At 37.2% G+C, this 144,179-nt stretch overlaps 2 protein-coding genes, 2 long non-coding RNA genes, 1 other non-coding gene and 2 pseudogenes across 6 annotated transcripts; 3 read left to right on the forward strand and 4 right to left on the reverse strand.

Annotated features, from left to right (window-relative positions):
• The first annotated feature begins 18,015 nt into the window (after positions 1 to 18,015).
• LOC136210239 (small nucleolar RNA U19) lies at positions 18,016 to 18,153 on the forward strand. Its single transcript, XR_010677947.1, has one exon. It is a non-coding gene; the product is annotated as a small nucleolar RNA U19 (small nucleolar RNA).
• Positions 18,154 to 37,477: 19,324 nt separating this feature from the next.
• On the forward strand, positions 37,478 to 42,378 carry LOC136208369 (uncharacterized). The gene is made up of 6 exons (XR_010677098.1): positions 37,478 to 37,537; positions 38,737 to 38,847; positions 38,954 to 39,079; positions 39,654 to 39,721; positions 39,819 to 39,861; positions 41,704 to 42,378. It is a non-coding gene; the product is annotated as an uncharacterized lncRNA (long non-coding RNA).
• A 5,104-nt stretch (positions 42,379 to 47,482) lies between these two features.
• On the forward strand, positions 47,483 to 58,488 carry LOC136208112 (wall-associated receptor kinase 2-like; annotated as a pseudogene).
• A 957-nt stretch (positions 58,489 to 59,445) lies between these two features.
• LOC136208113 (putative wall-associated receptor kinase-like 16) lies at positions 59,446 to 82,215 on the reverse strand (annotated as a pseudogene).
• A 6,930-nt stretch (positions 82,216 to 89,145) lies between these two features.
• Positions 89,146 to 92,652, reverse strand: LOC136209725 (uncharacterized). 2 transcript variants are annotated; one of them, XR_010677648.1, is made up of 5 exons: positions 92,460 to 92,652; positions 92,237 to 92,268; positions 91,488 to 91,652; positions 89,753 to 89,946; positions 89,146 to 89,429 (listed from the first exon to the last, which is right to left on the reverse strand). It is a non-coding gene; the product is annotated as an uncharacterized lncRNA (long non-coding RNA). The 2 variants fall into 2 exon arrangements; XR_010677647.1 differs by having other exon boundaries at positions 91,488 to 92,268.
• Positions 92,653 to 97,073: 4,421 nt separating this feature from the next.
• On the reverse strand, positions 97,074 to 110,282 carry LOC136209946 (wall-associated receptor kinase 3-like). Its single transcript, XM_066001581.1, has 2 exons — positions 110,230 to 110,282; positions 97,074 to 97,864 (listed from the first exon to the last, which is right to left on the reverse strand). The coding sequence occupies exon 2, from the start codon at positions 97,746 to 97,748 to the stop codon at positions 97,272 to 97,274; it is 477 nt and encodes a 158-aa protein (XP_065857653.1). The 5' UTR covers positions 97,749 to 97,864; positions 110,230 to 110,282; the 3' UTR covers positions 97,074 to 97,271.
• A 5,331-nt stretch (positions 110,283 to 115,613) lies between these two features.
• On the reverse strand, positions 115,614 to 116,784 carry LOC136209945 (wall-associated receptor kinase 2-like). Its single transcript, XM_066001580.1, has 2 exons — positions 115,853 to 116,784; positions 115,614 to 115,764 (listed from the first exon to the last, which is right to left on the reverse strand). Exons 1-2 carry the CDS (start codon positions 116,742 to 116,744, stop codon positions 115,667 to 115,669), a joined length of 990 nt encoding a protein of 329 aa, XP_065857652.1. The 5' UTR covers positions 116,745 to 116,784; the 3' UTR covers positions 115,614 to 115,666.
• Positions 116,785 to 144,179: the final 27,395 nt, after the last annotated feature.

Raw genomic sequence — 144,179 nt, forward strand, 5'->3', positions numbered from 1 at the left:
GAGAGAACTTTGTGCCATTCTCTAGGATTGTCTTCTAGCATCTTTTCCAAGATTTGGATCAGGATCTGGTTGGACGCCTCAGCTTGACCATTCGCTTGTGCGTAAAATGGGGTAGAGTGAATCAACTTAATCCCGTAGTCTTCTGCGAACTCATTCATATCTTCGCCTGTGAACATGGTTCCCTGATCCGTGGTGATGGATTCTGGGATTCCGAATCTATGAATCAAGTTCTCTTTAATGAACCGTATCACTTGTGTTTGGCCGACTTGTTTCATTGGTGCTACTTCTACCCATTTGGAAAAGTAATCTGTGGCAACTATGATGAAACAATGCCCTTTTGATGAAGCTGGGAATATCTTCCCTATTAGATCAATAGCCCACCCTCTAAATGGCCACGGTTTCACTACTGAGTGTAATTCTTCTGACGGGACTCGTTGGATTTGGCCATACATTTGACACTTTTTGCAACCTTTCGCATATGTGATGCAATCGCGCAGGATCGTTGGCCAGAAGTATCCATGGCGATTGATAAGCCATCGCATTCTCCTTCCGGATTGGTGAGCTCCACATATGCCTTCATGGACTTGCTTCATGACTTCCATTGCTTTTGGGAAGCCGAGACATTTGAGTAGCATTTCGTCGTAGCTCTTGCGGTATAAATCACCTGCCATCAATATGTAATTTCGAGATTGAATGCTCAATGCATATTTTACTTTTTTGGATGGGTCATTGAGATAGTCGGTAAAGGGTTTCCTCCAATCCTGAGCTAAATTGATGTCGATGTCGAACGATTCAAACTGGACACCTCTGTCTGCCACGGATGGATGACCTTGTCTTCTGATGATGACGACTTTGTATGCTGTTTCTTTGGAGATCTTCATTCCAGAAGCGATTTGGGCTAACTCGTCAGCTTCCCAATTGTCATTTCTTGGAATATGCTCCAAACTAACTTCATCAAACATTTGCAGAAGTTGAATTGCAAACGCGAAATAAGGTAGCAAGGATAAACTTGAGCATTTATATTCTCATGTCAGGTGCCGTATGACCAGCTGTGAATCGCCGAAAATCTTGACCTCTTTAGCTCCTAGGTCTCTCAAGATTTCTAAGCCGATGATTAGAGCTTCATACTCAGCATGGTTGTTCGTGCATTCAAAATCCAAGTTTACCGCTAATATTGTCTTAGTTCCGGATAGGGCTGTGATGATTACTCCTGCTCCGTTGGAACTGTCTGTGCTTGAACCATCGAACTTCAACTGCCACGGTTCTTTGTGCGTGAGATAAATTGGCAGTTCTGCTTCTTCGGGATATTGAAAGTTGGTTGGGTGGTCGGTCACAAAATCTGCAATTGCTTTCCCTTTTATCGAGGATTACGGGAGGTACACCAAAGTGAACTCGGCCAATACTAGTGACCATTTTCCTATTCTTCCTGAGAGGATAGGCTGGTTCAGCATGTACTTGATCAAGTCGGTGCTGGCAATCACGTAAACTCTCGCTTTGAGCAAGTAATGCCTCAACTTTGTGCAAGCGAAGTAAAGGGCCAAGCATGTCTTCTCGACTGGGCTGTATCTTGTCTCCGCCGATAGCAAGGTTCGACTTAGATAGTAGATGGCTTGTTCATGATGGTTTGCGTTGTCTTGGGCAAGAAAGCATCCAATTGACTCGTCGGTCGCTGATATATAGAGCTTGAGTGGAGTATCCTCCCTTGGTGGCATCAACACATGTGGGTTACTCAGGTAAGTTTTGATCTCTTCGAATGCCGTTTGATGCTTTTCGTCCCACTTGAAGCTTTCTTCGTCTTTGAGTCTTAACAGATCTGAGAATGCTCTGGACTTTCCAGCCAAGTTTGATATGAATCGTCTCAAGTAGTTTACTTGGCCCAAGAACCGTTGCAACTCCTTCTTGTTCTTCGGAGGTTGAGCTTCTTTGATTGCTTTCGCCTTATTATCGTCAATCTCGATCCCTATTTGATGGACCAAAAATCCGAGGAAGTTTCCTGCTTTGACCCCGAAGGCGCACTTTAGAGGATTGAGTTTTAAATTGTACTTACGCATCCGCTCGAAACTCTTCCTCAAATGGCCGACGTGTTCTGTCTCTCGCTTGGATTTGATAACGATGTCATCTACGTATACTTCCATGGAGGTACCGAGTAAATCGTGAAAGATGGCATTCATTGCTCTTTGATATGTGGCGCCGGCATTCTTTAAGCCGAATGGCATGACGACCCATTCAAACGTGCCGATTGACCCTGGGCATCGAAACGCAGTTTTTGCAATGTCTTCTTCGGCAATGGGGATTTGGTTATACCCCGCATAGCAATCGCAAAGAGATATTAATTCATTTTTGGACACATCGTCTACTAGCATATCGGCGATAGGCATCACATAGATGTCTTTTGGCGTAGCTAGATTTAGATCGCGGAAATCTACGCATACGCATAATTTACCGTTCTTTTTTACTACGGGTACGACGTTCGATAGCCACACTGCGTATTTTGCCTGTCTAATGAACTTGGCTTTGAACAGCTTTTCTATTTCTTCCTTCACCTTGCCTTCAACCTCTTTGCTCATCCTTCTTGTTGGTTGCTTGAAGGGTTTGAACTCCGGTTTGATTGGCAACCTATGTTCCACCACGTCTTTGTTTAATCCTGGCATTTCGTCGTAATTCCAAGCGAAACAGTCTTTGAACTCTCGTAGCAAAACGGTGATAGCTTCCTTTAATGTTGGGCGTAGCAGGCCGCTGACAAATGTAAACCGAGGTTCCTCTTCTGTCCCTAGGTTCACTTCGTCCAGAGGATCGACTGCCATGGAACCTTCGTCTTCTAACTTCGGGTTCGCCCTTTTCAGATCTTGTAACTGGATTTCTTCTCCTTGAGGATCTAGTTCTGTTACTCCTTCGGGTGCTTCGATTTCTGAGATCCTCATGTCGTTCTCCTGGTATAGTTTCTCCACTAGTTGTTGCGCATTCAGTTTTGATATAGCCGCTGAAGCCACCGCTTCTTTTCCGGATGTTGTCTTGATCATGGAATCTCTTCAATTATTGGTTCATCACGGAATGGCCTTCGACGGGGCACGATTTCCGTTGGCCTTAGGATGTTCTTAATTTCTTCGCCACATGATTGCTCTTTGTAATTGGATCCCACTCGGATTGGGCCTACAGATTCCTCGTATAGTCTCGCCTCGACCACATCTGAGTAGGTTTCGAATGGCTTCTCGTTTGCCCGGATGACTTCCACCTCGTCTCCGTTCCAAAACAGAAGAAATTGGTGCAAAGACGACGGGATGCATGAGTTGGAGTGAATCCAATCTCTCCCTAACAGTGCCTGATAACTCGCGGTTGAATTTACCACGAAGAAAGCGGCTATGGCGGTATGAGAACCAACGGTGAGTTCCAATGGTAGGACGCCGTATGTCTTTGCAATTTCTCCCGTGAAGGCTGAAACTGACACCTCTGATGAGATTATATCTTCCTCTGATTTCCCTAAGGCTAGGACCATCTTCATTGGCATGATGTTAACGGCTGATCCATTGTCGATGAGCACCCTGGAAATTGGTTTGCCATCTACATGAGCCTTGACGTATAGAGGTTTGATATGGCGAGTCATCCTCGGAGTGGGTTTGTCAAAGTAAACCCTCTTCATACCCTCTTCACCTGATTCCTTTGGTGTTGCGTCTTCTTGCTCCTTGTACTTAGACTTGGGGATTTCCTTCTTAATGCCGTCGCTTCTAAAGTCTGAAGGTAAGATTAAAGAGGTAGCTGCACAATCTACCCGTATGATGAAATCTCCAACCCGGATCTGGAGGTTCTTCTCTTGGTTTTCTCCTCCTCTTTTTGCATCGTTGGAGTTGACGCTGGATGACTCCTTTTGACTATTTCTCTTTTCTGCCTCTCTTTTCCTTAATCTTCTCTTTGCATTCCTGGAGAGAGGCCTTGGGAATTTATTGTGGCAATTTAATTGCCATTGATTGAGGGGTGACGTGCTCGAGGGTGTCACGAAACGTGGCCGTTGTTGTTGCACGTCTCTTTTTTTGTGTTTTGTGACTACTTTGAGCTGTTCTCCGACTTAGATGGCGTTGCTTTTGGCACCCATATTTGTCGGGTTTTCACGTTGCCCTGTTGCTTTCCTCTGCCCCCCACACTAGTGAAGTGGCATTGAACATGTTGGCTACTGGGAATGGGTCCTCGTCGATTAGCATGCTTTCCTTCTTTTTCGGGAACTGGAGTATCCCGCGGTTGATCCTATCCTACATGGCATTTCTAAAACCAAAACATGCTTGAGTGTTGTGGCTCCAGTTGTCATGATACTTACAGTAGTCTCGTCCGCGTATTTCCTCTTTGGATGGGATCACATGTCTAGGAGGCAGCGTGATGAATTGTTCCTTTAGCAGGTAGTCGAAGATCTCTTCTGTCTTCGAGACGTCAAACGTATATTGGGTGGTTGGGATCCTCTTGACCACCTCCGGTGCTTTGGGATTTTTTAACAACACAGGACATGTTCGAGATCCGGTGTTCGTTAGGTCGGCGATGGCTAACTCATGCGTTTGTACCTCCCCTTGGTAGCTTCCCATAGAGTTCTTCTTGCGTCGATGATCTTCCCTCATCAACTCCTCGTACTCGGAAACCTTGGCCACCAACTCGTAGTAATCGTGGAAATCTATCCCCTAAAACTTCTTCCGGTTTTCGAATTCCAACCCACGTTGGGCAATCTTCACGAACTCGACCTCGGGGATGTTGATTCGACAACGATGTCGCATCTTTTTGAATCGGTTGATAAAATTTTCAACCGGTTCTCCATGCCGCTGTGTCATTCGGGACAGCTCCGCAACACAGACCTCGGGCTCTGTCCGATAGAACTGATTGTGGAACAGTCTTTCCATTTGTTCCCACCTAAGAATGGATCCAGATGGTAAGGTGGTGTACCAAGAGAAAGCTGGTCCCGTTAGTGAACCTGGGAATAGCCGCAAGCGCAACATGTCGAAGTTTGGGTCCATGCTCAAACCGCTGCACTGAAAGGTGAAGCGTGCCACGTGCTCCATAGTGGATTGCCCTTCTTCTCCTGAAAATAAAGTAAAATCAGGGACTCTAAAATTGTGAGGTAAAGGATAGACTTGATCGTAATGTCGTGGGTAAAGTTTATGGAACTCGGGTCGGTATACTTCCCTCACGGCTGGCCCATAGATCTCTTGGACGATGTTCCTTATGCGTTGGGCCTCTCCCAAGTTGTTGGCATTGGTGGGCTCCATGCGTGTATTCATCGTCCGTTGTGGATGAAAGTTGGTTTGTCTCACATTGCCCCCCACATTACGAGCATAGCTTTCCTCGTAATGTTCGGCATGGTTGCTAGGTCCTGTATGAGATCTAAATTGTTGCTGAGGTAGCGGGACTTGAGTAGGTTCTGGGCTGATCCTGTCACCGCGCTCATTGAACCTGAGATTCTCTTCTCGAGCCGGTGGCGGGGTATACCTTTCCCCAGCTCCTGATGTCAGTGTTTTCTTCCTGCAATCTCTCGGTCCTTGAGATGTCGACCTTTGTGTGAACAACTCGGTGCACTTTTCCGAGATTTTACTGATCTCTCCGGTTAAATCAACGATCCTTTCCTCGAGAGCCGATCCCTTGTTGGAATTGTTTGCCACCTCGTTGTTGGCTTGCATTGCCTTTCATATGTCCTCATGACTTTCCTTCATGGATTGTGAAAATCCGTGTAGGAATTGGTCGATTTGGTTTTCTAGTTTCGTAAAAAAGGGTGTTAGGTCGAATGAGGGTGAGCCTTGAGGTGGTTGTTGGTTTGCACCTCCGCTATTGTTCATGGTCTCAGCCGCACCGCCTTCGGGCATACCAGGTTCGTTGCTCTGGTCCCGGTTCTGATTTTGACTCTCTTCGGAGTCCGATGGGATGGGATCTTTTCCCGTGTTCTTCCTAGGAGGCATTCTCCGTGAGTACTTATAAGTAAAAATGACGAAATTAAGTTAGTAAACTAATATTGAACAAAGAAAGAACAAGAACAAGAAAATAAATGAAATAAAAGCAAAGCATGAAAAATAAGTGGAAAACTGAGTAAATAATAAAATTAAAAGATAGTTTCAGGTCCTAAATACAAATTTTTGGCAAAAGCCTAAAACAACGGTCCCACTGGGATTGCCAAAAATTGTCAGCGTTAGCTAATAATTTTTGGTAAAGTGGAAATGGGGCGAGAAAAAAAAATAAATGTGATATGAAAAAGTTAAATAGGCACAAAAACGGGTTCTAAATTTTTTGGCAAAAGCCTAAAATAAAGGTCCCACTGGGCGTGCCAAAAATTGTTAGCGTTAGCTAATAAATTTTGGTATGGTAAAGTGGGGCGAGAATAGTGCAATATGAGGTCCAAAAAATAATAAATTGTGTAAAAAAGAAAGTTTTAGGTTCTATATGCAATTTTTGGTAGCCTAAAAAAAATAAAAGGTCCCACTGGGCGTGCCAAAAATTGTTAGCGTTAGCTAATAATTTTTGGTAAAGTGGAAGTGGGGCAAAAAAAGAAAAATAAATGTGAATCAGGTTATAAAGAAAAATTTTGAAATTTTTGGCAAAGCCTAAATAAAAAGTAGTTGGTCCCACTGGGCGTGCCAAAATTTGTTAGCGTTAGCTAATAATTTTTGGTAAAGTGGAAGTGGGGCGAAAAAATAAATGTGATATGAAAAAGTTAAATAGGCACAAAAACGGGTTCTAAAATTTTTGGCAAAGCCTAAGAAAAAAGGTCCCACTGGACGTGTCAAAAATTGTTAGCGTTAGCTAATAATTTTTGGTAAAGTGGAAGTGGGGCAAAAAAAGAAAAATAAATGTGAATCGGGTTATAAAGAAAAATTTTGAAATTTTTGGCAAAGCCTAAATAAAAAGTAGTTGGTCCCACTGGACGTGCCAAAAATTGTTAGCGATATTTTGCGAATATGCTAATTTCAACCTTGTCACGTGTGGTTAGAGTGCGGGCGTGCCTAGAGAAATTATTTCTCAAAATATTAAAGACGGTTAAGTTTATGGAATTGCGCGCCAAAACTTGAAATCTTAAACGAAGCGATTGGCGAGGGACGCAAGGATTGAAAAAGTCCCTCTTGGGTCTCTAGCGCCGTTATAGAAACTTTGCTAGATAAATTATTTTATTTAAGCTAATGCGGGTAAATTGAAGACGAGAAAATAAAGGAATTTAAAGTGCGAAATTGACACAAGATTTGATGAAAATTGGTATTTTATTGATTGAATAAGTGTTTGAAACATGAAATTGGAAATGAATTACAATTGAAAAACTTCTATACTAAACATATAGTTAATTCAATTGAAATGGGATAGGAAATCAAATACAAGGAATTGAAATGCAATTAAAATAAAATTGGAATTCAACAACAAACTCGGAGCCACAATAACTATCTCGGATTGATGTTGAATTTTTGACGTCGGCGTGAGGTCCTTGGAGAGCTGCAATCGGTCGGGCCCGTACGGTATGTGCTTGGTGCAATGGCAAAACTTTGGTAGACAAATGGGGCAGATTTAGACCTTAACTTCGGGAGCTTGGTTTGAATGCTTAAGAGTGCGGAATTGGACGAGTGAATAGTGTAAATTGAACTTCAGAATGTCAGGAACAACTTTGTATAAGGGATCGAAGGCTAAAACGAATTGGAAATGGACGAAATTGAGAGTTGAAAATGACTGGACGAATCTGGAAAAATCTGGGCAGAATAGCTAAAAGAATTTGGTGTGCTAAGATTAATTTATAAATAGAGTTTCTGGACTTGGAATTGGGAAAATAAATATACTAGATCGAACTTCAGGACGTCAGGAACAACTTTGTTGAAGAGATTGAAAGCAAAAAATGACGTTAAATGGACGGAATTTGGCTTTGAAAACAATTGGACGAATCTGGAAAATTAATTTGGAAATGAAATTCTAATTGGAAATTGAGCAGAGTAACAGCTTAGAAATGCTAAATTGAATTGAAAAAACTTGGAAAGAGGCTATTGGAAACTGAATTAGAGCTAAAGGAAGCTTAAAAGAGGGATTGAAGCTAAGAAAAAATGAAGAACAAAAGGAAGAACTTGAAGAACTTAAAGAACTTAGGAGCTAAGAACTTGAAACTAAGAACTAGAAAAGAGAGAGCATTGAAAGGGACCTTTAGAGAGGGGTTTGTGTTTGTGTTGAGTGTGTAAAATAAGGAAGGGGAGGGGGTCTATTTATAGTTTTTTAGAGTGGCATTTGGGTAAATAATCAGTGGTATTTTGGTAAATAGTCAGTGGTATTTTGGTAAATAGTCACCAACTAACTTAACCAAACCCAACTAACTCTAATTAACTAACTTAACCTCCTCAACTGGCGTTGATTGTTTCTGGACGAGACGACACGCCCCGCGTATGTTCTGCTACGCCCTGCGTGTTGGCGGACACTAGGCCTAGTGCGTTTCATTGATGGTTTCCACGCGTGGCGTCTCTGGTGTCGCGTCCCGCGTGAAGGAATACGCCCTGCGTACTGGTGGATACACCCCGCGTACTCAAACCTCTGATCTTGGCATGCTCCGCGAATGCGTCTTACACACGGCGTATTGACAAATACGTCCCGCGTGATAAATTACGCCCCGCGTAAGGTGAAAGGCGCGCTGCGTGTTTGCGTTTTGACGTTGATTTCTCCGGACGCCTTGTTTACGCGTTGCGTATTGAGGACACATCCCGCGTGGTGCCGGATTTTCCCACGGGTTGAAGCTTAGCTTATAAGTGTATTATTTCTAGAAAATATAAACTATATCATAAAAACATAACCTAAGCATTTATATACATAAAATAATTATTTTATTTTTCTGGGCTAACAATATGTATATGCTCCGTCCTTATTCTTTTTGGCATTTGGGGACATGGTTTTAGATTGAGGAATTTGGTGTTAGTTGGTTCATTGTTGTAATTATATTCAAGTAAGGATTAATTGAGTGAAAAGGGGAAAATAAATTACAAAAAGGAGAGTTTAATTTGTTTGTTTAAATTAAAGCTTTTCTAGATGTTCTTAAAGTATAAATAATGTTTTCTTGACATTTTTAAACCATTTCTTAAAACATCACGTTTTAAAACCTTAATCCGTTCCAACGACGGATTAGGCGAACCTTGTAATTAAAATCGTTTTTATTGTAAATAATAAAGTTTTGAATCGTTTTCTTAAATGATTTGTATAAAATAAATTGACTTGTATGCTTAACCACGTTTTCTTATTAAGGCTTTTATCTCAACGTTTTCAAACGCCCGAGTCGTTTCAACGGCGATTCGAGTGAACGTCATTAAACGGGGTCTTAAAACGTACCTAAATCGTTCCAACGGCGATTAAGGTACGAACCATGTAAATAAACTCGTTTTTTTGGGAAGTGAGCTTAGTTTAGAGTTAGTATGTAATACGAAGCATAAATCACGTTGTAAACAAATCAATTCTTCCTTCTCCCCCTCTATCTCTTTTATAAATTTATGCAAAATGGGTGATTCTTTACCAAAGTGGCTTTTCAACAATATATGCTCAAAACGGTTTTCAAAACGAGAAAGAAAAGGTTTCAAATGAATTTTAAACTTAAAGAAATATGCGATTAGTCCGTTATCGCCTAACACGCTGAGTAGGAGGCCGGTGGTTCATAACCGGGCGATGTCGGGGTGCCTAGTAGCCTTTCTCCGAAAAGGAGCTAGCCTTCTCAGCTCGTACCTAAGTTTCCTGAACCCTCACCGATCTCCCGTAAGGGATCGGTGTTCATTTTCCCATTCGTGGGTGGCGACTCTTCCATACTCCGAGCTCCGATCTTGCCGAGCAGTTTGATTCCACGATTGGTTGCTTTCGACGCCAATCACCGCTTACATCGCCATGAGGTGTCCACCCCCCGGTCCGCCCGGGAGATTAGGCCGCGGCACCTCGTCTAACACCATCTCTATGTGTTTTGTGCGTTGATGCTGAACAGGATTACCACACAAATAAACTGCACTTACATTATCACAATATACCATGATAGGTTTCTGGATCGGGCAGTGGAGTTCAAGAAGAAGATTTCGGATCCAGCATGTCTCAGAAACGACATTAGCAACTCCGTAGCACTGGGCTTCAGCGCTAGAGCGAGATAAAGTAGGTTGGCGCTTGGCGGACCAATATATGAGATTGTCTCCAAGGAAGATGTAGTAACCAAATGTCAAGCGACGTGTGTCAGGAAAACCACCCTAATCAACATCAGTATAGGAAACCAAAGTGCTCAGAGAGGAAGGTGTGAGTGTGAGACCAAGATCAAGAGTGCCTTTGATGTACCAAAGTATCCTTTTGATTGCCACCATATGTTGTATTTTCGGATCATGCATGAATAAACAAACTTGCTGAAATGCGTAGGAGATGTCTGGCCGAGTGAGAGTCAAATACTGCAGAGCACCAGCGAGACTCCTGTACTCGGTTGGATCATGGTATGGAGAACTAGAGGAGATATTTAGCTTTTGTTTGTTGTCAACTGGAGTGGCACATTAGTTACAAGAAGTGAGCTGACCTTTTTTATGATGTTAGAAGCATATTTCTTTTGAGACCGGAAAAGAGTTCCAGGTGTTTGAGAAACCGAGATGCCCAAGAAGTAGTGCAGTGGACCTAAGTCCTTCAAGAAGGAAAATAGACAAGTCTAGGCACAACGGAATAATAAAATTTTATCTATTTCCCTTTTTCAAGATATGCTAATTGTTATTTCATACAAAGAGATAGAATGAAATACCTTATCTGATGAACTATCTACAGTTGCAAACGAAGTGCCCACAACTCTTAATCCGTGAGTCACGAATAATGATTAACACAGAAAAGAAATACTGTTAGTAATAAACTAATAAATAGCAATCGCAGTGATTGCCTCTAAAGGAATCGACACGAGATCAAAGAGAGAGCAAGAAAGATAGTAATTTAGCTGGGATGATTTCGGAACAGTTCCTTAGACTCTTGCTTTTGTGTTGATCGAAAGTCCTAGGGTCATGGTCTATTTATAGACTTCTCAAATCCTAACCCTAGTTGTATTATTTGATTAATCAATTACAATTCAATTTGGAATAGAATTACTAATTAGATAATTAAATAAACACTTATTTATTATCTAAATAATGACTAATTATATTTAGATAATAACTCTAATCTAATTAGTTATTTAATTTACGTTAGGGATAATTAATTAGAGTTATAATCACATTAAAACCTCTAATTAATATTATCAAATAATCCTATAATTTAATTTACAATTATAATCTAATTATAATTATTAATCAAATTAATTTATCCCTAATAATACTCTAAATTTTGGCCCATGCATTAATGTCCCACTAATTACAGTTTCGCCCTCTCATTCCAAGCCTCATGTGCAACCCATTAGGTCATTATTTCTACTAGCTCTATATAGCTTTTGAAATTAATTCATCTTGATTAATTTCAACATGTATATAACGGAATGTCTTCGCGAGCTATTACTGACAGAACCTAAGACATTCCCCTAGTACAAATAAGAAGTCAGGTTGAATACTGACGTTAACCTTTCCGCATTAGGTGCATTATAATTCGATCATTCATCAGCAATATCTTGTGATCAATTCCTTATAACCATGGAACGTGTCAAGGTTACATATAACGAAGAGTCCTTTTTTACTTGTCTAGGTTGAATTTACTCTGAAAGATAAGTTAAATGAAATTTCTATTTCTACACCTTGCAAGGATTTCAATTAATTCACCACAAGCGGCCATTTGGATATATCTCTCATTTATCAGGAGTGACGAATGCCCAATCTAACTTAACTATTCTGAAATTACTTTATGTGATACCCAACCCCGCTCTCACACACCCCAGGGCCTCTCCTATAGTGGATCGTGCTCGCACAAAATCAAAGCATCACACTCCATAATCCAAAATCACTAATTAATGAATGTTTGAGTCTGAGGATTAGTTATACCTACTAATACCAATGAGATGAACAGTTGACACTCAGATAAATCTATCTATACTGTTATCTCAAGTCGGGTCCCAATCCTAATGAACTCCTTCACCGGATCCATGTAACTATCTAAATATCTCCATATCTAAAGGTTGTGAGATCAGTTCTCTGTCTCGACAGAAAACACTGTTACATGCAAGTCTCAGCAGTAATATGCCAACCCTTATAACACAGTACTTGACTTGGGCTGATTTTAAGTTTATTGGTCTATTATAAAGTATAGTCTCACTTCATACTTGTATGAACACTTTATAACTACTTAAATAAACTTGGGATTACTTTTTTATGAAAGATTAATGTCTTTTATATATATATTTAGTTATGCTATATATCTGATTAAACAAATGATTAAATAAACAATTTATTCATTAATATGCATATCCTAAAACCATTGTCTTTAGGACACTAAACTCCAACACTTCATAGCGAACTCAGAGCTTAATTTGTTGATGATAGAAGTCCGAAGATTATCAGAGGAAGCAGTGAGAATTTCTGGGACCTCGGTAACTACTCTTTTAGCCTTTCCTTACCCTTGTCTTTTACCTCGTAATCAGCAATGCCATCAACATACAATAGTAAGTAAGCTATGTCGTTCCCTCAGTGAAACACAAAAAGAGATTGGTCAGAAACACTATGAGAAAAACCCAATGTAGAGAGAAAGGAGGCAAACCGTTGGTACCAAGCCCAAAGGGCCTATTTGAGCCCATAGAGTGACTTTTTTAGTAAACAAACATGATCCGGATGTTCAGGGTTGCAAAACCCCAATGGTTGATGCATATAGATAGTTTCATTAAGATCACTGTGCAAAAAGGCATTCTTCACATCAAGTTGATGGAGACTCCAGTTCTTTGAAAGGGCAATGGTCGGAACTGCTCGAATTCTTGCCGGTTTGACTACTAGGCTAAAAGTATCTCCACTCCACACCAACCAACTGACTCGCCCCATTGCGAACTAAGCGAGCCTTATACCTTTCGAATGACCCATTTGCCTTAGTTTTGTGCCTAAAAATCCACCAACTACGAATAACATTAGTAGATTTAGGACGTGGTATAAGTACCCATGTCTTATTTTTAATAAGAGACTCGTATTTGTCGGTCATAGCAAGTTTCCAATTCGGGTCATATAATGCAAGGGAGGGATTTGTGGGTATGGGAGAAATAGGTTTAGGAGTGGTTGTGTGAAGGTTTAGGAAACGACGAGGTTTAAAGATACCATATTGGGCTTAGGTAGTCATAGGATGAGAGGGGGCAATAAGGGGAATATTTGTGGCGGTAGGGGGGTAGGTGGTGTTGGATCAGTGGCGTGGGCAGGAGTATATGGTGAGTTATTTAATATAGAAGATGGCGAGTTGGGTGAGGGTGAGGCAAGTGAACTGACAAGTTGGAAGGAGATAGTATGGGTGAGGTGTGGGGCTGTATGGGAGTAGCAGGTGGTAAATGGGAAAATGGTGTAGCTGGAATGTTATGGGAAGGTGGCAGGGTGATATTGTTTTTATGCATGGGTGGTGGAGAATAATAAATAGAGGGAGAGAGTACATTTGAGGTATGAGAAGGAGTAGGCGTTGGTTTTTGAAAGCAAATGGGAATACTTTTTCATCAAATGTGACATGTCTTCAGATAATAATTTTATTGTTTGTCAGATCAAAACATTTGTAACCCCGATGGTTTGACGGGTATCTTAAGAAAACACATGGAGAAGATCGGGCTTGCAATTTAGTTCGGGATGTAGAGGGGATAAGGGGAAAGCACAAACAACCAAAAATGCGTAAATGGGAAAGTCTAGGGTCACGTTGGTATAGAATTTTGGTGTGTGATTGGAAACCTAGAAGTTTATAAGGGTAGATATCGAGAAGATAGGTAGCATGTTCGAGTGCATGAGTCCAAAAAGAGAAGGGAATAGACGTATGATTTAGAATAGTGCGAATAACATTATTAATAGTACGAATGGTTCGTTCCGATTTCCCGTTTTGAGAAGAGGTATGAGGATAAGAAAAGCAAAATTGCATTCCACTAGTTTGACAAAATTGATGAAATTGTACGTTATTATATTCGCCACCATTATCACATTGAAAGGTTTTGATGTCTCGTTCAAATTGTGTGCGAACAAAAGTATGAAAGGAAAGAAAAGTAGAATGTACTTGAGATTTATTTGCTAAGGGGAATGTCCACCAGAAATTTGTATAATAATAAAGAAAAAGGACATAATAGCGATGACCACTAGAGCTTAAAATGGGTGACATCCAAACATCACTATGAATAGTATCAAAGGGCATGCATGTATAACTATTAGACTTGGCGAATGGAAATTTTATTTGTTTCCCATAAACACAAGAAGAACAAACTGAAGCATCTAGTACAATAAATAAATTTATTATTCTAAAGGGTGCTTAAAACATTAGCCTTTAGATGTCCCAAACGATTATGCCAAATGGTAGGAGATAAAGAAGAAAAAGTAGAAGGATAAGATAAATCAGAAGCAGAACTGGGTGTGACATGATAAAGATCACCCTCACTGTTACATCTCATAATAAGCCCCCCGTTCGTAGATCTTTCACAGAGAAACCAAAGGGATCAAATTCCACAGACACATAATTATCAATGGTAAATTTACGCACATATATAACGTTTTTAATCAATTGGGGTGCATGCAAAACATTATTTAATAACAAATGGGTGGTGGAACTGGGTAAACCTGCATTGCCATAACCATGAATTGGAACACTTTGACCATTACCAACAATTATGTTATGATTTTGACTCATATTAAAATAAGATGTGAGCATATCTCCATCAGCGGTCATATGAGATGTAGCCCCGGTGTCCATATGTCATTGTTAGGGTGTTGGTGCAATGGTCATAGTATGCATAGCCTCCGTAATATCAATGGGAATGAAAGATTGGTGAGTATGAGCAACATGAGTTTGTGGAGGTGAAGGACGGGGCCCAAAATTCCAGGTTGAGAGGACGCGCGAGATTGTGCACACTGAGCATGGGCAAGGTGGGGTGTCCCAAGGTGGCATAGAAGCCCATGATGAAAGGAGATGAATGGGTGAAGGAAGAGGAGGAGAAGATGAGGCAGGTTTTTTGGTCATGGTTGGTTTTGGATTAAAAAGTAGCAGAAGAGAGAGGGAAGCGAGTGCAGCAGTGAGGGTTTAAGCTCGGATACCATAATAGTGGTAGAACCCTTCCTGATTTCTATTGATCAATGAGAGTATAAATACCAGAAGTTTACAAAATCAATCCCTATAATTATGCCTATAATCAAACTCTATAATTATGCCTATAATTATGCTAAACAAGATAATTACATATAATCAAATAATATATTTGCTAAACAAGATAATTACATATCTAACACAAACAAGTTTGTCAATAACTTGAAAGAGTTTCATACATTTTTAGTTAGTTATTTAGTGTAACTATATATATTTTTAGCAACATATTAAATATCTCATACACTTTTGAAGAAAAAAGTTTGTAATTAAGGCCATGTTCTTTTTTACTGAACTGAATGCTACTAAACTGAACTTAACAATAATGATAATATTAGACTTTAAAAATAACAATAATTACAATAAATAAGCTTATAATAATAATAATAATAATAGCGCAACAAATTTGACAATCACGACTATCAGATAATAAAGTGCAAGCGGAAAATAAAGATGATAATGATGATGAAGTTAAAGAAGATGATTAAGAAAATTAAAATGTAGTTGAGACAGTTAATTTTGTAGAGCATTGTAACGTACAATATTGATATAATATTTATTTACTTCTCGCAAAATTTACAAATAAGTTGCACCTAATAATTATAATTATAATAAAGGTGTCCGCTATGGTTACTTTGTTTTTTACAAAGTACCGTTACTTGGTGCTCATTTTCACCATTGGATTAATTTTATGCTCCATCATCCAATGGTGATAAATTTTATATATAAATATTTATGATTATAATAAATAATGATAAATTATATATATATAGTAAAGTATATATTATATGTAAATAATTATAATGATATATATAATAAATTATAAATTATATATAAATAATTATAATTATAATAAATAATGATGAATTATATATAAAGAATGCTAAATTACAAATAATATATAATATATATAAATAATTATAATAAATAATGATGAGTTATTTATAAATAATGCTAAATTATAAATTATATATAAATTATAATAAATAAGGATAAATTATTAAACTGAACTAAATTAAAATTATTGATACTAAAATTAGGTGAAAATGAACATGACCTAACTTATATGTGTCCGACTTAATTATTTTTGCAATTTAAGATAATATGTAATTGTATTAGGCTCTGTTCTTTGTCACTTAATTTCAGTATCAATAATTTCAGTTCAGTTGAGGAGCATTCAGTTCAATTCAGTAATTTATTATTATTTATTATAATTATTGTTTCAGTAACTGTATTAGGTCATGTTCTTTGTCACTTATATGTGATAAATTATAATCACAAACTTTTGCTCACTTTGGGGCTATTGAAATCTGGGTCTTCAGCATATCACAGTTCTTCAAAATAGAGTTGATTTAATTTAATTTAATCCATAAACCTCTATTAGGCTATTCAAAAATTTATTCAGGTTAGCTCCATTGTTTTGGCCTGAATAGTAAATAACTATTTGATATAGGTGTTGCGTCCATCTCTCAGTTCCTTGTTTGCTGAGGCTATGGAAAAAATGCTCAACTCATTTGTTGGGGCAAAAGTTCATCAACAATGGCATCTTACTTCTCAGCAAGTAAGCTTAATTACGACTATGGTTTTTCTTGTGATATTGATGGAGCATATTCATGAGGTTTAGCTTCTTGTCAATATGTAATTTGTTCTCACTCTATCTGTAACAACCTGTGGATATTGTCTATTTTGGCGCATGTCCCATTTCTTAGGTTTCACGGCTTCAAAATGTCTCTACATGTATTGGAAAGTGGACTTGAAATAGAGCAGATAATATCTTTATAGTATAGGACCAGACTATTATGCAACCTCTCATTATAAATCAACAACTTATCATGATTTTGTTGTTACTTTTTATTGCTTTTACCTCTAAATACTGATAGTTGAATATAAAAGAAAGTCCAGTACTTGTGCATTTCGAGGACAACTGTGCACACTTATGCTTTTAGGCATCATAAGTGAGACTATCAACTGCTATAGTTCTAGGAATTTGATACAGATTATTTCTGGACGAGTTAGTTTTAATCATAAACTAACAAAGATGTTCTTCTCTAGCTAAACTAGAAGTAGTGAATCCTAGGTTTTTACGGCTAAACTGTAAGGAAATCAAAGATCCCTTGAAGGTTTCCAACCTTAACAAACTTCAATGAAGAAGATATAATTTTGTATTTGATAAAACTTCAACAATTACAAAGAATGAGATGCATTTATAGCATCCAAAACCTAATTGACAAATTACAATAAAGGGTAAAGACATAATTAATTATATAAAACTTAAAAGCGTAAAATTGGTTGAAGGTAAAGGGGTGGCATGATGGTAATTAAGGAGTGGCAAGGTTGTAATTAGGGAGTGGCAGAGTTATAAATAGGAGGAAGCTGGAGTAAGTAGCAAGGCTGATCCACTAGGCCTTTTAAGTGATTCCAAGCTCCTCGTGGGAAAAGCCAAACGGAGCATGGATTGGCTGCTGATCCAATAAGTGCAACTTAGTCCGGATCACTTATACTCCACGCGGAGCGTGGGATTAAGTCAAGCGAAGGCGTGGATTGGTTATTGATCCAATAATTATCCGTGCTTGGTTCCTCCTCCGACTTCCATCGCTCGGACCGGATCCTCAAAGGAGATGCTCCCTGTCAGAATTATCTATTATCCTGATGAAATCTGTCTTCAAAACCCTATTTCTACTTTAATGCGAGGAAACCTCTCTTTCATATTTCTCCCTACTGTAGCCCCAACCATCCCAACCATATATGAAATTGAGATTTCTGTGCTAATTTTCATACTTGAACATACACTTCCTTTAGAGTAGCCATTTGAATAAAAAGCAATTTCATTACTAGCTTAATTAAAAGGCAGAAATCAAATGGTTTGATCAATTTCATCATTGGTCACTCACGATCCAAGGCCTTTTGGGGTGGGAGGTCTGGTAATTTTGTTACCACTAAACTTCCTCCAAACAGCTTTGAACATTTTCAGCATGAATCTGCATCTCCATTTTTTTCAATTTTATGGGTGGTTTAGTTCCGACTTCCAATTCACATCACGGATCATTCATCTTCCATGTTTTCCACTTGTTTTCTGTTAAGATTTTAATTGGTGATCTTTGACAATCAAGTAGCAAACATGATAAGGTTTTTGGTAGATAGTCACAACAAGCCTGTGCCAACAGGGGTGTACAAAATATACCCAACCCACCAATCCAACTTATTCTTTAATATTAGTAGATTTTTCAACTCATTACATATAGTTTCATTTGTAATAATATATTTATTTATTTTTTTTTTTAAATTTTGCGCAATGCGCTTACATTAAAGAAGAAAGAAAAATCTCCACCAGACCCGAATGTGATTCGAACCCATGACCTCCCAAGGCATAGGTAAGCTCTCAACCACTAGGCTAAGAGCTTCATCACGAAATAATATATTTATTTATTTATAAAATGTGAGGATGTGACGACAACCCAATAAATAATTTCGTCAAAACATTCATTTATTTAATAATTTAATAATTAACAGATATATATATTTTTATTTCTCATATAAAACGTCTAAAACAAAAAATAATATTATCTAATTCCACGAAATATTAAATTATATATTCTCAAAAGAAAAATTATAAAATTAAGGGTTTTTTTTTAAGAAACACATGGTTTCATGCTTTTATAGATCAGAAATTCTAAAATTTCATAATTTTCTAGAATTTAAAATTCCTAAATTCTAGAATTTTCTGGAATTTCAGAGATCTGGAATTTTTGAAATTTCAGATATCTAGAATTTCAAAAATTCTGGAATTTTAGAGCTCGAAATTCAGAAATTATGACATTCTGAAAATTTTGGAATTATGACATTCTAGAAATTCTGGAATTTATAGGCCAAACAGACGTTGTTTCAGAAGAAGTTTGTTTGTTAGAGATTTCGTCATGTATAAGCTCTCTAACTTCATCCACAGACCAACAACAGTCTCTTCGTTTGACACCCCAGTGATGACGTCATCTACAAGGCACAACATAATTGTCGAATGTGCCTTTTCTTCCAGATCACCATCTTAGCAGTGACCTCTCCCGTTGTCTTCTTCAACGACATCCACATACCTTGTTGTTTTAACAAAGCCCACATTTTAATTTGTCATAGACTGAAACTATTTCTCCTAGTAAAATTTTCGATTTTCACGTTCATAGCAGACATCTTTCTCTCCAGAAAACAAAACACCTATGGGAATCCAAAAAGCTTTGATACCAGTTTGTTGTGCGGAATTAACGAAAGATAAATAAGTAAATAATCGAAACATAGATTTACGTGATTCACCAACGTTGTGTTGGCTAGTCCACGGGCAGAATGAGAATATTATTTATTAGGAGGCAGAAAAACAGATTACATGATTAGGTTTATATAATGGGGTATTTATAATGCCCAATCTAACTTAATCCTACTTTAAACACATGACCTAATCCAACTAGGAACCCATGATCCTAATCCAACTAGGAACCTGTTGAGCGATTTCCGCAAGTGCACGGTATACGCTTGTAGTAATAAAAGATATCGATCCCACAGGGAACGTTTTTTAACAAAAACTTATTTTGAATAGGTTAAATATACTTTTAAGATTTATAATAAGGAAAATCGTTAAATCGGATTTGGTTTTGAAATTGCTAGAATGAGAATTAGATTAGAGTATGAAGACGTTAGAAAATATTCTGATTTAAGAATGAATTTGCAAGACAGGAACGTTTAGTACTTTTTAGAAAAGTAAACAAATATATTCGTTTGCATTAAGCAAAGAAAACAACTTTAAACTTTGTATAAATTATGACGATGAAATAAATGACGGAACCTCTAATTTTTAGGCTTTGAACTGTAGTCAATTCTCTTACAGTCGGGTTAGATCGCTACCTTAACCAAATTAAAACTCTTTCGAGATAGAAATTTGTCTAAGTTGTTCAACAAAGTTTCCTTGTAAAGATTTTGAATTAAACTACGTTTTAATGAAAACACCAGCAGTCCACTTCAGATTCTTTACGAAAGTGCTGCATAAAAATCTATCGAATAGAACGGACTTTATTAGATGAAATATAACTTGATACAAGTTTATCGAGAACAAGGAGCATGAAAACATTCTATGACTTGCAAGTGAACGGGTTGTCAATCCTTTCCTTGGGTTTCGTTAGAGTTTGTCAGAATCAGGGCGGATCCTCTACTCAATCTTCTCGTTGAATCTTCGTAATAGAGACTGGTCTATCTACTACCAAAATGTAAACTAAATTTGAACAATGTCTAAACACTACTGTGTTTGTTATTATTAAATAAACAATGTGTGTACATCATATTGCTTTGAACAGAAATGAAATCTAAATTCTGAATCACTTGACTCGGAATTTCTGCATAAATTTCATACTAATCTCTTTCTTTTATATATCTTTTTCTCTTCATCAACTCTTTATTTATAGATATTGAAGAGTCTTGATTGAAGTGTCGTGTCCGTTGTGAAGGATCGTATCCGTTGTGAAAGGACGTCTTTATCCACCCGAACGAACGCGTTTCGTCGAAAACGAAAGTGTGCAATTGGCTTATACAGATTTTTTGCTTTTACCGAGAATACTTAATTCTGGACCAAGAATGGGGGAGCATCATTTTGGTCTTCGAACGAAGGGAATGCGTTTCTGAAAAACGCGTGTCGCGATTGAGAATTGTGGATTCTCGGTCGCGGCTTTCACAAAATTCTCTACCGAGAATTTGTTTCCGCAACCGAGAATTTGGCTTTTCTTTTGTTTCTCACCTCGTCTTTGTCGTCGTTTTGGTGTAATTTGATCTTCGTCATTTTTGACTCCTTTTGTAGGGTTTTTATTCTATTTTTGAGCTCTTTTCGTTCCTATTTGGATTTTAGCAAATATTTATGTACCTTGTAAGAAAGAAACATATTCGAGAGTAAAAGCATTCTAAAAGGTATAAATAGCATGAATTTGTAGAAATATTGATGTAATTATAGATGCTAATTAGGTATATTTTGGGCTTAACAAATCTCCACACTTAATCTTTTGCTAGTCCCGAGCAAAATTTCACTGAATTTATTTTTTAACTAATCTCGTTTATGAAAATAAAACATATATCTCTATATTACCTTTTAAATTAGTTAAGCTGAAAAGACTAACTTCGCATGACAAATTTATACGCAAAATATCAAACTAACTTAGTATAAATACGATATATCATTCGTCTTGTGTTTTCAATTTTTGAATTAAAGCATTCGGGACGATATAAGCACGCATGTTATTGAGTCTGTCGTCTCAAGGCATTTCAAAACACAAAATTTCTTTTCCCAAACCTAAACTAATATATGAGATATATTAATTTATTTACTTAGTTACGCCCGAGATAAGGGTGGTCTTAATCGTAACCTTATACATATTTTTATTGTTTTGTGTTCGCTTAAGAGGTACCGACCATGCCATGGGTGGACGTAATCGTTACTTTAAACTTAAACATGCTTACTATATATTTTTAAACGTTCCTTTCATACCTCGATTGTGATAAGGGTGGTCGCAATCGTGGCACCGTGTGATAGGTTTATGGCACCGTGTGATCCTAATGGTAAGCCAATCCAAACGGATGTGGATTATAAAGGTATGAGCAAAATTGAACAGGTAAATTTTATCCAATGGCAAAACCAAACCAATAACCCTTATTCCAACACATATAATCCTGGATGGAGAAATCATCCAAACTTTAAATGGAGAGATAATAATAATAATGCTAATGCTAATCAAAATCAATCAAGAGATACGATTAGCACTTTATCTTCTAAAATCGATAAATTTATTGATGCTATGAGCGGAAAAATAAGTAATCACGACGATGGTTTTAAACGGATCGAGAATAAATTCGATCAGCTTATTAAAAACCAATCATCTAGCATCCATAATTTGGAGGTTCAAATTGGACAACTCGCTAAATCAATTTCGTCTCGCAAAGAGGGAAGTCTTCCAAACCATACGGAAGAAAATCCGAAGGAGCATGTTAAGGCTATCACTCTTCGTTCAGGGAAAAATTACTTAGGCCCGGAAATGCCCGGAAATTCGACTTTACCTGGAACTGATTTACCAAAGCCCAAAGAAGATACATTAAATCAAAAAGATGCACCAATTGACTCTAGTACAAAAACTTTTGTACCCAAACCACCTTTTCCACACAAAGTCCGCAATAAGGACTATGACAAACAACTTTTAACATTTTTAGACAAACTTAAAAATTTGCATATTAATTTACGTTTATGGATGCGATTACGCAAATTCCCAATTATGGTAAATTCCTCAAAGATTTAATTTCAAAGAAAATCAGTTGGGAAGGAATTTCATCCATTTCACTAACTGAAGATTGCAGTTCAATTGTGTCAAGTAATTTGCCCACCAAACTCAAAGATCCTGGATGTTTTACCATTCCGTGTAAATTGGGAGATATTGAATTCCCAAGTTGTCTTTGTGATTTAGGAGCAAGCATAAACTTGATTCCTTTATCTATTTTTAATAAGTTAGGCTTAGAAGAAGATATCAAACGTTCCAATATGGTTTTGCAATTAGCGGATCAAACCACTAAAAGACCATATGGTATAATTGAGGATGTTTTAGTTAAAGTTGACAAATTGATTTTTTCCACCGATTTCGTTATATTAGATTTTGCATATGACGTAAATTGTCCGCTAATCTTTGGTAGACCATTCATGAACACGGGACGTGCTCTAGTTGATGTGTCGGAAGGGAAAGTAGTTTTACGAATAGGAGATGATAAGATTGAGTTCGATATGAACCAAGCTATGAAATATCCTATGGAAGATTTCGCTTGTATGAAACTTGATTTAATTGAAGATTGTGTCAATAACACTGTTCAAAAAGAAGAAATAATAGAACCTATAATGAGTGAGGAACTAGAAGATAAGGACCCAGAACCTTTGATTTGAGAAGATGGACCGGTTCCGCCTTCGATTATAGTTCCACCTAAATTAGAACTTAAAGAATTACCAAGTCATTTGAGGTACACTTTCTTAGGAGAAAGCGATTATCTACCTATAATTATCTCTAACAAGTTAACACAGGTTCAAGAAGAGAAATTGAAAGAAGTTGTTAGAAATAGGATAGGAAATATGGGTTGGCAAATTTCAGACTTAAAAGGTATTAATTCGAGCATTGTAATGCACAGAATTCACTTAGAAGAAGATAAGCCACCTAAAGCGGATAGACAAAGACGCCTAAATCCGAATATGAAAGAAGTAGTAAAAAATGAGATTACTAAACTTCTGGACAATGGAATCATTTATCCTATTTCGGATAGTGAATGGGTTAGTCCAATCCATTGTGTACCTAAAAAGGGAGGCATAACAGTTGTAAGGAATGAAGAAGGTGAATTAATACCTACACGAACCACCATTGGTTGGAGAGTTTGTATAGATTATAGGAACCTTAATAAAGCAACTAGGAAAGATCATTTTCCTCTTCCTTTCATTGATCAAATGATCGAAAGGATAGCTGGTCATGCTTTCTATTGTTTTCTAGATGGTTACTCCGGATTCTTTCAAATATATATTTAACCGGATGACCAAGATAAAACGACCTTCACATGTCCTTACGAAACATTTGCATATAGGAGAATGCCCTTTGGTCTATGTAACGCACCTGCAACATTTCAACGTTGTATGACTGCGATTTTTAATGATTTTATTGAAGATATCATGGAAGTTTTTATGGATCATTTTTCAGTTTATGGAGATTCTTTTGATTCATGCCTAAAAAACTTGGATAAAGTTTTGTCTAGGTGTGAAGAAACAAATTTGGTATTAAACTGGGAAAAATGTCATTTCATGGTTGACGAAGGAATTGTTTTAGGTCACAAAATATCTGAAAAAGGATTAGAAGTGGATAGAGCAAAAACTTCAGTAATAGAAAAATTACCCCCTCCAACTACTGTTAAGGGAGTAAGGTCATTTTTAGGACATGCCGGTTTTTACAGAAGATTTATTAAGAATTTTTCTGTAATTTCCAAACCACTCACTAATTTACTCATGAAAGATTCAACTTTTGATTTTAATGAAGATTGCGTTAAAGCTTTCGAAACATTGAAAACAGTTTGAGTCAGTACACCTATTATTGCTAAACCCGATTGAGATTTACCCTTTGAAATTATGTGTGATGCAAGTGATTTAGCTGTCGGATGTGTTTTAGGTCAGAGGAAGGATAAGAAACTTTATGTCATTTATTATGGAAGTCACACACTGTCCGGTGCACAATTAAACTACACCACAACAGAGAAAGAAATGTTAGCTGTAGTCTTTGCATGCGATAAGTTTAGGTCATACTTGTTAGGTTCGAAAGTTATTATCTATACTGACCATGCAGCTTTAAGGTATTTATTTGCTAAAAAAGATGCAAAACCACGTCTCATTAGATGAGTTTTATTGTTACAAGAATTTGATATAGAAATTAAAGACAAAAATGGAGTAGAAAACCTTATCGCCGATCATCTATCGAGACTTGAAGATGAAAACGGTCCTATAGGTGAAACTATCGCTATACGAGATGATTTCCCTGATGAACATCTCTATCAAATAAAAAGTGTCATGTCGCCATGGTATGCAGATATTGTTAATTATCTTGCAGCCAATATTGCTCCGGAAGGATTATCTTTCCAACAAAAGAAGAAATTTTTCTTTGACATTAAACAGTATTTTTGGGAAGATCCATTTTTGTTCAAAACTTACGGTGACGGGATAATTAGGAGATGCGTTGTTGAAAATGAATATGAATCCATAATGTTGGAATGCCATTCTAGCTCTTATGGAGGACATAATGGAGTTAGCAAGACAATAGCTAGAATATTTGAATGTGGTTTCTTTTGGCCTACGATGTTTAAATACGTCCGTTCATTTATTACTCGTTGTGATAAGTGCCAAAGAACCGGAAGTTTAGGAAGGAAAGATGAGATGCCCCTCACAACCATGCTAGAAGTTGAAGTCTTCGACATGTGGGGAATAGATGGGACCTTTTCCCCCTTCTTTTGGTAAAACTTACATATTAGTCGCCGTAGATTATGTTTCAAAGTGGGTTGAAGCAATTGCAACCCCGACAAATGACTCTAAAGTAGCTATTAATTTTCTTGACGATATATTTTGTAGATTTGGTTGTCCAAGAGTCATCGTTAGTGATGGTGGTACCCATTTTATAAACCGAAGTTTTGATACGCTTATGAAAAAATATGGAGTACGCCACTGCGTGTCTATGCCATACCATCCTCAGTCAAATGGCCATGCAGAGATATCTAATAGAGAACTCAAATGGATTCTAGAGAAAACAGTTTCATCTTCAAGAAAAGATTGGTCTTGTAAACTGAATAATGCGTTATGGGCATACATTACTGCATTTAAAACACCAATAGGAATGACTCCATACCGTTTAGTGTATGGGAAGGCATGTCATTTGCCAGTCGAATTAGAACAGAAAGCCTATTGGGCTATTAGGGAACTTAACTTTGATTTACGACAAGCAGGTAAGAAACGTTTGCTTGATTTAAATGAATTAGATGAGTTACGCCATCTATCTTATGAAAATGCAATGATTTATAAAGAAAAAGTGAAAAAATGGCACGATGCCAAGATTAAATTCAAACACTTTAATGTTGAGGATAAGGTGCTGTTATTTAATTCACGACTTCGTTTATTTCCAGAAAAACTTAAGTCCAGGTGGATAGGACCGTATTTAGTCGTCAAAACATTCGATTATGGTTCTTTAGAACTGGAAGGCCCTAACGGAGTTTGTTTCAAAGTTAATGGTAATCGATGTAAAATTTATTACGAAAATATTTCACACATAGGAATTAAGTTCGTAACATTATTATCTGACGTTTAAATCGTTTAGCTTTTCTAACACAGTTTATTTTGTTTTATTTCTTTTAGATTTTTGTTCATTTTTATTTATTTTTTTTATTTTATTTTTACACATGCCATTTTTATGATTAGATGATTTTATATTATGATTTAGATGCATAAAATATATTTATTTCATGATTTTAGATTTGATTTTAGGCAATTAGACCGAAATTGAAGTTTCAGGCAATTCTCTGCCAAGAATTTGGGATTCTCGGCCGAGAATCCTCTTTTTCACAATTGTCCAAATAGGTTAGGTTTTTCTGAACTTACCGAGAATATTAAATTCTCTACCGAGAATCGGGATATAGGTTTCGACGCCTGATTTCCGCAAGGAAATCAGCGTGTCGCGACCGAGAATTTGGAATTCTCGATCGCGACACGCGTTATTTCTGCAATATCAGGCCTGAATCATCTTCAACCTGCAGACAAACCCTTTCATAAACGAAAACTTAAGTTTCTTCAATTCAGAAAGGTATAATTTTATGCCTTTTCCCATCAAAACAACACCTCATTTCATCCTAAAATCTTATAAATAAGTCCTTGAGGATCTTGGTTCTGTTACAAATCTTTTCATCTTTGTCAGATCAAATTTCTGATTTTCTTCAAACACCATTTTTCCTAAGTTACAGAAACCTTGTATCTTTAGTTCTACGCCATGCCTACCAAAAACAAACCTTCAAAGAACAATGCTGCTTCAAGCAACAAATGCCCAGACTTATCCAAACGATATGGGGCGCCATTTCCTATCTTCAATCACGATGAAGGTAAGCGTTACTGGAGGCTCTGTTACAAATTCTTCACTGGAATGTTGTATATGGATGACTTTCTTAACTCTCAGCTTCGAATTAGCGATGACATGAGCCGCTATTTGGAACGCTTAGGGTGGACAAAATTCGCCAAAATGCAATTTCCTATAATTGGCAACTGGATACTCGAATTCTTTTGTACCATTCGTTTCGTCAATAAACGACGGGTACGTCTCAGTTTTCGTCGAGATGGCGAAATCTTCACTTTCGGCTATCCCGAGTTGCATGCTTGGTTTGGTTTTCCCCCGAGGGATACAATCAAATGTCATCCTGGAAAAGACATGACATCCACTGATATTTGGAGAATGCTCACTGGATTCTGGCGATTCAATTCTAAACTCGCCTACAATCAGTCTTTTCACTCCAATTCCATGCTGTATTTGCACAAATTTTTGTGTCACATTCTGTTTGGTAGCACATTCAGTAGTGTGGTCTGTGACACTGATTTGTATGTCCTTGGGGATGTGTTCCAAGGCAATACAGTAGATTCTTCCAAAATTCTGATGGAAGGTCTTGTTGCTGCATCTCGATCCACGGATAAAAAGATTGGATTCGGGAATATTATTTGTGGGATAATTCTCGGTACCAAGGGTACTATTGATATTCCTTGGAGCAAGGATGAGAGTTTCCCGACTCTCGATTATGAGTTTCTCGAGTACGAAGGACTTGTGAAATGTGTATTTCGAGCAGGCCCTCATTTTCTTTCTGCACCGGAACGTCAGGCTTTCGTGCAGTTGCAAATTGATCGCTATATGGCTAGAAGAATCCCGCTTGATAGGGATGAATATATAGAATAGTTTAGGTTTTTCAATTTTATTTTGTACATATGTGTTTTGTTAATAAATTAACTTTTCTATTCATCTTAGTTCATTTATTTTCTGATAGTTGAACGTATTGGTAAAATAACGATAATTAAATGTTTAGATTAATCTATTATGATTTATTATTCAAACGCATAATCCAATTTCACAAACTTAATTCATTGAATTTAATACATTAGGTTTTTTTTCAATTCTTTCAATTGAATAATTTCATGTATTTAATATGTATTCATATGAACTTAATATGCACTTAATATGATTCTTTTAACTTGTATGCATAAATGAGCATTTAAGTTTCATTAATTCTTCATATACCATTTATTTCCCTTTAATTCAAATTATTAAGGCTAAACCTTTGGTTTTCCTTGCAATTAATATCATTTCTTTTAGTTTTTAAGTGCAGGGACAATTTATATTAAGTTTAGTACCCAATTAATCAACAAAATTGCACAAACCAAGTCAAAAGGCACATAAAAAGCCATTTTTGACCAATTCTCTACCGAGAATTTATAATTCTTGGTATGACTAGCAAAAACGGCTGAAATTCAGAGCAAATTTTTCTCTGAAATTCACGTTCCGCGATCGCGGCTCGGCCATTCTCGGTCACGACACGCGACCTGCAGTGAGATTCATTCTGATTTTTGCCTTATTTTTCAAGCCTATTCCTATTCCTATTCTATCTCTACATCTACCTATTTTCACCCTATATAAACCTACCTCTTACACAAACCTCACATCACATCTCTTTATACCCAATCCCCAACTCCAAACTCTTCCCCATAAAACAACTTTTACTCTTCCCAGTTTATTCATTACCATTTCTATACTCTTTTCACTTAAATCACCTCCCATTCCAACTCCCAGCTTATCTTCAAGCTTTGCTCTTTGTCTCAATTTATCTTTTCTTTTCTTCTTCTCAAAACCCTAAAACACCATTAACATGCCTAGAACTAAGCGTGTTGGTCACAAGCCCACTATTACGGAAGCTAATCGCCTACGGGTTCGATGCGGGGCTTATTTCGATATCGCTTCAGAGGAGGAAGCCGCTCGTTTCACTCACTTTTCAAAAGTCGATCGCCAATTTGTGGACATGCACTTCCTAGACTTCGATTCGGTAAGAGCATTGAATTTCTGCACTAGAATTGATGCTTTTATTGAGGCTTTGGGGTGGCAAAAATTCATTTCTATGTGTTTTCCCCGTATAAATGAGTATGTGGTGGAGTTTTTGGTCACCTTGACTATGAACAAGAAGAAGACATCTATTTCTTTTAGGAATAATGGTGTGACTTACAGCATTGATTATGAAGCAATGGGAAACATGTTTGGTTTCCCTACTTCTGATTTTTATGATAAGACTAAGGATTTTGATAATGATGCTATTTGGCAAACTCTTTCGGATCAAGACTATTTCAATTCGAAAAACACCTCAAGCAAGTTGTTTAAGGACAATTGTGTGTTCTTCTTTCATAAATTTTTAAGTTTCTCTTTGTTTGGTCGTGTTGAGAGTTCGAAGATTCAGGTTTGGGATTTGTTTGTTTTGTTGTTTAAGGGCTTGCGGGTTGATAGCATTGGTATTCTGTTTGATAATTTATTCCGTGCTTCGAGGGCTACTACCATTCAAATCCCTCTCTGTAATTTTATCACTGCTATTGTGTTAGGAGCACAGGGTGAATTGGCCGATTATGACATGTCCACCTACCGTGGGTATATTCCACTCTTAGACATCTCGGCTCTTGAGCTGGCTCACTTATTGCTTCCTACGGGTCCTCCCGTCTTTATTTCATATGCTTCCCGTATTGTCCATCTTCGTGGCACTATAGGTGGAGGCGCTTCAGGTTCTCAATTTGTAGGTACCGAAGGCGGAGGCGAGGCGGAAGGAGAGGAGGATGCGCCACAATCTCAACCATAACCCCAAGCACCTCAAGATGATGATCCGGTTGATCTTAGGCGGATTTTGAACCAAATCAATTCCAATAATCGCCAAATGAATGTACGAATTGATGATTTGGTAGAAAATAACATGGTGATGAATGGCAACCTCAATCTTTTGAGGCGTGAGCATAGGTCTACTCGGTCTCGGATGCTTTCATTTTTCCGACGCCGAAATGTGGAGACTTCACCTACACCTCCGAATTCCCCGCCTAATGCCTAGGTTGTTCCTTTTATTTTTATCTTGCTATGTTATTTTTAAATTTCAGTTTGGTACAATTTTATTTATGCTGTTTGGTATAATTTTTAATTTTATGTTGAATGTTTCATTTGCTAAATTTCTATCTTTCTTTCGTATGCTTTATTTCGTGCTTCTTTTATGTTATGTCCATTTATGCACCAATGAGGACATGGTCCAATTTAAGTGTGGGAGGAGATATACATATATCATTTTCCTTTTTAGCACAAATACTAAATGCAACGAATAGTTTTTATGCAAATGCAACATATATTGCAACACATTTTATTTTTACACACTATTTTTATTAAGGGTAAATTCCAAAAAAAAACCCTGTGGTTTGATGTTGTTCCAAAAAAACCCTTGTGGTTTGTTATTACAAAAAAAAAGGACTGTGGTTTGCGCCGTTACCCGAAAAACGGAAATGGGCTTAACACCGTTAATTTGCTGACGTGGCACAAGGGTAAAACAGGAAATTCGAATTTTTATTTTTATTTTTTTCCCTCTTCTCTCTCCTCCTTCATCTTCTTCCTTCTCCTTCATCATCTCTTCTCTCCTCCTCCTTCTTCCTTCTCTCCTCCTCCTCCTTCTTCTTCTTCTTTTTTCTTCTTTTTCCCCTCTCTCTCTCTTCTTCTTTTTTTCTTCATCTTTTTTCTTTTTTTTTTTAATTTCCAGAATTCTCGAAATAGGGCAAGACTGTATGTAGTAGTACCTGGGACCTTCTCCATAGTCGATATACGAATGAGTAAAAAGAAACCGAAAAAGTAATTAGGATTAAGGTATGGGGCTGGATTCCAGAAATCTCGAAATTAAAAAAAAAGAAAAAAAGAAGAAGAGAGAGAGGGGAAAAAGAAGAAAAAAGAAGAAGAAGAAGAAGAAGGAGGAGAAGAGAAGGAAGAAGGAGGAGGAGAGAAGAGATGATGAAGGAGAAGGAAGAAGATGAAGGAGAAGGAAGAAGATGAAGGAGGAGAGAGAAGAGGGAAAAAAATAAAAAAAAAAATCGAATTTCCTGTTTTACCCTTGTGCCACGTCAGCAAATTAACGGTGTTAAGCCAATTTCCGTTTTTCGGGTAACGGCGCAAACCACAGTCTTTTTTTTTTTGTAATAACAAACCACAAGGGTTTTTTTGGAACAACATCAAACCACATGAGTTTTTTTTTGGAATTTACCCTTTTATTAACTTTACATTTTCATATGATTTATAAATTAATCATAAGTTAATATGATTTTTATTTTTAGGTTATCATTATCGTTAGAAATAATATTTCTATACGGGCATAGTTTTTCAATGAAAGATATCGATCCCCGGCAACGGCGCCAAAAACTTGTTGAGCGATTTCCGCAAGTGCACGGTATATGCTTGTAGTAATAAAAGATATCGATCCCACAGGGAACGTTTTTTTAACAAAAACTTATTTTGAATAGGTTAAATATAATTTTAAGATTTATAATAAGGAAAATCATTAAATCGGATTTGGTTTTGAAATTGCTAGAATGAGAATTAGATTAGAGTATGAAGACGTTAGAAAATGTTCTGATTTAAGAATGAATTTGCAAGACATGAACGTTTAGTACTTTTTAGAAAAGTAAACAAATATATTCGTTTGCATTAAGCAAAGAAAACAACTTTAAACTTTATATAAATTATGACGATGAAATAAATGACGGAACCTCTAATTTTTAGGCTTTGAACTGTAGTCAATCCTCCTATGATCGAGTTAGATCGCTACCTTAACCAAATTAAAACTCTTTCGAGATAGAAATTTGTCTAAATTGTTCAACAAATTTTCCTTGTAAAGATTTTGAATTGAACTACGTTTTAATGAAAACACCAGCAGTCCACTTTGGATTCTATACCAAAGTGCTGCATAAAAATCTATCGCATAAAACAGACTTTATTAGATGAAATATAAATTGATACAAGTTTACAGAGAACAATGAGCATGAAAACATTCTACGACTTGCAAGTGAACGGGTTGTCAATCATTTCCTTGGGTTTCGTTAGAGTTTGTCAGACTCAGGGCGGATCCTCTACTCAATCTTCTCGTTGAATCTTCGTAATAGAGACTGGTCTATCTACTACCAAAATTTAAACTAAATTTGAACAATGTCTAAACGCTACTGTGTTTGTTATTATTAAATAAACAATGTGTGTACATCATATTGCTTTGAACAGAAATGAAATCTAAAATCTGAATCACTTGACTTGGAATTTCTGCATAAATTCTATACTAATCTCTTTCTTTTATATATCTTCTTCTCTTCATCAACTCTTTATTTATAGATGTTGAAGAGTCTTGATTGAAGTGTCGTGTCTGTTGTGAAGGATCGTATCCGTTGTGAAAGGACGTATTTATCCACCCGAACGAACGCGTTTCGTCGAAAACGAAAGTGTGCAATTGGCTTATACAGATTTTCTGCTCTTACCGAGAATATTTAATTCTCGGCCGAGAATGGGGGAGCATCATTTTGGTCTTCGAACGAAGGGAAGGAGTTTCTGAAAAACGCGTGTCGCGACCGAGAATTGTGGATTCTCGGTCGCGGCTTTCATAAAATTCTCTACCGAGAATTTGTTTCCTCAACCGAGAATTTGACTTTTCTTTTGTTTCTGACCTCGTCTTTGTCCTCGTTTTGGTGTAATTTGATCTTCGGCGTTTTTAACTCCTTTTGTAGGGTTGTTATTCTATTTTTGAGCTCTTTTCGTTCCTATTTGGATTTTACCAAATATCTATGTACATTGTAAGAAAGAAACATATTCGAGAGTAAAAGCATTCTAAACAGGTATAAATAGCATGAATTTGTAGCAATATTGATGTAATTAAAGATGATATATTAGGTATATTTTGGGCTTAATAGAACCCATGATCCTAATCCAACTAGGAACCCATGATCCCATAATGTCCCCACGATTCCAAATCCAAATAGAAATCCGAAACACAATACTACTCCGAATAGGAAACATGATATACTGATTCAAGGCATTACAACATGATCAAATATTGTACATCAACACGTATTTCTCCCTGTGAACCGATACTTGGATACCCATTTTCCTATACTGTTATTGATGACCAATGCGTAATAGTATAAATATTACCCTAGCTGAGAAGTGCGCATCAGAGAAAACCTCAAAAAACGGGGAAAATGTGAGAAATGGCTAAAAACACATAATATAGGAAAAAACACAGAAAATAAAGAATATGGGGAAAAAGAATAATACAGAAAAAATGCAGAATATAAGAAAAACAAAAAATACAAGAATGAACAAATACATGAAAAACACAGAAAATAAAAAAATATAGGAAAAACATAAAACAGGGGAAAACGCAAAAAATAGAAAATTCTGAAAGGCAGAATACCTTACAAAACGCGAAAAACAGAAAAAATAAAAAGGAAAATGCAGAATACTACCATTTACTGCATTTTTTCCATAATCTCCCGTTTTGTCGTTTTCCAATCTTTTTTTTCAGTATTTTGCATTTTTCTCATTTTTATGGGATTTTTCGAATTTTCTCCTTTTCCGTATTCTTTTCATCTTTTTCTTGTATTCTGTGTTTTTCCTGTTTTCTGCATTTTTCTGTATTTTGTGTTTTTCGCATTTTCCCTGTTTTTTGCATTCTCCTTTTTTTCGTGTTTACCAATTTTCTGTATTTTCCTGTTTTTCACTTTTAATATATATTAAATATTTGAATAGCTGAGGATAATATTTAAGTTTTTTAAATAAACAAGAAGTTACACTTAAGGGTAAGGTTATCATTTGAGCTACAAACTTGAGTATTCCTTTTTTATCACATTCCATCAACTAAACATATGATTATATATTTAATGAACTCTTATTCTATTTTTGTGGAATAGTAATTCTATTTCATGTTGGAGATTTTGGTAAAATGGCTCTTTAGCCTTTGTTTGTCTTTTGTGACTTTAAGTATCCCACATGGGAAACTTTTGAGATGGTTGAAGGGTTTATATTGGGTTGGGCCAAAAGAGTTATTAAGTATCCCATTGGATTGGGCCCGATTTTTATTTGGCCATTAAATATTTTAAACCCTTTTGACTATTTCTTAACAAATTAAAATTCTATCTCCACTATCCCTGATTTTACTCAACCATTACGTTTTCCTCTCCAAAAACGTTGTCCACTACAACGTTCGTTTTATACAAAAATAAAACACGAACTCTAAGAAGTTTAGAGACACAAAAACTTTGCGATTACAATTTCTATCTCTATTACGATTTTCTTCTCTGTGCAATTACATCTTTTACTGTTCCAAAGCTTCACCCTAGAGTGCACTAGTGCGACGCTCGCTGTGTAAACCTTGGTTGACGATCGGACTTCCAGATTGCACCAGAGTCTGCCGTAATCGTTTTCAATGCAGTGGTTCTGTCCACGACACAGCTTTTACATTCCGATAAGTTATTTCTATTCCTTCTTTTGTACTTACAATTTGAAAACGATTATTTTCTGCCCGTCATCATGTCTGCTCTAATCTCAAAAAACATTCACGATCTCTCTAAATTAGAGTCCTTAGACCGTCTGAACTACAAAAGATGGTCTCAGAAAATGCTTATATTTTTTGAGCAATTAGACCTTGATTATGTTGTTCTTTCTGATCCCCCTGTTGACCCAAACGGTCCTGCTATGTCGGTTATTGTTCAACAATAAGATAACCAGTCTGCTAAGTATGAAAAAGATAACAAAACAGTTAGAGGACATCTCCTTAATCATATGTCGAACCCACTGTTTGATATATTTGTGAACAAAAAGTCTGCGAAAGAAATTTGGGTCTCTTTAAAAGATAAATATGGGTCTGATGATGCTGGAAAAAGAAAATATGTTGTTGGCAGGTGGTTAAATTATCAGATGGTTGATCACAAACCAATCATTGATCAGATTCACGAATATGAGAACCTTGTTGCTGAAGTTCTCAGTGAGGGGATGAATATGTGCGATATGCTTCAAGCCAATGTTCTACTGGAGAAGTTCCCTCCTTCCTAGAGTGACTTCAGAAACCACCTGAAGCACAAAAAGAAAGATTTCAGCATGTAGGAGCTTGTTAGTCATATGCAAACTGAAGAAGCAAACAGAATGAAAGATAAGCAACTTTCCTCTATTTCTGTTTCTATTAATGCTAATGTGGTTGAATCTACTGTGATTCCAAAAGCCAGATCAAAAGGACATACAAACAAGTCCCGAAAAGGCTTCAAACAGAATAAGTCTTTCAAGCATGGAAAGGTCCAAAAGAGAAAGGTTGAATGCTTTGTGTGTGGAAAACCCGGACACAAAGCATTTTAATGTTTCCAAAGGAAGAACCAACAGAATTCAAATCAAAATACTAACACAAAGCCTACCGGACAATCCAATTTGGTGGAGAACGATGAAATCATTGCTGCTGTGGTGGTAGAGTCGAACTTGGTGGAAAACAAAACTAACTGGGTGCTGGATACCGAAGCTACCAGACACTTATGTTCAAACAGGGAGCTGTTTCATCATTTTGAGGATGCTGCTGATGGAGAGTGCGTCTACATGGGTAACACCACAACTGCTGGTGTTGTTGGTAAAGGAACCGTCTTACTCAAATTATCTTTTGGAAAAAGTTTATCATTGAATAATGTTCTATATGTGCCTTCACTTCGTAGAATCTCATTTCTGGTAGTTTATTGAATAAGGCTGGTTTAAAAATTACTTTTGAGTCTGATAAGGTGATTCTTACTAAGAATGGGACCTTTGTAGGGGAATGGTATCTAGGTGATGGGCTTTTTTTTTATCATGAACACTGTTTATGTTAACTTTGTTGGAAATAATGCAAGTTCTTCTGGTTCTGCTTACTTATATGAGTCTTTGGATGTTTGGCATGGTAGATTAGGACATGTGAATTATGCTTCTGTTGAAAAATATGAATGTTATTGATATTGTCAATTCTGAGCATGAAAGAAAATGTGATATTTGTGTAGAAGCTAAATTTGCCAAGAAGCCCCATTTCCATCTGTTACTAAAAGAAGTATTGAATTGCTTGAATTAATTCATTCTGATCTAGCTGACTTTAAGAATTCCAATAGTAGAGGTGGTAAAAGATGGTATATGACCTTTGTTGATGACTTTTCTAGATACACCAAAGTATATCTCTTAAGATCAAAAGATGAGGCTGAAAGTATGTTTCTAAAATATAAAATGGAAGTAGAAAATCAGCTAGATAGAAAAATAAAAAGACTTAGATCTGATAGAGGTAATACGGAACTAATTTCCTTAAAACGTTTTATGAGGAAAATGGCATTATACATGAAACTAGTGCCACTACAAAATAGTTGACTATAAGGGACAAAAATTAGGGACATTTTAAAAATATAGTCCTCAATGTTTTTGTTTACGCTTTTAATTGAGGACTAATTTATTAATGGTATGCTTTGGTTTTCCAACTTATAGTTGGGGACTAAAATATATAATAATATATAATATTAAAATTTATATATTCTAAATATTAAGTTTTAGGGACAAATCTATAACCTTTCCCAGAATTGTATCGTGCGGTTCTCTTGCCTTCTTTCTTTCTCTGCTTCACGCCTCCGTATTTCAGTTCTTTCGTCCATTTACGGCCATCACCTCCCTCTTCGTTCATCCATGTCTACTTCATGGTTCTTTCTCCAATCACCTCTCTCTCAGCTTTCCTTTATTTATTCATTCCTTTTTCTTTGTATAAACTGATGGTAGACCTGTTACAGGGGTTGTGGTTACGGCGGCTACATCATCTCGACGGCGAGGAAGGGAGGAGATCTAACTCGGGCATATTGAGGTAATTTTTCAATTTTTTTCAACTATTACATGAAATCGAAGGCTTGATTTCGTTGATTGTATTACTAACGTCTAAGATTTTAAGTATATATAATTTGGCGGTTTGAAATCGAAGCTTTCTGTACAGGAGGCATACAACGTCAACTTGATGGTTAGAATGTTAGTTGGCATTCTCTGTTAGTAGAACGTTATGTATAACCATCTAACTGTTAGTAGAGGCATAGATGGGGAAAATTTTATCAAGTAAGTGGCATCCTTCAATTCTTGATGGTTAGAACGTTTTATTGGCATTCTCTATACTGGCAACCATTTTGCAGAGTGGATGGCTGTGGGTACAAACTGGATGCATCATCAGTTGATAAGATCTGTGGAAATAGTGGCTCGGTCTTTCGTAGCTTTGGTGAGGATGGAAAAGAAATTCATGCTTGGTTTTATAAACTAGTAAATTTAATAAAATTATTAACAATTGAAAATGTTAATGGATTACTAGAACACCATCTTTTATTCAACTAAATGGAAATGAAATAACATAAAGCTAATGAAAAAAAGTAAAATATTTAGGTGACATTTGATATAGTTCCATACATGGATAATTATGCCCTCGCTGTGTTGAATATAGTTGCTATCTGTGAATAAGGGGTGAGTGATTGGATAAGGTGGGTCATTGTTGGTTCATCTTGTTTCTTGTATGTTAAATTTTCAGACTTGTTCTTTCCAAAATTGTATTTCTAGCATCTCGCTAACTAGACTTGTATATATGGCCCTTCTTTTGTTTTACTAGGTTCACGATGTTGCTTCAAAGTATATCATGAAGTGCGACTGCAAGTAGCACTTTCAGGAATCCCGCGAAGTTAGGAACCACGATTTGGGTATTTTTCTTTCTTCTAAAAGTTCATTTAGTTTATTCCTTTTGTTGTATGTTGAGTTACTCGGGACTATTAGTTAACCTTCTTTCATGGCCATCATTTAATTAATATCCTAATGGGTGTCTGATTGTATACTGAATTAGAGGTCTTTATCCAAACTATGTATGCATTATCTATGATTGACAATAAAACAGATAAGGATGAATATGAGTATCGAGATTGTAAATTTCACATGCTATTTGAGTGTTTATTTCTGATATTGTGGCTATTGTGTTAAGGTTAACTAGTATAAGAGTTCCAATAGCAAAAACTGAACCAAAAGGTGTACAATTTTATTGTTATTTTATGGCTATTGGATGATTCTCTTTCTAGCCTGCTTGAATCTGAGCTAGCCCTTGATGTCAGTTTTCCTTTTCTTGTTTGGATTCCTATCTATATATATATATATATATATATATATATATATATATATATATATGTGTGTGTGTGTGTGTGTGTGTGTGTGTTAATTAATGCTTTCATGTTTGCTGCTTTTCATAGGTTACTTGGTTCAGTTTCCTTCTTTTCATTTATAGACTAGTTTGTGATGCATTTTATGGTCAGAAAATGTCATTGAATTCATTATGATGATGTCTGATTTTAATTGATGCATTTTGATGTTGATAGGTGCTAGTTTTATTAACTAATTTGAAGTCATGGACTAATTTCATGACTAATCATGTTTGTGATGGTTGTTATAAACTTCCAAAGTCTATTGGATTTGATGATTTTGGATAAACACCTGATACTGAGAAAAATGCATCAATCAGTATCAAGTGGACCTCCTGTATTACTAGGGAAACCTATTTGAAAGCAAATTCAAATATGCTATTATTGACAGGAAAACATTATTCATCAGATTGATGTATTGACTCCATAAGTATGCTATTATGCTCCATCATCTTTGGAATATGATAGGCCAATTTGTATATTACACTCCACTTAAAATGCTGATACACGTCGCTTTAATATACTAATTGAAAGGGTTTTGTGATTATTCTTATAGAGCTCCGGAGTCTATTGGATTTGATTAACATATTGTGATTTGCAGTTAGAATGGGAAAATTTCATGTCAATTTAGAATACTAATAATTAGTGAAATTGAAATGTGGAATTACAAAGATAATATAAATGGATCTAATTTTGTTCAAAACTGCTTGCAGACCATTTTAGGGATTGAAGTAATCGTAAAATCAATGAAAATTGGTGGCATTTGTAGGTTTATCATCCCGGCATTACAAAGTGCTTTTGCTCAGCTTGATGCTATTATTGAAGTAATTATCCCCTCCTCCTCTTCTTTTTTTTCTTGGTTGTTGCTGCTAGATTTGAGAGGACTACAAAAGTACTTGTTCTCAATTCTGAAATTGGAAATTACTGTAGAAGTCGAAGTCGGTAGCAACAGAGAAAAATAGGGCTACTGTTATTGCTATAAAGGCTGAGATATGAACAATGAAGGCTCGATTGCTGGAGGAAATTCCCAAATTACAGAGACTTGCCTTAAAAAAGGTCTGCCATATAGCTTTCTTTTCTTTTCCCCTCTAGTTTTCTAACATTTTCTATTTGGATGTGGTCCTAAATTTGATTGCTCCAAACAAATTTTTAAAAGAGGCTCTAGCGATTTAGTTTCTGCATTAAAAGACAGGAATGAAGCAATACTAGATGAAAGTACGGGGCCAGTGATTAGGCACCTTCCACTTCTCATGCTGGAATCAAATTTGACTCCATTTATGGTAATTTATCAATCTGTCGTGATGTTGACCGTTGATTATAAGTATACCCTCATGAATATGATACCCACGATGATTCTCCAATTGTTTTCTTAATGAATATTTCCAGCAATCTGAATATTTGGACTGATTTAGGCAGGAGTATGATACACGTAGAGTGAAACAGGAAAGCTTGTGCATTTATTTATCTTCGAAATACGCTTTAGACTATGTTTGGTTGTCATATGTTAAAATGCAACAATCTACCGTAGTTTTAGTTGGAGCATATCAGTGAAATTAGTGTGAACTTCTTTTATTGGTGGCAATATGGCGTTAGCTGTTCATCAATATAGTATATATCTGACTTCATGCAGGATCAAGGCTTAGATGTCATAAAGAAGGGTTGGACACTCTGAAGAACATGACTCATGACATAAATGAGGTTTGACAAATTGACATTGTATCTTGATGTTTGGAGTTCTAACAATTATTAAATGTTCTAGTTCTTGTTTGTTAGCTGGTTGTTAATTTGTCTTCAGGAAATGGACAGACGAGCCATTGGTGGATGAAATAGATGATAAGGTAATTAACTATTTCTTCCTTGTTTTGCTTAATGATTACACTACTAGTATCCATTGTGAATCTTTAGTAACCTGGAATTGCCATTGGTTATTCAAGAATGCATATTGTAACTCTTTAGTAGAAATCTATATAGCAAGATGTAGGATTATTATATTTCAATACCAAGATTTCATCTGTTAGGATCAATTCAGTTTTGATTTTCATCTATTAGGATCAATTCGGTTTTGATTTTAGATGCTAATCGTAGGCACTTATGTTGTCAACTTTATGCAGTTGTATAATATTTTTACATCAAGCTCTCATGTCATTTATCTAGGAAATATCTAATGAAAATTTTCTTAGTAGTTTGTGACATTTTGAAGTAGCTCTCTTCAATCCAAATATTCATATATCTTTTTAGTTTTTTTTTTTTTGTCAAAAAGCCTAATGATATTTTTAAGGATAAATGTTGTCCCTTTTCATAGGGATGACATTGTCCCTTAATGAAGATACAAAATTTGTCTCCTTTACATGGGGACGACAGTCGCCTCTTTTTTTGGGGACATGAAATTGTCCTCTAAGTATAGGGACAAAAATCGTCTCCTATACATGAGACGGAAATCGTCTCCTATACACGGAACATAAATTGTCCCTAAGAACGAGGACGATAATCGTCTCTTAGAATGGGGATGATAATCGTCTCTTAGAATGGGGACGACAATTGTCTCAAAAAATGGGGACGAGTCATCATTTTTGTCCCCTATAGAATAGGGTACGCTCGCATAGGGGATGGAACAAGAGGACGAAAAAAATTGTCCCCAAAAGAGTAGGGGACAATTTTTCTTATTTTTGGGGACAATTTTAACCGTCCCCAATAGTCCATTTTTTTTAGTGTGCACCATATACACCACAATAAAACGGTATAGCGGAAATGAAAAATAGAACGCTTAAGGAAATGATGAATGTCATGCTGATTAGTTCTGGTATGCCTGATAATATGTGGGGGAGGCTGTTTTATCTGCATGCTATATTTTAAATAGAGTTCCTCATAAAAAATTAGACAAAACTCCTTATGAGCTTTGGAAGGGGTATTCGCCTAATTTAAATTTCTTGAGGGTTTGGGGTTGTCTTGCTAAGGTTGCTTTTCCATCTTTTAGAAAACCCAACATAGGGCCAAAAACCTTTGATTGTGTTTTTATTGGATATGCTTCTAATAGTGCTGCCTTTAGATTTATGGCACTAAATGACTATACCATATGTGAATTTAGAGATGCAGAAATCTTCGAAAATATTTTTCCTTTAAAGAAAAATCTTGTGAGTGATGATGTTGGTCCCTCTAATACTTTATCTGCTAGTGATTCTCTTGCTTCTAGTTCTTTAGAAAAACATGATGAATGTGAACATGAACCTAGAAGAAGTAAAAGAAGGAAAATAGCTAATAGTCTTGGACCCGACTTTGTTTCCTCTTTTCTGCTAGAAAATTCAGATAGAATAGATGATGTTTTTATGTCTGCCTATCTAATAGAAGAAGATCCTAAGACATATAAGGAGGCCATGACCTCTGTAGATGCTAACTTTTGGAAAGAGGCAATAAAAAATGAATTAGACTCTATTATGGTCAATCACACTTGGGATCTAGTCTCTTTGCCTAAAGGGTCCAAAACTATAAAACTTAAATGGATCTTCAAAAGGAAAAGAAGACCTGATGGATCCATTGAAAAGTTCAAAGCTAGATTAGTTGCCGTAGGCTATAGTCAAAAGAAAGGAATTGACTATTTTGATACTTACTCTCCTGTTACTAAAATTTCTACTATTAGAATCTTAATTGCAATTGCAGCAATACATAATTTGGTGGTATATCAGATGGATGGTAAAAACAGCTTTTCTAAATGGTGATTTAGAAGAAGAAATCTATGTGCAACAACCTGAGGGAAATGTTGTACCCGGTCAGGAAGATAAGGTATGCAAACTGAGGAAGTCATTGTACGGCCTGAAACAGGCACCCAAACAATGGTATGAAAAGTTTAACTCCACATTACTTTCTGATGGGTACGTAGTTAATGGATCAGATACATGCGTTTATTCTAAATCATTTGGATCAAATTATGTGATTGTATGTCTTTATGTGGATGATATGCTTATCTTAGGCACTAATTTAGAAGCAGTGAATAACACCAAAGCCTTCTTATCATCACAATTTGACATGAAAGACATGGGAAAAGCCGATGTAATTCTTGGTGTCAAAATTACAAAAACTGAAAATGGCTTTTCTTTAGGACAATCACATTATGTTGAGAAGTTATTGAAAATTTTTGATAGCTTTGATGTAGTGCCAGCTAGAACACCTTATGATCCAAGCATATGTCTTACTAAAAATAAAGGACATAGTGTTTCACAAGAAGAATATGCTAAGATTATTGGGAGTGTTATATTCTTAATGACTCATATCAGACCTGACATTGCATATGCTGTAAATAGATTGAGTAGATATACTCACAATCCAAATGATGAACATTGGAATGCACTTCGTCGTTTACTTAAATACTTGAGAGGTACCATGAACTTTAATTTGCATTTTAATAAATTTCCTGCTTTTTTATAAGGATATAGTGATGCAAACTGGTCATCCAAAAATGATTTGGTGTGTTCCACTAATGGTTTTGTTTTCATTTTTGGTGGTGGTGCCGTCTCTTGGAGATCATGTAAACAAACCTGTATTGCACGCTCAACCATGGAATCAAAATTTATAGCACTAGAACTAGCTAGTTAAGAAACAGATTGGTTGAGAAGTTTATTAGCAGATATCCCATTGTGGGGGAGATCTAATGCACCTATCTCACTTTATTGTGATTCACAGACAGCCATGGTTACTGCAAAAAAACAGTGTCTACAACGGAAAGAAAAGACACATTCGCATTAGACATAGTGCAATAAGACAACTCTTAAAACATGGGGTAATTGCCTTAGATTTTGTGAGATCAGAGAAGAATCTAGCTGATCCATTCACTAAAGGGTTACCTAGAAGAATTGTTCTAGAAACGTCGAGGGGAATGGGCCTAAAGCCCACTGATTAAAGAAAATATGGTGGATACCATATGTGGTCAAACAAAACCATACTATCTTTTTATACACTATATTTTACCCATTCCTATGACTTTTGATAGTGTGTGTATAATTCATAGCCCGTGGTGTGGTGGTTCATTTATATGAACTTGATGGATGCTCCTTTTGAGGTTGAGTTATGAGAAATTCTTAATGGTCTCTTATAGAGATCACCTACATGTGTGTGAAGGTGGGCCGCCTTCTATGAAAGACTTTGGGATGTCTTTCTAGAGCACTCATGAGATCCAAGGTGTGCGTATGGCCATTAAAAGCACTATTGTTTTTATCGAGGAATAGCAAAATTTTGTTTAAAGGTTTTCTTTACGTGTTGTGAGGGTCTCAGTTAGAGTTGTAGAAGTTCAAGAGCAATTCACTTCTAAAACTATAACATGTTGCCTCACATCACTATGTATCAATTCAATCGAAAGATATTGATGCTTAAGTTTTTAAAATCTGTAACTTATTGCCCAGAAAGATTTATTATTGTTCTTAAAACTGTTTTGCTATAAAGCCATGTGTGGGGGATTGTTGGAGATTTTGGTAAATGGCTCTTTAGCCTTTGTTTGTCTTTTATGACTTTAAGTATCCCACATGGGAAACTTCTGAGATGGTTGAAGGGTTTATATTGGGTTGGGCCAAAAGAGTTATTAAATTATGTTTAGTGGGTTTTACAAAATAAAGACGCCCGTCCGTCCCGACTGTACTGGGCCCGATTTTTATTTGGCCATTAAATATTTTAAACCTTTTTGACTATTTCTTAACAAGTTAAAATCCTATCTCCACTATCCCTGATTTTACTCAACCATTACGTTTTCCTCTCCAAAAACGTTGTCCACTACAACGTTTGTTTTATACAAAAATAAAACACGAACTCTAAGAAGTTCAGAGACACAGAAACTTTACGATTACAATTTTTATCTCCATTACGATTTTCTTCTCTGGGCAATTACATCTTTTGCTGTTCCAAAGCTTCGCCCTAGAGTGCACTAGTGCGACGCTCGCTGTGTAAACCTTGGTTGACGATCGGACTTCCAGATTGCACCAGAGTCTGCCGTAATCGTTTTCAACGCAGTGGTTCTGTCCACGACACAGCTTTTACATTCCGATAAGTTATTTCTATTCCTTTTTTTGTACATACATTTCATTCCAAGAACAACGACACGTAGGAGTGAAAAGGTTAATTCTACCTTAGTCAACAAACCATAATTGTTAGTTCAATAATATTTATCTTCTAATTCTTGAAGGACAGTTTGATAAAAAAAAGGTATAATAATAAGAATGGAGGTCCTTATAAAATAGGTTGCCGAAGCTATACAGAGTTATAACTCCATAAAAGTGGTATTTCTTACCACTTATGATCTTATTTACCCTCTTAACTCCATAAATCTGTATTTCTTATCCTTTTATAGTAGTAAAAAAAGTTGAAAAGAGAAAGAACGAATAAAAGATACAAATAATAAGAACATTAATATAAACAATTTAAATACATTTTATGTAGGGATAATGTACCAAAATAGGCTTATGATTTTTGGGGAAGTATCAATTTAGATTCCACTTACAAAATAGCATAAATATAGGTTTAACGTTTAAAAAAAGTTATCAATTTAGGCTTCGATAACGGATTGTAAGGAGTCAAAAATACCATTTTTATGGAGTTAAGGGGGTGAATAGAACATTCTATGAGTTGGGGGAATAAATGGACAGGTTTAGGGGGTGAGAAATACCACTTTATGGAGTTAAGGGGGTAAATAGGACATTCGATGAGTTGAAGGGGTAAAATGACCAATTTGGACAAGTTAAGAGGGCCTGAAAAGCATTAAGTCTAAATTATATATAAAGTAATAATTTTAGGTGCCTATTTTATCAATTTTAAAATTGTTTACGATTGGAGCATTTTTTAATAAAAAGTTGATAAAAGGGATGTTGATAATTGAGGAAATAAAATATAAATATGATGTGTGAACAGTGGATTGTCAACCATTAGAGAATGTGTGAAACTATTGACCCAGGTTGTATAGGTTGTTTGGTTTGAAGAAGTGAAGGGAGTGGGCTATATCACCACACAGAACCTTGCCCAATCAGTAAGTGTTGTGGCCTTAAGGTTAGAGGCATGCATGACACTCGTAGAGATTCGCGCATTTTTTGGCCAAAATCTTGTACAACCAACTGACATGTGGGGCTAAACCTCTGTCTGTATGATTTAACTTTAATAATAATCAGTTCAATAATCAGTTTAGTTCAGTAATTTATCATTACTCATTATAATTATAATTAAGTTTTTTAATTAATCTTTTTCATCATTATGATTATCACTATTATTAGAACCATTATTAATTTTATCAAATTTTTATTTTAATTATTGATATTTTTAAAGGATTATATTATTATTTCAGTTTTCATATAATTCAGTTCAGTTCAGTTTTTGTTAGTGATAAAGAACAAAGTCTAAGAGAATTAAACTCGGTATATAACTTTCGAATTTTTATACTCCGTTCATTCCACTTTACAAGTAATTCTATTAAATTAGTTTTTTTCTTAAATATAAGTCATTTTAGTTTTCCAAGAATTTAAACATTAAATTTTTATTTTGATCCATGTGTTTTTGAGCATTCCAGAACGTATTTTCTAACTATTACATGCGAGAGATTTTTTTAGTTAACCAATATAAATTCATTAATTTGATTCTAAATTCATCACCTTTTAGTTTTCTTCTTTATAAGGTTGTAATCTTTATAAGGTTGTAATCTTCTAAGTCATTTTTATTTAAATTCTATAATAAGATACTAATTAATATATTCTTTGGAATGGAATCCAACAAAACATCTTAATCTTTAGATATTACATTTGTTGAAATATTTACTATTTCAAAACACCCCTGCATGTAATTGTAAATGATGCTGAAAGTTGTATATCCACTCTACCATATGTTAGAAATTTTAACAATATGACATTAATTATTAATATTTGAATCCTTAATCTTTAGATTTAAGAAATTCTGATACCATCTAAAAAAATCTTATAGCATAAAACCTTAAATTAACATATATAAGATCAAAGAATAGGGAAGATAATGGTGTTCCCCCATTTCCTATCCCCTTACATATTTCATACTCAATTTAATAGGTGACATAATTATTCTATTTTAACTTTGAAATATAAAATAAAGAAGGTTAAGAGAAGATTGAAATAAAATAATTATGCCACGTAAAATTTAATGGGAAATAAGTAAGCAGATAAAAAATTGGGGAAAATTTTCTTTGAGCCAATGGTATTTATCATTTCCAACATCACTATTTTTTTAAACGCAAAGGTGAGTAAGGTTATCTATTCCCATGACGATAGGAAACCATAAAACTCAATGATATTTATTGTTGTTTACTGTTTACTGTTTGCTGTCAGTGTTAGCTGTTGTTAGTATGTAAAAGATATAAGCTGATTTTCCTTTGGACACTAAAATTAACGAAATGGAGAACCTAATCCCAGACCTTACAAAAGAAAAACTGATTCTTCACTGCTCTGCCCAACCACGGGTGCAGACACGAGACTCACGGTACACTCAGTCTCCAAAAACCAGCCTTAAGAGGATGGTTCAACGCCTTTTTCTTCCAACTTTCGATGTTTGTATTTTTCCATAGGCCCAGTCTTTCATTCCCATTGATAGTCACACCCTTAGTTTTTCATATTAATTAAGAAAGGAATAGGATGAAACGTAGTCGAATAAGATGCAAAAAACGAGAGCTCTTCTTCTCACCTACTTATTAGTTGTGGCTTTCAATAGTATTACCGACAAAACCGTCGCCAAATGTTCAAAATATCAGCATCTTCTACCTTTTTTGCTCGACAATCCCAATTGCGCGATCAACAACAGCTCTGATTTCCTGCTAAAATGTAACTTCGCCACTTCTCCTCCGACACTGGTTCTTGGAAAGAACATTCCAATAGTTAATATGTCCATAGACGACAACTTAATCTCTATAAAATAGAGGTGACAATTTCTGACACCAAAACACGATTTATAGAGACAACCTCACTTACACGACATGATTGACACGAAATTCATTTTTCTTGCTTTTATATCATATATGACCATATGGAACATATATATATATATATATATATATATATATATATATATAAAACACGATTTTGGCACGAAACTTGAATTTACTTTAAAACTCCATGCAGTTTACAACCAGACAACCAAACTATTATTATGCATAAATTTAAACAATTATTGTCCTTGTGTTTGGCCTTGTTCATATCCTCGATACTATTCATTTCTTATGCAATGGACCATTTCATGTTTATTCCCGTACAATAATTAAAATATACTGTATACTCTAGGCACGTTTATATTACACTTTTAATTAGTTTTATTGAATAATTGAGTAGAATATTTTTTGGGAATGGAATCTATCAGAATTGTAACATGAAATTAAACATACAATCAGAATAATAATAGATTTACATAATTCGATCAAGCCATAGTTGGTAATCGAAAATTTGGAAATTTGTATTTGCCCATGTGCCTAGCCTTACATTCACATTGATAGTTACATACTGAGTTTTTCATATTAAAGCAGAAAGGAATTGGATGAAGCCATAGTTGGTTCAGATGCAAAACATGAGAGCTCTTCTCCTTATCTACTTTTAGTGTTGTGGTTTTCAATAGTATCACCGATGAAACCGTCGCCAAATGTTCGCGACGGGTGTAGAGAAAAGTGTGGAGATATCAGCATCTTCTACACTTTTGGGCTCGACGAACCCAGATGCGCCATCAATAACGGCACATCTGATTTCCTGCTAAAATGTAACTCCACCACTTCTCCTCCTACACTGGTTCTCAGAGATAACATTACAATCGTTAATATGTCCATTGACGATGGCTTAATCTCTGTAAAACCTAATGCAGCTGTCGAGTGTTACAACGGGACAACAGAAACGGAGTATGTCGAGCAAGACATAACATTGAGAGATAATTTCAGATTCTCCCACGAACACAATAAACTCACTGTTTTTGGATGTAATACCTTAGCTTTATTGAGTGCTACTAAAGAAAACTTTCTGACGGGTTGTGTGTCGGTATGTGGAGATGTAAAATTTGAAGAAAACGATTCTTGCTCAGGTAATGGGTGTTGCCAAGCTTCCTTACCAGAATCTCTTTCCACATTAGAATTTTCTCTTCAAAGCCTATTGGGTTATTCGGAAGCCTTGGGCAAAAATCAGTGTGGAATTGCATTCTTGTCCGATCAAAGGAGTTTTAAAGTTGTTGATTTTAGTATCTCCGATTGGCCGTATCCAGACGAATATATGGAAGCAGAATCTGTAATTGAATGGGTGGTTGAAGAAAAGACATGCGAAATAGCAAAGGATACAGATACATATGCTTGTGGGAACACTACAACAAATAGCATCTATAGCCACGGGTAAAATTGTGGCTAGAGTAAGAAAGTTTCGTGACAAAATAATTTAGCTACAATAAAATATTTCGTAGCTTGTCGTAGCTAGAAGTGGCGTAGCTAAAGCTTTAGCTACGTATTTTAAGTTAAATGTAACTAATAACTAATGCATATAGCTACAAAATATAAAAAAAATGTAGCTATATTAATATTATCTATTGCAATGAAAATATTAAACTTGTAGCAAAATATTAATTTCAATAGCTACAAAATACTTTAGCTACTTTTAACAATGTTTGTAGCTAATGAAATTAAATTCTCTGATACAAATATTCGTATGTCTTGGCTATAAGATTGGAAAAATTACAGCTAAATCCTGAATTTATGGCTTTGAAATTAATTTTGTAACAAAAAAAATAAAGTTTATTGCTTCAAACAGAAAATATCATAGCAAATCACTTTTGTATTAGCTATAAATTTTAAATTTACTGCTGAAAATGAATAATATTAGCCACATGAATATGTTATTTTTACTTTCAAACTAGCAAACCATGCCAATTATAGAAAAATCACGAGAACAAGAAGCATTTATATTTATAAAATATTATGAACAATCATTTAAATAGAATAATTTTAAAATATTCATTTGTCCCAAACAATAAATATAAAGCAAGTACATATACTGTTTAAAATAAAATTCTAAATCTTTCTAAGAATATATGTTCAGTATCTCCAAAGTGAAACTTCACATTCAATAAAGTCTTCGATATCATCTTAAAAATCGTCCATAACCTGCAAAAATTAAACAACACTTTCAAAATAATATACAAAGAAAGGCTAGAGTAATGAAAGAAAAAGAAAAAGACATCGCATATTTTTATTCCAATAAAATATTAAAAACCAGAAGCCAAAAAGCATATTTCAATAAAAATATATAGCCAGCAAAAGTAAAGAAGAATATCAGTTGTTAAGGATCCTGGGAAGCATGAGAAGGAAAATAAATTGAGAAAACCATAAACAAAGAGGGTCATACAATAACATGCTTATGCAAACACGGTATTCAAACACTGTTCATATGCATCCATATAGCGAATTCTTAAAACAAATTCAATTATTGAAGATATGAAAGTAATACCTTAAAATTGAACGTGACTATCCAAACTTAATTGGATAAATTTGGAGTTTATCATAGATTTCACCTGAAAAAAAAGTAACACTAAATAATATAATTTGATTTAGAGATGAAGTTGATTCAATATTGATCAACAAATCAAAGAGGAGATGGAGGGGATTCTTGTCTTACCTTTACCTTTGGATAATCTGAACAAAATCTGCAGTCTTCATAAAAATAGTGAGATATAAAACTGCGAAGGAATAAAATAAAATAGTGAGATATATTTAGTGGACAAATTAAGGCCGGATATATTGGTGGAACAAAAATTTACAATGAAAATTTGGAGGGATTTTCATGAATTTGATTTCCCTCTCAAGTAATGACGAAAGTGAAGCATGTTATAGAGATAATGGCGAAAGTGAAGCAGATGAATTCACATTTAATAAATAGAAAAATACCACAACATTTAACTATGATAATAACAAGTAAAACTAATAATTCGTGGGTTTTTGATGAAGCCACGTTTAATAAATAGAATAAAAGTTGTCAAAAAAAATAAATAGAAAAAAACAACAACATTTAATTGAATAAAAAATTGTAAGATATATATTAATTACTACTAATACTATTGTATAATGATTATTCATGGCGTTTTTTTTTAATCATTCATAGTGCTTGGATAAACAATTATGTTAAATATTTTCTATAGAAAGCAATAATAATGTAATATAATATAATGTCTCGATAAACAATTATGTTACGTTACAAAATGTTACTTAAGTTACATTACGTTACATCACGTTATATAGAGCCACATTACGTCACGTTACATTATATTACATTACGTCACGTCACCTCATGTCATGTCACATTCTGTTACGTAATACCAAGTTACGGTACACTAAGTTACGTTACTTTATGTTACCTTACGTTATGTTACGGTACATTACGTTACGATAATTGCCGTTACAGTAAATTTACGTTATGTTACAATACACTAAGTTATATTATGTCATTACGTTACGTTACGTTATATTACGTTACGTTACGTAACGTTACGTCAAGTACGTTACGTTATGTTACGTCACGTCACGTCACGTCACGTTAAGTTATGTTACGTCACACTATGTTATGTTACGTTATGTTACGTTACGTTCTGTTACGTTAGGTTACGACACGGTACGTTATACTATGTTACGTTACGTTACGTTACGTTACGTTACGTTACATTACGTTGCGTTATGTTACGTTACATTACGTTATGTTACGTCACGTCACGTCACGTCACGTCACGTCACGTCACGTCACGTCACGTCACGTCACGTCACGTGATGTTACGTTACGTCACGTCACGTGACGTTACGTCACGTTACGTTACGTTACGTTACGTCACGTTACGTCACGTTGCGTTGCGTTACGTTACGTTACATTACGTTACGTTACGTTACGTTACGTTGCGTTGCGTTACGTTATGTTATGTTACGTTACGTTACGTTACGTTACGTTACGTCACATCACGTGACGTCACGTCACGTTACGTTACGTTACATCACGTCATGTCACGCCACGTTACGTTACGTGACATTACGTTACGTTACGTGACATTATGTTACGTTACGTGACATTACGTTACGTTACGTTACGTTGCGTTATGTTACGTTACGTTACATTACGTCACGTGACGTCACGTCACGTGACGTCACGTCACGTTGCGTTACGTTACGTCACGTCATGTCACGCCACGTTACGTTACGTTACGTTACGTGACATTACGTTACGTTACGTGACATTACGTTACATCACGTCACGCCACGTTACGTTAGGTTACATTATGTTAAGTTATGTTACATCATGCTATGTTACGTTACGTTACGTTACATCATGTCACATCATGTTACGTTAGGTTACATTATGTTAAGTTCTGTTACATCATGTTACGTTACGTTACGTTACGTTACGTTATGTAAAGCCACATTAGGTCATGTTACGTTACGTTGCGTTACGTTACGTTACGTTACGTTATGTTACGTTACGTCACGTCACGTGACGTTACGTCACGTTACGTTACGTTACGTTACGTTACGTTACGTTACGTTACATTACGTTATGTTACGTTACGTTACGTTACGTTACGTTACGTCACGTCACGTCACGTGACGTTACGTCACGTTACGTTACGTTACGTTACGTTATGTCACGTCATGTCACACCACATTACGTGACATTACGTCACGTTACATTACGTTACATCACACCACGCCACGTTACATTATGTTACATTATGTTAAGTTATGTTACAACATGCTACGTTACGTTACGTCACGTTACGTTACGTTACGTTACGTTACGTTACGTTACGTTACGTTACGTTACGTTACGTTACGTTACGTTACGTTACGTTATGTAAAGCCACATTAGGTCACGTTACGTTATGTTACATTACGTTACGTCATCTCACGTCATGTTATGTTCTGTTACGTAATACCAAGTTACGGTACACTAAGTTACGTTACTTTATGTTACCTTACATTATGTTACGGTACATGCGTTACGTTAATTGCCGTTACATTAAATTTACGTTATGTTACAGTACACTAAGTTATATTCTGTCATTACGTTACATTACGTTACATTACGTTACGTTATGTTACGTTACGTTACTATAAGTTATGTTACGCTAAGTTATGTTACGCTAAGTTACTATACGTTATTTTACGTTACATTATATTACATTACATTACATTACGTTGCATTATGTTGCGTTACTCAAAGTTACGTTACGTTACGTTACGTTACGTGACGTTATATTACGTTACATTACGTTACGTCACGTCACGTCACGTTACTTTATGTTACCTTACGTTACGTTCCAGTAAATTATGTTATGTTACGTCACGCTATGTTACGTTATGTTACATCACGCTATGTTACGTTACCCTACGTTACGTTACGTTACGTTACGTTACGTTACGTTACGTTAGGTTACGTTACGTACGTTACGTTACGTTACGTTACGTTACGTTACGTTAGGTTACGTTACGTACGTTACGTTACGTTACGTTACGTTACGTTACGTTAGGTTACGTTACGTACGTTACGTTACGTTACGTTACGTTACATTTCTATAAGTTACGCTAAATTATGTTACGTTTCGTTAAGTCACGCTATGCTACGTTACGTTACATTATCTTAAGTTATGTAACGTAACGTAACGTTACGTGACATAACATAACGTGACGTAGCGTAACGTGACTCAACATAACATGACATCACGTCACGTCATGTCATGTCACGTCACGTGAAGTCACATCACGTTACATTACGTTACGTCACATAAAATAATATTACGTTATGTTACATGACATCACGTTACGTTATGTTATGTTACATCACGTTATGTTATGTGATGTTATTTTACGTTACGTTACGTTATTTTACGTGATGTTACGTTATTTTATGTGACGTTACGTCACGTTACGTTGCGTTACGTTATGTAACGTTACGTCATTTTATGTTACATTATATTACATTATGTTGCGTCACTCTAAGTTATGTTCTGTTCTGTGTCGTTACGTTACGTTACGTTACGTTACGTTACGTTACGTTACGTTACGTTACGTTACGTTACGTTACGTTACGTTACATTACGTTATTGTATATTACGTTACTGTATGTCACATTACATTATGTTATCGTATGCTATGTTAAGTTACTTTACGTTACGTTATTATACGTTATGTTACGTTGCATTGAGTTATGTTACATTGTGTTATGCTACTTTACGTTGACTTGATTATGTTATATTTCCTTTTATTTGAATTGGTTTTTGTTGTAAAAATGATTTGTTGCAAAAAATAGTCATGTTAGATGTTTGGATTGGTTCTGTTTGATAAAAATTGATAAAAAAAATAATTTGTTGTCGTGTATAACGGTTGAATTGGTTTCATTTGCTAAAGATTGATAAAAATGATTAGTTTAGTAAAAATAGTTGTATTAGAAGATTGAATTTGTGTTAGTTGGTAAAAATCGGTAAATTGATTTTTTTTATCGTGTTAGATGTTTGAATTGGTTTTGTGTGGTAAAAATTGTTAAAAATAATTTGAATACAAAAAAAATAGTAAGTTTTCTATATATAATATAACTTATTTTATTATAAGTGTTTTAGTTTCTACATTTTGAAATTTTCTCTTATTTTTTTATAAGTGAAGCTCTTAGCCTGTTGGTTGAGAGCTTACCTATGATCCTAGAGGTCATGTGTTCGAATCAAATGGGGTGGGTTGAAGGCTTTTGTTTGTCTTTAATGTAAGTGTATTATGCACAACTTTTTTTAAAAAAAAATACTATATATAAGTAGTGGGTGTGGAATTAAAATGATTTAATTTTATTGTTCCATTCTTTTGTACACGGATGGGCGTAGTTAGCTTAATAAGGTTAATTTCACTTTTTTGTGGCTTGCCTTTTATTAAAAATTGCATAAAAAATAGAGTAATTCGGTGTTTAGTTTTGTCTGGTTTATGCTCAAACCAAACCAAACCAAAATTCGAAATTGTTGAGAAATCCGAACCGAACTGAATTACATATTTGTTTGGTTATTCAGTCCAGTTTTTTTAGTTTTCGTTCCTTAAACTATAATTTCAAGAAATTGTTTGATATATTTTTCTTATAAGGATGCATTTTGACTTTTTTTATTACTTCACATATTTTCTTACTTTTAAGAAAATCATTCATTACTTTCTTCGGTTTTTATTTATATAATACTGCAATAAATAAGCAGATTTTGTAGCTAAAAAATTCAATTTGTTACAATATTTTTATCATAGTAAAGCGGTTGTAGCTAATACATTACATACGACTATAAAATACACTTATTGAAGCAAAAACTAGTAAATAGCTATGAAAGTGTTATAATTGTAGCTATTTGTATATATTAGCTATAAAGATTAATTCATAACTAACTTTCGTAGCTGCTAATTATTAATATTGCTATAGTTGGGCAACATTTGTAACTAAATATTAATTAGCTACAACATTTTTATCATAGTTGAATGTTTGTAGCAAATGCATTACGTACTGTTACAAAAATATATTTACTAAAGCAAAAATTAGTTAACAGCTACAAAAGTGATATATCTGTAGCTATTAGTATACATTAGCTACAAAATTATTTTTCATAGCTAACTTTTGTAGCTATAGATAACATTTGTTGTAGTGGAATAATACAGATTGCCTCTACTCCAAAAATGGAAAAGGATATCGTTGCTTGTGCAAACAAGGATTTGCTGGAAATCCGTATCTTCGTCATGGATGCCAAGGTCATATTTCTGTGTAGATTTATTCCAAAATTAAGTAGTTATTCTTATATATCTTTCATATATTTTGTAGACATTAATGAGTGCAAGGATCAAAGCAAGTATCAGTGCCACGGTCATTGCAGGAACACAATTGGGAATTATACATGTCAATGCTCTTTGGGAATGTCTAGTGATGGCAAAGTCGGCTGCTGACGATCACGCTTCATGGAAGTTGCCATAGGTAATTCCCACTTACTCTTCTGTACGTTGAGATTCTCCAATCGTTAGATCCTCGATTTTGTTAGAATTTTGAGATTAATATTTTAATAAGACTAATGTAATACAATGACTGCTCAAATTTAAATATATGTGCTGATATGTTTCGTTTCGATTTATTGCAGTTGTAATGCTAGTCGTGCTAATTGGGATTATTAGTATTACCGTAATGTTAAACAAGCGAAGAAAACAAAAAAACTTCTTAAGGAATGGGGGAAAATTATTGGAACACCAAAGAGTGAGGATTTTTAGCGGCAATGAGCTGGCAAAGGCGACAAAAAATTACGACAAACGTAACTTCCTCGGTGAAGGTGGCTTTGGATCTGTTTATAAAGGAAAACTTAAAGATGGTACTCAAGTAGCAATCAAGAAGCCTAAAGATTTCAATAAAACACTTATTAATGAAGATTTCCAACATGAAATTGGGATTATTTCACAAATTAACCACAAAAATGTCCTAAAGATTTTGGGATTATGTTTGGAGACTAAAATTCCGTTGCTTGTTTACGAATTCATTTCAAATGGAAGTCTAGACCATTATCTTCATCATCAAACATCTATTCGGATAGTGAAAAATTGGGAAAATTGCTTGAGAATTTCTGCAGAAGCTGCACTTGCATTTGAATATTTACATTCCCTCGCAGATCCGTCGGTAATTCATGGAGATGTCAAGCCAGCAAATATACTCCTTGATGATCAGTACACTGCAAAGGTTGGGGATTTTGGAGCTTCGGTGATAATTCCCCCGGATCATAAAATTATGGCTTCACAAATACGAGGGACTTTGGGATACATAGATCCGGAGTATTTTACTACGGGTATCTTAACAGAAAAGAGCGATGTTTATAGCTTCGGAGTTGTTCTTGTCGAGCTTTTAACAGGGGCCAAGCCGAACTCTGTGGCGAGATGGGGCGGAAAGAATACAATTCAGTACTTTCGGTCCGCCTTGGAAGATAATAGAGTGTATGAAATGCTTTGTTTTGTTGTGAATTCTGATGATGAGATGGAAGAGATTCAAGTGTTTGCAAATCTTGCAAATAATTACATGAGTAGCATTGGGGATGAAAGGCCAACAATGAAAGAAGTTGCTGAAGAACTTGCCAAATTGATGGAGCAACATAAGGCTGAAGAGATTGACCATTCTATTGTTATGCAGGAGATTTCAAGGGCTCAAGATGATGAGAATGAAGAGACTGACTACTCGGAGAATTTCTACACTGTCCCGGACCAATCATGAGATGACATGTGTTCCCGTACCAATTCTTCCTAGACCAATCATGAGGTGACATGTAACTTGTGTTGATATCTCCCTTTCATTGCTTGATTATCATATAATATTTTATGTTTTCACAAATTCAGATTTGGAATTTGTAGAGGTTTATGTTTTCAAGTCCTATATAATTATTGTGGTTATATATGTAAGGTTAATAAACTCAATGGAATGCTTTGTTTTATGTGATTTCTTGAGATGAGATGGAAGAGATTCAAACTGTTTGAATATTGTTTTAATAAACTTCTCCCTTACAATGAAAACAAGTTCTTAAATACTTAAAACTCTAAAACCAATTAAAAATAAACAAATAGGCAAAGGAAAAATATTAAATAGCCAAAATACTAAATTAGAATCATAAAAAAACAATATGAAAATAGAATTCCAATTAGGAAAGGAAAATGCAAATTAGTTCAAAAATAACACTAAATTGCGAATTGCAAAGCATAAACTTCGGAATTTGAACGAAACACGATAGGGCTTATTGCATAGCCATTAGTTTTGACTGTTGGCCCGTTTCCAATGAAAATATGGTTCAAAAATACCAAAATCGAAAACTCCAAAACTTAGTAGAATTTAAAAAAAAATTCACTACATCAGAAAGGATTAGTAAGAGTTAATGATAACTTGTTTGGAATGAGGGTAATTAGATGGATACAGGTATGGAAGAGTTTATGAGGATAAGATCATTTGGGATGTGAAGGTTTCAAATTAACTATAGTTCTGCACGAAATTACATTTTCATATATGTAGAGATTTGTGAATATATATTAAAGGTATAATTGTATCGATTATAATGTACAGTAAAATTGATTTTGCGTTGCTAATATTGGCAGTATTTTTTTACTTTATCCCTTCATGAATTTTAAAAAAATAATCATACTTTAAATTTCTAAATAATAAATACAAATTATAAACATCTTTTGTTAATAATATTGGAAACATTATACTCCCTAGTTTCATAAGAATGTGATTGATCCTAAATTATCAATAACTTATCAAAAAAAAATATTTTCTATTAAAATATTGGCACTGAAATAATAACCGCAAGAAATTCACGAATGGTCATTGTTGTTGAAAACAATTCCTAGATTAAGAAATGATTTTGATGAGACTGTTGAACACCTCTTGTTTGAACGGCCATAGATATGTGGTTTGTGGAAGGAAATTATCACGATACGAAAAACAGTAATTAGCAACTGAAAATCCGGTTGCTCAATCGGTCTCTAATATGTTTTTGCAACCACAATTGTGTTTTTAGCAACCAAAGTGAATCAGCCGCTAATTGCTAGGTTGCTAAATCTTTCAAACCAGATCTAGTTGTTATGCTAGCAATTTTTGGAACCAAGAAGTTGGTTTGTTAAGTTGGTGGCAAAGTTACAAACCATTTTTTTTTTTCAACCATTATTTGGTTTCAAATTTGTGTTATCAAATGTTGTTAGAGACGATTTTCTGGTTGCAAATAATCCGGTCACAACAATCACCGAGGGTTTTACGACCAATTTTGGATGAAAAGTTAAAAGCTCAACCAAAATTTTACTGTTGGATCACTGACGGTATTTCGTCATACATTTCTGGACAGCTGCTTTTATATATTTTTTCCGTAAATTATTATTACTATTAATTACTAAACTAAAAATATTATATAACCATTTAAGAAATTCCATATATAACAGATAATATAAATTAATTTACCAAAATATGTTTATAGGTAATAATTAAAGTTACACATAAAACTAAACTAAAGTTAAATATAAAAACAAGAGCTAACTTAAATAATAATAAGAGGACAACAACTAACTTAAACGATGATGATGATGATGATAATAATAATAATAATAATAATAATAATAAAAAAAAAGAATAAGTGTAAGAGTGTCCAGTTAGGAGTTGGTTTGCTTCTTTCGAGACTAAAAACAACAGTGCAGGGCATAGTGAGCAGTATATATTATTACATAACATGACATATTATAAGTTTGAATTGTACTCAATTAAGTTTTATGAATATTTACAAGTCTTAAAATATATATCAATTGGAGTGTTTATTATGCGCACACCCTACATTGTGATACATAGTAATAGAGGTAGAATCTTTAAGGATTTCTATTGATCAATGAGAATATAAATACCCAAGAGTTTACAAAAAAAAACAGACATATTCTAATGATTTCGGCTGCCCATAACACTCTTATTTGAGTGCTGAATCTTTGTGAAGTTGCTGCTTCTAAAAGTTCCTGAACTGTGCCGTCAGTCTTGACGGACCTCCAAATAAAGAGCTAATCCCATGCTATAGCTGACGGGAGAAAGAACAACGGATAAATAAGTGCTCATGAGTTTTGAAATCCGCAGAGAATAAATAGCAACGAGAAGTCACTTGAATTCTGCAGACTCATAGCCTGTCATGTGTTGGCAAAGCATCAAGTGAGGCTCTCCAGCAAACCAAAGAGTCAGACGGCAAAATTGACGGACCCCAAATGAAGCTTTTCCAAGTCGGAACATCAGTAACATTAAAATGCTAGCTATAAAAGTTTTTCATAGTAGATATTTTTAGGGATACATAATGACAAATATTTACATTGAAAACTTATTTGAAAATGTAATTTTGTGCATAATAATAGTTAATTTGAAACCTTCACATCCCAAACAGTCTTATCCTAATAAACATTTCCATACCTAATTACCCTCATTCCAAACAAGAGTTATCATTAACTCTTACTAACCATTTCTTTGTGAAGCCATCCAAAGCTCCATCCAATCAATACTCTTAAGATAAATACAAAGATAAATAATAAAAAATATAAATGATAAATACAAAAGAGATATAAAATCTTTCTAAAATCCACCAACATTCAAACAATCCTTCTAAAAGAGATATATTCTTAACAATCCACCAACATTCAAACACTTTGAATCTCTTCAATCTCATCTCAAGAACTCACAATAAAACAAAGCATTTCATTGAGTTTATTAACATTACATATATAACCACAATAATTATATAGGACTTGAAAACATAAACCTCTACAAATTCCAAATCTGAATTTGTGAAACCATGAGATTATGCAATCAACTAGTCGTGGACCATTCAAAAACTGAGACATCAAACAAGTGGCATGTCACCTCAAGATTGGTCTAGGAGGAATTGATCTGGGAACATATGTCATCTCATGATTGGTGCGGAACGGTGTAGAAAGTCTCCGAGCAGTCGGTCTCTTCATTCTCATCATGTTGATCCCTTGAAATCTCCTGCATAACAATAGAAGAGTGGCCACTCTCTCCAGTCTTGTTATGTTGCTGCTTTAACTTGGCAAGTTCTTCAACAACTTCTTTCATTGTTGGCCTTTCATCCCCAATTATATTCATGCAATTGTTTGCAAGATTTGCAAACACTTGAATCTCTTCCATCTCATCATCAGAATTCACAACAAAACAAAGCATTTCATACACTCTATTATCTTCCAACGCTGACCGAAAGTACTGAATTGTATTCTTTCCGCCCCATCTCGCCACAGAGTTTGGCTTCGCCCCCCTTAAAAGCTCGACAAGAACAACTCCAAAACTATAAACATCGCTCTTTTCTGTTAAGATACCCGTAGTAAAATACTCTGGATCCATGTAGCCCAAAGTCCCTCGTATTTGTGAAACCATAATTTTATGATCCGGGGGAATTATCACCGAAGCTCCAAAATCCCCAACCTTTGCAGTGTACTTCTCCTCAAGGAGTATGTTTGCTGGCTTCACATCTCCATGAATTACCGACGGATCTGCGAGGGAATGTAAATATTCAAATGCAAGTGCAGCTTCTCCAGCAATTCTCAAGCAATTTTCCCAACTTTTCACTATCCGAATAGATGTTTCATGATGAAGATAATGGTCTAGACTTCCATTTGAAATGAACTCATAAACTAGCAATGGAATTTTAGTCTCCAAACATAATCCCAAAATCTTTACGACATTTTTGTGGTTAATTTGTGAAATAATCCCAATTTCATGCTGGAAATCTTCATTAATAATTGTTTTATTAAAATCTTTAGGCTTTTTGATTGCTACTTGAGTACCATCTTTAAGTTTTCCTTTATAAACAGATCCAAAGCCACCTTCACCGAGGAAGTTACTTTTGTCGTAATTTTTGGTCGCCTTTGCTAGCTCATTGCCGCTAAAATCCTCACTCTTTGGTGCTCCAATAATTTTCCCCCATTCCTTAAGAAGTTCTTTTGTTTTCTTCGCTTGTTCAACATTATGGTAATTAAGATACTAATAATCCCAATTAGCACCACTAAGATTACGACTGCAATAAATCGAAACCACATAGAACATATCAGCATATATATTGTGAAATATGGATGTTGTTACTTTTAAAACCTATCTCAAAATTGGAGGATTGCCTCTTACTTCTATATATATTAATGGTTCTCCAAGTATTAGGAATGGAACACTAATACTATAAAACTTAATTGTTATAGTTTTGATTTCTCATGTAGTCCATTTACACAGATTCCGACAACTACAGTAATTGGAAAATACATGAACACCACACATAAGCTCGATTTTATACACGTATTTACATGATACCAAACCCAACTCAGTCATTTTCAGTCCTATCCTCCTTTTCCATTTCTCAAATTAACAAAACCTAGCAATGCAAAACTAGATATTTTTTAATTGTTTTTTAAATCACATTAAAAGATGTGGCTTATGTGTCATTTTCAGTAACTGTTATTGCCAAAATCTGGATCAATTGACTACAAAAAAAAAAAAAAAAAAATCAAATGTACAGTTGAGTAATTTTGATGTTAAAAAGATAGATTTTGTGACATTAATTAATCCTGTAATTCTGTGTAGTTCTTAGAATGCTCAAAGGTCTGATTTGTAGTTCCTTAGTCCCCTCATCACATAATTAGCATAATATGATTTGGGGTAAGTGTAGTATTCTCCTAAACTTCTAATATCTCTCTTTTAATTTTTAGTACATTCCACACAACTTTTTCTAAAAAAGAGCGGTCCGGTCGCACTACGCATCCCCGCTGAGCGAGGGTCCGGGGAGGGGTCCCACTACAAGGGTGTACTGGCGCAAGCCTTCCCCTGCCAATTTATTTGGCAAGAGGCCGCTCCTAAAAATTATATGTAGACTAAATTTACTATTACCAAATAATTATAAGGATAAAAATTTGTATCTTATCCTAAAAAAAAAGAATATAGTGAGTTGGAGAATCTCACAGTGGTTTTCACATTGTCAATAACTCATGAAATGAAATTTACCAATCAGCGTATTAGATTTAGTCATATTAAAATTTTAGTCCTGCCATTCTAATAAATCTAAATCTAACGTGATTGAGTTAGTTGGAAGAGTAAGTTGTAATTACCTACGAAAACTTCCATGAAGCGTGATTGTCGGCAGCCGACTTTTCCATCACCAGACATTCCGAAAGAGCATTGACATGTATAATTCCCAATTGTGTTCCTGCAATGACCGTGGCATTGGTACTTGCTTTGATCCTTGCACTCATTAATGTCTACAAAACATATGAAAGATATATAAGCATAACTACTTAATTTCAGAATATATCTACACTTTCTGAAAAATTATGACCTTGGCATCCATGACGAAGATATGGATTTCCAGCAAATCCTGGTTTGCACAAGCAACATATCCTTTTCCATTTTTGGAGTAGACGCAATCTGTATTATTCCCACAAGCATATGTACCTGTATCCTTTGCTCTTTGGCATGTCTTTTCTTCAACCACCCATTCAATTACAGATTCTGCTTCCATATATTCTTCTGGATACCGCCTATCGGAGAGGCTAAAATCAACAATTTTAAAACTCCTTTGATCGGACAAGAATGCAATTCCACACGGATTTATGTCGAGAACTTTCGAATAATGCCATTTGCTTTGAAGAAAAAACTTCAGTGAAGAAAAAACTCGTTTTCTTCAAATCTTACATCTTCATGACATACCGACAGACAACCGGTCTCAAAGTTTTCTTCTGTGTCTGTCAGTGCACCCGCTGTATCACATCCAAAAACAGTGAGTTTGTTGTGTTCGTGGGAGAATCTGAAATTATCTCCCAATGTTATTTCTGAGTTGGTATTATCAGTTTCTGCTGTCAGGTTGTAATTGCTTCGAGTTTTACAGAGATTAAGCCGTCGTCCATGGACATATTAACGATCGTAATGTTATCTCTGAGAACCAGTGTCGGAGGAGAAGTGGTGAAGTTACATTTTAGCAGGAAATCAGAGGTGCCGTTGTTGATGGCGCATCTGGGTTCGTCGAGCCCAAAAGGGTAGAAACTGTCGCTATTTCCACACTTTTCTCTACACCGGTCGAGAACATTTGGCCACGGTTTCATCGGTAATACTACCGAAAACCATAACACTAATAAGTAGATGAGAAGAGCTCTCATTTTTTGCATCTGAACCAACTATGGCTTCATCCTATTCCTTTCTTCTTTAATATGAAAAACTATCAACTAGGCACATGGGCAAATACAAAATTCCAAATTTTCGATTACTAACTATGGCTTCATCGAATTATGTAAATCTATTATTATTCTGATTGTATGTTTAACTTCATGCTACAATTCTGATAGATTGATTCCATTCCAGAAGATATTGTACTCAATTATTCAATAAAACTTACTAAAAGTGTAACATACACGTGAATATATATTTTAAGTATTGTAGGGAAACATGAAATGGTCCATTCCATAAGAAATGAATAGTATCAAGGATATGAATAAGGCGAAACACAAGGACAATAATTGTTTAAATTTATTCATAATACTTTGGTTGTCTTGTTGTAACAGTCGACAATTGCATGGAGTTTTACAGCAGAGGTAGCAAATTCGGGTTTTGTGTCAAATTCACGATATCTCATATATATGTTTCATATGGTCATATATGATATAAATGAAAGAAAAATGAATTTCGTGTCAATCATATCGTGTAAGTGAGGTTGTTTCGGTAAATCGTGTTTTCCTGTCAGAAATTGCCACATCTATTTTACAGAGATTAAGTCGTCATCTATCAAGATACAGAGACGTATTGGAAGAGTTCTTATTTTTCTGGAAAAGAGAAAGAGAAGAATAAGAAGAGTCTCAAATCACAAAGTACAAATGAAGAGCTAGAAGCATGCCACTGGTCTTTATCGGACCGAAATAGACTTTTGAGTTTCTAAGGGCATTTTGATCTTCTCAACTCAGTCAGGGGCAATTGTGCCCAAACACACTAATAGTATGTTCCAGAAGCTTGAGAGCACATGGTATAGTGCACCGTAAGTCACACAGTCAAAACCATCACAAATCCCAACCATTCATTTTAAGCCCTAAAATCAAAGCACAAGGTTGCTCCAAGCGTCGCTGTCCTTTTTTCCTTTAATTTTCTTAGTGTAATTGCATTACTTGGTGAGCAAATCTAAGAACAATATAAATAAGTAAGTTCATAGGTTATTAAATTAATGAGAATCAAAACAGTAAAAAGTGTTTCCTGTTTTTACCTTATTCATTTTCTTATGGTATCAGAGCAACCACTCTGCTCATCTTAAAAGATTTGAGAGCAAGCTCTAATGGCTGTACCCTTAATCAGCACAAGCAGCCCATACCATCCCCCACAGAATGAAACCCTATCTTTGGCTCTGGTTTCTCAGGTCCTTACTGGGCCAAACTATCATCAATATGGTCTCGATCGGTGAAGGTTGTGCTGATGTCCAAAAACAAATACTCCTTTGTGGATGGAACGATCACATCGCCAGCCATAGGAGACAACATGTATAACCAGTGGGAGCGCTGCAACAACATGGTGATGTCCTGGATCCATCATGCTTTCTCCCCATCCATAGTTCGAAGCATCATGTGGATAAACAAAGCCGAAAAGGTTTGGACAGATTTGAATGTAAAGAAATTGTAAAACATTATTTTGATTTTGGGTGAGCAAATGTACTTTTTGTGAATATATTTTTTCTCAAATGGTCCTTATTTCTTGTTTTTTCTAGGGTCCGTCAAAAGATAAATGTAAAACAAAGATTACAACCTTATAAAGAAAAGAAAAAACGGTTACAACACAGAGAATATAGATTAAACACTTGCATAATAACAAAAACAGTGTTCTAATTTTAAATATTGGAACAAAAATAAAAAGTATGTTCAAATTAAAAAAAATACCAAGAATACAAAATCCGTCTTTCATTATAACAAAAAGGGAAAAGTACAAAAATAAACCTTGGGGTTACACCTGTTTTCGAACAATATCTATGTGGCTTAAAAGTTTGCGAAATCGTACTTTGAGGTTTATTCCGTTAGCAAACACATACCAAATTGACTAACGATGTTAAAAGTCAAAGAGAAAAGAGTTAATTTGGTCGTTATATTTATTTATTTTATGAATTAACCCCGTTATTATCTAATTATCACAAATAAACCTCAAAATAAAAAATAAAAAACATAATCTTCTCCATACCTCTTTAATTTTTTACGTTTTTTTCTTCTTTCTCTCTCCTCTTTGTAAATTTCTCTCTAAAATCAATTGAATTTTCATCTATTTTTAAATCTAATTTTTAACTTTTTTTTTTTTTTTTTATGATTTTGAAGATTTGGGGTTTTGAGAATCCATAGTTGTTGACTGAGTAGGGTTCTGTGAGTTTTCAAATTGGACACTTTCAGAAGCTATTTGGGCTTCTTTTGGAGACAACCTGCAAAACTTAATGAGGTATGAAATAGCAAAAGTGTGTGGCTTTGGATCAAAAGAACAGTTTTACATAGCAAACTAATTAAGCACGATTGAACGAAAAATCATGCTCCAATTTTTTTTATTGTAATCCAATTGCCAATGCTGATGCACTAGCATAAAGGGAGCCTAGAATCATGGAATGTCATTACCTCAAAAATTAAGTTAATTTGGTCATATATTTAGAGTGGTAGGCTAATTAAAAATTAGATTTAGAAAGAGATGGTGATTTTAGAGAGAGAAATTAATAAAGAAGAAAGAGAGAAGAGAGAGGAAGAAGAAAAAATAGAAGAAATTAAAGAGACACCGAGAAGATGGTGTTTTTTATTTTTATTTTTTATTTTGGGGTTTGTTTGTGATAATTAGATAATAATGGTGTTAATTTATAAAATAAACAAATATAAGTACAAAATTAACTTTTTTCCTTTTAACTTTTAACACTGTTAGTTAATTTGGTATGTGTTTGCTAACGGAATGAATACTATTTTGTAAATTTTTAAATCACAAGGTTGCAATCGAAAACAGGTGTAACCACAAAGTTTATTTTTGTACTTTTTCCTAATAAAAATATTGATGTTTTTTTCAATATGTAGTTAAATTTTTAAAAATGATGATACAAAATTAAAAGCGTCATTAATTGATTATAAAAGACGACACAAACAAAAAATCGTGGTTGAATTTTTAAATATGGAACAAAAAAAAATCAAATTAAAATAATAAATATTAAGAGACTTTTTCATGATACAAATTCTAAACTGCCCTTAATTTAAAGAAAAATACCGATATTTTTTTCCATATATGTTGTTAAAGTTTTTAAAATTCTGACAAAAATGAAAAGCGTCATTAAGTGATTATAAAAGACAATATAAATATAAAAAAACATGTTTACATTTTTTTTAAAACGTCGTTAAATTTCCATAAAAACCGACACGAATATAAAAATTTGGCCAAATTTAAAAATATGTACACATTAATGATTCTTGCATATACATTGCCCTAACCATAAGGACAAATGTCATCAAAACACCACTTTAACCAAATCCATACTTCTATCTTTTTTTAAGTGGGTTTATGGCCAACTTTTACTTCCCTGGTTACAATAACAAGCATTATGCACATAACCAAATGAAAAGTCCTATGAACACAATAAAGATTGGATCAGATATACAAACACATAATAATTGGAAACTCTAACACTATAACTAAACTCTCCGATACATAAATAGTTACTGAACAAAGGTAAGAAATTCTAAGTGGCCACTTTTCATAGAATGGTGTGATATATATGCTTTCTCCATTAGAATTTTCTGGACTCTCAATAACCAAATTAATTTAGTCATTCACCGTTGGATTTATGGTTATTACAATCCGAAAGTAGAGATTTAAAACATCCTAAAACTTAAATTTAACTCTCAAATTCTTTTTGATTTCCCTTTTCTATTTTGGGGATACATAACAAATATATACATTGAAAACTTATATTAAAATGTAATTTTGTGCGTAAGAATAGTTAATTTGAAACCTTCACATCCCAAAAGGTCTTATCCTTATAAACCTTTCTGATAACAAGTAGAGAAATTCTGATCAACTTCCGTCCCTATGGGGGCGTTGTTGGGTTCGACGGGGGGAAGCTCCCATGCCAAAGTCAGTAAGATGAATCAAGGAAATAAACTGAATTGACAAAGGTTGTGAGAATGTGTACCTTGATAGCCTAGGGAATCAGGCTATATAGCTGAGAAGTTGTAACCTTCAGGTAACTAGAAAGTCTCCATTAATGCCCCATTAATGGCGGTTACGAGTTATCTTTAACCTGGCAGTTAGCTAATTGATAACTCATTAATGATCTTTATGGACGAGTCGGCGGCCAGCCGTTATAGTGGCGAATCAGGTGAATGAAGAGATTCGCCTCATAGGTCCACCAGCGGATCTCTCAGAGCAGGTCCGTGGAGATCCGCCTGCCAGCTCCCCTTTGGGGATCACTACGCGGCGTTCTTGAGGTGAATATCCCTTTTAGTCCTCGGGTTAATATCTCGATGTTATCAGAAGCCCCCCCAAAATGTCCTTAAAGTCCTTTAGGGCTTTTGAGCTTCCGCGCGCCGTCATAAACACCTGCATTAATGAGCACACTGTTCAATGCCAATGGATGAATGACACATGTAGTGGACGCACTGTCCCAGAAAGGAGAAAACTTTCTTCTTCCTCTTTCGCTTTCCCTTTCTTCTTCACTTCTTCGTTTTTTCTCTATTGCTCGAAGCTTTTTCCGGGAATGTTTCAGAGTTTCGCACCAAGCTTCCGATTTCTCATGTAAGTTCATTTTCTTTTGTTTAACTTTTCTCTGGCTGTTTAGAAGTTCGTCTTCATCTTCTAGATCAACTTCAGAATTTTTTAATTCAACCTCTTCTCCCGAAATAGAAGTCGATTTTAGTTGGACTACTTCGTCATCGGAGAACTCTTCTTCTTCCGAGGGCACGATTAACTCTGTTTTAGCTGGGTTTAGTGACTCGGCGCGTAATCACTATCAAACTCGTTCCACTAGGAACCCGATTCTTTTTACTTCTGTCTCTGGCGCCGCTCCGGCCGGTGCATCTAGGTGGTTTCCGGGGACAATGGCCTCTTCTTCAATTCCTCCTAGGAAAAAGAATCCCCGAGCGGAGTCTACTCCGTCTCGTATGAGCGTCGCGGATCTAGTGGATCTGGCGAATCGCTTTCCATGGATCAAGAACTATGAGACTCAGCTTGCCGCATCTCATCAACGTCCTTCCTGTCCGCCTAACGGTTTCCTTACACTATACTGCAGTCACGTGGAGAGAGGGTTCCGACTTCCTCTTCCGAAGATGATGGCGGACATCCTCTCCTACTTTGACATCACGGTCAGCCAGCTACATCCCAAGTGCTGGTTAGATATCGCTTTAGACTGCTACCTCGTCTCAAATTTAGGAGTGGTATATATGGGTCGTATCTTTAGAGCTTTTCACAAACCATCAAAACGGAAGTCCGAATCCTATCTCACGTTCGCCAAGTTCGAAGTATATTCGCCCTTTAGTGACAAAATGTCCAATGTCCATTGCTGGGATGAGAGATTCTTCTACGTGAAGATAAAAGATGGGGAACCACTGGGTTTTCCTTCGTTTTGGAATCCCAGGCCGTTACATATGACGGGCGATATGCGAATTTTAACGGATAGTGATGAGAAGGTGGCGGAGCTCATGAAGCAGATCAAGGCGGATGCATGGACATATGCGGATGCCTTAGCTTTCATAATAAGTGATATTCCATTGATTCGCCGGGAAGGGATCAATTCATTTACTCAAAGATTACGCAATTTGACCAAGGTACCTTTCATTTCTTCGTGAACTTTGATCACTTTAATGTTTTCTTTGGCAGGGGTTTATCTAAGGCCAATCACGCTCTTACAGAGAAGCGTAGGAAGTTTCTGGAGGCTGAAGCACGCAAGAAAGATCAAGCGACGAATCCTCAAACGGATACTGGAAAACGTCCTGTAGAAACAGTGGTTGGGCCGTGATAGGGGTCAAAAACCCCTATCATTGGGTATGGTTTTAGGACGGGTTTTAGCATTATTTAGTTAATAAGCGAGCATTTCTCGCATTTAAATGCTTTTGTGTGAGTTAGTTAGGAATTGGAAACGTTTTATTCATTTTTCGTTGTTTAGGCTCGTTTTATGATCAATCTAGGCAATTATGGCCGAAATAGCATGCATAGTATAATTTCGTTATCTTTTGAAGCTATTTGGTCCGTCAAAAGTCGCACCAAACGAAGCGTTTGCTCAAAATAAGCGATTGAATGATCAATTTAGCTTTTGGACTAATGTTATCTGGAGTTTATGTACGTGCGCAGGTGTAAATTCGGGCGAAAAAGGACATCGACAACATTTGGCAAGCTTCGAGGGCATGCCGGGCGAAAACGCTCGATGAGCGGGCCTCCGTGGGCCATTTCTGCTCGCCTAGCAGGCCCCTGGAGGCCTGCTCGTCGCGAGTAGCCCTGCTCGCCGAGCAGCTTGCCCTGCTCGGCGAGCAGACCTGCGGGAATTGGTCAAAAAGACCAATTCCGCCCCCACGAAGCCACAATGGACCCCACATCTTCCTACACCAATAAGGACACGAAAATAGGTCAAAAAGAGGGCCGAGCCGCGTCTATAAATAGAGTTTTTCCAATGTAAATTAAACATCTTTTATCTTTTGTAATTTACTTAGCTTTTCACCTTGAGAAATCCTCTCCACCTCCTCCATATCCTTCAAACCTCCATTGAAGACACCTCCGAAGCTCCATTCACCGAGGATTGCTCAAGCTTCATCCTTAAGTCCTAGAACGACGCCTGCATTGGTAGACAGGTTCCCTAAAAGGGATTTTCCTTCTTTTACATTCTGTCTAGCCTCTGATACATGTTATGAATTCTAGGTTTATTGTAACTTCGTGACAATGTTTCCATCTTTGATATATATTATAGTTCTTGTTTATTCAATTGTTTTAATGCTTTAATCTTTGTCTTATGCTTTGTCTGATTGGTTTAACTCATTCGATAATCCCAAAATCAAGTTGGCACATATTGCGAGCTGAATCTGACATAGTCAGTGCCTATAGGATTGACGACCCTATAGAAGATTAAGCCCAAATTACTGAGCCTTAGAGCGAGTTTCGGCCTTACAAGGGAATCACGAACTATGGACTTTAGGAGGATAGGTCGGGTTAATCACCTCGGACACAAGTGACTTAGGTTTTAATTCAATTGTTTAAATTATCTATTTTCGTTATCATCGTAACCCTTCATGTTCCTTCGGTTAATTGCATTGGTAAAAGATCACTTAGGGGTAGAGTAACTTAATTAGGCGTAGAATAACTTAGTTAGAATCGGATAATTTAGTTAGGAGTAGTATAATTCAACCTAGGAGTAGATTAATTTAACAAAACAAACTCAAAACCCCCTAAGCCTAGATAATTTCCGAGATCGAGTAGCTCGGTACTTGCAGAAATAAATCCTGTGGATGATAACCTGGACTTAACCAGAAATTTATTACTTGATAACGACGGGGTACACTTATCCCTTAGTGAGTTCTCATCTCAACCTTAGGTGGGGACGCATCAAGTTTTTGGCGCCGTTGCCGGGGATTTATTTCTTCTGCAATATCGAACCAAAGGTCGATTTGTTAGTTTAGGCATTCTTTGTGAATATATTCTTTGTTAATATCATTATACTTGTTTATATATATACTGGTTGATTACTTAAATTCTGTAACATTACTTGTACTTATAAAAATCGTTCTTCCAGCAACTATGGACAACAGAGCGTCAGATCCGTCCATGAACGATCTCAACACAAAAATGGATTTCCTTGTGGCTTCATACAGCCATAATAACCAACCAAGGACACCATTTTGCGAGAGATGCGGCCAGAATCACCCCGGTAGGGTATGCCACATCAACTATTACGTACCTAGAGGTGAGAATGTAAGTTATTTGGGTAATCATTAAAGGTATAATTCTGAACCCTCAACTTACAACTACTACGATAAGGAGCATACACGATATCCACCGGCGCCCTACATGGCACCCATGGATACCCTTCCATGTCCACATTCTAACTCTGATTTTTACGGCAGGCAAACAGAGTGCTCAGAAGGAATAATGACCCTCTTAAGAGAGATATCCGTCCGACTGGCAGCCAACGAGGAGGCATGCAGGACCCTGAGTAACCAACTTGCCATAATCAGACAAGAAGAAAGGGAATGCCAAAAGGCGTTCCTCTTACAAGAGAGCCGATTCATGCCATCGCCCTAAGGAGCGGCATGGAAGTGGACACACTCGTGGCACCTCCATCGCAAACGTATCCGTCACCTCAGGTAAGTAGGGAACCGGAAGTGGTAAGCAACCCCGGTCCCGCATCTGAAACTCCAGCTCCTGAAGTAGCTGTAGAAAAAGTAGTTAGGCCTTATACACCAAAACTACCATTCCCTCAGAAGCAGAAAAAGGCCAACCTAGATAAGAAATTTGCTCGGTTTTCGGAAATCCTTAGTAGATTAGAAATAAACATTCCATTAATGGAAGCACTAGAGGAGATGCCGAACTATGCAAAATTTCTTAAAGACATGTTGTCGAAAAAGAAAAAGTTTGGGGAAAATGAGATAGTGGCTTTAACAGAACAATGCTCGGCCATAATCACCCATAAATTACCCCCCAAGCTTAAAGATCAAGGGAGCTTTACCATCCCATGTAGGATAGGCAACATGCACATAGATAGGGCATTATGCGATTTAGGAGCAAGTATTAATCTTATGCCTTTATCAATTTTTAGGAAATTGGGACTCGGAGAGCCTAAACTGACAAACATGACACTGCAGCTGGGGGACAGGTCGATTGCACGGCCTAGAGGCATAGTTGAAGATGTATTGGTGAAGGTGGACAAACTGATCTTCCCGGTCGATTTTGTGGTCCTCGACATGGAAGAAGATGACTCCGTCCCCATTCTTCTTGGGACACCGTTTCTTGCAACCGGTAGGACACTGATAGACGTCCATCGAGGTAAATTGGTCCTAAGGGTGTAGGACGAAGAGGTAACATTTAACGTTTATGAGTCTATGAAATTTCCTCAAGAACGCTCCAAAAGTTGTAACTTTGTAGATGCGCTAATAGATGAATGTATTGAGGAAGTTGACCTTAACATAAGAAATGCCTCTTTAGAACTCGGTCTAGGTGGTGAGGAATGTAAAAACTCGAATGAACCATTTGAAGATCTCCCACCTTAAAAATGTTATTGGGTTAAGGGTAGAAAAGAGTGTTGGTCCCTGATAATTAGTTCCAAGGGGGGGTTAGGAACTAATATAACTTTTTCGCGTTTTAACTGAGATGACCAGAAGTTATATTGGGAGTTTATTAACTCTGATTTTGGTCAGCTTGGTGAGATATATTTGAAGACAGCTTTAGTCAGGAGTTGACTAAGGTTGTTTTCACGTGAGTTGAAAATTGATACTCTTAAATGCCAGCTTCTAACTCAGCACCACTTATTTACTCAAGGTCAGCTTAGACAATTTATATGCTGAGTAAATTTAACAAACAACACATTCAATATAAAGAGAGAGTTCAGAGATTACTCAGTATCACTTATCCTGCTTCGGCCTCTCTGCCTACGTCCAGTCCCTAGAGTCCTCCGGGCTTTTTGAATCCAATACTGAGCTCTTTAAAGGTAGAGCACAAACCAATTACAAGGCAGTTGAATATGCAAGAGTACCTTCCTCTATTCGTCTACTCAACTCCTACTAAGTGCTACAACCCAGCACCTAGATTTCTCTACTACTGAAATGCTAACAACCTAGCACTCAGCTTTACTCTCTCAATATCACTATTGATCACAGACTTGTTCCTTTTTGAACTAAAGAACACTTTAGATGATTACAACTCAATCTAGCATTTACACAAGAATAAAAACGTGGGTGTAAGATTCTTTTTGTATTTGAGTGCTTTTGAGACTTTCTCTCTTGTATTTTTCTTTTGATGGATCAGTTCACCGTGAATGTTTAGGTTCTTCGATTGTCCTTATATAGGCTAAATCCTGTGGATATGATCGTTTAAAATGTCTTGACCGTTGCTACCAAAACGGCTCTTTTGGGGAATATTTTTTGGAAATCTTCAGACTGCCCACCATTCCCTGCTTCTGTTTTTCTTCAGGCGTCAGGTTGTCTTTTAGCTCTGTTTTGTTTGTCTGTGACAGTTGTCTGTTTCCAATAATCCAACGTCCCATGACTCTCGGAATCAGTCTTCTTAGGTATCTTCGAGGTTCCAATTATTGGTGCAGAAGATTGGCAGACTTTGTCTTTTAGTAAAACGGATCCTTCATGTTGTCCTGATGAATACTCAGCTTCATTTGTTCTTTTCGAATGTTCATGGTTCATGCTGAGTTCCTTCAAGGTCAGCTCCGTTTTGTTTAACCGCTTTTGAAGAGGTCTTCAGCTTTAGTCAGCTTCGTTTTAACTCCACTCAGCTTCTATTCTGTCATGCTGAGTTCTTTTCTACTCAGCTTCATTTGTGCTGACTTTTGTCCTGTCTTTTATTTTATATATTTTTGCACTCAAGATTTAACAAACATATTAGTACAATTAAATCAAAGCATCTAAATTTAATTGCCTCTTAATCATGGATGATTTTGTCAAATCAAAATCTTGTGGAAAGGTGTTTCAACAAAGAGGACCTTGATCGTGAGATCAAACCTAAACCTAAAACCTCGTTAGAGGAACCTCCAAAATTGGAGCTTAAGCCCTTACACAATAATCTGAAATATGTTTTTCTTCAACCTCCCACAAATTTACCCGTTATTATTTCTTCTTTGTTGACAGTTGAACAAGAAGAAAAATTGGTGGAGGTGCTGATGCAACATAAAGGGGCCTTTGGATGGTCGATCCACGACATCAAAGGCATCGACCTCAAAATCTGCACGCATAGAATTTTCCTTGAGGAAGAGATCAAGACATCCGCCCAACCTCAACGACGGCTCAACCCTAATATGAAAGAGGTGGTAAAAGTCGAGGTTATAAAACTCCTCGACGCGGGTATCATCTTTCCGATTTCTGATAGCCAATGGGTAAGCCCGGTTCAATGCGTGCCCAAAAAAGGGGGAACAACGGTAATGGAAAATCAAAAAGGGGAATTAATTCCAACTAGAAAGGTTACGGGTTGGCGTGTATGCATAGATTATAGGAAATTAAATGAGGCCACCCGTAAAAACCACTTTCCCTTACCATTTATTCATCAAATGTTGGAACGATTGGCAGGGCATGAATTTTTCTGTACTTTAGATGGGCTATCCGGCTATATGCAAATTCCTGTGGACCCTTTGGATCAAGAGAAAACCACATTCACTTGCCCCTATGGGACCTTCGCATATAGGCGTATGCCTTTCGGATTGTGTAATGCCCCTGCCACGTTCCAACGTTGTATGATGGCTATGTTTTCTGACATGGTCGAGGAGTTCCTAGAAATTTTCATGGATGATTTTAATGTTGTAGGACCTACTTTCGACCAATGTCTTGAAAACTTGGACCGAGTCTTAGAACGTTGTGAAGACAAGAACTTGGCACTTAATTGGGAAAAGTGCCAGTTCATGGTCCAAAATTGTATAGTAATAGGACACAAGGTGTCGGGAAAAGGGATCGAGGTCGATCCGGCAAAAATTGAGGTAATTGAAAAACTGCCACCTCCTACCAATGTGAAATTGGTTAGGAGCTTTTTAGGACATGCGGGGTTTTATAGACGGTTCGTTAAAGACTTTTCAAAAATCATTAAACCACTCACTCAATTATTACTGAAAGATGCTGATTTTAATTTCAATGAAGAATGTATGCTTGCATTTAAATTACTGAAAAAGAAATTAATTGAAGCACCCATTATGGTAAGCCCGGATTGGTCCCTTCCCTTTGAGTTAATGTGCGATGCCAGTGATCTGGCTGTAGGAGCCTATCTTGGGCAGAGGGTAGATAAACGTTTTCGCCCAATCTTCTATGCTAGCAAAACCTTAAATGATGCACAGCAGAATTATTCAATAACTGAAAAGGAATTGCTAGCCGTAGTGTTTGCCTTTGACAAATTTAGATCTTATTTGGTGCTGTCTAAGGTAATTGTTTTTACTGACCATGCAGCCTTGAGATATCTGATGAGCAAGCAGGATGCAAAACCTAGGCTGATCCGTTGGATCTTACTACTCCAAGAATTTGACATCGAGATCAGAGACAAGAAAGGGGTGGAAAACGTGATAGCGGACCACCTATCCAGGTTAGAGTCAGATCAGCAATCCTTAGAGCATGAGGCAATCAAGGAGGTATTCCCAGATGAAACATTATATTCGGTAAAAACTCTCCCCTGGTTTGCAGACATCGCGAACTACAAAGTCAGTAACATTCTTCCTCTTGATTTAGATGCAAACAAAAGACGTAAGTTTTTGTTTGAAAGCAAACAATATTTTTGGGAAGAACCTTATTTATTTTGATTCTGCACCGATGGCATGATTAGGAGATGTATACCTGAGGAGGAGGTAGAGTCAGTGATTAAAATGTGCCACTCTAGGGAACCAGGCGGCCACTTTGGGCCAGACAGGACAGTGGCAAAAATTCTCCAAAGTGGGCTTTGGTGGCCACAAATGCATAGTGATGTCAATAGTTATATTAAATACTGTGTTGCATGCCAGATAGTAGGGAATATTTCTAGGAGGAATGAGATGCTTCAACAAGGCATACTCGTCTGTGAGCTATTGGATGTTTGGGGCATAGACTTTATGGGACCTTTCCCTATGTCATACACCAACCAATAAATTCTTGTCGCGGTTGATTATGTCTCTAAATGGGTAGAGGCCAAAGCCTTACCCACAAACGATGCTCGAGTAGTGATAAAATTCCTGAAAAAGAATATCTTTACCAGATTTGGTACCCCCCGGACTATCATTAGTGATGGGGGATCCCATTTCTGCAATAAGCAATTTGACACATTGCTCCAAAAGTATGGCGTAGCCCATAGGGTCGCAACACCTTACCATCCTCAGACAAGTGGTCAGGTAGAAGTGTCAAACAGAGAGCTAAAACGCATTCTTGAGAAAACGGTGGGGAATGCTAGAAAAGATTGGAGTCTTAAACTGGACGATGCTCTTTGGGCATACCGGATAGCATTCAAGACTCCCATAGGAATGTCCCCCTACCGTTTAGTTTTCGGGAAATCTTGTCACTTGCCTGTTCAATTAGAGCACAAAGCTTATTGGGCGCTGAATTTCTAAACTTTGACCCTAAACTTTCAGGTGCCTCGACCATGTGCTGTTAATATACCACAGTTTTGATTTCTCCACGCATCTCAGGCTCACCTGCATTTTAAATCATTCATCTTTAGGTACCCAATTATTTTTGGGTCCTCGTGGGTTAGCATAGACAGGTGCAAAGTCATGTTTTAATTTGTGACGGCATACTTTTATGGCATGGCCTTGTTTACCACAAAAGTCACAATGAGTTACCCTTTTAGGGTGACTTTGTTTTTTGTCAGCACCATTGTGCTGAGCATGCCAACATACCTTAGTGGTATGCCCTTTTTTTCCGTAAAAGTCACATTGGAAAATCCGCTTGTTATACCAACACACATCTGTTGTGTGTCCCCTTTTCCCACAGCAGTCACACTGAGTGAACTGTCTATGCTGACTAGTACCTGAGTACTCCTCATGGGACTTATTTGAGCCTTTTATTTGGTTCTGTAGGTTTGTGACATCCTTTCTCAGTTTCTTTGAATCTGACTGGACTTCCGAGATAAACTTGTGCATAATTTCCATGTTTCTATGCAAAGTTGAGTTGTCTTGGAGAAGCTAGCGAAGGTCACTAAGTTTGACCTCTTCAATCTCGTCACACCGCCTGCTGAGTGCCTTTATTTTCTTATTACACTTTTTAGTCAGTGTATATAAATCACTCAGGGCGTTAATCATTTCATTTCTAAGCAAGTGTAAGGATGTTACCTCATTTGAGTATTCCTCCTATTCAGATTCTTCAGAGAGGTCAGCTTGCTCAGATCGTGTGTGGTCAGCACCGTCATCGGCCATGAAGCATATATTTGCTGACTCGGTGGCATCAGCTTCAAATGATGTTGACTCATCGTTGTCACTCCATGTGGCCACCATTGCCTTTTTTCTTCCTTTCTTGTCTTTCTTTAGTTTAGGGAAGCTTGACTTAATGTGCCCAGTTTGATGGCACTCAAAACACGTGACAGGATTGGAGCTGTCCTTTTTGTATTTGTCACTGGACTCAGCTTTGTACCTGTTGCCTCTTCTGAATGGCCTCTTGCTGTTCTTTTCATTCTTTCTGAACAGCTTCTTCATCTTCCTTGTGAACATGGCCATTTCCTCATCATCTGATGAGTCAGCTTCGGTTGAGTCAGCTTTCATGATAAGTGATTTTTGTTTCTTGTCGTCTGACTTTTCTTTTTCTTCAAAAATTTTCATAGAGATCTCATGAGTCAGCAGAGATCCAATTAGCTCATCGTATTTATATGTGGTCAGGTCTTGAGCTTCCTCCATAGCCATTTTCTTAGCTTGCCAGCTCTTTGGTAAGCTTCTTAAGATTTTCTTCACTTGCTCTTCTTCAGTGAAGTTCTTGCCGAGTCTCTTTAGCTCATTTATGATGTTGGTGAATCTAGCGTTCATTCCTGAGATGTCCTCATTGCCGTTCATCTCGAACAGCTCGTATAATCTCATATGTTGGTTCACCTTTGATTCCTTGACCTTGCTTGTACCTTCATAGGTTACTTCATGCTTTTTCCAAATCTCATGTGATGACTCGCAACCTGAGATTTTATTATACTCTGCAGCATCTAATGCACAGTGAAGCATATTGATAGCCGAAGCATTATTTTGCAATTTTTTAAGGTCATCTTCTGACCACTCAATTTCACTCTTAACAACTTTCACATTGTCAACAGTTTTGTATGGCACGTATGGGCCTTGAACTATTGCAAGCCATGCACTCATGTTTATGGCTTGAATAAAGTTCTTCATCCTATTCTTCCAGAATGTATAATTTGATCCAAAGAATATGGGAGGTCGACTAATTGATAATCCCTCAGGGAGTATCTGTGTTGTTTGGTTCCCGGGAAGGAAATGAGTGTTGTTCTCATCCATTTATCGGGATCAGCTCAAGATTGTTAAATATTTGAGTAGTGAGCTTTTTGGCTCTGATACCACTTGTTGGTCCCATGTGATTAGTTCCAAGGGGGGGGGGGTTAGGAACTAATATAACTTTTTCGTTTTAATTATGCTGACTTAATATAATTTCTCGAGTTTATTAACTCATCTTTGGTCAGCACGGCCGATTGTAGCGTAAGACATCGTTAGTCAGATGTTGACTAGAACTGTTTTACATATGAGTTGAGAATTGACACTTTTGTGGTCAGCTTCCAACTCAGCACTCTTATTTACTCAGTGTCAGTTTAACCAATTTATATACCAAGTAAATATAACAAGCAACACAAACAGATATATATATATTGAGAGAGAGTTAGAGATTACTCAGTACGACTTATCCTGGTTTGGCCTCTCCGCCTACGTCCAGTCCCAGAGTCCCTCTGGGCTTTTTAAATCCAATACTGAGCTCTTTAAAGGTAGAGCACAAACCGTTTACAAGGCAGTTGAATATGCAAGAGTAACTTCCTTTATTCGTCTACTCAACTCCTACTAAGTGCTATAACCGAACACTTATATTTCTCTACCACTGAGTACTTAAAACCAAGTACTCAGCACAACACTCTCAATTTACAATTGATACAAGTTTGTTCTTTTCAGATGAAGAACACCTTAGATGATTACAAAATCAATCTAGCTTTTACACACGTATAGAAGGCTGGTGTAAGATCTCTTTTTGTTTTGATGTGCTTTGTTTGTATATTTTTCTCTTATTGTGTTTCGGCATTTGATCCAAGAATAATCATGTCCTTTTATAGTTAAGGTCTGAAGCAGAAATGATTTGAATCTTGAATTTGTCCGTTGTGTTGGAAATTAGGCTAAGGTATAGCAGCGGAAATATAAAAATTTTAACCTATTTCCATTAAACCTAGGATCCGTTAATTGTTATTTCATATAAAGAGGGATAAGAAGAATTACCTTTTGATGATCAATCTATCGTTGTTAATGAAGTGCCCACAACTCTTCTCCGAGTTCCCAAGCACAAAATAAAACACATGAAGATTAAGTTAGAATCAACCGTTGAATAAAAGCCAAAATAGATTGCCTCTAATTAATCAACACAAGGTCAAGGATAAAAGAAATAGATGAAATCAATTCATCGGAAGGAAGCCGTAGAAAATCTCGTCCTCGAACTGGGGTCGAATATTCTCTCTCTTGCACTATAGTAGATTTCGAAAATTACTCTAGGGATTTTTGCTTGTCTTGGCCGAAATTCCTATATAGGGGGGGGGGGGTATTTATAATCTCTTGTATCTAATCCTTAGTTAGATAGAATTAGGTTACTGAATAGGAATTCAATTCGGAATAGAATTCCTAATTATTATCTCATTATATATCTAATATATTAAGGATAATAATAATAACCTTATTGGATAATAATAGGAGTATTATAATCTAATTAAAACTCCTAACTTATTTATCTTTTAATTAATTTAATTCATAATCCTAATCTAATCAGGATTGATTAAAATCAAATTAATCATTCATGTATCATACATGAATTTCGACCCCCCCCCCATGGTCCATGGGCCTCATTGGGCTCAATTGGGCTTCCATCAATTAATTAACATCTATCTCTCTTTTAGGTTCCAAGTCTTATGTGTGACCCATTAGGTTCCTATTACTTCTGGCCGTATGCAACTATTAAATTAATTTTAAAAGAATTATATTTAATCTTTGCATAACGGAATGATGTACAGAGTATGTGATTAGCAAGTCTGTAATCATTCCCGCAGAGCCGTAAGAAGACATGTTGATTCTGTCGTTAACCTTTCCGCATTAGTTACAGTATAATTCGATCCTTTATCAACTACATCCTTGAACTGAATCTTATGACTATGGATGATGTCAAGTCACATATAGCGAGACGTTCGTTTTACTTGTATAGGCCGAGTCAACTCAAATAGATAGGTTAAGTGAAATCTGCATTTCAAGTCTTAAGCTATCGCCTTGCAAGGATTTAGAGTCGAGTCTTTCACAAGCGATCCTTGGATGTATCTCCCATTTATCGGGAGTGATAAATTCTCAATCCAATGTATAACTATCCTGAAATTACCTCCCGTGACACCCAACCTTTGTTGTTCACACCCCAGAGTCATCTCTGTTAAGGATCATGTTACAATAGGATCAAAGTCTCACATTCAGTAATTCAAAATGACCAATTAACATTCCTTTGAGTCTGAGGATTAGTTATACCTATTAATACCAATGAGATGAACATGTGACAAGGATGAATCTACCCATCCTATTATCTCAAATCGGATCCCCAATCCTAATGAACTCCCTTTCATTGGATCCACGTAACTGTCCAGATATCTGTATATATGAAGCTTGTGAGATCATCTTTCTGTCGGACAGAAGACATTGTTACATGCAAGTCTCAACAGTGATATGTCAATCCTGGGCATATCACTTGACTTGGGGTGGTTTTAAGTTTATTAGTTTATTATAAAGTTTAGTCTCACTTCATGCTTGTATGAACACTTTATGATCATTTTAAACAAACTTACGGATTTCCTTTTATTAGACTTTATTTGGTTCGTAAAAGGGATTGCCTTTATATAGTTATTTCTAAAACTTATCCCAGTAGAAGTTAGATGACGATCATGTACTCTCTGGGTTAAGGGCTTTGTCAACGGATCTGCAACGTTGTCCTCTGGAGGTACTCTTTCTATTCTCACATCTCCTCTAGCCACAATCTCTCTTACGATATGGTATCGCTTTAGGTAATGCTTGGATGCATTATGAGACTGTGGTTCCTTTGCTTGCACAATGGCTCCATTGTTATCACAGTATAGTGTAATGGGATTGACAATGTCAGACACCACACCAAGTTCTGTAATGAACTTTCTAATCCAAACTGCTTTTTTTACTGCTTCCGCAGCAGCGATATACTCTGACTCGGTCATAGAGAAAGCTACGCTTCCCTGCTTGGAACTCTTCCAACTGACCGCGCCCCCATTCAAGATAAACAGGTATCCTGATTGGGATTTAAAATCAATCTCATCTGTGAGATGACTTGCGTATGAAAATCCTTCTATTTTCAGATCACCTTCTCCGTACACTAGGAACATATCTTTAGTTATTCTCAAGTACTTAAGAATGTTCTTGACGGCAATCCAATGCTCGTCTTCCAGATCTCTTTGGTAACGACTCGTTATACTTAATGTGAACGCTACGTCAGGTCTAGTGCATAGCATAGCATACATAATCGAACCGATTGCGCTGGCGTACGAGACTACAGCCATGCATCTTTTGTCATCATCGGCTTTAGGACATTGATGATTGTTTAACTTTACTCCATGTAGCATGGGTAAGTTACCTCGTTTCGATTTAAGCATGTTAAACCGATTTAGCACATTTTCAATGTATGTAGCCTATGAAAGACCAAGCAGTCTTCTCGATATATCTCTGTAGATCTTTATACCAAGTATATAAGCTGCTTCACCAATGTCTTTCATTGAGAAGTTACCAGATAACCATACTTTTACCGACTGTATTAGAGCAATGTCATTTCCCACTAATAATATATTGTCCACATATAGTATGAGAAATGCTATAGAGCTCCCACTTGCTTTCTTGTAAATGCAAGCTTCTTCGCAATTTTGTTCGAAACCAAATTGTTTTATGGTTTCGTCAAAACGCTTATTCCAGCTTCTCGATGCTTGCTTGAGTCCATAAATGGATCTCTGAAGTTTGCAAACTTTGTTTGCATCATTTGATATGAAACCTTCAGGTTGCATCATATATACATCCTCAAGCAGGTTTCCGTTTAGGAAAGCTATTTTCACATCCATTTGCCAAATCTCATAATCGTAGTGAGCGGTAATAGCAAGCATGATTCTGATTGATTTGGACATAGCCACAAGAGAGAAAGTTTCGTCATAATCAATTCCTTGCTTCTGACGATACCCTTTCGCTACTAACCTAGCTTTGTAGGTGCTAACCTTTCCATCCACGTCAGTCTTCTTTTTGAAGATCCACCTGCACCCAATGGGTTTAATCCCTTCGGGTGGATCAACCAAAGTCCACACTTGGTTAGTATACATGGAATCCATTTCAGAATCCATGGCCTCAAGCCATGCTTTAGAATCTGGACTAGTAAGAGCATCTTCGTAGTTTTCGGGTTCGTCATCTAACACGGGAACCTCATTATCATCTCCCACTAGAAAATCATATCTAATTGGGATTTCACAAACTCTTTGTGATCTGCGAATAGGTGGCACTGGAGTCTCATCTAATGGGACTTCTTTGGGTACCTCAACCGCCTCTGTTGTTTCAGTCGATGTTTCTTCTTCTTGAACTTCATGCATTGCGCGGTGAATGTGAAGAAGTAAACCATTATCTCGGCAATAATGAGCCAACACAAATAGACGCGTCACAAGTTCCGTACAAATTGCTTCAAGTTCAATCATGCTTCCCTTTTGTGTTTCTTCGAGAAACTCTTTCTCTACTATTACTTTTTGATCATCTAGATGATAGAAGTAATATCCCATAGTTTCCTTAGGGTATCCAATGAAGAAACATTTATCAGATTTCGAATCTAGTTTGTCGGACGCAATGCGTTTGACAAATGCTGAACAACCCCATACTCTCATAAATGAAAACACGGGTTTCCTACCAACAAACAATTCATATGGTGTGGAACTAGCGGATTTAGTTGGTACTCGATTTAGAGTGAATAGGGCAGTTTCTAAGGCATAGCCCCAGAACGTCTTTAGAAGTAAAGCCATGCTCATCATGGATCGTACCATATCTAGTAGGGTACGATTTCTCCTCTCGGATACACCATTGTGTTGTGGTGTATAGGGAGGTGTCCATTGTGAGCATATCCCACATTCAGTTAGATAATTCAGAAAATCATCTAAAAGATATTCGCCACCTCGATCAGATCGAAGCGTCTTTATTTTCTTTCCTAATTGATTTTCTACTTCATTCTTGAAGCATTTGAATTTCTCAAAAGCTTCTGAGTTGTGCTTCATCAAGTAGATGTAACCATATCGGGTATGGTCATCTATGAAGCTTATGAAGAATCTGAATCCTCCTCTTGCTTGGACTGACATATGACTGCATACATCTGAATGAATAAGTCCTAGAGTGTCTGATACACGCTCACCTTTATTGCTAAAGGGTGTCTTTGTCATTTTACCTTTTAAACATGATTCGCATGTTTCCAATGATTCGGGATCGATTGGATCTATAAGCCCATCTGAATGTAGCTTTAGCATGCGTCTCTTGTTTATATGGCCTAACGACAATGCCACAAGTAAGTTGAATTATCTAGCTTATGTCTTTTGGTATCAATTGCGAAAACAGAAATTTTGTCATCTAAGACATAAATCCCATTTTGTGATATTCCTGAGAAATAGAAAATCGAATCTCTATAAAAATCGCAATGTTTGTCTTTTATTGAAATATGAAAACCGTCGTCAACTAGACGGATAATAGAAATAATGTTATGAGACATTTGAGGAACGTATAAACAATGAATTAATTCTATTACAAGCCCAGAGGGAAAATTCAAAACATAATCTCCAATTGCGAGGGCGGTAACTCTTGCTCCATTTCCTACTCGCAAGTTTATGCTTCCTTTCTTTAGTTCCTTGGTCTGTTTTAGCTCCTGCATATTTGTACAAATATGAGATCCACATCCGGTATCAAGTACCCAAGATTCAGACTGTGAAACTGTATTTATTTCAATATAAAACATACCAGATGTTGAAGCACCGCCATTTCCCTTCTTGAGGGAGGCTAGGTACTCCTTGCAGTTCCTCTTCCAATGCCCGTCTTTACCACAAAAGTGGCACTCTCCTTTGGGCTTCTTCACTTCCTTTCCCTTAGTTTTGTTGGGCACGGATTTCTTACCTTCCTTGGGATATTTAGGATTGGGAGAATTCCATTTCCTCTTCTTTGATCCCTCTATGACAAGAGCTGGTATGGCTTTGTATTTCTTCATATTGGGCTCAACTGACTTGAGCATATTTGCAAGCTCTTCAAGAGAGGTTTGCAAGTCATTCATCTGATAGTTCATGATGAACTGTGAATAACTCTCTGGGAGGGATTGAAGAATTAAGTCTACGCTTAATTCGTTATCCATCACAAATCCAATACTAGAAAGTTTGGTAATGTAGCCAATCATCTTGACACAATGTGTCATGACAGATGTGCCCTCTTGCATCCTGCAACGATATAGCAACTTGGATATCTCGTAGCGTTCGCACCTGGTCTGTTTCCCAAACAATTCCTTTAGGTGCATGATGATGGAATAGACATCCATTTCCTCATGTTGCCTTTGTAATTCCGGTGTCATTGATGCAAGTATGATGCATCCGGCATGATCATGATCAGCCTTGTGCTTCTGGTAAACATCAATTTCCTCAATGGGAGCATCATTAGCAGGGACATGGGGTATCGATGTATCAAGTACATACCCTATTTTATCGAACTTCAAAACAATTTTGAGGTTACGAAACCAGTCGGTGAAGTTTGAACCATTCAATTTGTTATCGGTAAGAATATTTTGCAGATTGGTTTTAGTCATGATTTTAAGAGTGTGTTTAATTTAAACCTGAGAGTGAGAAAGAGTAACGTATGTCATTCATTTGCTTAAAGTATATCAATCTAAAATTATAGGCCTTTTAGTTTATTTTAGATTGCTCCCACTATTTTGCCAAATTAATAGCCCTCCATATTAATTCGAAGAATTTCACAAATCGTTCAGTGAGCTAGGATCCTAACTCCTGAGATTTCGCCCTGAGTTTACTCAACAAGCTAGTCTCATTCATTAGGTAGATTCATGTAATCAATCACATATTTAATGTGATTCCTAGGTTATTGGGTTACTAACCACATTAGTAACTAATATGCTATTCATATTAATCCCAACCATATTGCCCATTAGTTTATGACAACATGAGTTTACTCATCCAATTATCATAATCTAATTTAAGTATTACCCCATATTCATGAAAAATGATTTTCGATAATTCAGGTGTTACCGTAAGACCCCGAGCTTGAGTTTACTCAACAACCCAAAGGCCCTCGGTACTGCCGGCTGAATTATAATATTAGGGACGGGCAACCGATTTTAATAACTTGTTTATTTACTTAACTTTTTAACGAGGGATTTTTATTTTAAGTCTCATAATCTAACTTAGTCTTGATTTGATTTAACATACATCAGACACATACATTGGCGTTATGGACATATCATCTAAATTATTTCGTCGAGCCAGAGACGGAATAAAAGGCCAGACCTGGGGAAATACTAACTATTACATATTTCTCTTTAGGTCCTCCGTCTTCTCCATGGCGCCTTGAAATTACATATTAATTTCTATACTACTAAAAGAAAACTTCAATTGAATTGAAGCTAATCAGATGAGAGGAGAAATTACAATAGATAGTAGAAAGGTAGGACGCGCAGACCCTATTTCAAAAATACCAAAAGACTAAAATAGGGTCCAAATATGTCCATAACTCCAAACATGCATAGACTCAATTAAATAAATTTAATTGGTTGATTACATAACTATTTTATGTAATATTTAGGTTAATCACATTAACTTATTAAAATAACTTTCATCCAATTTTACTTCTAATAGTTTCGTATCTTTATATTAATCCTTAGATTAATATAACTATACAAAACGTCAGTTATGCACGTCCCAATTATTTTGATTTCAATTCATTTAATATTTTGATTTACAAATTGGTAAACAAACTTTTAAACAAATTTTCATTCGATAATCAAAACAGAAAACTATCAATTTCCGAAATATATATATTTAAAATATATTTAAAACTAATTTTAACTAATTAAAATTAAGTGGGTTTCGGCCCGGGGTCGGACTGCTAGTGTTTGGCAGCAGCCCTCTGGTGGCTGAAACGTCGTTGCCTTGTGGCAGTGGCGGCCAGACGCCACGCGATAGCACGACCCGAGCCGCTGTCGTATTTATTTATTTTTTAAATAATTTTACATATACATATATCAGTTTTAAAACGGTTTTAAAACGATTTCAGAAAATAGGAAAAACTACTATAGATTTCCGTTTTATCTTTAGAATTAATAAAACTGATTTTATCAACCTAACTATAAAACTAATAGATTTTGTTATGATGATTATCAACCAAAATAATTAGGAACATACGCATAATCTATTTTAATTAACAATTAATTAAAACTTATTTATCTTTAGAATTAATTAATCAAAACAATTTGTTAATTAATCCTAACTATAAATATTTATTCAATCCTATTGAAAAACTTCTAAATTTTCATATATGAAATAACGGATTTAACGATGGCTCTGATACCACTGTTGGAAATTAGGCTAAATATAGCAGCGGAAATATAAAAATTTTAACCTATTTCCATTAACCCTAGGATCCGTTAATCGTTATTTCATATAAAGAGGGATAAGAAGAATTACCTTTTGATGATCAATCAACCGTTGTTAATGAAGTGCCCACAACTCTTCTCCGAGTTCCCAAGCACAAAATAAAACACAGGAAGATTAAGTTAGAACCAACCGTTGAATAGCAACCAAAATACATTGCCTCTAATTAATCAACACAAGATCAAGGATAAAAGAAATAGATGAAATCAATTGATCGGAAGGAAGCCGTAGAAAATCTCGTCCTCGGACTAGGGTCGAAAATTCTCTCTCTTGCACTATAGTAGATTTCGAAATTCACTCTAGGGATTTTTGCTTGTCTTGGCCGAAATTCCTATATAGGGGGTATTTATAATCTCTTGTATCTAATCCCTAGTTAGATAGAATTAAGTTACTGAATAGGAATTCAATTCGGAATAGAATTCCTAATTATTATCTCATTATATATCTAATATATTAAGAAGAATAATAATAGGAGTATTATAATCTAATTAAAACTCCTAACTTATTTATCTTTTAATTAATTTAATTCATAATCCTAATCTAATCAGGATCGATTAAAATCAAATTAATCATTCATGTATCATACATGAATTTCGATCCCCCCTATGGTCCATGGGCCTCATTGGGCTCAATTGGGCTTCCATCAATTAATTAACATCTATCTCTCTTTTAGGTTCCAAGTTTTATGTGTGACCCATTAGGTTCCTATTACTTCTGGCCGTATGCAACTATTAAATTAATTTTCAAAGAATTATATTTAATCTTTGCATAACGGAATGATGTATAGAGTATGTGATTAGCAAGTCCGTAATCATTCCCCCAGAGCCATAAGAAGATAGGTTGATTCTGTCGTTAACCTTTCCGTATTAGTTACAGTATAATTCGATCCTTTATCAACTACATCCTTGAACTGAATCTTATGACTATGGATGATGACAAGTCACATATAGCGAGACGTTCGTTTTACTTGTACAGGCCGAGTCAACTCAAATAGATAGGTTAAGTGAAATCTGTATTTCAAGTCTAAAGCTATCACCTTGCAAGGATTTAGATCGAGTCTTCCACAAGCGATCCTTGGATGTATCTCCCATTTATCGGGAGTGATAAATGCTCAATCCAATGTATAACTATCCTGAAATTACCTCCTGTGACACCCAACCTTTGCTGTTCACACCACAGAGTCATCTCTGTTAAGGATCGTGTTACAACAGGATCAAAGTCTCACATTCAGTAATTCAGAATGACCAATTAACATTCCTTTGAGTCTGAGGATTAGTTATACCTATTAATACCAATGAGATGAACAGGTGACAAGGATGAATCTACCCATCCTGTTATCTCAAATCGGATCCCCAATCCTAATGAACTCCCTTTCATTAGATCCACGTAACTGTTCAGATATCTGTATATATGAAGCTTGTGAGATCAGCTTTCTGTCGGACAAAAGACATTGTTACATGCAAGTCTCAACAGTAATATGTCAATCCTGGGCATATCACTTGACTTGGGGTGGTTTTAAGTTTATTAGTTTATCATAAAGTTTAGTCTCACTTCATTCTTGTATGAACACTTTATGATCACTTTAAACAAACTTACGGATTTTCTTTTATTAGACTTTATTTAGTTCGTAAAAGGAATTGCCTTTATATAGTTATAAAACATATATCTCATTAAAACAAATGATATAAAGAACACTTCATTTACATTAAGTCCGTATCCTAGAACAATTGTCTATAGGACACTAAACCCCAACACGTTGAATCCAAACGGCTCCTTTTTGAGGCAAGGCTCTGGTCAGCTGTAGATTTGCAGGCCAATCCTGTTGTCTGAAATTCACAGTCGTCAGGGTTGTCTTTTTCCTGCAGGTTCGTCTTCTAGTGCAATTTTCTTTTAGCTAATGGACATTTGACCCATGCATCTCGAAATCATCTCTGTGCGTAATTCTGAGGTTCCTATTATTGGTGCAGACAGTTGTCGGATCTTGTCTTCTAGCAAACGGATCTTTCGTGCTGTCCTGACGAACACTCAGCTTGACTGCTTTGATGTTGCTTTTAGTTCTTTATTCCTGAGTTGCATTCTTTACTCAGCTTTCGTGGTCAGCTTCGTCTGCAAGCTTTTAGAAGACTTTTCTTATCTTGATACTGAGTTGTGTTTCACTCAGTTTCATCTTCGTGCGTTTCTCCTGAAGATGACTTTTCTTCTATTGTGCTGAGTTACACTCTACTCAGATTGTGCTATGATATCATGTTGTCTTTGTCATGTCTTACTTTTTGATATATATTTATACTCAACATTGAACAAACATATTAGTACAATTAAATTAAAGCACTTAAATTTAATTGCCTCTTAATCATGGATTATTTTGTCAAATCAAAATCTCGTGGAAAGGTGTTTCAACATTTGTTACATCCATCTTAATAGTATGCCAGTTGCCAATGGAAGCAACAGCTAACAAGGCCCTAACAATTGTCATTTTTGCCACGGGAGCAAAGCTCTCTGTATAATCTACTCCATACTTCTATTTGCAACCCAAAACCACCAACCTTGCTTTGTATCGTTCAATCCTCCCCTATGGTAATTAGTTTTGAATAACCACTTGCATCTAATAGTTGTCTTATGAGCAGGCACTAGTACAGAAATGCTCACTTGTGTCGCATTTTTTCAGGTTGTTGTATCGCACTTTTGTGCGACACAACAGGGGTACGACACAAAAACTTTGCGTCGCTCCTAAGAGCGACACAAGATACTTATCTGTTGTGTCGCACTTGTCATGCGTGCGATACAATAGAGCGATAACTCTTTTGACGCGCTTCTAGAGTGTGTGACACAACAGATAATAATACTTGTGACGCGCTCCAAGAGTGCGCGACACAAGCTCCCCAATTAATGGATTGTTGTATTATTATTATTATTATTATTTATTATTATTATTGTATTGAAGGGGAGCTACATAATTAATTTAATGCTCACAAATTCCGTACAGAATGTGTTCTACTTCTAAAAGCTAATAACATACAAACATACATATAAGTTGAAAGTGAAGTAGCATCTGAGGACCAAACCTCACATTTATATACAAATTTTTTTTATATCATCTCTTGTATCTCAACTATACAACTACCCGTCTAATATACTCAACAAAAGTGAAGTTATATGTACAATGCAGACTACACATCAACATTTAGTATTTGATCTTGTGGCCGTGGAAGCCACCATCTCTTGCTTTCTTTACCACTTTTAGTCCTTCCTTCTGCACAGCTGCCTATTTCCGAATACCAAAACTTGGTGTTCACCATCGAATCTATTGTTTCCTGTAAGCAATTTTGAAATTAATCCAACACATAGCAATCAGTCATTACAGAAAACCAAACACAACATGAATAATAATGCATATAGTTACAAGACTGCAGTACAAAATTAGATAAACGCTAATTTTCGAGAAACAGAACTATTTCCACACTAAAATAATTGGCTTATCTATTTCTAGAGTAAAGTATGAGTTAGAGCATATTCAGAGGCAAAAAAAAAGCTACCAAGAGACACAACCTGCAACTATCGGATGAGTTAAAATAGTTTCACATTAATAAATTGTCCACATTAATAAGGAAGAAAGAAAAAGAATATAAGATCATACATTGCTCTAGATTTCTTCTCATGGCTTTAATTACTGCTCCATATTCACCTAGTATTTTTCCACATTCACCCGCCTCTGCAACACTATCAAACTTTAATTAATCATTAACCTGTATCAGGAGGAGTGATGATCTCTTCTTGTTCCTATTTCAATTCTTTCATGTAGTGATCAACTTCACTTTTGCTGCTAGGTACCTACAATACAATTAATTCATTTCCTATGATCACTACTTGCTGCATAATAAAATAAATAAATAATTACCCAACTCGCCACTAATAACAAAAAAAAAACACATAAAACGCAATTGACTTAAACCATTTCAAATTAAACTTCTCAACTGTAATCAAAACCCTAGGGTCTAAGCAATTCTCAACTTGTTCAGTGATTGGTTCAACCGCTAAAGCAGGAGGAACTACATGTGGAAAAAAGGATTGCAAATCCTCACCAGTTTTGAGAATCGAATTATCATTTTTAAAAGTAGCATTTTCACTTTGAGTAAAGAGTTTAGTAAGTGCAGGAGCTGATTATAGCCATGGATCTGGAGGTTGATAAGTGATAGCAATAACTGTGAATATCAAAACTGTGAAAACAAACACAGAGAAACACAAATTGCTTATTAACTTCATTAGATTTTGCCCTATCGGCTCAGTAGTTAGATTTGCGTCTTTCATTAGTCCTTGAACTCAATCTTTCCCAAAATGAAGTTACTAGATCTTCTACATTTCAGAACATGAAGTGCTCCTTCTACATTTTCTTTTTGATACTCGAGCCTTCCCAATAATGCTCTTGCTTCCTATAAAATATGATGCTAAAAACGCTGTCACATATAAAGAAGGCATACAGATAACCAAACTACCAATTATGACATGATAACAACCTCACAGAACACAATTAAAATGAGGTATTGAAATCTTACAAGTAGCAGTAAAATAAGTATTTACATGATACTAAAATTTTGAAAGAGATGAATTTTATGCAGTGCTTAAGTATATTATCCTTCAAAACTTGAGCAACCGGACACTGTTATCACTACTTTTCATCATCTAAATGATCCTTTCACCTGTTCATGCTGCATATGGCTGAATATATTATTGATTGTTCTATATTTAGCAATCTCTTCCCTTTGTCCAAACACAGAATTAAACATATTTAGTAATCTTTTTATCATAAATCTGTAAACATGGAGCAAGCCGAACTGCTTCAAATTTTGTACTAAATCTACTTTTACATTCAAAGATAAAGTTCCTTGAAGAAATATGCTGAATCCATAATTCGAAGCAAATGGTACCATGTCTTCTTTTTTCACTACATGAATGTTCGACTGCCTGTTAATTTAATAAAAATCTAATGCATAATATGCTCACAAAAATTGTTTGGATATATGCTCTTTTTATAAATATATATGGAGCAAAAAGTTCAGCCAATTTAATATTCTGATCATCAATTTGCCAAAATCAAAATTTGATACATTTGTAGGGAGTGCTAAGCTAATAGACTAGCAGAATAAGCTACTCTCAAAACGGTAGTGAAAGTAAAGTGGCCAATTTTACAATGTACAATGTTAAAATGATTCATCAAAGCATTTTCATCATCTAAACTCAACAAAATAGTTACAGCTAAATAACCAAGATGTCGATCCGGAAATAATACATAAGCCACTGCTCAAATTTATTCAAGCAATGTGAGTATACTAGAAAACATGAAAGAAAGAGAGAGAGAAGCAAAAAGTACTAACTTCATAGTTGAGGTAACCACTTTCACGAAGAGATGACTCTACTTCTTCGATGTTGTTGTTATCCCCCAAAACATGAAGTGATGTGATTCAACCTAGATCTCGAAATCAATCCCCCAAAACAAACTATATCAGAATCATTCATGAGTTCTCCTCATTTCTGAAAATCTGGAAACAAGTACAAGAAGAGAGGGTGAAATTAGAACGAACTTACTAGAAATTTGACTAAGGATTGGTTGGGGCATTTTGTCGAACAGAGATCTAGGTCAAGATCCATTCCCAACTAAAAAAAAGCAAAGAAAGAGAAGCGCAGAAACAAAAATGAAGTGGAAACGAAAGGAAAGGAAATAAGAACATGTAACAAAGAATGGATAATCAGTGAAACGGAGACCAACGGCAGCAAGAGGAGGAGGAGTAGGATGAGAAGAAACAGTAGTGAGTCTATCATCATCGGCATCGGAAAAAGCCCAGAGAGGAGAACAAGGATGGTCAGAGGAAGACAAAAGAAACAGAGACAAAGGATTAGAAGCAAAAGAGATCTGATCTAAAGGCCAAGAAGACTTAAGATCAAGAGCCAAATCCATATAATTATGATTATCCCCTCTCTCAACTCCTCCTGGAGTCTGATTACAACTATTATTAAAATTATTATCCTTTGACTTCGCCTTGTCTGGTTCAGGCATTTTATCGAACACTTGGTGAAGAGATAGAAAGCTAAAGAGAGAGGAAGTAAAAGGTAAAGAAATGCGTACCATTTTGTTAGTTGAACTTCGAGCAGAGATCCCTGCATACACATTACAAATCCTCCATTTTACTTTAACAAGCAATAATTCCTCAAATTAACCCAAAAATACTCGCAAATTAACAAGAGTGCACGGATTTATCAACAAAAAACATAGAAGCGGTTTCAACTTCGAGTAGAGACCATTAAAATCAAAATAAAAGAAATTCAGAATTAGGGTTAACAATTAATACCGTTCTTGAAGAAAGGACACAGCCGGAATGGTGAGAATTGATGGTTCTCATCACAAAAGCAGAGAAAGTAGTGATGGGAGAAGACATCCATGGAAGAGAGAAGGGCTGGAGTTCTCATTCGAGGGAGGAAGGAGATGTACATGAAAGAGAGAATAGGAAGAGTCGAGAGGAATCAAACGAGGGAGACTGAAAAAACAAGTCGGTCGAATTTCAATAGAATTTTTGTACTAGTGGTAGTTGGTATTAGTTGCGTAGCACTTTTGAAAATGAGCAACACAAAGATAACACACGTTTGTGTGTCGCTTTTATAAAAGCTGACACAAAAATAACATACTTCTTGTGTCGTTTTGGTAAAGGTGCATCATAAGTTTGCTTTTGTGTCACACTGTAAGAGAGGCGATACAAGAAGTAACTCATTTATGATGCACGCTCTTCGAGCATGACACAAGTGATGACACAGAATAATTAGTTGTGTCGCGTTTACAGAACGCGCGATACTAGTTACTCAGTTGTGTCGCTTTCTCTTCAAGCGCGACTAAAGAGGTGCGACACAAGTGAGCATTTCTGTACTAGTGAGGTAGCTCAACAACTTCCCATGTTTCATTGTTTTGTAATGCTGCAAGCTCAACATTCATTTCATCAATCCAATGTTGATGTTTTACAACTTCCTAGAAATAAAAGAGGATCATTGACTTGAGTGATAGCAGACATGAAACAAGAGAAATTTGTATTGATAGAGGCATGGACTAAGTGAGAGATATAAGTAGTATCATAGTCTTTCAACCATGACGGAGCAGAGTGAGTTCAAGATGATTTTCTAAGGGGAGGAGATGAGACCTGCAATGGCTTAGTGTAAGAAATAGGTTCTGTAGGGGATGCAGGCATATGTAATTCATTTTGTGATGGAGGTGTTTGAGGTATGATAGGATGCGAGTATTCAAAAGCGATGTACTCTTCATCAATAGCATTAGGTGGATTGGATGTTTGAACAGGAGGAATGGGTTGCATATAGGCTTGAGCAGTCTTAGTATGAAAAGGGAATAAATGTTCATGAAACTGAACATCTCTAAAGATGAAGCATTGAGAGGTGATCAGATTAGAAGTCTATATCCCTTTTTTGAGGATGGATACCCAATGAAGACACAAGGCACAACTCTAGGTGACATTTTTTCTGGGGGAAAGGTAGGATTAGTTGCAAATGCCAAGCAGCCAAACACTTTAAGGTGAGACTAGGTAGGAGATTGTTTAAGAACTCATAAGGTGTTTTGTCTTGAAGAATAGGTGTAGGGAGTCTATTAATTAGGTGAACAGTAGTGAGAACACATTCTCCCCAGTACTTAAGAGGCAGACCAGCTTGAAATCTTAGTGCTCTAGCAATTTCTAAGATGTATGTGTGTTTCCTCTCAACTCTAGCATTTTGCTGAGGTCTTCTTACACATGAGGTTTGGTGCAATATCCCATGTTTTGAAAAGAAAGAATTACACTTAACATCATCAAACTCTAAGGCATTATCAAACCTTATGTGTTTTATAGAGGCATTGTACTGATTTCTAGCATAGTGAGCAAATGTTTCTAGAACAGACAAGGAATCTGACTTATATTGCAGGAGATAGATCCATGCATATCTAGAATGGTCATCAACTATAGTGAGAAAGAATTTGTATTTATCTCTACTTAGAACTTTGTAGGGACCCCAGATGCCAAAATGTATGAGTTCAAATATGTGTGAAGCATGAGAATTGCTGATGCCAAATGGAAGTTTAGTGAATTTGGTTAGGGGACATGTGAGGCACAATTTTGAATAATGTTTAACATATGGTTGAAAACATAGAATATGCTTGAGTTTCGGTATGGATGCATGCCCTAGTCTGTGATACCAAAGATCAAGAATATTAGACATACCATTATCAGATTCAGTAATCATACAAGCTATACCATTTCTGCAGTTCATTTTACTAGACTCACTTGCATCAACACAGTCATTCACAACATAATAGAGACCATTCTTAGCTAATCTAATACCCGCAGTTTGCTTAGTAGAAGCATTGTTAATTATGCAATGAGTTGGATTGAATGTTACCTTACAATTGGAATCATTGATCAACTTATGAAGCATCAACCCTGCAGCAGTTTTTGCATCCCCTTTGTGAGTTACAGTGGCAGATTCACCATTTGGAAGGTTGATTTGAGGTGAATTCTTTATTAGAACAGGGTTCAGCATGTGTTGTAAATGAGGAGTCATATGATCTGAGGCTCCCGAGTCTATGATCCATTCTTTCATAGGTTCAGCTGCATGATGACATGAGATCATTCCTGAGAAGTGATTATCAATTTCTTCATCAGTTTCAGATCCTTTACATTGCTGCATCTAAAGATGAGGCATAAGTTTCATAAGTTTCTCAAGTTGCTGAGGGGTGAAGAGCGACCCAAGTTGATCATAGAAAGAACTTGATTGAGCTGATGCAGTGGATTTAAAATTGTTTGTAGCACCTTGCTTGTACGTAGAGGATCCAGAATTCCATTTAGGTGATGACACAAGAGATTAAGCAGAAGCATTATTGTTTCCTTGAGTTCCTTTGACCTTGCTTTTGTGCTTCGAATTCCATTTTGGATATCCAATAATGGTATAGCATCTATCCAAGGTATGAACTTTCCCACCACAGGCAGAGCATGTAAATTGCTGTTTCTCAAAGTTGCCTCTGCTATACATTGTTGAAGCATCAGAATCAAATTTAGTGTAATTCAACACTTCTCTTTGTGCTGCCTCTTGTTGCAAGGTGGCTGAAGCATCTTCCACAGAAGGGAGAGGAGATTGCATAAGTAAATGACTTCTTAAAGTATTGTAAGAATCATTAAGACCATTTAGGAATTGAAACAGCTTTGCTTCTTCTTCCTACAGATCAATGGTAGAAAGAAGAGCTTTGATTTTATTGGATGACTCTGTCATAGTAGGGAAGAGATTCATTGATTCCAGTTCTTCCCACAGAGTTTTCATAGGTGTATAGTATTCATTTATACTCATGTCGTTTTGTTTCTCTTCAAATAGCTCTTTATTGATCCTGTATTTTCTAGTTCCATTTGTGAGAGAAAAACTCTTTTCCAAGTTAAGTCATATTTCATTAGCTGAAACCATAAACATGATGGCTTTTCGAATGGTTGGAGATATAGTACCAGCGATCCATGCTATTACAACATTGTTGCAGGCATCCCACATCTCAGCCTTGGTTTCATCTTCAGAATCTTTCTTCACAGGTCCAGTTACAAATCCAAGTTTGCATTTTGATGCAAGGTTGATCTCCATTGTTCTCCTCCATGCTCTATAGTCTGTAGATCCCATCAGTCTGTCTATAATAATAGAGTTTGCTCCATCAGAGGGATGAAGGAATAAAGGATTTAACATATCTTGATATGTGATTCTAGGGTTCATCATTTGACAGAGAAGAAAAAGGATGAATATGGGGAGAAGAAGAAAACAAAAGAACATAGAGAAGAAGAAGATAAAGATGACAGAGGAATCAACACAGAGATCTCGTAATCCTTTTCATTGCTTACGACTTTGATACCATGAAAACAAAAAATGACCCATGCAGAAATTCCTCCTTTATTCATCATACCAAAAAGTTGAGAAGAACAAAGCCTTAAAAGGCAAAACAACACAACAGACAAAAAAGGAAAATTTACCTCAAAGGACAACACGTGTTTAGAGACAAAATATCATAACGGAATAAAAGTAAATTACAACTTCAGTCCATAAACAAACTATAAACTATAAATAGAACCATAAAACTCTTTGAATCACACAAATAACTTTAATATTATGCACATAACCAAATGAAAAGTCTTATGAACACATGAAGATTGGATCAGATATAAAAACACAAAATAATTGGAAACTCTAACACCATAACTAAACTTGCCGATACATAATAGTTACTGAAAAAATGTAAGAAATTCTAAATGGCCACTTTTCATAGAGTGATGTGATATATATGCTTTCTCCAAAAGTATTTACCTGGACCCCCAATAACCAAATTAATGTAGTTAGGGTTATTACAATCTGAAAGTAGGTTTTTTTAAAACATCCTAAAACTTAGATTTAATAAACCTATTTGTCATTAAAGGTCCAGATCAACACTACTTATGCTTTCTAACTCGGATTCTTTTTTATTTCCCTTTTCTATTTTGGGGATACATATTGACAAATATTTACATTGAAAACTTATATGAAAATGTAATTTTGTGCATAAGAATAAGTAATTTAAAACCTTCACATCCCAAAAGGTCTTATCCTCATAAAACCTTTCCATACATTTATCCATCTAATTACCCCCATTCCAAATAAGAGTTATCATTAACTCTTACTAACCCATTCTTTATGAAGTCGTCTAAAGCTCCATCCAATCAATACCCTTAAGATAAATACATGTAAATAAAAAAATATAAATGATAAATACAAAAGAGATATAAAATCCTTCTAAAAGAGACATATTCTTAACAATCCTTCTAAACTCCACCAACATTCAAACACTTTGAATCTCTTCAATCTCATATCAAGAACTCACAATAAAACAAAGCATTCCATTGAGTTTATTAACATTAAATATATAACCACAATAATTATATAGGATTTGAAAACATAAACCTCTACAAATTCCAAATCTGAATTTGTGAAACCATGAAACATTATGTGATAATCAAGCAATGGTCCGCGATCAACTAGTCCCGAACCATTCAGGAATTGAGACATCAACACAAGTGACATGTCACCTCATGCTTGGTCTATGAAGAATAGGTCCGGGAACATATGTCGTCTCATGATTGGTCTGGAACAGTGTAGAAAGTCTCTGAGTAGTCAGTCTCTTCATTCTCATCATCTTGAGCCCTTGAAATCTCCTGCATAACAATAGAATGGTCGATCTCTTCAGCCTTATGTTGGTCCTTCAATTTGGCAAGTTCTTCAGCAACTTCTTTCATTGTTGGCCTTTCATCCCCAATCATACTCATGCAATTGTTTGCAAGATTTGCAAACACTTGAATCTCTTCCATCTCGTCATCAGAATTCACAACAAAACAAAGTATTTCATACACTCTATTATCTTCCAACGCCGATCGAAAGTACTGAATTGTATTCTTTTCGCCCCATCTTGCCATAGAGTTTGGCTTTGCCCCTGTTAAAAGCTCGACAAGAACAACTCCGAAGCTATAAACATCGCTCTTTTCTGTTAAGATACCGGTTGTAAAATACTCTGGATCCATGTAGCCCAAAGTCCCTCGTATTTGTGAAGCCATAATTTTATGATCAGGGGGAATTATCACCGAAGCTCCGAAATCCCCAACCTTTGCAGTGTACTGCTCATCAAGGAGTATGTTTGCTGGCTTCACATCTCCATGAATTACCGACGGATCTGCGAGGGAATGTAAATATTCAAATGCAAGTGCAGCTTCTGCAGCAATTTTTCCATTTTTTCACTATCAGAGTAGACGTTTCATGGTGAAGATAATGGTCTAGACTTCCATTTGAAATGAATTCATAAACTAGCAATGGAATTTTAGTCTCCAAACACAATCCCAAAATCTTGACGACATTTTTATGGTTAATTTGTGAAATAATCCCAATTTCATGTTGGAAATCTTCATTAATATGTGTTTTATTGAAGTCTTTGGGCTTCTTGATTGCTACTAGAGTACCATCTTGAAGTTTTCCTTTATAAACAGATCCAAAGCCACCTTCACCGAGGAAGTTACTTTTGTCATAATTATTTGTCGCATTTGCTAGCTCGTTGTCGCTAAAAATCCTCACTCTTTGGTGCTCCAATAATTTTCCCCCATTCCTGAAGAAGTTTTTTTGTTTTCTTCGCTTGTTCAACAAAATTGTTATTAAGATACTAATAATCCCCATTAGCACGACTAGTATTACAACTGCAATAAATCGAAACAAAATAGTACATATCAGTATATATATTGTGAAACATGGACAATGTTCCTTTTAAAACCTATCTCCAAATTGGAGGATTGCCTCATACTTTATATAAATAATTTAATTATTTTCATAGTTAGAGTATTAAGCAAAAAACTTAATTTTTTTAATATGCATCCAACTTTATATTTAATTTCTTATGTATAAGATGGAGCATAGTATAAGGGAAGTAGCGAAGGAAGTTCTAGGGGAATCTAAAGGTAGCATGCCACCGGGTAAGGACACATCTTGGTGGACAGAAGAAGTACGACAAGCAGTAAAGAGTAAGAGAGAATCCTATAAACTATTGGGGAAATGTAGGAGTGACGAGAACTACGAAAAATACAAAGAGGCTAAAAGGGAAGTAAAGAAGGTCATACGAGATGCTAGAGCAAAGGTGAATCGGGATCTGTATACAAGATTGGATACGAAAGAAGGGGAAAGAGACATATATAGAATTGCTCGGATGAGAGATAAGAAGACGCGAGATCTCGGAAAAGTTAAATGTGTGAAGGATGTGGACCAGAAAGTCCTAGTTGGAGATAAGGATATCAAGGAACGATGGAGGTCCTATTTTGATGACTTATTTAATGGAGATCGCCAACAAGATGTTGGAGATATAAGTATCCATCACGATGTGATAAATCATGAATGCCTGCGGAGAATTCAAAAGGGTGAAGTCAAAATGGCATTAAGTAAGATGAAGTTGAAGAAAGCAGTAGGACCTGATGGCATCCCTATTGAAATTTGGAGATGTTTGGGAGAAAGAGGAATCGAATGGTTGACGACGTTCTTCAACAAAATTTGGAGAAACAATAAGATGCCATCAGAATGGAGGAAAAGTACCTTAATCCCTTTGTATAAGAACAAAGGCGATGTCCAAGATTGTGCCAACTATCGGGGAATCAAATTAATGAGTCACACTATGAAACTTTGGGAGCGAGTGATTGAACAAAGGCTAAGGAGGACGGTGAAGATCTCGGAAAACCAGTTTGGCTTTATGCCGGGAAGATCAACTATGGAAGCCATCCATCTAATGAGACAATTAATGGAGCACTATCGAAATAAGAAGAAAGACTTGCATATGGTTTTCATTGACTTGGAGAAAGCATATGATAAGGTACCAATGGAAGTACTTTGGTGGGCCTTGATAAGGAAAGGCATTTCGCGGAAATATATTGACATCATAAAGGACATGTATGAGGGAGTATGCACGAGTGTACGTACTAGTGTTGGGAAAACTGAAGAGTTTCCTATTACGATTGGAGTGCATCAAGGTTCCGCACTAAGCCCATTTCTTTTTGCCATCGTTATGGATGAACTAACAAGTTCACTTCAAGATGGTATACCATGGTGCATGCTGTTTGCAGATGATATTGTGTTGGTTGATGAGACGAAAGAATGAGTGGAGATGAAGTTGGAACTATGGAGGCAAACTCTAGAATCTAGAGGCTTTAAGTTGAGTCGAAGTAAGACAGAATATTTGGAGTGTAAGTTTAGCGGCCGTAGGAGTAGGGAGGCAGGGACAATCACCCTAGATGGGAGAGTTGTTCAGGCCTCGGATTGCTTCCGGTATTTAGGATCTATTATCCAAACGGATGGAGAAGTAGATGGAGATGTTGCCCATAGGATTAAAGCTGGTTGGTCGAAGTGGAAGAGTGCTACGGGTTTCCTTTGTGATCCCGGCATGCCTAATAGATTGAAGGGAAAATTCTACCGGACGGCAATTAGACCAGCATTGTTATATGGTACGGAGTGTTGGGCAGTGAAACACTGCCACATCCATAAGATGTCGGTGGCGGAGATGCGTATGTTGAGATGGATGTGTGGTCACACGAGAAAGGACCGGGTGCGTAATGAAATAATTAGGACAAAAGTAGGGGTTACATCTATTGAGAATAAAATGAGAGAAAACCGACTAAGGTGGTTTGGCCATGTGAGACGTAGAGCGCTTGATGCGCCGGTTAGGAGAACCGAAGAGTGGCAAAGGGATGTAGTGGTGAGGGGTAGGGGAAGACCTAAGCAAACTTGGAGGAGGGTGATCGAGAGTGATATGAGTTTATTGGGAATTGAGGAAAATATGGTAGTGGATAGGACGGAGTGGAGGGAGCGAATCTGTGTCGCTGACACGACTTGATTTTCACGGTTTTATATGATGGTTCATGTTAGCCGACCCCGAATCATTTCGGGACTAAGGCTTTGTTGTTGTTGTTGTTGTATTAGATTCTAGCAACTATAGTAACCGGAAAAGACACATAGACGACACATAAGTCAGGTTTTTATATACATATTAAAGAAAATACATGACACCAAACCCAACTCAGTCATTTTCAATCATATTCTCATTTTAAATCTCGCACAATAATAGAACCTACAAACATCAAACTAGGTATTTTTTAATTATTTTTCAAATCACGTTAAAAATGTGGCTTATGTGTCATTTTCCATGACTGTTATTGGCAAAATCTGGATAAAATCAAATGCACAGTTGAGTACTTTTGATGTTAAAAAATTAGGTTTTGTGACATTAATTAATCCTATAATCCAATTAGGTTTTGTGACATTAATTAATCCTCTAGTTCCAATTAATCCCCTCATTGCATAAGCATAATATGATTTAGGGTAAATGTAGTACTCTCCCAAACTTCTAATTGCTCTCTTTCTAGTACTAATTTAACCTAAATGGTATTTTATTAACTTCAATGAGGTAAGAAATCAATTTCTTGTATTTCTCATTAATTGAAAATATACTAACTATTACATTATATACTAAATGTTAGGAGTGTTAATCAAGCAAAAGGACTAGGCTAAGGAGTCAGGTGCAATGACATGTGGTGAGATCACAGTCATTCACCATGGTCTTGTGCAATGGATGGTGGTGATGATGTTGGGCGGATGATTGAGTATGGTGGAGCTTATTGTGGTATCATGTATCTATTCTAGAATGTGCTATAAGATAGAAATGGAACAAAAGGTCCCTTGGGTTATTTGAAGCGTTTTTCAGGCATGATATATGCTTGACTTTGTACTTTGCTTGTGATCATTAAGTCTTTTGTTAGAAGACTCTTCATCTAACTCTTCATCTCTAGAACCTTTCTCTTCTTCTTCTTCTCTGTGTCGATGCCTCTTCTTCTTCCTTTTCTTCATAAAGATCTCTGTTACTGTAATATTCTCCCTCAAACTAGACATGATAGGGATTCTTCAAGCCGAGTTTGTCGAGAAGAAAGCGAAGATGCAGTGAGTGTTGAGCTTTTGTAAATAAATCTACAAGTTGTAGAGCTAAGGAGATCGGCATGAGACGAATAAGGCCGGCCTGAACACGTTCATGAATCATATGGCAATCAATGTCTATGTGTTTCGTTTGTTCATGGAAGATGGGGTTTTAAGCTATATGCATGGCCGACGTGTTGTCGCATAAGAGGAGAGACGATGTAGATGGTGATTGATGTAAGTCCTGGAGGAGATTTGTGAGCTAGTGAAGCTTACAAGATGTAGACGCCATAGCCCTATATTCTGCTTCAGAGGAAGAGCGGGAGACTGTATTTTGCTTCTTGGATCGCCAAGAGATGAGAGTTGGGCCAAGAAAAACTACATAACTGGTGGTGGATTTGCGAGTTTCTGAGCAAGTCGCCTAGTCTAAGTCCGAGAATGCCTGGAGTTGTAGATCGTTGCATGCAAAAAGAAAAGACCAGACCAATCGTTCCTTTGAGGTAACATAGTACTCTGTGTACTCGATTTTGATCATCTGTATTTGGTTGAGTAAGTTGATGGGATAGTTGGTTGATGATATAAGAAATATCGGGTCTTGTAGGGGTGAGATATAGTAGCTTCCCTATTAGTTGCATGTAAGGTGTAATGTCTGGGAGTGGTTTTGTGTTTGGGCTAGGCTTGCGGTTTGGTAAGGTGGGTGAGGAAACTGGTTTACGTTTTCGAAACCTTATTTCTTGTAACAGTTCTAATAGATATTTTCTTTGTGACATGTGGAGCCCATGCCTATTACATGCAAACTCGAAGCAAGGAAGTAGTGGAGGTGCCCAAGGTCCTTGATGCGAAAGGATTCGTCGAGATGTTTTTTGGCTGAATTGATCATCTGTATGTCGCTTCCTGCCAAAATAACATCATCGACGTAGATTAGTAGGGCTGTTGTGTGGCCTTCTTCATGTTTGTGAATAATGAGGGATCTGCAACGGACTGCATAAAACCCATAGCTTTTACGGTTGTTGTAAGTTTAGCGTTCCATTGCTTGCCGGCTTGTCGGAGACTGTAAAGTGACTTTCGTAACTTGCAAATCTGCTGACGACCCTTTGGTAACATCCCTGGTGACAATTGCATGTAGACTTCTTCGTCGAGATCCCCATGTAAGTAGGCGTTGTCAATGTCTAGTTGGTGTAAATGCCAATTTTTTGAAACTGCTACAGCTAAAAGGGCTCTAATGGTTGTAAATTTTGCTACAGGGGCAAAGGTAGCTGTGAAATCCACCGCCTCTTGCTATGAGTAACCTTTGGCAACCAATCTGGCCTTGAAGCATGCAACACTCCCATCCGCTTTGTGTTTGATTTTGTACACCCAGCGACAGCCGATAGGTCTCGTCCCAATAGTAATGAGGTTAAGACCCACGTATGATTCATTTTCAGAGCATCAAGCTCTTGTTGCATTGCATGTTGCCACTGTGTGTTTGACTTGGCTTCATTGTATGTTGCAGGTTCTTTATGGCAAGTGAGATTGATGGTGAATGTGCATTTGGTAGGAGACAATTTGTTGTAGGAGAGATACTTGGAAAGAGCATGAGGTGAATTTGTGGGGCAAGGCAAGGTGGAACCTTGCACTAAGGCCATGTGGTAATCTCTGAGATATGAAGGCGGTTGCCTTATTTTTGTTTGCCTGCTTGTTGTTTGTTATGGTTGCTCATGTGTTATATATGTTGTGTCATTTTGTGCTTGTATAATATCCACCTGTTGTATTTCATCTTGTGGTAACTGGTTCTCCTCCATGTCAATTTCATCATCGTTCATAGACACTATGTGTAGTGTGTCTAGCTCCTCCTCACTACAGTATAATGTTCTTATTGTTTGTTTGCTGAAAGGAAAATGGTCCTCAAAGAACTTGACGTGCCTGGAAAAAAAATATCATGTTAGTGGCTAAGTTTAACAATTTAAAACCCTTGGTGCCGTGTCTGTAACCTAGAAAAATGCATTTCACTGCTCTGTCTGTAAACTTGTTCTTATGCCTGTCTAGAGGTGAGGCGTAGGCCAAACACCCAAAGATTTTGAGGTCTTCTAAGCTGCTTTGTTCCCCATATATACATTCAAAAGGAGTTTGTCCTTGAATAGGCACTGGGGGTAGCCTGTTTATAAGATAAACGACGTGACTGACTGCTTTCGGCCAATACTCTTTGGGCAAACAACTCTGAAACATGAGTGCTCTTGTAGTATTCATGATGTCGAGATGTTTTCTCTCCACTCTTCTGTTTTGCTGTGGGGTCTCGGGACAGGATGTTTGATGTGTAATTCCATTTATGGCATAGAAGTCCTTCATGATGTACTCGGTTCCGTTATGTGTTCTTATTATTTTCATATTTTTGCTGAATTTATTACTGATGTATTTGAAAAAATGATGCAGTGCGATGCTTGCCTCACGTTTAGTCTGCATTAGTGTTATCCATGTATACCTGTTATAGTCATCAAGTATGGTTAAAAAGTAATGCTTGTTAGAGTGAGATTATTTTACTGGTCCTCATATGTCAACATGAATTATGTCGAAACATTCCTTTGCTATGCTGTGACTCAAGGAAAAAGGTTGTTTTTTTTCTGTTTGGCTCTTTGACAAATATCACATGGTATTGCCTTGAAGGAATCGAAATCATTAAGGGATGGCCAAAACGTAAGTGCCACACATCGGCTTTGATAGAAAAAACAGAATGAAAACTATTCGACATTGGGTATTCCAGGTAATATAGACCTTCATGTTCTCTAGCCAAGCTAATCTTCTTCCAACTTGTTGTGTCCTGTATTTCACATATCGAACCTGTTATTACTATGCGTAGTTTTCCTATGTTCAACAGTTTGCTGGTTGAGTTTAAATTGTAATCAAAAGCAGGTGTTCATAGGACATTATGCAGTCTAAGTTGTGTGCTAAGAATCATTGTGCCTATATACTGGGTTCTGACCCTTTCCCCATTTGGTAAATTGACCCAACACTTGTCTATTCTGGCATATGAACTGTATAGCCTAGTATCACAAATGATGTGGTATGTGGCCCCTGTGTCTATTATCCAAAATGATGAGATAGAGTTATGGTTTAGGGATTTACCAGAACCTTCTCCCTTGACGAAAGTGTTGACACTGCTCCCGGAGGCCGGAGCTTTCCCTAGAGGCTTCTATGGCAATAGGGCGACCAGTGTGTGATAATGTTCTCTGGTGAGGGGAAAAGGCTCTGTGTTTGGCTGTATATTATCCTCCTTTCTTGAATCTCCATTGTCCCAATTCTGATTCATTGCGGCATTTGATTTGGGTTGGTTGGTTCTGAAAGGACTGCCTTTGTTTTTATTGCCATAGTTTGGTGGGTACCCATGTTTTTTGAAACATATTTCCTCTGTATGACCTGTATTGCCAAATATGTACACAAGGATGAGTTTTTGCTATTTGTTTTTCTATTGTTATACCTTGAGTTGCCCTATTTGTATCCTTTGTTCTGAGTATTTGTGAACCCTGCGAATACATTGCTTTCATCTCCTTCACTGTTTTTGGTAGGTGCAAGACCTATTTGCCATTTATGTTGGATTGTCAGTGCAAAGGCCTTGTTTAGAGAGGGAAAAGGCTCAATCAAGAGGATTTGGGAGCAAATGGTTGAGTAAGAGTCATTTAACCCCTGAAGAAAGGTGATGACCTGATCTGCGTCCTGTTGATCACGAAGGATCTTGAAAGCGTCAAAAATGCACGTTTGTCTACAGGTGCATTTGGGCATCGGTGTGAGGTTTATTAACTCATCATACAAAATCCTTAAGCATGTATAGTATTCTCAAACATTACCATTTCCTTGCTTAAGACTATGTATTTCCCTATGCAACTCTAGTATTCTAGGTGAAAACTTTTGATCCAACTCGACTTATGAACAATTTAGGTATAAGTAAATATTTTGATATCTCTGAAAAAACCAACAAGAAATACTTAGCACACTTTTCATGTTAAAAAGTTAGGATATTTGAAACATGAAGTTTGAAAATAAAAAAAATTACATAGGAGGTAGACTAAAAAATTGAATTAGGTAACTTAAATTAATACCAAGTTGAGAAATTTAGGCTTGAACACAAGCTAAATTTACCTTAAAGCAAAGCATTATAGGCATGACAAATCTAAATTCTCTCATATTCAAGTATATATATATATATATATATCATATTGAAGAAATCTCAAATGAAAATTAATAGTTAAATAAATGGAATCATTTAATTATCAAATAACTAAATATCAACTAATGTTGAATATTTTTTTGAACATGGATTATTAAACATAAATTCAGTGTATCATATAAAATATATCTACTTACGAGTCAGGGTACTTATGGGACTTTTGGTTCGAGTAGAGGATACAGAAAAGAATCCAAAAATGGAAACAATGAGAAATGAATAGAATAACTATAAATTCCTATGTTGGTTTGTTTCAATTTCAAAAAGGGAATGATATACATCTTCTCTTAGCAATTGTTGGTTCATGTTGGCAATGATAATAACCAGAGTTGTGGATTGTTTCTAACAATAATTTTATACATACATATGTTGCATTACTAAATTAATCACATATAAGTATAGGAATTAAAATCTATTACTTCAACCCTTAAAATCAAAAGATGATAAAACAGAGAAAACTGAAATAAAATTAACAAAAAAATACATAAACATTATTTTAAAAAGAAAATAATCATTTTAAAATAATTCTATTAAAAAATTCATTTTGAAATAATTAAAAATAAATAGTAAAAAGGAATGTTGTTTACGAATGTCGAAAAGAAAAGACGTCATTTAGTGGAGAAGGATACTTGTAGTAGATGTAGAGTTCAGCCGGAAACAATCTGCCATGTTCTTAGGGATTGTGCGAAGAGTAAAAATGTGTGGAGGAATGTTCTTCTGGTCCATATGCTACCTGATTTCTTTGCCTATTCGGATCATGATTGGTTTATAGATGGTGCTAAAGGTTTGTTATTGTCTGAGGTGGAGCATGGTGCTATCCTCTTTGTTGTTGTCTGTCTCCAGCTTTGGTAGTGGAGAAATGACGATATCTTTAGAGAAGGAGCCACTGTTATTCCTAACCTGCTTGTTTTCTTCTCTAACAAAATTAATACTATTATTAATAGCTTCAAGGAGGATATTTTATCTAGTATTGGCCAAAGAACTGTTGAGCATCTTTTTGGTTGGAGTAAACTAGGAGAAGGGTTAGTGAAGTTAAATACTAATGGCTTGTGTCTTGTGGACGACAGAATTGCGGCTGGAGGGGTTTTGAGAGATGCTGGTGGTACTTGGGTGTCTGGCTTTGCTCAGAATCTAGGGGTGGGTTCTTCCTGTACTACTGAACTCTGGGGGATCTTCTCTGGGCTTAGGATCGCCAAAAGTCTGGGTTTGAAAAGACTGCTCGTGGAATCTGACAACCTTGAAGCGGTCAAAATGATATCTGATAATAAGGCTATGTGTTTAGGAAGCCAAAACTTAATTAAAGAGATCAAAATATTATGTGCTTCATTCGACACCATCAAGTTTGATCATGTTTTCAGGGAGCAGAATAGGGTGGCAAACCGCCTTGCTGCTGAGGGCCATGAGAGGACGTTGGGAGTCTCAACCTTCTCTTCTCCTCCGGACTTCCTTACTTCATTGCTTTCGGATGATATGGTGAGGGTTAGCTTTCCTAGGCTAATCCCGGGTTAGTTTGTGGGGTTTTTTCTTTTTGTTTTTTCTTTCCCTTTCCTACCAAAAAAATATGATAATATATATATATATATATATATATATATATATAATTGGTCAAAATTATTTTCACGATAAAAAAGTAAAAATAAATAAGTATAATGATAAAAAAAATTAACCTAGTCATAAAAAGTAAAACTAAATAAGTTTAAGAATCAAAACAAAAATTTAAAAATAAAATTTGATTAAAATTATTTTTTGGAAAAAAATTAAAAATATATAAGTAAATGATCAAAAGTGATTAATACATATGGATAAAAAAAATAAAAATAAATAAATATAAGGAAAAGGAAAACCAGGAATGATTGTATTTTTGGTGAGCAGTTTTCTAATATTCATTTGTGTTTGCGCCTATTAGAATTGCGGATTCTCTTGGTTTTGGCACCATTTGGAATTCAGTGGTGGAGAGGAATATTTTGTTGAATTTGGGTCTACAACCTAGGTACAGTCGTGCTCTTCGGATTATTGTGGTTCGTTGGCAACCGTCGCCGCCATTGTGGGTTATTGCAAACACTGATGCTTCCGTTGTGGCTGGCTTGGCGGGTTGTGCTGGGGTTTTTAGGGATCACATTGGTGGTTCTTTGGGGTCTTATGCTTTTCCGCTGGATTGTGTGTTAGTGCACATGGCTAAACTTCAGGTGGTTTTATTTGCAATTTCTTATGCTTTTTCATGTGGATGGCGCAAGCTTTGGGCTGAGAGTGATTCTTCTTATGTTGTGCATCTGTTTCATTCTCGATTGGTGGTTCCGTGGACTATGAGGGTGAATTGGCAAAACTGTTTGGAGCATATGTTACAGATGGAAGTAGTTTTTTCTCATGTGTTCAGGGAAGGTAATCAAGTTGCGGATAAGCTGGCTGATTTTGATAGAGTTAGTTTGGATTTTTGTTGGTGGGATGGAATTCCGAATTTTTGTTTTTTTCTCCTTCGCGATAATGCTTTAGGTAGGGATTCTTTCCGTTTTGTTTAGTTGTTGTTTTCTGGATGCTTTGTTGTTAATTTTTTGCTTTTGCTTTTAATAATATTTGGTATCACCCAGCCTTTATTCAAAAAAAAAAAATATAAGGAAAAAAAATTAAAAAGTAAAATAAAAATTAGGTCTAATGCTTCTCCAGCCCCCTTAACTTGTTCAAATTGGTCATTTTACCCCTCCAACTCATCGAATGTCCTATTTACCCTCTTAACTCCATAGAAATGGTATTTTCCACCCCCTTTAACTTGTCCAAATTAGTCATTTTACCCCTTCTCAACTCATCGAATGTCCTATTTACCACATTAACTCCATAAAAGTAGTATTTCTCACCCCTTATGATCATATTTACCCCTTAACTCCAGAAAAGTGATATTTCTTACCCTTTTATAGTGCAAAATTAATAGCGCTTATTCAATGAGTTTGAAAATATAGATTTTTTATATCAACTTTTTATTTTGTTTTAATTTGATAAGTATATCGATTCTTCATGTGTTTATTATAATAATATTGTGTTACAATAGTTAGATAATCAAAATTTAATTAGCAAAAAAAAGTTGAAAAGAGAAAGAATGAATAAAAGACACAAATAACAAGATTTTTTTTTTTTTTGATAAAAAAACAAGAATATTAATATAAACAAGTTAAAGACATTATAGGTAGGGAAAATGTACCAAAATAGGCCTATGATTTTGGGGAAGTATCAATTTAGGTTTCACATACAAAATAGCACCAATATAGGTTTAACGTTTAAAAAATGTATCAATTTAGGCCTCGATGACGGATTGTAAATGGTGAGAAATACCACTTTTATAGAGTTAAGGGGGTAAATAGGACATTCTATGAGTTGGAGAGGGGGTAAATGGACATGTTGAGGGGGTGAAAAATACCATTTTTATAAAGTTAATGGGCTAAATAGGATATTCTATGAGTTGGGGTAATAAATGGATAAGTTGAAGGGGTGGGAAATACCACTTTTATGGGGGGTAAATAGGACATTCGATAAGTTGAGAAGGTAAAATGATCAATTTGGACATATTAAGGGAGCTGGAGAAATATTAGACCTAGAAATTAAGTTAGAATTTTAGAAGGAAGAGGATAGGAGTGGAAAGTAATAAATAAGAGAAATGGAAAGTAGTAAATAAAAACCTTAGACGGAATTGGATAATGAGATTAGAAGAGTTTGAAATAAATCGAAAACTAAAAGAAATAAAGGGAAAGATTGTTTTGATGAAACAAACACCAAGAAAAAATGAATATACGTTTAATGAGTTAGACTTAACAAAATAATAACATTGGCTCTTGTACAATCAATGTCTGCCCATTTATACCTTAGACATGAAATGTAAAAAATTATAGATCATCCCAACTCAACTCATTAATATTTAATTTTATAAAATATTATATATATATATATTAAATTATATTTATAAATTTAAATTTAAATTCTAATTCTAATTTATCTAATATTTATATATATTTTTTTAGTATAGATTTTAGTTTCTACAAAAATATAGATTTTAATTTTTATTATTGATTTTTTTTAAAGTGGATGTGTGCAGGAATAGTCTTGGAATTTGATTTCATAGTTGAATCCGAGCACATTTAGCTTAATACAGGGAGAGCATGTTTAACATCCACATGCAAAGCATAGGTTTGTACTTGTAGATTAAATTTACTCTTATCCATAATTATACAGCTGAATTTTACCATTTTACCGGTCATTATTAGATCTAGTTTTATTAAAATTTTAATCTTAGAATTTTAATAAATCTAAATATTAATCCTACCAAAAAAAAATCTAAATACTAGGATGATTGAATTAGTCTGTTATTTTTATTTTATTTTTTTTGGTGAACGATATAGTCTGTTACTAATAAGGTGAAAACATACCTAAGGCAACTTCTCTGAAGTGTGACAGTCCGCAGCGGATCTTTCCATCACCAGACCTTCCAAAAGAGCATTGACATTATTAAATTCATCCAAGAAAAATTCCAGTACAAAAGCTTCAAGAACAAATGGAGAGGAAATGGAGTGTTTCGGATTCATGAGGGGAGAAGAAGAAGACCTTTGGTTTTCCAAAGGAGTTTGAAGAGTCTTGTGTCAGGAGGGTTAAGAGCTTTTGGATTTCCAAATCTTATCTTCCGGAATAAAAGCCAAATTGCTTAAGGGCAATTTGGTCCTTACAACAATAACAGGGGCGGCATGGTAATTTCCCATGGATAGCACATTCTAGAAGGGTTGCACCTCCTTATGATGGATCCCCTCCACTTGATCAAGGCTCTAGCAAATCATCACCATCCATTTAAATCAAATCCATCACAAGGCTATTATGTTGACACATGTTGTGTCCTTTATTTCTTAATCACCAAGTTTACTTGATGACCACACCTAGCATAATATAAATAATTGTATGTTAGAATTATAATTTTTAATGAGAATTTTGATTCCTAAAGATTCACTCATTCAAATTTATTATGGTATCAGAGCAACATTAAGTTAAAAGGCTATCCTTTTTCTTACCCATTATGGCCGGACCGATGATTACGTCCAGCAGCCCATACCACCTTCCCCAAAACGAAACTCTGGCGTTGTCGCTGGTATCACAGGTCCTCACCGGGCCAAACTATCACCAATGGTCTAGAGCTGTCAAGGTAGCTCTAATGTCGAAGAACAAGTTTGGGTTTGTCGATGGCACTATCACCGCTCCTGCACCAGACGATAACATGTTTAGCCAATGGGAAAGGTGCAATAACATGGTTATATCATGGCTAAATCATGCTGTTTCACCTACCATTGCGCGAAGCGTGATGTGGCTCGATAAGGCACATCAGATCTGGGCAGACTTAAAGGAAAGGTTTGCGCAAGCAGATTCACTGCGGATACTCGAGCTGCGAAGGGAAATACACAGTATGAAGCAGGGAAACGGAAGTGTCACTGAGTACTATACCAACTTGAAAGTATTGCAGGATGAGTTAACAAACCTGAGACCAATGCCCCAATGCATTTGCCGGCAGGTGTGTAGCTGCACTGCTTTCAAAATCCTGAGGGATCAACAAGACGCGGACCAGGTTATCACTTTTCTCCAAGGGTTAAATGAATCCTACTCAACCATCTGTTCGCAGATACTACTGATCGAGCCAATCCCCTCATTGAACAAGACCTATGCGCTGGCCATTCAGCATGAAAGACAACTTGGTCTTGCACCTGCAAAAGGAAACGAAGGAGGTGAAAGCAACATGTTTGCAGGTTTCACTAACACCAACGGCAGACAGAACAAATCGAACAACACCAGAAATCAGAACAACAATCGCAGGAACAACGGTCAAAGCTCATCCTTATGCACTTATTGTGGTAACACTGGACACACAGAAGAAATATGTTTCAAGAAACATGGATATCCCCCAAATTATGGCAACAGAACCAAGAATCCTTTCAGAACAAATCAACCCAGGGCAAACTCAGCAGTTAATCAGGGCAATGAGGAAAACTCAGGAGAAGAAGACAACAAGCAGACCAATCCAGAACCATTCACTCTGACCAAAGACCAGTATCAATCGCTGGTGGCCCTACTGCCTATGAATCAAGGAAAGACCCCGGCCTCGGGCAACAGCGTCAATACCTTTGTCAAGGGAGACAGTTCTGGTAACGGTCCTAACCCTAATTTTGCTTCATCATGTTGGATAATTGACACAGGAGCTACAGATCATATCATTTGTAATAAACAAATGTACAGCTCATACAAACAAATCGAAAAATGTTGGGTAAACTTGCCAAACGGAGAAAGGGTCAGGGCAGAATACATTGGCACTGTAACCTTAAGTCCTGAACTTGTTTTGCTTAATGTTCTGTGCATACCTGCGTTTGATTACAATCTAATATCGACTAGTAAGCTATTGAGTAATGATGGACTCTGTGTTGTGATAACGGGATCAATGTGTGTGATACAGGACACAACAAGTTGGAAGAAGATTGGCTTGGCTAGAGAGCATGGAGGCCTCTATTATCTGGAATACCCGCTGCCTAATCATATTTCTGTTTTTTCTATTAAAGCCAGTTTGTGGCATTTACGTTTTGGTCATCCCTCTCATGAGAGGTTGCAAGGCCTCAATCTATCTTGTAATGATTTCAATTCCTTCAAAGAAATGCCATGTGACATTTGTCAAAAAGCCAAGCAAAAGAAAATGCCTTTCTCACTAAGCCACAATATAGCAGATGAATGCTTTGATTTAATTCATGCAGACATATGGGGCCCAACACAAGAGTCACACTCTAGTAAACGATATTTCCTAACCATATTAGATGACCATAGCAGGTATACATGGGTCACATTAATGCAAACAAAGGGGGAATCAAGTACAACACTACAACAATTCTGCACATATGTAAACAGACAATTTGGCAAGAATGTGAAAACAATCTGAACGGACAATGGCCCTGAGTTCATCATGAAGGAATTTTATGCAGAACACGGAATCATACATCACACTTCATGTCCAGAAACACCACAACAAAACGGCAGAGTAGAACGCAAACACCAAGACATAATGAATACCACCAGAGCACTCATGTTTCAAAGTTCACTGCCTCACATTTTTTGGCTGGAAGCAGTTAGTCATGCAGTTTATCTCATCAACAGATTACCATCCACACCAATCCGGGGCCAGACACCTTACGAGCGACTGTATGGCAAAGGGGCACATGTAGACGACCTCAAAGTTTTTGGGTGTCTAGCATACGCCTCAGCTTTGGACAGACACAAAGGCAAATTCACAGAAAGAGCAATAAAGTGCATCTTCTTGGGATACAGACACGGCACAAAGGGATTCAAACTTTTGAATCTAAGCACTAACATTGTTTTCTTTTCCAGGCATGTAAAGTTCTATGAGAACTTCTTCCCTTTTTCAGAAGAACACAAGAAAGATGAAACATCATGTTGCAGTGAAGAAGAGTTGGAGTTACTCCATAAAGCATGCATAAACGAAGATGAGGATGAATCATACAGTGCAAATGATGAACAAGGCGCAACAGAGACAACACAACATGTTGATGCAATACAAGAAATCGAAGACAATATCGAGCAGCCAGAGATACTAGCACATGAACATCAACAAATCAACACAAGGCCACAAAGGACAAGGAAACTTCCAACCTATCTCAGAGACTATCACTTGGCACTGGTCCAAGGCTCCACACTGCCATGCTTGACTAATTCCCCGCATGCTTTATGGAAACACTTGTCTTATGAGGGTTTTTCTCTAGCCAAGAGAACTTTCTCAATTAATCTTTCCTGCCATCGGGAGCCTGCAACATATGAAGAAGCCAAGTTAGAAAGAGGATGGGTGGAGGCAATGAACAAGGAACTGGCTGCACTAGAAGCTAACCAAACCTGGAGCTTAGTTGACTTACCAAAGGGCAAAAGACCCATAGGCTGCCGATGGGTCTACAAAATCAAACACAAATCCGATGGAAGCATTGCCAGGTTCAAAGCCAGGTTGGTTGCCAAGGGCTACACCCAACAAGAGGGAGTGGACTTCACTGCAACCTTCGCACCTGTAGCAAAATTCACCACCATCAGGACTCTATTAGCAATAGCAATTGCAAAGGAATGGCACATACATCAACTTGATATTGACAACGCATACTTACATGGGGAGCTGAGCGAAGATGTCTATACGGCAATGCCACCAGGAGTATCCTCGGAAAGACCTCGGCAAGTATGCAAGCTCAATAAAGCCCTCTACGGTCTCAGGCAAGCAGGCAGGCAGTGGAACGCCAAGTTGACCGGCACCATCAAACATATGGGGTTTTCTCAATCAGTGGCCGATCCATCCTTATTCACAAAGGAATATGCAGGACAGGTAACCATGTTGCTAGTATATGTCGATGATGTAGTTCTCGCAGGAAACGACATTCAAACCATCAACCAGGCCAAACAACACCTAAACAACATCTTCAGCATCAAGGATCTCGGGGCCATACATTATTTTCTGGGTTTTGAGTTCTCTCGCAGCCGTCAGGGACTCCACATGTCACAAAGAAAATACACATTAGAGTTGTTACAAGACTAGGGATTCATCGACTGCAAACCAGCCTCATCTCCGGCACTACCAAATCACAAACCAAACCAAAACGACAATCCACTCCCAGAAATCACACCATATAGGCAGTTAATCGGCAAACTGCTATATCTCACACATACCAGACCGGACATCACATATATTGTGAATCAACTATCCCAACATCTCATGCAACCAACCACAGAGAATTTAAACAGAGCAGAGAGAGTTCTACGTTACCTCAAAGGGGCCATCGGTTTGGGCCTTTTCTTTCCCACATGCAACAACTTGAAACTACAGGCCTTCACGGATTCAGACTGGGGAACTTGTCAAGAAACTCGGAAATCAATCACCGGGTACGCCGTCTTCCTCGGATCGGCCCTCATCTCCTGGAAATCAAAGAAACAGAACACCGTTTCCAGGTCCTCCTCAGAGTCGGAATACAGAGCCATGGCCTCCACATCATGTGAGCTTCACTGGCTCACGAATCTCCTAACAGATATGAAGGCACCACCAGAGACAGCTTCCCTCATGTTCTGTGACAATATCTCCGCCATGCACATAGCCCAGAACCCAGTTTTTCACGAGCGGACGAAACACATAGATATTGACTGTCACGTCATCCGCGAACGCGTTCAGGCCGGTTTGATCCGATTGATGCCAATACCCTCGGCTCTGCAGGTGGCGGATCTCTTTACAAAAGCACAACATGCTCCGCAGCTTAGGTTTTTGATTGGCAAACTAAGCTTGAAGAATTTGTACCAAGCTTAGCTTGAGGGAGGATATTAAATTCATCCAAGAAAAATTCCAGTACAAAAGCTTCAAGAACAAATGGAGAGGAAATGGAGTGTTTCGGATTCATGAGGGGAGAAGAAGAAGACCTTTGGTTTTCCAAAGGAGTTTGAAGAGTCTTGTGTCAGGAGGGTTAAGAGCTTTTGGATTTCCAAAGCTTATCTTCCGGAATAAAAGCCAAATTGCTTAAGGGCAATTTGGTCCTTACAACAATAACAGGGGCGGCATGGTAATTTCCCATGGATAGCACATTCTAGAAGGGTTGCACCTCCTTATGATGGATCACCTCCACTTGATCAAGGCTCCAGCAAATCATCACCATCCATTTAAATCAAATCCATCACAAGGCTATTATGTTGACACATGTTGTGTCCTTTATTTCTTAATCACCAAGTTTACTTGATGACCACACCTAGCATAATATAAATAATTGTATGTTAGCATTATAATTTTTAATGAGAATTTTGATTCCTAAAGATTCACTCATTCAAATTTATTAGACATGTATAATTCCCAATTGTGTTCCTGCAATGACCGTGGCATTGGTACTTGCTTTGATCCTTGCACTCATCAATGTCTACAATATATATCAAAGATATATAAGCATAACTACTTAATTATCTGCACTTTTCAAAAAAGTGTTTTTTGGGGCAAATAAATATGACCTTGGCATCCATGAAGATATGGATTTCCAGCAAATCCTTGTTTGCACAAGCAACGATATCCGTTTACATTTCTGGAGTAGACGCAATCTGTATTATTCTTACAAGCATATGTATCTGTATCCTTTGCTATTTCGCATGTCGTTTCTTCAACCACCCATTCAATTACAGATTCCGCTTCCATATATTCTTTTGGATACGGCCAATCGGAGAGACTAAAATCAGCAACTTTAAAACTCCTTTGATCGGACAAGAATGCAATTCCACACTGATTTTTGCCCAAGGCTTCCGAAGAATCCAATACGCTTTGAAGAGAAAATACTAATGTGGAAAGAGATTCTGGTAAGGATGCTTGGCAACACCCATCACCTGAGCAAGATTCGTTGTCTTCAAATTTTACATCTTTATTACATAGCGACACACAACCCGCCCTAAAGTTTTCGTCTCGGTCTGTCAGTAAAGCTGTGGTATCACATCCAAAAACAGTGAGTTTGTTGTGTTCGTGGGAGAATCTGAAATTCTCTCCCAATGTTATGCCTTGCCCGACATACTCTGTTTGTCTTGTCCCATTGTAACACTCGACAGCTGCATGGAGTTTTACAGAGATCAAGCCGTCGTCAATGGACATATTAACGATTGTAATGTTCTCTCTGAGAACCAGTGTAGGAGGAGAAGTGGTGGAGTTACATTTTAGCAGGAAATCAGAGGTGCCGTTGTTGATGGCGCAATTGGGATCGTCGAGCCCAAAAGGGTAGAAGATGCTGATATCTCCACACTTTTCTCTACACCCGTCGAGAACGTTTGGCGACGGTTTCATCGGTAATACTATCGAAAACCACAACACTAGTAAGTAGGTGAGGAGAAGAGCTCTCATTTTTTGCATGTTATGCTTCATCCTATTCCTTTCTCCCTTAATATGAAAAACTAAGCATGTAACTATCAATGCAAGACTAGGCACATGGATGGGGAAATGAATAGTATCAAGCACATGAACAAAGGCCAAACACAAGGACAATAATGTAGCTTTTTACAACAAAATATCTGTTTTTTTTTTTTGTAAAATAAAGTTGAGGCAAGGGCAGGTCTACCCACTCCCAAGGTTAGAGCAAATCATAGACCTCGATGTGAAAATTTACAGTGGAATTTACAGTGAACCTCAAACCTGTCAAACTAACCACTCGGTTGGCACAAAATATATGTTTGCATCAGGGTTACTAAGCAGAGAGGTTAATTAGTTTTGCGTATCAGGTGAGCAGTTATTTCTTTTTGCTGCACCCGTTTCTTTCTTCCGATCTTCTAATTTTCTTCCATTTTATTTTAATTCATTATTCCATATTCCGGCCATCTCTTGGGACGAAAATCATATCATTAAATTCTTTGTTTCGTGAGGAACATTTTGAGACCACTATTGATATTTTTCTGATCGAAAAATATAGTAGCCAGAGCGGCTATTTTGCACCGTGAAAGTATTAGATCCCGACCTTTTAGGCGATTTTAATAGCGAATGGAGTGTATTTTTGGACTCCCTTTATCGATGGCTATCTCGTGATAGTCTCGGTTCGCGATTCCAACATCTCCGGCGGCCGACCACCGCGCTCCGCCGAATCTCCGGGAAGCCAGTAACAGGTCAATTAGAACCGGAATAATTTGAATAGCTTTTTTTATTGATTGATGGTTGATTGTTTGACTTATTAAATGTTAAGATGCATGAAATTATATATATATATATATATATATATATATATATATATATATATATATATATATAGAGGTAATTATGCTTATTGAGTAGGCAGCTCACCCATTGCCATGCTGAAATTTTCAGGCTAGGTTCAAAGGTTCTCCTATTGCTAGATTTTCAGGTTTACCCGCATTCTGACTGGCCAGCACAAGCGTCTCATTCTCATTTGAAATTTTATGGACATTTATTAGAATCAATGTATTGTTGGAGTGGATTGCTTTGTTTAGATTAAGTGAACTTTTATTGATCAATTACATTATTTTATTGGTTATTGAACCTTTTGAATAATGATTTTTTATAGGTAATAATAAATAAGGAGGCTTTATTTGATTATATTGTCGTTTGTATGCAATTATGATAATTGCTTGGATTTTTGTGTGTTTTCAATGTGACCCGGGACGGGGGTTACATCTTAACGTATGGAATTGTTTAAATTTAGTCGTAATATTTTCAACCAAGATCAATTTTAGTCTAACGAAGTGGTTTGATAGTTATTTGATTATTATAAGTTTGAAGCGTAGTTTCATACATTTTTTTATAAAGTATTTGTATTTAGCAACATAGTAAACATTTTTTAACTTTGACAACAAAATTGTGATTAACTTATATCTCGTCCAAGAAGCTCCGATAACCGTTTGAACTAGTAAGTAGGTGAGGAGAAGAGCTCTCATTTTTTGCATCTGAACCAACTATGGCTTCATCCAATTCCTTTCTGCTTTAATATGAAAAACTCAGTATGTAACTATCAATGTGAATGTAAGGCTAGGCACATGGGCAAATACAAATTTCCAAATTTTCGATTACCAACTATGGCTTCATCGAATTATCTAAATCTCTTATTATTCTGATTGTTTGTTTAATTTCATGTTACAATTCTGATAGATTCCATTCCAAAAAATATTCTACTCAATTATTCAATAAAACTAATTAAAAGTGTAATATACACGTGCCTAGAGTATACAGTATATTTTAATTATTGTACGGGAATAAACATGAAATGGTCCATTCCATAAGAAATGAATAGTATCAAGGATATCAACAAGGCCAAACACAAGGACAATAATTGTTTAAATTTATTCATAATAATAGTTTGGTTGTCTGGTTGTAACAGTCGACAACTGCATGGAGTTTTAAAGTAAATTCAGGTTTCGTGTCAAAATCGTGTTATCTCATATATATATATATATATATATATATATATATATATATATATATATATGTTCCATATTGTCATATATGATATAAATGTAAGAAAAATGAATTTCGTGTCAATCATGTCGTGTAAGTGAGGTTGTCTCTGTAAATCGTGTTTTATAGAGATTAAGTTGTCGTCTATGGACATATTAACTATTGGAATGTTCTTTCCGAGAACCAGTGTCGGAGGAGAAGTGGTGAAGTTACATTTTAGCAGGAAATCAGAGCTGTTGTTGATTGCGCAATTGGGATTGTCGAGCCCAAAAGGTAGAAGATGCTGATATTTTGACATTTTTTCTCCACATCGGCTAGGAACATTTGGCGACGGTTTTGTCGGTAATACTATTGAAAGCCACAACTAATAAGTAAGTGAGAAGAAGAGCTCTCATTTTTTGCATCTTATTCGACTACGTTTCATCCTATTCCTTTCTTAATTAATATGAAAAACTAAGGGTGTGACTATCAATGGGTATGAAAGACTGGTCCATGGAAAAATACAAACATCAAAAGTTGGAAGAAAAAGGCGTTGAACCATCCTCTTAAGGGTGGTTTTTGGAGACTGAGTGCACCCACGAGTCTCGTGTCTCCACCCGTGGTTGGGCAGAGCAGTGAAGAATCGGTGTCTCTGTTTGTAAGGTTTGGGATTAGGTTCTCCATTTCGTTAATTTTAGTGTCCAAAGGAAAATCGGCTTATATCTTTTACCTACTAACAACAACTAACACTGACAGCAAACAATAACAGTAAACAACAACAACTAGTTAGTTTGCGCTATGAATTATCATTGAGTTTTGTGGTTTCCTATTGCCATGGGAATAGATAACCTTACTCACCTTTGCGTTTTAAAAAATAGTGATGTTGGAAATGATAAATGTCATTGGCTCAAAGAAAATTTTCCCCAATTTTTTATCCGCTTACTTATTTCCCACTAAATTTACGTGGCATAATTATTGTATTTCAATCTTCTCTTAACCTTCTTTATTTTATATTTCAAAGTTAAAGTAGAATAATTATGTCACCTATTGTAAATTGAGTATGAGATATGTAAAGGGATAGGAAATGGGGAACACCAGATTCTCTTCCCTATTCTTTGATCTTATATATGTTAAATTAAGGTTTTATGCTAAAAGATTTTTTAGAAATAAGTAAATATTTCAGCAAATGTAATATCCAAAGATTAAGATGTTTTGTTGGATTCCATTCCAAAGAATATATTAATCAATATCTTATTACAGAATTTACAATTTTAAGGCATTATATGTATGTTTGCATCTAGGTTAAGAACTATGTTAAGGTTAAGGTTAATTACTTATCGGTATTGTATGTTTGTAGAATTTAAGGTTAATATTAAGGTTAAGGACTATATATTAAGGTTAAAGTTAAGGAATATATATTAAGGTTAAGGACTACATAACATAAAAATGATTTGAATATAAAGAAATTGTAAAATATTATTTTAATTTTGGGTAAACAAATGTACTTTTTGTAAATATATTTTTGTTCAAATGGCCTTTATTTCTTGTTTCGCCTAGGGCCCGTCAAAAGATAAATGAAGGAAAATATCCTGAAACTTCAAGGATTTTTCAACATTCATAAAGAGCAAAGATTACAACCTTATAAAGAAGAAAACTAAAACCTGATGAATTTATAATCAAATTAACCAATTTATATTGGTTAACTAACAAAATCTCTCTCATGTAATAGTTAGAAAATAAGTTATGGAATGCTAAAAAACACATAGATCAAGATAAAAATTTAATGTTTAAATTCTTGGAAAACTAAAATGACTTATATTTAAGAAAAAAAACTAATTTAATAGAATTACTTGTAAAGTGGAATGAACCGAGTAAAAAAAAATTTGAAAGTTATATACCGAGTTTAATTCTCTTAGCCCCACATGGCAGTTGGTTGTATAAGATTTTGGCAAAAAAATGCACCAATCTCTACAAGTGTCATGCATGCCTCTAATCTTAAGGCCTCAACACTTACTGTCACGGCCCGCCTAAAGTCATCCGAAGGAAGGCTTGGGCCAAATGTCCAAAGGGCTAAGAGAAAGGGTTTAGGGGCAAAACGGTCATTTTACTGTTCATCGGGACGATGCGGGACATGCCGGTGGACATCGGGCCAATCACATGTGCAATCATACACAAGGCAGCCGGGCAGCGGGCGCGTGCCTACCGGAGGCTAATTTGACCAAGAGAAGGTCCCCCCTATAGTGTGTCTTATACCAACTTGGGTCACACTATCAGTGGACATTGATATGCTCCATACACCATAAATTTCCCACAAAGGTACTTAAACAATTCCAAATGCATCCATATTTTATATGTGGTTCCTTTGGAAAGTGCGGTAAAAATATTAAGTATGGCAAAAATTGCCATGGAAGAAAGTTACGGGCCCGTGCTGGAGCTGACGGGCCCGTGTGCTTGCGAGCAGGCACATTTAACCTCGGTTTGTACAGGGCAAGTAGGCAGTAGGCGTAGAGACCGCCAGGAACTGCGAGGAGTTGTTGGAAGCTGCGGGGAGTCTTGCCAAGTGAACCTCAGGTTGCTGAGCTACGGGCCTAGAAAATTCCAGACGGGCCCAAAGCGTGCCAGGACGAGCCAAATTCGTCCAGGACATGCCAGATTCGTGCGGAAGGTGCCGAAATGTGCCGAAAAAGTCTGAAATGCACGGGAAGGAGCTAGAATGGCCGAGAAACTTCTAGGGACAATTGAGAAATGTCCCAACTCTTCTAATTTATTTTTATTTGTTATTTTTCTAGAATTTTTATATGTAAAGTTTCTAGAACCTTCCTAGTTTGCCTATAAATAGGAGGAAGGGGCTCATTTTCTACAAAATCCACACACAATCCACAAAATGTGAGCAAGTGTGAGTGCCTTTGAGAGATTCCTTTGTAATCTAACCTTTGTAAAGCATTCTTTTCTAATAAAAAGAGTGTTTTCGTCACTTGACGTTGTGCAAGATCCTAACTTTCTGCTGCATAACATTGCCTAGCATATAAGCTAAGCAAATGAGGTTAAGGCTGAAACAGTAATCGGGAAGAAATTACTAGTGCCACACGCTCAACAGATAGTCAGGAGGCTGTGTCCGTGACATTACTCATTGGCAAGGTTCTGTGTGGTGATATAGCCCACTCCCTTCACTTCTTCAAACCAAACAACCTATCCAACTTGGGCCAATAGTTTCACACATTCTCTAATGGTTGACAATCCACTGTAAATTTTAATTATTTCATAATTAACCTGTCATGAGCATTAGTCACATCATACTAAAATATGATATTTTATTTCCTCAATTATCAACATCCCTTTTATCAACTTTTTATTAAAAAAAATGCTCCAATTGTAAGCAATTTTAAAATTGACACAACGGGCGCCTAAAATTATTGCTTTATATATAATTTATTTTAATTATAAATATAGTCATAAAGGTTCATCAATAGTAAGCAAGTAAATCACTTTTTATATGAAAAAAAGTTCGAAAACTTTAGGCAAGGTTGCCAAAAAGTGGCAACATTGCTTGAAAATTTTAAGCAACCCGATGCGGGCATCTCCTTCAAGGGTTCGAGTTCGGGTGAATGGAGTCGGAGCAGGAACCAAGCACAAGCGTGCACGCGACAAAAAAGGACAAAACATCCCCACACATCGTGCCACCTATCCCACAGGCCGTGTGGAGTGGGTGCTAGTTCAAGAGGGGCTGCAGTGGGGTTTGGAAGGACGAGATTCGAGCGTCTTTGGGCAGAAACTGACTCACCCTCATATGGAGTGACCCACATGCTGTGTGGGGTGATTCCTGCTCCAAAAATGTGTCTTTTGATAAAGTTGTCGGTTTTGTGTCATATTCCAGAAATTACTATTCTGCCAGTCATTTATTTACTATTTTGTCATGTGAGTTTATTTTCCCAAATGCCATGTGGGCATCCTTTCCCAAACTATCCTTATCTCCCTTTAGTAAGTTATAACCCTAACTAGGTCTTTTAGTCTTTTATCTTTTAATTTGGGGGAGTTATATAGAGCCTCTTATTTGTAAGGGTATGCAACTTTTAATCAATCAAATTTATATCTTCTTATTTGTGAAGTTTTGTTAAGGTTTCAACCTTCAACAATGAGGAATTTATGGTTTTCTATGGTTTAGTCCATAAAAACCGTGATTAACTCCTTCTAATTTAGCTAGAGAATCATCTTCTATGTTGATTTATGATTAAAATCAACTTGTCTGAAACCGATCTGTATCATAACCACTCTTACTCCAACAGATGGCAACTCTCACTACAAAAAAAAAGGTTTTTACCGATGGATATTTTTCACTTTAGGGACGGTTTTAATTGCCTTTATATTTTTTATCGACAGGTTGTAATTGCCATTACATTACCGACGATTTTTCTTGGGCATCGAGGTGAGGTATTTTTAGAGACGCTTTCTTAAATGCGGTTTAAACCGCCTCTAGTATTGATTTTCAAACACTTCAAGATAAATTTACGGATAGAAATATCGTCAGTAATCCGTCAGTAATTCATTTAATAATTTCACTGACAAAACATTTCTGTCGCTAAATTTTTTTAAGGTCAGTTCTCATAAATTACAAACGAAACTAAATTCCTGATTAATGATGATAAAAAAAATGATTTTTTTGAGATTATAATGAGAATATATTGTTATTGGTAGCAAACAAATTATAACCATATATTGTCAATCAACAATCTATTTAAAAATCTATTTAAGAAGTACAATCAACAACTACGCACTCATTTTGACACTCTAATATTGTCAAAAACTGGAACTAAAATTGATAACATGTCCTCATCCTCTACTGCCATTTCAACATCAAGCTCAAAAGTAATATCCTACATGAGTGGAAGTCTTCCGTGAGTAAAAAGATAACCTAATAACTCATGCTGCTACAAAGCTCAGAGATGCATCTTACAAAATCCAAGACTTACATGTCGAGCAACAATGCAGCAGAATTGCTTCTTTCAAAGCAAGTAATCACAAACTGTAAAAACTTGCCTCACATACTTGCAACAAAAAGAATTGAGTTGTTAGAAATAATAGACAAAAAAAACAATTATATTTTTAAGGGGAGCTTTATTTGAATCAATCATTCAGAGATTAAACACTACCAGAAGTATATATCATTAAAAAGCAGTGAAGTTCAGATCAAATTTAATAAGTGGTGATGTATCTGGCTCTCTTCGAAGTTGAGATAATAAAATTAAGAGTTTCCAACAATAATCCAGCTTGGATGTTGTGAACACAGACTTTTTCTGACCCTAATGATGAGATTATATTGGTCTAAATATGTAAATTGGATTTCAGCTATATATTACAGCTCTAACTACAAGAACTCACAACTGTAGATTTAACCAATAAGGTGTTTATGTAACGCACTATGCCAAATACCCCTTCAGATGACGGTTAAAAACCGTCATCCTGCAAGATATAAATCTGTCACAGGGCTCACTGCCATCTAATGATACTTCAGATGACGGCCGCGCTCTGTCATCCGTAATAGCCTCACATGACAGCGACCAAATAACGACCTTTCATCTGACCACTAATTATATGGGTTTATCTAATAACAACTGTCATCGAATATATGTTCTCGTGATACCTGATGCGCGTCGTCTAGTGTGAGTTTTTTGTAATGATGAAATGTGCATTGCGATGAATGTGCTACGAATATGGATGTGATCTTTTAAATGCTCTAACTCTTCTAGACGCAACGACTACTTAGGGGCAAGTGTACCCCGTCGTATCAAGTAATAATCCGGTTAAGACCGGGTATCAAATCCACAGGATTTATAATTACAAGTATTAGACGACTCGGTTTCGTATGTTATTTAAGCGGTGATTACTTTGGGGTAAAGTAAGACACAACTACACACTAACTATTGGCGACACAGATTTATGCAGCTAAAACTCTATGAAGTGGGATGAATATGGTAAGTTATAACCACGACAAATAATGACTCTAAATGTATACGGATAATAAATCGCTCTTGCAAAGACGACTAAGTGAAGTAGGACCGACCCGTGAAGCACTTAGACTACGTGATTCCTAGTCAAGGCATGTCTAAAGCGGGGGAATTAGAAACTATGGCCCGTAAGTTCCGTGGCTTGTCAATTCCTACGGTTTCCGTTTTGTCACTTTCGGTAGGGCAACACCTATATAACTCCCTAAGGATAGCCCGAATGGCGTCGGAAATCACGTTCTCCTACACAATAGTCAATTATCAATATCAAAACAAGTAGCAAACACTAACACGTAAAGGGAAATAGAGCTTATAAATCATGAAATTATAAATATGAAATGTATATAAATGGAATACAACCAAGCCTAGTACATAGGAAGAGTACAAGCTAATTAGCACGTAAAAGGGGAGAATCCGCCCTTGAAACTAGCTAACCGGACTCAAAGTCGTCTCCTAGGTAGTGGAGGTGGAACTCTCGAGCTTGGTGACGAATGGTGGAGCGGAACTTCGATGGAATGCCGGAACAACCGAACAAGCTCTCGAGGTGGAGAGTTTAGCTACAAAAACTGAATCTATACTACAACAAGTAACAAAACAAGTATAGTTTGCTCTCTAGTGTATAATTATTTCTTGGTTCATAAGGTATCAAATGAAGTTCAAGAGCTTCCTATTTATAGACATCAAGCAAGGGCAAGCTTGTAATTTCACAAAGTACAAGTATGGAGCAACATCATTGAGTGCAGAAATCCCATGATACGCCCCGCGTAAAATGGTCTACGCCCCGCGTAAAATGGTCTACGCCCCACGTAAGTGCCCATTCCGTCAGAAATCTCCTGCATGTGGACCAATTCCATGTCTAATTGTCTCAAACACGCCCTGCATAGCTGAAGTACGCCCCGCGTGTTTGAGTCTCTGAAGTTCTATTGCTTGAATTGGAGCTTTTACGCCGTGCGTAGCTTTCGTACGCCCCGCATAAATGAGTCTCTGATCTTTTTACGTTGAAGAACTGCCCCGCGTATATGGTGATACGCCCCACGTATGGAGAGTTGACTCCGGGAGACAATACAGTCTGAATTTCAGGATTAGGCCAATTATTTCCGACATGTGTCATACGCCCCGCGTAGTGTGGAATACGTCCCGTGTATGCTGAGTCAATTCCACATGGCGCCTGCGGATAAGGCAATCATTGCTGACACCATGTTTCACGCCCCGCGTAGAGGATTATACGCCCCGCGTATGGACTAGATTCTTTCTCCTTGTTTGTACCTGAAATACAAATCTTGCAAGCCGAGTTAGCTTGACGTTTTTATTTCCGAAACTAATCAAAAGCATGGAAAATTAACTGAAAGTACGAGATTTATTTTTATTTCTTTATTTTATCAAAACACTTTATTTTTGTAATTAAACTTATTTATTTTATCCAAAATCAACCCGTAAATCACGCTAAAAGATAGGAGTAAAATACCCCTATCAATACCATTTTTAAATAATCTGTCAAGATATCAAGTTAAAATAAAGCTATTATGTTAATGTTATGACAGTTTTTATTTTCCTGACTGTCGTTGTAACGTAATTCACATGGCATAATTTGTACTAAATCCTGTTGTTGGAACGTAATTAGTATGACATTTTCTTATAAGAATTTTGTCATTGTTTTTTTTACCTCTTTCATAAACCTGTATATATAATCAAAGAAGATTGCAAATAATATGCAAATAACCTTTATATATAACAATAAACATGTACATATGTGAAGATCACAATCCTAACCAAAGGTTTCTCATTACAAACCAAAGATTTAACTATATAAGAAGCCTAAACACCTAAACCTTGAATCTCGTGACTTGTTATGCCCATCCTTTGCAGGTTCTTCCCCCTTTTCTCCTTACAATATAAAATACACAAGTTAATTGAGTGTGATCTTCAAAGTAATAAAGATAGATGCTTGAAACATCGTCTTATAACAGAAAACGCTATAAAATGTTTCAAATCATGGTAACTCGCATAAAAATGTTACAACTATACCAGTTGAATTAATCTCCTCTGCATTAAACACTAAATTAAAAGCTTTTAAGATACTAAATTATTACTTCGCTGGATTGATCCATGCCGAGAACTTTCGAAACCAAAGTAGGCTCTGCAAATGTCTTTAAAGGTTAAACTAGACAATGATAGACAAAGAAAGTTGAAACTGAAGGCAACTGATTCATTTGAGCCAACTACAAAATTTGTTAGCAGTTATTTTTCTAACACATTTCACTCTGCATTGTGCAAATTATAAATCAGACTCAATTTAAGGGATTGATGGTTTCATGAAAATTCAAGTCTACATGGTGGTGCAAGCCATTTTTTGTCTCATGTCTCCTTTGTTTAACAATGAACTACCATTATCACCATTAAAAACCAAGAATACCTCTAGTGCTCCTACAAAAGAAGCAGCAAGAAGAAGAGCAGCAATATAACCAATGCTTTGGACAAGTAGGTCCTTTAGGTATGAAAACATTAGTGCAGTCCCAACTTCAATGCAAGCATCTTACACGGCTGCATAAATCTCAGAATCATAAATGCATCCAAAAATCAGTACATAACAAAATAGGGTGTATGCCTAGTTTAGTAATTACCGTATGTTAGGCTGTTAATCTCAACCAAGATCAAGATTCAAACTCATTCATTTTACCAAGATCAATGACCAAATGTTACATATTTCAAGTAGTATTCTTCATTAGTTTCTCGATACAACCATGTTGCTGCCCATAATAACTCATCCTATAACCAAAAAATAAAAGTTTTTTAGATTCTGATAATTAGCTCAAAGACATATAAGAAGTAACATATGTTTACTAACCGAGTAGCCGGAGGAAGTGTAGAATTGTTTAGCATTCTGAACGGAGTCATCATAGAGACCTCTAAATCTATCAGCAAAAGAGAAGAGGTGCAGAATAAGAGTTTATCTAGTTTAAATTTTGTAAATATTGGATAATAATAAGCAAAAATGGAAGAATTAATGTGGACCTGTTTAGAATGGCTTAAGAGGAGATTAGAATAAGTAGAGTTATAAGGCTTAAAAGCAATAGCAAAAGCAGCTAAAGCAATAACAGTTTCAGCACCAAGGTCAGAACCAGGATGATTCTCATCAAAATCGCGTTCTTTTGGGATGACAGAAGCTGGTAATCGTAAAGTCATCTGAGAATCGAGCGTATTTTTAATTACGCCATTAGATGATATAGAGTTAAAATACTGTCACGAAAACTATTTAGACGACACAAAAACAAATGTTTGTCATCTATATTGTGTCATGTGAAAGGGAAAATGGCATAGTGACGACCCGGTCCGGAGTGGGTGGCGCCGGGGTAGAAGGGCTGAGCAAGGAGCGGCCCTAAGGGATGGTGATGGGGGCAGGAATGAACTGAATCCCACATCAGAAATGGAGAGGGAGTGATTGGAGCTTATTAGTAATATGAGAATCCAATACATGTAGACGCATTTTAAAGCTGTGAGGCCCAAGGTGTTGGATTTGGGCCAGAGCGGACAATATCTAGATGGTATTGGATCAGGGTGTTACAAATGGTATCAGATCCAGGTTCTCCACGTACGATGTGTGGTTCGAGGACGAACCAGGCGGAAGCTGGTGGTCCTGTAACGACTCGGTCCGGAGTGGGTGGCGTCGGGGTAAGGTGTTGGTCCCTTATAACGTGACAAGTTAGTTCCAAGGGGGGATAGGAACTATTTTAAAAATTTGTCCGTTGAGGCTGACTTCTTTTCTTATGAAAAGGTTTACACTCCGTCACTAAGTAGATTCAAGACACAAGCTTAGTCAACCTGTGACTAAGTCTGCTTCTTTACTTGAGTCAGGAAATAGCACTTAGAGTCTATTCCTGAACTTAGCTTCTTAGTAAACTTAACTTAGCGTGAGTTCTTTACTTAGTCAGTTTTTATAGCAAGGAATATATATGAAAGGAGTTTAAGGGTTAGAAAGATATTACTCAGCAGACTTATCCTGGTTCGGCCTCTCCGCCTACGTCCAGTCCCCGGAACTCGTTCCGAGCTTTTTGAATTCTCTACTGAGCTCTTTAAAGGTAGAGCACAAAACCTTTTACAGATAGAAGCTGAGTATAACAAGAGTACCTTCCTTTATACCTCTACTCACTCCTATATCTACGCTGAGTACTATAACCGAGTACTCAGCCTCTCCTTTCTATTCTTCTAGAAATGATAAAGTGTTTGCCCTAAACAACAATTGCTAAGACACTTTAGATGATTAAAAATCACTCTAGACTTTTACACGATAATAGAGAAATTGGTGTAAGGTATTTGCTTTGCTTTTCTCACAGAAACTTCAAGTATGAATTTGGTCAGCGTTTCGACTAATTGAAGATCTGCATCGATTGAAGAAAATGGATGGCCTTTATATAGTCACACTTGAGGCACCTGGTCATTTCGAATTTCGAAATAACCGTTGGAGGGAAACGGCTTCCTGTCGTTGTCACTCTAGGCGTGCTCAGCGTCGTTGGCCAATAGGATTCTTGCATCTTCTGTATTCGTCAGTCCTCGGTAGAATGTTTAGACATTTAAGGAAAAGTCCACGAGACAGCTTCCTGCGCCTTCTGAACTTTTCCCAAAGTAGAAATACTTTGTCTAGAAGTTGAACATTGTCTGCCGCTGTCCAGACTGCATTATCGTCCAACTCAGCAGCTTCCTCTTGAAGCTTTTGCTTCGAAGGCTTCTCAATCCTTCTTTCGCTGAGTTGTCGTTTTACTTGATACGGCTTCATTTTGAACTCTTGGGCCGAATGGTCTTGATGTGTTGATTTGAGCTTGACTTCCACTTTAAGGGCCTTTGGGCTTTTTAATCTTAATGTCTTTTAAACAATTAAACTCAACATTGAACAAACACATTAGTGTAATAAATCAAAGCATTTAAATTTAATGTGTTAGAATATTTTTATCATCACTTAAATAATTTTGTCAAATCAAAATCATGTGGAAAGGTGTTTCAACAAACTCCCCCATTTTGATGTTGGCAAAAATATTCAGTCAAGAACTCAGTGTTGAGCTCCCCCATGATTGTTGACCTTATCTTACTCAGTATACTCCCTCGTAAGGGTTGAGCAGCTGACTTAGGTTTACTTTAAACATTTCAAGTAAGTCTAGGGTCAGTTTTTCAGAATTAGGTCAGCTCATGGAACATATTCTATTTTACTCAGTTTATGCGGAAGATTTATATATCAGAGAGCACTGAGTATTTATTTGTTCAATGTGCTTAAGAAGATATGTAAAAGCGGTCAACATTTAGATCAACACAGCATGCAATCATAAAGCAATGTAGACAAGTAGCACAGTTGATTTAGTGAAGATACGATTAGCTATTCAATACAAAACATAAGTAAGCATCACATAAGATTGGTTAATTTAAAAAGATAGATGCATCAATGTTTTGTATTCAGGGTCAGCACAACAAAAGTACATAAGGAAAGGACTACAAGTTTTAGCAAGAAGAAATCTAGTCAGTCCTAGTAAGTAAAGCTAAAGCTATTCCTTCTTGTAGTTGAGTTGGGCTTCATGCTCTTTTAGCTTACCCTTTCCCTTGTGTCTTTGCTGACTTCCTGAAGCTTCTTCAGATTGCTGAGTTCTCTGAGCTTGTACTTTCTCCCCCGTTTTGCCACCATCAGTGGGAGGAGCAATGAAAGTGTCTTCAATGGCAGCTTTAGTTAGGAGTTTAGAGAATGCCTTCAGCTTGTGTGTGCTTGTATTTATGCCATCAAAGATGGGAACACCATCATCCAAAATAGGGCGAGGAATTCTGACATCGGCAGCACTCAGCATACTAAGAACATATGCTTGACCCTTTGCAACCCAGTGTATGCTGTCCGTGAGCATTGGAAAAGCTTGATGAAACATCTTTAGCAAAGATGAATCAAAATACTCACGCTGAGCGTTGGTATAGCGCACGTGGTTGAAAGTTACTTGAGAGTACTTCAAAATCTCGTTGGTTTTGAGCTGGTCAGTTGCCATCTCTTCCCTGCTTAATTTTAGCAGGCGCACAACCTCGCTAATTTGCTCAATGGAGCATTGGGAGGAGGAAGAGAGTTGGTGATTGGTTTTCTCTTGCTCAGTATGAAGCTGGCTGAAGAGATGATGTACTTCGGCAGAAGTGGCATATGCTAAGTTCGCACCTGACAATTGATGAATCTTCCCTTGCAGGGAGTTCATGTGGTGTACCATGGTCAGCTGGAGTTCGGCCAGCTTAGTTATAGAATCGGGCTGTTGAGATTGCAAAGAAGTCATGACACTCAGAAGATCCTTCAGACCTCTGATCTCAGTTAGAAGCTGAGTGACAGACGAGAGTTGACTTGTCTCAACATTAGTAGACCCAGCGGCATTGGTGTTTGATTGATGGATGTCCTGGATGAGAGCTTGAGCTGAGTCAACGATTCTTCGACCAGACTCAGAGGTATTGAGGTAGCTAAGTGATGACAAGCAGAGAAATTCTGATCAACTTCCGTCCCTGTGGGGGCGTCGTTGGGTTCGACGGGGGGAAGCTCCGATGCCAAAGTCAGTAAGGAAGAACAAGAGAGCAAAATGAATTGACAAGGGGTAAGGGAATGTGTACCTGGATAGCCTGAGATGTAGGGCTATATATAGCTAGAAAGTTGTAACCTTCAGTAACTAGAAAGTCTCCATTAATGTTCCATTAATGGCGGTTACAAGTTATCCTTAAGCTGGCGGTTAGCTAATTGATAGCTCTTTAGTGGTCTTTATGGCCAGGTCGGCCCAGCCGTTATAATGGCGAATGAGTTTGTTCAAGGAGATTCGCCTCATGGGTTCACCGGCGAGTCTCCTTTGATGGATCTTTGGAGATCCGGTGATCTGCCAGGCGGATCTTGTCGATACGCGGCGTTTTCTTAGGTGAATATCCCCCTTAGTCCTCGGGATAATATCTCAATGTTATCAGAATCCCCCCCCCCTAAGTTCCCTTAAAGTCCTTTAGGGCTTTTGAGCTTCTGCGCGCCGTCATCACTACCTACATTAATGAGCACTCTGTTCGAAGCCAATCGCAGAGTGACACGTGTAACAGGCGCATTGTCCAAGGTAAGAGAAGACATCTTCTTCTCCCTCATCTTTCTTTTCCTTTTCCTTTCTCATTTCGTCTTCGCTTTCTTTCTCGCTGCTCGAAGCTTTTCCTGGGTATTTTCAGAGTTCCATTGAAGCTTTTCGCTTAGAAGTTCTTTATCATCTTCTAGATCATCCTCCGAGCTTTTTAATTTAACCCCGTCTCCTAAAATTGAAGTTAGTTTTAGTTGGACTACGTCGTCATTGGAAAACTCCTCTTCCCCGGAGGATACATCTTGTTCCGATTTAGCCGAGTTGCGTAACTTGGTGTGTAATCGCTATCAAACTCGTTCCACTAGAAGTCACATTCTTTCGGCCACTGGTGCCGCACCGGCCGTAGATTCTAGGCGTTTTTGGGGAACAATGGCCTCTTCCTCTTCCCGACCTAGGAAAAAGAATCCTCGAGCGGAATCCGTTTCGTCTCGCATGAGTGCCGCAGATCTGGCGGATCTAGCGATTCGCTTCCCCTGGATCAATAACTATGAGAATTAATTAGCGGCGGCTCATCAACATCCCTCCTGTCCGCCTAGTGGCTTTTTAACTGTGTATTGTAGTCACGTGGAGAGAGGGTTCCGCCTTCCTCTTCCCAAGATGATAGCGGACATCCTTTCCTATTTTGATATCACTGCCTGCCAACTACACCTCAATGGCTGGTTGGATATTGCTTTAGATTGCTATCTAGCATCGAACTTAGGGGTGGTATACATTGGGCGGATCTTTAGAGCTTTTCACAAACCGTCAAAGCGAAAGTCAGAGTCATTTCTTACTTTTGCAAAATTTGGAGTGTATTCGCCATTCAGTGGCAAAATGTCCAACGTCCACTGTTGAGATGAGAAATTATTCTATGTGAAGATAAACGAGGGTGAATCCCTGGGTTTTCCAACATTCTGGAATCCCAAACCTCTGCATATGGCGGGTGATATGCGAATATTGACGGCGAGTGATGAGGTAGTGGCGGACCTCATGAAGAGTCTCCAGGCGGATGCCTGGACATATGCGGATGCTTTAGCCTTCATGATGAGCGACATTCCTCTAATTCACAAAGAGGGGGACAAGTTCATTTACTCGAAGATTACACAGTTTGATCAAGGTAACTTTGTTTCCTTTTTGAACCTTGATTACTTTATAGTTTTCTTTGGCAGGGGTTTATCTAAGGCCAATCACGCTCTTGCAGAGAAGCGTAGGAAGTTGTTGGAGGATGAGGCCCGCAAGAAAGCTCAAGTGGCGAATCCTCAAAAGGACACAGGGAAACGTCTGGCGGATGCAATGGTCAATCCGCCTCTGAAAAGGAGGAAGCCTGCAGCTTCTGGTCGTCCCAAGATTATGGCGGATGCCATGAGATCCGCCATGTCTGCGGGGGAGATGGAACAAGTAGGTCACTTTTATCTTTTGCCCATTCGTTATGTTTGGAACTTTAAGTTTTGATCCCTGTTTCTTTGTTGCAGACGGTGAAGCCTGACCTAGGAAAATACTGGTCTGCTAAGTATGGGGTTGAGGGATCCTTGGAAAATGAGTCGGTTATCAATGACTTGGATGAGGCTCTAGGCCAATTGGGCGAAGTGCAGAGGAATCAGAATCAGATTCCCGGATCAATTCATGCGCAGAGGGGGAGACTGAGCTTCTTACGGTAGATCCCTTTGTTAGAAAGGATTTTGTTCAGAAAAAGTTATACCTTTGTTCTTTCATTTTTGATGAAAGGGTTTTCTTTTGACAGATGTATACTCGTATACGTGCTATGGAGGCGGAGCTCCTTCAAGGTGTGGCGGATAAGGCTACCATAGATAGGCTGGTGAAGGAAATAGCCGATGCTAGGGCGAATATAGCATCTGCCACTACTGCCATGGCCCTTAAGGATGCCGAAATAAAGAAGCTGAAGGAGAAGATCAAAGCTGATGCCAAGGAGCTCGAGAATGTCGTAGGAGAAGCTGAGTACATGGCTGGCGAGCAGGCTTTCTTTTACGGCGAACTGATTATGGCGTATGTCTCGCTGGCGCATCCTGAGATCGATTTCACAGATCCACAGTTCGCCGTTCCAGAGCCAGAAGATGTTCTTGAGTTTAACAAAATTCCTGATATCAAGGAATACCTCCGAGACTATGTTCGGAAATGGATGAAGGGACCCGTTGAGGAAAGCAAACCTGCCACCACCGTCCAGCTAGTGGATCTTGAAGAAGTGCCCCCGAAGTCTGGCGAGGAGCCAATAACCGATGGCACCGTTCTTCCTAGGGAAATACTTTTGGTGGAAAAGGAAGTCCCCTTGGCGAACGTATCTGAGGCTATCGAGAAGGAAGCCTCTCAAATAGGTGCTTCTCAAGCGGGTGCTTCTGGCGAGAAGAATGTTAAGGAGGATGCTCCTGTGATTACTTGATATCTCTTTTGTTTTGTAAGACTTTGTTAAGTACAATTTATTTAATCCTTTTGGTAGCTATTTGTTTTTACCTTTACATTTGCGCAAGTAAATATATTAGCGTCGAGGATTTATTTTGGAGTAGGTGGCCATCCATACTCCATTGTGCGAACCTTTGTGAAGGTTTGAAGCTGTTTTATTCCCTTTTAGAGAAGTAAAGCTGCCTTCAGGGATCATCTTGCGACCTATCTTTGAGGTGAAGTGATTCGCCTAGAGGACTTTGTAGGCCCTTCTTTGGAAAGGGAGTAGGAGAGTGTAAAGACCTTGCGTCCAAGGATTGTTTTAACTCTATCTCGAATGGGGGTCCTCTTGAGATGGATCCGCCCATAAGACTTGTCCTCTTATTTTTTTAGGAGAAAAAGTAGCTATAAGATAGCAGTACTTTCTCCATGTGGAGAGCGTTGGATGCCCCCCTTCTTTTTAAGTCCAGAATATTTATATTGCTGCAAAAAAATTTAAAAAGAACATAGACAATAGAACAAATGATGTTTATTGATAGGAGAAATGCCTTATTACAGCAAGCAGGTCTTACATGTGAGCCTCGTTAAAACCTTTAATAAGAAAAACCACATGGGAAAAAAGCTTACTAAAGGAAAAAGAGTACTCAAGACCGTATGTACATTTTATTTTCTGACAAAGTATTTGCGGAGATTTTGGAGGTTCCACGTGCGTGGTAATGTGTTCCCCTCCATGTCTTGAATCTTAAATGTGGCGAACCCAATCTTGTCCACTATCGGGTATGGTCCCGTCCAGGTGAGCCCTAGCTTGCCCTTCCCTTCTTGAGACTGGATCTTGTCCGCCTTGCGGAGCATGAGGTCTCCCACATTCAGGTCTACAGGTTTGGCATTTTTGTCATGGTAAGCGGCGATCTGCTGCTTGTATGCCGCCATACGTACATAAGCCTTATCTCTTCGCTCCTCCACTAGATCAAGACTCTCTATTAGTCTGTGGTTGTTGGCCTTCTCGCAATAGAATGCGACTCTATCACTTGGGACTAGTATTTCAACTGGGATTACAGCTTCCACGCCATGAGAAAGGGCAAATGGTGTTTCTCATGTGGCCGTTCTAGGAGTGGTGCGATATGCCCATAAGACGCTTGTCAACTGATCCGCCCACTTCTTATCATGTTCTCCCAATCGTTTCTTTATTCCTTTTACTATCGTCTGATTCATAACTTCAGTCATACCATTGGATTGAGGATAATAAACGGAGGCGAATCTGTTCAAAATGCCCAATTTCTCACAGAAAGTTTTGAATTCGTCACAATTGAACTGTGTTCCGTTATCAGTGATGATGGTGTGGGGTACGCCATATCTTCCCACGATATTGTCTTTGAAAAATTCCACCATTCGTTCGGCCGTGATGGAGGAGACAGCTTCGGCTTCTACCCACCTGGTGAAGTGATCTACTGCCACTACCACATATTTTCTCTGTCTACGAGTTGGAGGAAACGGTCCAACGATGTCAATTCCCCAGATGGCAAAGGGTCGCCCTTCAATGATAGGCCTCTGGAGATGTTTGGCTGTGTGTGATTCATTTGCATGAATCTGACAACTATGGAATGATTCCACTAATTTTTGTGCATCAAGCTCGGTAGTAGGCCAATAAAATCCTGCTAACCTGGATTTCTTTAAGATAGTGGCGGATGCCTTATGGGCCCCACATGATCCCTCGTGCAGCTCCTTGAATACTTGTTGTCCTTCTTCTGGCAGAATACATTTTAACCAAGGATGGCTAAATGACTTTCTATAGAGGCAATCATTGATCATGGAGAAATAGGCCGCTTTCCTGACGATCCACCGAGCCTCCTCTTTATCGATGGGTAGAGCTCCATCTGACAAATACTAGCGAAGGTCTGTCCGCCAATCATCCTCTACTGTGGTGAGTATGGATACTTCTTCGGAGGCGAATGCCGGAGCAACTTTAACTTCGAAGGGGCATTGCGGATCTGTCCAGCTCTCTTCATTGGAAGCCATTTTTGCTAGATGATCGGCTTCGATGTTTGATTCTCGGGGAACATGAACAAATTCCCATTTGGTTTCCTTAGCTTCGAGGTGATCCAGCAACTTTTTAACCTCGGCTACGTATTTGGCTAGTACGTCATCCTTTACCTCGTAATTTTTATCACTTGATTGACCATCAACTTGCAGTCACTATAGATCACGATCCGCTCGGGAGTAATTTCTTTAAGCAGGTGTAACCCCAATATTAAAGCCTCATATTCGGCGGCATTGTTGGTGGCATGGAAATCCAACTTGGCTGCATACCGTAATTTTATGTACTGGGGGCCCTTGATCACGATCCCTATGCCAGCTCCATCTGCAGAGGAAGCCCCATCCGTGTACATCGTCCACTCCTCTACTTGAGATTTAGGGAGATTCACCCCTTCTTCTGTGAATTCATTCACAAAGTCTGCCAAGACTTGACTCTTCAAGGCGGTCCGACTCTCATATCGCACATCAAACTCTCCGAGGCGAATTGCCCATTCCATCAATCTCCCTGAAGTGTCCGGCTTTTGCAATACCTTTCTCATGGGTATATTCGTGCGAACTATGACAGTGTGAGCCTGGAAGTATGGTCTAAGGCGGATTGCTGTGGTGACAACGGCCAGAGCCATTTTATCAAGCTTAGAATACCTGGTTTCAGAATCCTTCAATACTTTCCTCACATAATAGATAGGATACTGCTGGCTATCCTCTTCTCTTATCATGACTATGCACACAGCTTTTTCCGTAACCGAGACATACATGTAGAGATTCTCACCTTTTAGGTGTCGGCTCATCATGGGCGGTCCTGTGAGAAACCGTTTGATCCCCTCGAAAGCCTTTTCACAATCCTCATTCCACTCGAATGCCTTTTGCTTCTTGATGACCTCGTAAAAGGGTTGACACCTACGAGCGAAACAGGAGATAAACCTACCCAAGGCCACGATCCGCCCGTTGAGGCGTTGCACTTCCCTGATGTTCTGGGGTGCCTGCATTTCCAGAACAGCCTTAATCTTGTCATGATTTGGGCTCACTCCTTTTTCACTAATCATGAATCCCAGAAACTTTCCGTATGTCGCACCAAAAGTACATTTTTTCGGATTTAACTTAATATTATGGCATCGGAGTACGGCCAGTACCTCCCTTACATCATCCGCATGCTTCTCCACGGTGGTGTTTTTGATGATCATGTCATCTACATAAACAGAGTAGTTATCACCTTTGCTTTCTGCGAATATTTTGTTCATCATCCGCTGATAGGTGGCGCCTGCGTTCTTGATAGGGGCGTTTCGTCCCTATCTTTTAGCGTGGTTTACGGTTTATTTTCGAGCTAAATAAATAAGTTTAATTACAAAAATAATGCGTTTTAATAAAATAATGAAATAAAAATAAAAACCGAGCTTTCGGGTAATTTCCTTTATTTTTAGTTGAATTTAGAGAATAAAATGTCAAGCTAACTCGGCTCGTGAGAAGTGTATTTCGCATGTACAAAATACAACACACGCAGGGCGTATTCCCATCCACGCGGGGCGTGCAGACAAGTGAGTCAGAAATAATTGATCAATCCTGAACCACCACATGGAATCTGCTCAGCACACGCAGGGCGTGCCAACCACCACGCAGGGCGTATGACATCTGTCAGAGCATGATTAATCCAATCCTGAAAGTCAGACTGCATTGTCCCCTAAGTCAACTATCAATACGCAGGGCGTGTTTTGGACACGCGGGGCGTACATAGGGTAATTCGAGCAATAAAGTACCAGGAGCTCAGACACGCGGGGCGTATAGCAAGACACGCAGGGCGTCTCCTCCCATACGCAGGGTGTGTCCTGAGAATTCTGCACCAAATTATGTACCTCCATACTTGTACCTTGTGAAGTTACAATTCTACCCCTAGCTTGATGTATAAATAAGAGTGACTAGCACTCATTTTAGGCATCTAGACCTAGCCATAGATTTTAGAATCTAGACTTGGCTATAGAGTTTAGACATTCAGATTTTCTATAGCTTTATTTTATCCCCTTTCGGGCTTGTTCGTTGATCCCGGCATTCCGTCAAAGTTCCGTTCCTTCTCCATTCACCAAGCTCGAAAGTTCCACCTCCAAGTCCTAAGCTACAGCCTTGAGTCCGGTTGGCAAGTTCCGAGGGCCGATTCTTCCCTCTTCGCTTGCTAACTAGCTTGCACTCTTCCTATGTACTAGGCTTGGTTGTATTCATCATTCTTATTCCCCGTATTTATAATATATGATTTGCAATTTCCGTTTCTATATACGTGTTAATGTTTATTACTTACTTTGATGCCTATAATTGACTATTGTGTAGGGGAACGCGATTTCCGACGCCATTCAGGTTATCTTTAGGGATTCATATAGGTGTTGCCTTACCGGAAGTGACGCTCTGGAAACCGTAGGAATTGACACGCCACGGAACTTATGGGCCCTAGTTTCTGATCCCCAGCATTAGACACGCCTTGACTAGGAATCACGTAGTCTAAGTACTTCACGGGTCGGTCGAACTACATGTAGTCGTCTTTGTAAGAATAGATCATCAATCGTATATATTCGGAGTCTTTGTTTGTCATATTTATAACTTACCGTTGCCACTACGCTTCGTAGAGTATTTGTTACATAAAATCTGACTTACCAATAGTTTAGGAATAGTTGGTAGTTGTCACCAAAACCCCTTTAAAGTATTCACCGCTTAAATAATGTATAAAACCGAGTCGTTTAATATTTGCAATTATAAATCTCGTGGATTCGATACCCGGTCTTAACCGGATTATTACTTGATATGTCGGGGTACACTTGCCCCTAAGTAGTCGTTGCGTCTAGTGAATCTAGAGCATTTAGAAAGACCATATCCATAGTCCCATAGCACACTCATATCACACTACATACATCCGGAAACACCACCGCTAGACTATACGCACGCCATCAGTTCTTAAGCCCAAAGGGCATGATTTTGAAGCAATAAGTGGCTTGGTGAGTTATGAACGAGGTCTTGATTCTATCGGAAGGCTCCATGGGGATTTGATGATAACTCGACTTTACGTTTGTAAAGGAGTACATAGCATGTCCGGCGGTTCCATCTACGAGTATGTCAATACACGGCAAAGGATAGTTGTCTTTGGGACAAGCTTTGTTGAGATCCGTAAAGTCAATACACATGCGGTAGGATCCGCCCGCCTTTTTCACCAGAACGACGTTCGCCAACCATTGCGTATAAAGGACCTCTTCAATGGCGTCCGCCCGTTGGAGCTTGGAGATCTCTTCCTCTATCACCTTCTGCCTTTCAAGGCCATGGTTTCTCCGTTTCTGAGCTACGGGGACTGCATCTTTGTCAATGTTAAGTTTGTGAGTGATCACGTCTGGGCTGATCCCTGGGAGGATTTCATCTTTCCACGCAAAGACGTCCTCTGCTTCATGGAGAACCTTAGTGATTTCTTCTTTGACTTCACCTTTGAGCCCTTTAGCCATTCGCACCTGCTTTTCATCCGCCATAAGGTACATTTCTGTCTCGCCCAAAGCCATTATGACGAGTTCCTCTTCATCTTCGTCTTTAGATTGGGGGCGAATCATTAGCGATGCCGAATATGTCTCTTGAGCCACCTTTTGGCTCCCTCTGATCATTACACCTCCCTTGGCCGTGGGGATGTAAAGAGTTAAGTGGCGTATGGAGATAAGGGCAGCTTCTTCGGAGATAAAGGGCCGTCCGAGGATAATATTATAAGCTAACTGACCATCCAAGATAGAAAATTCTAGATCACCTCTCCAGACTTGATCTTCATCTGCTAACTCACAATCCAACGTTACTTGGCCTTTTGTCTGAATGGTATGTCCTGTTACTCCCAGGATATCTACTACAGTTGGTTCTACTTGGACTGGATCGACCATGAGTTTGGCGAAAGCTCCTCTTATGATGACATTACACGAGCTCCCAGTATCGATCATCACCCTTTTCATCTCCCAGCCTTCTATCATCATAGTAATGACCAAGGCATCTGCATGAGGAGAGATCTCTGGTCCTGCATCTGCAAATGGGCGATTCAGCGATGTCCTGTCAAGAGCAGTGGTTTTTGCCTTTTTCAGTACTGGTTGATATCCAGGTCCGCCTGCTATGACATTGATGGTCCCCTTTCCTTTCTTTTTTTGGTCATCCTTGGATCTATCACCGTCGCCTTTTTTTCCATCATTTTGGATGAACCGATCCAACTTGCCCCTCTCAATGAGACGCTCAATTTCTCGAGCTAACTCCCAGCATGCATCTGTGTCATGGCCGTTTTTCCTGTGATACTTACAATAATTTTTAGGATTTTTACCAGTATTGGTATACTCCCCCCCCTTTTGGTTTGGGGTATGAAATGCTCCGTTTGTGTTGACTGTTCTCAATCCACATAAGCACTTCACTCTTGGAAGCATTTAGAGGTGTGAAGGAGGTGACAAATGCCGATTTGTTCTTAGAACCTCTTCGCCTACTTCGAGAGGAGGAATCTTGATGCTTGTCCTTTTCCCTATCTCGATGACAAGATTCGCTTTTGTCCCTCCTAGGCGGAGATGCTGATTCACGGCGAATGTCATCTACCTCCATAAAGTCTTTGCAACGCTCTATCAGTTCTGCCATGCTGGTAGGCTTTTTGTGAATTAGATCCTCCTGTAAACTCTTACAAGTGGTATTTTTTACCAGAGATTCCACTGCCATGGAGATATCTACATCCACAATTTGTATACATAATTTGTTGAAGGAGTTTATATAATCTCGAAGGGATTCATTCGCCTTCTGCTTTAATTCAAAGAGCTTCCTGGATTTGACCACTGGAGGGATACAACCAACGAATTTAGCACAAAACTCTCTGCTTAGTTGGTCCCAACTATCTATCCAGCCAGGAGGCAGGGATTGGAACCAGCCATAAGCGGGACCTCCTAACGTGGTGATAAACATTTTTCATAGCACTGGTTCGGTTGCACGGTTGAGGCGAAGCAGTATTCGATATTTTTTGACATGTGCCTCCGGGTTGTCAGCACCTATGTATATAGCGAGATTAGGTATTTTAAAATGCTTATCCGTCTCCTCTGCTTCAATCCAAGCCGTGAAGGGAAAATCCCGATTGGCGAATGGGTTATGCCTGGCATTCTCCTCATTCATGCGGAGCACCACAGCTCGAAATCTGTCGTCAAAATTCTCCGGATCCGCCCTTGGGCGACCCCTCCGTGGAGATCTGCTTGGAGAAGATGACGAACTGGATCCTGAAGATGGATCCGAGGGTGATCATCCGCCACGTCCGCCTCCACCTCAATGCCCGCCTCCACCTCCACCTTCACCTCCTCCAATTGGGGGAGCCTGACCGTTATCTCCTCCAGCGCCTCCTGAAGGAATATGCCCATCATTCCCCTGGTGTGGTAGTGGTGGTGGCAGCCCACTTGGATGTGGTGTGTCTACTGGCCTTTTACTCTATCTACATCCAGTAGATGGAGGTGACCTGCCTCTATGGGAGGATTTCGGTCTTCGGGGTGAAGGTGATTCGGACCGCCTACTTTTCTCCTTTCTACGCTTCTTATGTTTTCGCCCTTCCAATCCACCCAAGGAGAGATTCTTCTGTGGTCGCCTTGGGATATCTGATCCGCCCAGATCAATCCTCTGGCTAGTGGATCCACCCGCTAGAGTTTGAGTGGTTCTTTGACTCCCTCCTGCGCCAGTAGGAAATAACTCTCGATTGATTGGTCGTTCTCCTAACGCCATCGTGGTGGTTACCATGGCTTCCGTATTATGGGCTTGGAGAAATGAAGAATTGTGGGCGTTTGGTCCTAGAGTCATCTGGGGCCAAGAAGATATTGTAGATGAAGACGGCAAACTCCAAAACGGGGGAATGGTCATGAATGACCGCAGGCGATCACCAGTTTTAGGGCCAAACTTTTCCCCTATAGATTCTGCACACATGTTGATGAATGCGTCCGGGGGCAAACTACTTTCAGCTTGCGTTGGGGGAGCATTAGAATCAGTGCGACCAGCACTAGTTATTGGTGGTGTGTCAAGCCCTGTGGAGGGGTTATGATCTTCATTTGTCATATCTCTTATAACCGTGACTGAAAACCCTTTATTTGTTTAAGGATTCCACGATCACCGCACCAATTGATGACAAGCAGAGAAATTCTGATCAACTTCCGTCCCTGTGGGGGCGTCGTTGGGTTCGACGGGGGGAAGCTCCGATGCCAAAGTCAGTAAGGAAGAACAAGAGAGCAAACTGAATTGACAAGGGGTAAGGGAATGTGTACCTGGATAGCCTGAGACGCATGGCTATATATAGCTAGAAAGTTGTAACCTTCAGTAACTAGAAAGTCTCCATTAATGTTCAATTAATGGCGGTTACAAGTTATCCTTAAGCTGGCGGTTAGCTAATTGATAGCTCATTAATGGTCTTTATGGCCAGGTCGGCCCAGCCGTTATAATGGCGAATGAGTTTGTTCAAGGAGATTCGCCTCATGGGTTCGCCGGCGGGTCTCCTTTGATGGATCTTTGGAGATCCGGTGATCCGCCAGGCGGATCTTGTCGATGTTGGGGTTTTGTGTCCTATAGTCAATTGTTGCAGGATACAAACTTATTGTAAATGAATTATTCTTTATATCATTTGTTTTAATGAGATATATGTTTTATAACTATATAAAGGCAATCCCTTTTAAGCACTAAATAAAGTCTAATAAAAGGAAATCCGTAAGTTTGTTTAAAGTGATTATAAAGTGTTCATACAAGTATGAAGTGAGACAAAACTTTATAATAAACTAATAAACTTAAAACCACCCCAAGTCAAGTGATATATTTAGGATTGATATATCACAGTTGAGACTTGTATGTAACAATGTCTTCTGTCCGACAGAAAGCTGATCTCACAAGCTTCACATATATAGATATCTGGACAGTTACATAGATCCGATAAAACGTTGTTCATTAGGATTGGGGATCCGACTTAAGATAACAGGATGGGTAGATTCATCTTTGTCAACTGTTCATCTCATTGGTATTAATAGGTATAACTAATCCTTAGACTCAAAGGAATGTTAATTGGTCATCCTGAATTACTGAATGTGAGACTTTGATCGCGTGGTCCCACGATCCTTAACAGAGATGACTCTGGGGTGTGAACTGCAAAGGTTGGGTGTCACAAGAAGTAATTTCAGGGTAGTTATACATTGCATTGAGCATTTATCACTCCCGATTAATGGGAGATACATCCAAGGATCGCTTGTGGAAGACTCGACTCTAAACCCTTGCAAGGTGATAGCTTAAGAGTAGAAATTCAGATTTCACTTAACCTATCTTTTTGAGTTGACTCGGCCAATAACAAGTAAAACGAACGTCTCGCTATATGTGACTTGACATTACCCATAGTCATAAGATTCAGTTCAAGGATGTAGTTGATAAAGGATCGTATTATACCGTAACTAATACGAAAGGGTTAACGATAGAATCAACCTGTCTTCTTAACGGACTCTGGGGGAGTGATTACGGACTTGCCAATAACATACTCTGTACATCATTTTGTTATGCAAGGGATTAAATATAATTCTTGAAGAAATTAATTTAATAGGTTGCATACGGCCAGAAGTAGTAAGGACCTAATGGATCACACATAAGACTTGGAACCAAAAAGAGAGATGGATATGATTAATAGATGGAAGCCCAATTAAGCCCAGTAAGGCCCAAATACTAGGAGGGGGCCGAAATTTATATGTATTAGCAAGGAATTAATTTTATTCCATTAATCCTAATTAGATTAGGATTATGAATTAAATTAATTAAAAGATAATTTCATTAGGAGTTTTAATTAGATTAATATTCTCCTATCATTATCCAATTAGGTTATTTATTATTATCCTAAATATATTAGATATATAATGAGATAATAATTACGAATCCTTTTCCGAATTGGA

Source organism: Euphorbia lathyris, chromosome 10 (assembly GCF_963576675.1).
Source record: "Euphorbia lathyris chromosome 10, ddEupLath1.1, whole genome shotgun sequence".
In the NCBI taxonomy this organism is placed as follows: domain Eukaryota; kingdom Viridiplantae; phylum Streptophyta; class Magnoliopsida; order Malpighiales; family Euphorbiaceae; genus Euphorbia; species Euphorbia lathyris.

Excerpts from the sequence above, each read along its gene's own strand:
- LOC136209945 (XM_066001580.1), bottom strand. The coding sequence starts at position 116,744 with ATGAAGCATAACATGCAAAAAATGAGAGCTCTTCTCCTCACCTACTTA. Across the intron at positions 115,765-115,852 it reads ATATCTTCATGGATGCCAAG|ACATTGATGAGTGCAAGGAT; the intron begins GTCATATTTATT and ends TATATATTGTAG.
- LOC136209946 (XM_066001581.1), bottom strand. The coding sequence starts at position 97,748 with ATGGCTTCACAAATACGAGGGACTTTGGGCTACATGGATCCAGAGTAT.